The sequence below is a fragment of the Anabas testudineus genome, chromosome 6, assembly GCF_900324465.2.
Source record: "Anabas testudineus chromosome 6, fAnaTes1.2, whole genome shotgun sequence".
Taxonomy (NCBI): Eukaryota; Metazoa; Chordata; class Actinopteri; order Anabantiformes; family Anabantidae; genus Anabas; species Anabas testudineus.
Window position 1 is genome coordinate 13,040,867 of NC_046615.1, and position 116,769 is coordinate 13,157,635.

Sequence of the window (116,769 nt, forward strand, 5' to 3'; positions counted from 1 at the left end):
AACACACTCTGACAAAATAACACTTTTTTTTAAAGCTCCAGTATAAAATATTGAAAAACTCCACCTGAAGCCTGTGTTTTGTCAGCTACTAAAAGATACAGTATACACAATGAATGTTTGCAACATACCAAACCAATTCCACGCCTGAACTGCTTACTGATTTGAATTCTGAGGTCAGCATTTATGATGAATGTGGCAGTAATATAGTACAGATAAAGACTGTAGATCATAGATACAGAACTTAACCTCAATTCAAAATTACCAAATCTGCATGAAAGGGTTTATTTTATTTTATGCTTTAGTTACATCACTCTTACCTCCTTTTGTTTGATGGAATTTGAAATACTGTAGACCGTAAGGACCTGTGAAATATTAGCAGTACTCACCTGTGAGGTGTACAGCTCATGGATTCATATCCGGTCCATTTGTTGGATCAGTCGGTTCTACCCCAGCCTCCTGGATTTCACTGTGGAGCAGAAACATGTAGAGGATGTGGTGTTAATGTAGAGAGTGACATAAAACAACAACATTAAAGAGGTGCAGTTCATATCTTCATTAGTGTTCAGTATTTGTCAGCAGTTAGAAATGTATCTATGAAAACACGTTTTTTATTATTACGTTGTTATTTATCATGTGTTTATACACCAGGAGGAGATCAGATTGTTGACTTGAATCAACAGTTATATAAAGTAACCCTACAACTGCATACTAATATACAAAAAAGAAGTATAATTCAAGTGAAGTGTTACTTACAAATACTGATTATGAACATACATGTTGAAAATACATAGGGGCAGAAGAAAAGCCTCGACCTTTGACTGTCTACAAAGCATTTTCCAAACTATGGACTATGTTACCACCGTGCACAACACACCACAAATACTAATATCACCCAGGAAACTCATTCTGTGTGCAGCTGCCAAAGAGCTGTCATTACTCTCCAACTGCACTACAACATGAGTCTGGTGCATTCACCGCCTCGTTGGTTAGGTGCTTTGTTCACATGTAAAACATGTGCTCTGTATTTTCTCTCTTTGTCACACACACACACACACACACTCACACACACACACACACACACACACACACACACACACACGACACTCAAATGTCATGTGCCCATCAGTGCAGTTTGTAAATCCAGTTGGTATTCTTGGCTTCACTCCTCTGAGGATATCTGTCTCCAGTGCAACATCTGTTTAACAGTCCTGTCAGCTGGAACAGTGGATAATCTCTAACTCTCCCAAACGCGGCACAAGTCGTGCATAACGCTGGCTTCAAGTCAGGGAATATAAGAATATAAATGCACATCCAAGCAGTTCTACCAGGGTATAGATTAAGTGCATCTGGCTTTTATTTATGCATGTGGATGGTATCTGAATTTTACAGTATCTGTGTTCCTCCAGTAGTTCAAAATATAAACAGTGATGCTCATATTTAATTTACTGGCCAATGTTATTTTTAGATTAGACCGTATTTAGTTTTGTGAAGTCACTGGGCTGCCAGTACTTCAGATGTTGTATAAATTGCTGTTAGAAATAATCAACAGCTCTTATCTTTTCATTGTGTTTATTCAGCCTCTATACCACACCTTGGACTTAGGTGGTGTGTTTATGATGCTTATCAGCTGCAACAGTTTTTTGTCATCACAATCTCTATGCTTCACAATCTCTTTGGTTTAATCGACTGAAGACCCCCAAAAAAAGGATAAAGCGGTAGAAATATCTGTGAAGATGGAACAAAGACAGATGTGTCATCCATGCCTCTTGTGAATGACATGATTAGGATCTAGCAACAGCGCATTTCTGTGCACTTTCAGCCAGGACTTATGTTGTTATTCCTTCGCTCCACTGGGAAGGCAGAGGAGGGCTTGGTGTAAACACCTAGAGAGGGCTTTCACTCGCTTTCTGTGCAGGTGAGAAGCGTCGGCAGCACTCGCTCCACAATGTACCTCTGCGTGGAGAGCCCCCAGCGCGGAGGCCGTCTTTTCAGCGGGTTCGAGGGTCACTCTTTTCCCACCAGGGAAACTCTTTTTCAGCACATATACGATGGATGCATTATAGCCTCTGAATGAGAATCGTAGCTTTCAATGTGCATTCCACTGGGTTTCTGTTCTTACAGAGGGCTAGTGAATAAGAAATCAGCATCTCTATAAAACGCTCTTTTTGGCTCACAATCCCCCCTCCCTCTCGCTCACCCCGTCTCCCTTCCCCCCACTGCCATTCTGTGAAGTTAAGAATCCATAGGAGGTTTATTTGAGATGCAAGCACAAGTGTGAGAGCACTGGGCTTGGGAAAAATCCTTTCCTTGGGCCTGAATGGGGGCATTTCAAAAACCGGACGTTTTTTCATGGAGTCCTTCAACAACAGGCCTCGTCCTCTGTCAGCGAACAAAACACTGCTTCCATTCAGGAAAATCAAGCTTCATTACTGGCTAATTTGATTGAGGGTTATTGTTCTACAACATTTGCCTAATTTAAAGTCTTTCCACCTCTGTTGTTAATGTTCTGTCATATCAGTATAATAACTGTAACAAGCCTATTTGTTAAATATGTTAGAGGCCTTCAGTGTTTTAGGGCACAGATCAGAAGCTGTATCCATAGCTGAAGCTCTGCCTAGATACTGGTGCTCAGAAATGAAAAGAAAAGGCAGCCACACAGTGATACCCAGCTGCTTCATTCAACCCTGCTCCCATTTACACTTTCTACAAAACATCAAAGTCGGTCACTGTCAGAGTTTAATCAGAGACACGGACACAGAAGAGGAAAAAGTCCCTTTAAACTCAACATAAATTTGGCTTTCATGAGCACCAGTTCAACTGTCACTAACATGAATAATGCATCGCATTCAGGGGTTACTGTGTTAATTTGTTATTCGGATTTTAAGACTTCTTTTCTGAGGCGTTTTTGTATTTGTGTGGCACTGAACATATTTAATCATATGAATATCTTTTCAGCCTTACTTACATGCATTCACATGCCTTCAATCTGCTAGTGGAGTCCATATTGCTCTCTCAACCTCATAAGAAAGAAAAGACGCACTTTCTGCTGACACCTCGGTCGTATTTTCAGGAAAGAATTAGCACTTAGAAATGGATAAAAAGGCTGATTTGCAGATTCAATTCTAACACTGTTGAAAAATAATGTCGACCCATACACAATGTTGATTATGCTGGAAGGTTGGCTCCGCATCCAAACTGTTACTTAGTGAGATTTCTTTCCTCCCTATGGTTTTTATGGTCTGCTCCCAGATTTAAACACTTCTAATGACTGTGCTCAGGCTCATTCAGTGATGGCAGGGAGGCTTTCAGTAAACCTGTTACATAACCATCCACAGACTTTGCATATTAATGTTTCTGATGCAGAAAATGGCTAATACACTTAATTTATATACAGTCCAAAATATACCTAACATATAAAACACCTTAATTCTCGTACATTTAAGACATTATTTGGCTAATTTGATTGATTTGGCTGATTGCTAAGATAATGTGGAGTAGAAAATGATTTTGGAAATGGCCTACAAAATATGTGCTTGTGCTTAGTTTTAAATGCGCCTTTTGTGTCTGGATGGATTGGAGCAGTGTGTTGCAACAGATGTTGTCTTATTGTGCTGAGCATCACAACTTTCTGGGAAATAAACATCCCCGGAGATGAAGTTGACACAACTCCATGTGTGAAGGGGACGTTGCACATTTGTGTTTCATTCAGCCTGTCTGTGTCTGTATCATCTGGACTAACGTCATGTAAACTCCAAGTGTGTGAAATTCTTTCACCATCTAAGAAGTATACATACATTTACTACTGCTATAACTAATGATTATTCTCTCTTCTTAAATACCTTGGATAAAACTACATTGACAGTCACTAAAAATAAAACACAAGTTTTGAGCTTGTCTGAAATATTTACATATTTTGAATTTTAACATCAAAGTTGAGCACAGTTGATATAGTGAATGATTGGCAGTAAATGCCTTCAGCAACTCATATATTATCCCAGTTAATGCTGATCAATTGTATCAGCATTATATTAAGTTAAATTCAATGCACTGCTGTTTACCGACATCAGTCTGTATAACAAGTATCACATAATGTTCCCTAATATTTGGTGTCTTTACACTCTACACTCTTGCTGTTACCAACTTGGCTATAAAATATGAAATAAACTGAATTTTGGAAGGTCTATCCATTTAATTAACAGTGAGGGTGAACATGACAGCTGTGACGGCAACGGGTGAGCCAATCACAGGTGCTGTGTGGGGCACTGGGAGGAATGTGAGGCAGTGTTTGACAAAGAGGCCATGTGCAGAAATAAGATGACAGGTGGTTGGCCTGATCCAGCTCTAGGCTGCCAAAATGAGTTTGCCTCTGGGAGCTCCAAAGAAACATGACAGTGTTAATGAAAATGGCAGCATTTAAATGTGTTATGCACCACAATAGCATACCCCAAGGTTAGCATAGTAAAAAAAAAAAGTTCCTCAAATAAAAATTCATGAATAGTAAAAATGGAAGATTTTTTTTTTTCTCAGGAGACATTTGAACTTCACTAGAAATATTTTGACTTAAAGTCCTAGCTAAGGGTGAGAATGCAGTTTTCTGAACATGATGTTAAATAATTAGTTAGCTGTATATTTAAAACAATTCACTCTTAGAATAGACATACATATCTGTCTCACTTTAATGTTTGTGAATAAACTAGATGTGACTTAGTGGTAAAAGTTTTTTTTGTATTACCGCATTACGGTCCTACTACGTCCACTAACCCTTTGTAGTTTCACCCATGTCTGTCCAGACTCAGTTTATGCATGAGTCCATGCGAATGTTTAAAATGAAATTCCTTCCAGGTGTTTCTGAGATACAGCACTGACATGGATTGGACGTATATGAGGTCACAGTGACCTCCCTCCCAAGTGTTCTGTAGATATCACACTCACATGAATTGGGTGGCCATACACGAACAGACAATCTAAAAACATTATGCCTCTGGAAATGGTTATCACTGGCGTGGAGACATAAAATACTTGGATCTGCAGTTGAGTTATTACAACGTCCTCTGTTTGCTTTTGGGTGTCACAGGGAGCTGCTTTAAATACCTTCCAGGAAGTAGAAGCAACCAGGTGCAACAATACATGCAAGAATTTTATACTGCAATCTTGATACTGCAATAAAACAACAATCTGACTTCACATACTGTACTGTTATAAACTTTCACACATGCATAGACACATTAAATCAATTACCCAAATTTACAGTATGCTGGATCCACTCTGCTACATCAAGCCTTCCTTTTTCCTGCTCTGCTGTACTGTGCTACAGTCCACCCTGCTCTGCTCAGTGCTTCAGGTATGGGTCCTTAATTACAAAAAATGAGAATGCTCCAAAACTAATCAAGCAGAAATTAATTTAAATTCCTCTGAATGGTTAGGAGGGTGAGCCAGGTTAAAAAGCTTTCAGATGTGATTATCTCTACACAGCTGTCAGTGGGGTTCAATGCATCTACTGCATGCTTCTTCTGTACAGTAAGTTTTGAAGCAAAAATTACATATATATTTTTTTTTACATCGTAAATCTAATTTATTAGTGTGTGAGCAGTGTTTTAATAATGTAGCTGAAACTAATTATTGTCTCAAATAAGTCAATATGTTTTTGATTCATTACTAAAACATCGCTTGTTTTATGAAATAAAGAAAGATTTAATTATTTTGGAGAGAAAGTCACACGTTCGGTAAAAAAAAGTGGACACACCTGCTGAAATGTAACTCTCAGTAAAAAGCATATTTCTGTATGAAATAGCAGATTTATGAAGTAGTTAAAGATAGAAATTGCCACCACCTCCAAGTGCAGGGTTAGTTTTAGGGTAAATGTACTTTGTTTATTTTTACATTTTTATTTCCTTACCCTGCCAAAATAAAAGTGTGTGGTCAACTTTAGAAGACTTTTACGGAAGTTTAACAATTACAATCAATCCTGACATCCATTTCATACTCAACTGTCACTCACTATTTCATGCATGAATAGAAACATCCATAGCCTTTCACAGTTTCTAATGAACCCACATTTTTTCATTGTTATCTTCCAACCCAAACATTCTTTCTAAATGTATTGTCTGTGATCAGTTTGGTCTGACCAGTCACATTAAGTCACCAGACACCTACAAGAATTGCAAGTAAACTGGTAAGCATTCACATAATAACATTCCAAGAAGTAAACAGATGGTATGTGTTATATTTTTCTTGTGGGCATGTATTTATGTGTACATATGGATGTGTTCTCATCCCTTCCAGCATTATTCCTACGTATCATTGTAGATTTTCTCAGTGTCAGCTAAGTTTCCACAGTGTTGCTGTTATGTGAGGAGCCGTGCAGGCTGAGGCCTGTTTCTTAAGCCAGTCGTTCTGACACATACAAAGGTGCAGCTCATCCAGGCTTTGTGTCGGGGATTAGGAGAGCAGATATGCTGCAGCCACAGAGAGAGACATTCAAAACGGGTGCTTCCGTTTTCTCACATATCCTCACATCTGAAACGGCTGGTAAATTCCTGAGAATCGGACACAGGATTGTCCCACGTGCAGCAGTGAAAGTATCAGCAGCAGCTGATCATGTCAGTGAGTCTAACAAGTGAAATCCAACTACAGTACATGTAATTAGCAAGTCACCATAAGAGAGCTAAACCTATAATCTAGAGTGTCATTAACAAACAAAGTAAATGGTCGGAAAATAATTTAACTAGCCTGACAAGTTACTAGTTTTATCACTGAGCTCACAACTGTGCACAAAGAGCGTCCAGTTGTGTCTAACTGTTTTTTAACCAAAGAGCAGCAGGAGCCATCAAGTTCAATCTGCTTTGCACACTTATGTTACAACCCAGAGGTTAAGAGAACCTGTGTGAGAGCAGGAAAGGATTAATGGCCTCCGAACAATGTTGAGGCAGTTTGAAAAATACAGCAGAAATGGGTGAAATTGTGAGACTAAACCTTTTTCATCCACGATCCAGTCTTATTATGAACCAAACTGTGTTTGAGTTTCTATCTTTGCCTTTATTTGTTCACTAAATAAACAGTTTGCAATTGTTCTCACAGTTTTATTGATGACACGTTATTCTCTGCTTGATCGTATATCAACCTCTGGTGTGTGTTTCCAAGAGGAGCTTGAGAAAAGAGAAATTTAAAAAGAGTTAAAACATGGCATGAAAGCACTGATTAAGCAAGAATAAAGACTGATGTTGTCACTGCATGCATGGCTGTCAACATAATGAATGATTTCTAATGTCTACGCCAAATAAGCCTTTCTCTCCAACGTATTTGCTTTGCATTCAGTTGTGTTGATAAAAGCAAAAATCCAGTTGCATGGATGTCAGTGGTACTGTAGATCGCTGTGAGACCTGTCTACGCTCATCTCTCGATCCTCCAGCTCCCTTTTCATACACCTTTCATGCTTTCTGTGTCTGTCTAAGTCTTCCTTGCCTGGTTTTATTTGAGCCGTTTGCCTGCATGGTTCCAACTGGATGCCTTAGACGATTTTTTTCTACCCTCCATTGTTTAAAAGCTATACAGGCTGACAGTTGCCTCTGTGAAACCAGGGCTTCAGCTCTTTGTCAGTGTGCTGCATTGTGACAGAAGACTCACAGGTGCAAAAAGAAGGACTTGGTAAATGCATATAAAATATTGTGGGAAAGATATGTGTGAACATGCAAAAGAAAGACAGATGCTGAGAGACAGAGAGGAAGCAGAAGAAAATATAAGAGCCCCGAAACATAGGGTGCCTGAGAATGATGTAAATTAGTCATGTGGGTATTTTATGTGATGTACAGTATACTGTATGTGTGTCAGGAGTAATACAGATAAAGTCCTGACAATGCTATTGAGTCTTTATTCTCGAACAGTTTCTATTACTCTGACTGCTTTAAATCTCCCTGGAAACCTAGTCAATACTGTCAATCGATACTGTTAAAATACGCCAGAAGACAAGTATGGACAGATCCTACAGGTTTCACACAGAAGAATTCTTGGCCCTGGGATCTGACAGAAATTGAGCTTCTTATCTAAAATGGCAGAATGATTTCAGATTTCCTCTGCGTAGGCTGCAGCGACTGGCTGAGAGTTCTCCATTCATTTCCAGTTCTCCACATACTCACAGTGTTGCCAGTGTGACAGAAACACACCCGAAAGTAGGATACAGTATATTAAAAAAGACACTGAAATCTGATCTTGCCTGATGCTGTTTATTTGTGATTCATCCACAAATATCTTCTCCTCACTCTGTGTGGGGGTGCGGTTGTGTTTCTCATTGGTGTAAAGTTGGGTCTTAAACGAAAGATGCTGAGTGTTTGAATGCTGATACCCTGGAATTCGCTGCAAAGATACAGCTGGGATCACAAATGCAGATCACCTTACTGTGAAAAAAGGGACTGATAGCAGCTGGAAAGCAAATGAACATGTGTCAGCCATCTGGAAAAGTAACCCAAAACATTATGGATCCTCTTTACTGAGACAAAGGAGTCATTTTGCTTTATGAAAAGACATTTCCCTTTTTCACTGTAGTTGAAGCTGAAACCTGTTTTTTTAAGTCAGATACAACACAACTGTAATCAATGCAAGACATTTAGGCGGTACTGTTCCCCAAGGTCTGCTTCAGATCACCCCTCACATTTAACAGACTAACAACATGTCCGTTTCCACATAAGCTTGTGCCCTCCAACTTGGCTACAGATTGTTCTTTAATTAGCCTGCAGTCCAAACGCACTCCAGCTGCTGCTGGCTGCTACCCGGTACAGCTAACATGTTCGTCCAGGTCAGGCTGGAATACATAAATTCCATGTTGTCTTCATTGTGGTTTGATTCCATCATCTCATTGCGACATCTTCTTCTGCAACAATTTACCAGCACCCAAATTTGCATCATCATCAGTTTTTAATTGTAATATTTTTGTATATCAGCAGTGGAAAGGAACACACATGAAGTATAGTTGTTTGGATTTGTTTGTTTGTTGTAAATCTTTCAGAAATTCACTAAATGGCAATTTAGCCATTTTGTTTTTAGGCTATATTCTCTGCTCAATAATCATAATGTTCAACTTAGATGTACTGAAGGATATAGCTGTTTGAAGAATGACAAAAAAAACCATCACAGCCTGCCAATGCCAACATTTGGCAGCGTGTAACAGCCAGCTATAAAAGTTAACATATTTGTCCAGGCTGGGAAAGTTACAGCTACAAGCCCTGCTTTAAGGCTGATCTCTTGAATCTTGATTACTGAAAGTTTCAGAAAAGCAACAACACAAATGTTAACATGTTTTAACCCAGAGTCAACTGTCAGATGAGGTCCATAGGATGCTAACATCATTCACGGAAACCATTTGTTTCAGTACAGAGATAATTGGAGTTGAATGCTAATTTCCTCAGTAATAGCAGAACAGTGCTTCAGCATAATGACTTACGGTACTGCAGTTGTGTTGGCGAGTTGCTGCAGGGTACAAGTAGAAGATTATACCTGAACCCACAAGTAAAGAATTAAGGTTGCCAATGCCAAGACATTGCACAGAGGTTCATAATCTTGTGAAGTCTAAGTTGGACAACCTGGCAAAGTTAGTCAAAGTAGTAGATCAGCATAGAAGATGATCATCATTACAGTGGTGTTGCCTTGTTTTTGCTTAATTTGTTGCTTGACATATTTCGTTGTATCTTGTGTGGAATGACAATAAAGCTATTCTATTCTAAAATCAAATCCACCCAAACTGACACACAGTGGGTTGTAGAGGTCTAAATGAGTTGCTTACCTACAGATTATGCATGTAACCAGATTTCTTAAGTGGATGCAATTGTTTTCCTCCATTACCTGTGTTACCTGATTACTCTGCGTAACCCAGTTTGATAAGTGCATGTAAATGAAGTCACTGTATTTTTTTGCCTGAAGCGTCTCCAACATGAACTCATACAATGAAGTGGTTTCATAAAAACAAATGAAGACGGCAGTGTTCTTAACTGCAGTGTTACCTGTGGCTGTGGAAACCAGTAATACAAGAACATTGAATGGCCACTGAACTTATCTAGGTGTGATATGATTTTCAGACAAACAACCCAGCCTTGTGTGTTTGTCTTTACAAGAATTGAATCTAAAGCATCCAGACATTGTGCAGAGTTGTGTTTTCACACATGCAGCACACAGTAGAAGAAAGTGAGTCAGTCATTACACAGAGTACTTGTACTAGACGGCTTGCAGGATAAAGTCTGTTTGAAGTCCGGGCGCCTGCCTTGGACGTTTGCTTTCTCACATGCAGTTCACCCGGGTATGTGAAGAAATTGAGTAGATGCATGAAAGCAGCTTTATTTGTCAACAACTCAGGAACGTTAGGTCTCCGTATTTCCCTGCTTTTGGTTTATTTCAGTTTGTGCCAACTAGAAACACCCATTACCTTTGAAACATATCTCCTGCTCAACATTGAGGATTATTGATATCCCTAGTTTTACTGAAAGCACTAAGATTTAATTATGTGCAGAAATTTAAAGGACGTTAGTTTTCACATTTTCCTTCAGCTAGTGCACAGATAACTACTCTCTTGCCTTCGAAGGTGCAGCTCAGAGTGTGAAAAGCTCATTTTCAGATCTCCCTGGCTCCTCACACCTTCAGTGAAGGTGAAGTGGCAGCTCCAGGTCCTATTAAGGTCCTGGACATAACAGCCATGTGCTAAGTGGATTGCTGGGAGCCTCAAGTCGACAAACAAGAGGCAGCAGCACAACCATGGGCTCTCCCACCCGACAAAGACGCTGCTAATTGTGCTTCAGCGGAAATTTTACTTCAGGATCACGATTTTTCTGTGTACTTGATCTTAAAAAAAAAAAAAAAAAAAAACAGACCATTTAATAATAAGAAGAAATGTTTGTTCCTGCTAGTTGCATAAATGTCATTTAATATGGTTGTGCTCCATTCCCTTTAACCAACTATGCTATCACAGTTTCCTGTCACAGATATTCTCAGTTACTGTACCTACATGCCTTTTTGTACTCCTTTCCTACCCTCAAAACTAATTTGGCAGCTCAGTGTTTCACGGTTGCACAGGTCAGAACAGTGCATGCTCATGGGAAGCAGAGCTGAACTTTATTTTTTCTATTATTATCTACTGTTGTTGCACATTCCACAGTATAACGTGTGAACAATTGGGATAATTTGGTTGTGAAGTGCTTTATGTTGTAATTAGTCTTCTTTCTTTTTTCTTTTTGCAGCAAAAAGGTTTAGGTGATTTACATGTCCTGACAGTTACAGTAAGTGTCTGTCAGGACATGTGATAGCACTTCATAAAAGGTAACCTATTTTACCTATTATGTCATTTGTCATATCACTGAATTTTCAACACCCAAAGGTATGTTTCTTTCTCAGTTTGCTTTGATTGGCACAAACGAGAGGAAATGTAGACAATATCTGGGCAAGTAGAGGCATACAGACTCAACCAGACATTTCCTATATTAGTCATGTAAAACTTTTATCGTCTTACCATTCACTTCCAATCTTTTCCTTACAAAATAAAATTTTACTGCCACTTGAGAGGCTGTAAATCACTTGCTAATATAATTCCAACAGTATCTCACACTGGTGGCACCTTAAGTTGTACATACAGCAATATAAATCTCAACTTGTAACTGAATTCAGTTTGGGGAAGCTGAAAAACACACTGAATATCTATTTCAACTTTTTGAAATTGTACAGTTGTACAGATATATTACCATGAGGTTAAATATGTGGTAGCTTCTACTCTCGTTTTAATTAGTTAGTGGTGAGAGAACCAGCCTGCATGTTGAGACAGAGGAGATAAAGTCAACGAGGCCTTAAGGCAACTATGACTCACTGATGTTATTTTGGCTCTGCCATTGGGATTTTTTACTGATGGGGGCTCGAGTCTCCTCCTGTTTCACAACGTTTTAGGAGAGTCATGCAGTGTGAGGTGTTAGCCACGAACAGCCGTCAGTAAAACATCAACAGGCTCCGTCATCATTCTCCTGTTCAACAAACACCTGACCAAACACAACACGCCATCTTCTCTCCGTTGCAGAACTCTCCTAGCGGTGAGGGCGCGGCCGGTCTGTGGGGCTCCACACCTGTTCGACTCACTGTTAATTAACCTCGTTGCATATTAAGCACAATCCTCAAGCTAAGCCATCTACATAACAAATCAACCCTTTACAGCTTGTTCAGCACCAGCGTTTTCTTTTTTTTTTTAGGGTCTGATCCAATTAACCTGCTTCTAGAGCAACAGCCGAGACAGAGAAATTACAGTATCATTTTACATTTAACGATCAATGAAAGAATCATTTAGCCCAGGGGAAAGGTCTACTGTCTCAGAGGGTGGGGGAGTAAGTCTTTTTCCTGTAATTAGACGTCCATGGGCTCTTCAATTAATCTGAACCCAAAGCGCTGACATTTCCGCAGCTCATTAATGAACCACAGCACATTTTACAAAGATGGAGTGGACTACAAGCCGACACTGTTATGAACATGGATGGCATACAGCACTGTTGCCCCAATGTCTTCACTAACAACACAAGACGCATTTCCAAATTTTTGGGAGCATCTATTAGAAAATAATTCATTCTTTGGCCTGCTAAGGAGATAAATCTTAATGAGTTTCAAATGAATCTGGTCTTGAAGCCACCATTGATTTCCATTCTTCAACTGTTTTAAGCAGCCTATAAATATTTCAGAATGGAAATGATCTTTTTTGAGACCCCAGAACTGCAAATTCATTTCAAGTCACATACTGCATGCTTCAGTTTCCCACTATCGCTGGTGCATTAAAGCTGCAAAGTGATTTTGGGCTTCCGATAATTTGCTGGCACCTGCAAAAACTTGAGCTTTTCACTGCAGCTATTGTGACAAGACGGGACAAAAGGAAGGGCAGGATGAAGCCCCTGCAGCTGTGCACACAGGGCAACACTGCAGGACACTAGTAAAGTTCAACAAGCAGAAGAAGCCAGGACATAAAAGAGCTGTGAAGAATTCAGACTGGCTGCTTATTTTCCGACACCTAATCCCCAGACTGTGTTGGTAGCATTCACATTTAAATGCACATAATACAAATAGCTGGACTGACACTGTGACTCAGCTTGTTATTCTTATCATCAGTCGGCATTTACACAGGTCAAGGGTGGATAACTAGAGTTAGTATTAAAAAAAATACTTGTTCTGGTAGGAAACTATTCAAAGATACAGAGGTGTTGTGTGTTGTATCTCTGCAGCACACAGATGCAATATTTCAGCTGGAAGCAAATTAACCTAAGTGTTGCTAATACAGCATCAATGTGACAAATGTAATGAGTTTGCTAATAGAGAATCCTTAACTTAAACCCTGATTTAAATCCATGCAGTTCTTAAAATACATGTAATAATTTAGTTACTTAGAGTCAACACTGGGGCTTTAATTTCATTATTTGTGTAAAATGGAAAACAAAAACACAAGTTATTTGTTTAATGCCAATGAAGACAAACACAGGCATAATGGCAACATTTTTTATTACTTCAGAAACTGATTAGTTGTGAATTAGTATAAATTACATTTCCAGAAAACCATTCCACATGTGATGGAGTTAAATCTTATCTAATTGTATATTCATAAACTGAATATTCAGATAGCCCTCCACTTTCTGCACAGAATTTCAGAAGCAGAAAAATTAAGGCAGCTGTTTTACTGAGATAAGCCTCTTTTCTGCATGCATTTATGGTATCTTGTATGCTAATGGAGTCATGGCGGCTCACCAACATCATTTTAAAACCCTGTCAGGTGCAAAATTGTGATGATCATTCATGTTCCTCCCTAAAAATGTGGCTTGATGTGTTGTGTCTTTCACTGAGATCAGTCCTGTTTAGCAGCGGAGCTAATTGTTTGTCTCGCAGTCTCTACACACTCTGTCTAGTTCAGTCTACGTCTGGAATTAAACAGTGTGCATAATTCTCACTGGACTGCGGTGTGGGTTTAAAAGAAAAAAAAAAGGAAGAAGAAACTCACCTTCTTGGCTTTAAATGAGAAAGGGGATTCTATAATGAGGGTTTGCACATTCATGTCCAGTCCTCTGTGTGCGCACACAGGCCAATTTACAAGCTTCCTTCATTTGTACTGTTACTAGCTGTGGCAGTAATTCCACACAGTGTCTGAGGCCCACATATCACCTCCAAATAGATTGTTTAATTCATGCTCACACCTTATTATCAAAGACAACGCTGCTGGTAACACCACTTGCTTTTTAAAAACAAATTGCTAGTCACATACATTAAACCCGTTTTAGTCTATTTGTGTTTCATTGATTCCTAAACCATTCTTGCCATTTTATCATGTAATAGCCTTGTCCTGCAATAACAGAACTTCAGTTTTAAAAACAAATACTGCTCATACGAGATGTGCTTCATTTTAAGATATCATATCAGCAGTAAAATATTTAAAATAGCCTATTCAATATATTTTGGAACTGCTACTTTTTTTTTTTTTTAATAAAGTTAATTCACTATTTTATCTATAAATGTCAAAAATGGTAAAGCATATAGCACAATTTCTTAAAACCCACTGTGATGACATGAAATGTCTTGTTTTGACAAAAAGCTTTCTTTATTTACGACCTAAGATAAGTCATCACAGAACAGAAGACTGAAATAGGAAATGTTCATTCAGTTATTTCTTTCTGGCGACACACAATGACAGACGGACGTTTGTGTTTATCTCAAACTGCCTTCGTCAAATCTATGAGAGGTGTCCAAACACAATGCAGTGTGACGCCTCAAGAAAAGGAGGCACGGCGCACTGTCACGAGCTAATTGTTATGCTGCAGGAGCAGAGAAGGCAACTGGAAGGTCAGTGGGAGCATATGATGTTTACTAATCCACGTCTGACTCAGAAATACTGCGGTGGATGACCAGTTCCCCACTTAGTTTGATAAAAACTCCACTCCCAACAGCTGTTGAGCCATTTTCTCAATTCACCAATGTTCAGAGAAGAAACTCAAGATCTATGTGTGTCTTCATAAACCTGAATTGATCTGATCCGCAATACAAAGCCTACAGATACAAAAACAACACTCAGCTGAAATCATTATCATCCTCTATCGAGACGACAACTGTGAACTTTTGATCCTATAGAGGGGAAGTACAGCATGTTATGATCTGAAGCAATCACAAGAGAGTGAAGCAAGATTTCAACGACTTCTCGGCATCTTTATGCGGTTTGTGATATCTCACGTTGAGCAAATCACCCAGTGTTTTCTATTATTTCTATATTAAAAAAATTATATTTCTGCCAGGATCAGGAGCTTGTAATCTGTTTTACACTGGTGTTGCAGGGATTTTCTGCCCTGCAGCATATTTTTTTCTTCGGTTTCTATATAGCTTCTGTTTTACTTGCTGAGGCAGCTTGAGTTTAACAGATTTTATAATGGACTAAATCACAGGCTACTAAAGGAAATCACACAGAGCCCCAAGGGAAGGACTTACTGAATGTTTCTTTCATTTGTTGCTAAAATAGTTACATGGCCGACTGTCGCTGCTTTTACGAAGCAGAAGCAGCACAAAGCAGAAAGGGAACTAAGACAAATACAAAAAAGTGTTTGATTAATGCAGTGATATGTAAAGAAGATCTGTTGTGTTAACTTGCCATAATACCTCAGCAAGTCAGCATGTGCACCAGCTGTGTTTGAGATGGGGCCAGCATCCGGCACCTCTAAAACCATTCTTTTCACACCGGGGTGTCATTCTTTTATGCTCTGCTGTTACATCAATGTAAAATATGCTGCCTCTCAGAGGCCATCTGGAGCGGGCAGGTCTGGGCTGTGATAGTAAACGAGTGGATTACAAGGGTCAGTTTCTTGCTGGATACACAAAGGGATGATGTAATGCGACAGCTCTGTCCTAGCTGCACACACACACACACACACAAAAAGAAATCTACAACATTAGTGAAAGTGAAATTACAAGCTCATACGAAACTATTAGCGATTCTCCAAGTCTCTGCTCTCCCTGGAGTGATGGATTTTCCTGAACAGAGGGAAACTAGAGCAGAGAAAACCAGTTATGTTGTAAGGAGTGGAGGCTTGAAAAGCTGGAGAGGAAGGGAGGGGGGGGGGGGGGGCTGTGGTGGTATTTTCCTGCATGCAGTCTGATCCTAAAACACAGGTGCAGCCTCCATACAGTCCTCCCTGCCTTTGAGCGTACCCTGCCCCCCCCCCTCCTCCTGGCTGCAAAGTGTTTGTCCATCTGATCCTCCATTAAATCCTGATTATTATGGATTTGTCTTTTTCCAACCTGTGATTTGCAAAGACGAGGGACTGCTAATGGTAGTCTAGTGAGGGTGTGGATCTGACAGTGGGGCTATTAGTTGGCAATCAATGTTACAAATTAATAAATGTCTACAGGGGAGTAGTAATTTCATTCAGGTTTAAAGTTCAGTTTGTATCCAAATCCTGCAGAAACACGCCTCAGTAATCTGAAATAACGCCAAAAAACAGGGCACATATTCTCATATTCCTATAAGAAAATGACATTTGCTTCAAGTTAAAGCACTGCTGACGACGCACGGTGTGTCAAAAAAGAAAAGGCAAATAAAACAAATCACACAGTGCAACTCAATTTTGGCTCGTTTTTCAGTGCAGCTGCGACCTGCTCGGACTCTCTCTGAGCTTCTGAGGGAACAACCAGTAGAAAGAGGGGGTTCACGGCTGAGGTTTGGGGCTCCCAGCGGCGTCATGCAGAGCGGATCATTGTCTCTCTCACACTTTCTAACTAACCAGTTCACAACATCCAGACAGCGGATCGGGCCGTAAGCAGCAGCAGCAGCAGCAGCAGCAGCAGCAGCTCTGCCCTCAGGGTTTCTCTCCACCCTACGTCGACCAGAACTAACCATTTGGATTTAACGCGCGGGCGACAGCAATTATTGGACTTAATCTGTCATAATGTCTCCTCTCCGATCGATTGATAGGCAAATGAGTTAAGCAGCGACTCGAGAGATCTGAGTCCACCGGGCTGTGCGTATGAACTGAAAAGCGAGAGGCACTTTCATTTCACTGCAGAGCAGACTTGGATGAACTGATCGCTGGACACCATGTACAGATTGGCGGATTTTCCACTCAGAAAGCCGCTGAGTAAAGCGTTTGATTTCGGATTACTGTGACACTCGAGACGTGTTTGTGAGGGGTAGAGATTTTTCTTCAGGACTCCGTTTCCTCTCGCTCCTGTTCGCTGTCCTCCGGGTTCCTGCAGAACTCCAGAGACGCGGAGATCCCATGCAGTCGCCAAGGTTGGTTCGTCTTTCTTGCTTGTTCGGGACTATTTTGAATTTTTTCCGTGTGGTGGTGTGAGTTTGATTTTTGTTGCTGTGATTGCTGGGTGGTGAACTATGTCTCTGTGTCCTGAAACGAGTCTATTTGTCAAGGATCTGTGGCTTCAGCGCGGCGCAGCGCTGGATGTCTGCAATACTGAGAACTTAATCTGCAGCGGGCACAAGAAACTCAATTTGTAAATGCAACTCATCCTAAAAACTGTAGCATTCATATGACTATTAAATATAGAAGAATGGATATTGCACATCGTGCGGCACTGTTTTATTTCTCATAGTGTCAACACTCATTGCATCTATTCCCAAGCAAAAACACCGCGGAAGCTAATTTCCATGAAATAAAGGAAGATCTTCTTCAGAGCAGTGCAGCAGGACAAATGCCTGCTGGCTGCAGATTTCCACCTTTTAAATCCTAATTGCATGACAGCTGTAATTAGACCAATAACCGAGCTGTCCATAAAGCTCAAATTTAATGACAGGTTTGGGTGTCCTCATAATGCCATGTGCGTTTGTGTCATGATTTGAGGTTTCATATCAGAGCTCATAACAAGCGCCATCTGTTGGAGGAGAGGATCCGTCTGCTGAGACTGTCAAAGACAGATGCACAGAGACATGTGGACCAGTGGACACAGAAAGACATGTTCACCACTCTGTGTTGTTGTATGCCATATATCAACAGGCTTAAGGGTGTCTCTTGTAATTCCCTTAAAGAACAAGCTGGGAGAGGTGATAGCAGAGGTTCAAAGCAGCAAACACCATAAAACGTGATTGGAATATACCTACTGGATTTATGGAGAGATTTTATAGTTGTATTATGTCTGTCACCTTTACCCGGTACAGCTTGTGGAGCACAGGGGCGGCCTCATGTCTCTATTTTATTTAGTTTCTCTCTCTCTCTATATATATATATATATTCTCTTTTAAAATAATATTTGTAATTTCAATACTGGGCCACTGAAAATCATTGATGACTAATACTACTATAAGACTATAAGGCTTGAATGCAGTTGACAGCAACGGCGAGATGGTGACCTGGTTTGGACTGAATGGTTAATATGATATTATTGTAGCCTTCTACTGAGAAATAAAGATTATTTTCGCTGCTGATTAGCTGTTAAATCTCTGAAATGTCAGAAAACAGTAAAAAAAAAAAAAACGACGTCTTTTCAACCTCATTGTCTTCATATAGCTTGTTTTGACCAAAATCCAAATCGCCCCTATCCCAAGATATTAATTTAACAGTGGTATAAAAATAAGAGAAAACAACGGGTGCTTGGTACCAGACAATGTTTAGCATATTTGCTTGATAAATAAACTGATTACCAGACATACCTGTAGAATAATTACAGAGAGATGACTTAAGATGCTGCCACCATTTATTAACAAGCCCTAAAAAAAAAAAAGACTAATGAACATTCACGGTTGACAAAAGATATGCATATGTCCAAAATACTGTACCCTTATGTGCAGTCACGGCAATAGGTGAATATATGTGGTCTACAAGCTATGGGAGCCATACATCAGATGTGACGTACAGACATTATTGATTCTGATGTTTTCCACACTTTAATCAGTTTTTCTTGACATTCCATCAAAGCCTTTAGAGTTATTGGGATCTGACCAGGATTTTATTCTATAGCATCTACAGTGTTGCTGCTAAAAGCCAAAGAAATGTTCAGCTGCAGTCACTCATTTCACATGTGAACGCCTGGTATATTACAGCTGGAAATCAGCCTGCACAGGGCCACCCTTGTTGAAAATGTGTAGGCTCAGGCCTCATTGTATACGAACGTATCCATCATCTATAAGAGGGACAGCAATCACAAAGACATTCACCGCTCTATGGAAAAATACTGTATAGCCAGTCACAAGTACGCAGCACGCAGCCATCTGCCTTCTAGTGTTATGGTTTACATGGCAGCAGTAATGTGACGTTTGTACAGTTGAAAGACAATCAATAGAGGGTGTATTATGCTTTTCGGAGGAGGGAATCATTGCTTAATGGGTCAGAAGTGGAATGCATTAAAATTCTTTAAAGCAACATATAATAAATACTATTAACAGCCTTCATTTCATTCAACTAATCAAGTAATAGCATTAAAACGCACTGCACTTGATTAACAAAACTCAAAAAACACTCTTCCCATCCAAGTGCCACACACTGACAGCGTGTCCTGTAAGCATGAACTTTAGGGATGGTGACGTCACGTTTTGCTGTGGTTTAAATATCAGAAAGTCATCATGTTTTATGTGCTAATGGTTTGATTTGCAAGTCAATTGTGTATATGGTTTGCACGTAGAAGCTACAGGCATCAGGTGTTTCCCATTTCCATCCAGGGACGTAGCTATTCTCTCTGGGAATTGGGGTGTTTTTACAAGGATGAGGATGAGTTTAGATGTTATGAATACGTAATCGACTGCAAACAGAAAATGCTGATTCTGTAGAATTGACATCTTGAAATGAGATGGATTTTTTCGAATACAGCATATAATCCATAATAAAGCACGATACAGAAAATATGAATGAACAGTTACATGGCAAAAAAACACAATTATGAATCCTCGACTATATAAATAAATATGTTTTGTTTATTTTCCAATCTGTGACTCTGATTTGATAGATTTAGTTTGAAGGTGAAGTGTTTTGATATCTAAAAATACATAGAGCTGAAACTATTAGCTGATTAGTGACTAATAAATTAGTTAATCAACATAAGGGATGTGAAGTTTTAATGCATGACAGTAAACTATTTATAAGAATATATAATTAAATAATAGTTTGCACACATTTTGCACTAGTTTGTGCCATTTTATGGGCGAAATGATCAATCGAAACTAATCGGCAGATTAATTGGTGGTGAGAAACGTGACAGCTCTAATCATTTTATGTTGTGCTGACCTTATTTCAACTCTTCATTAAAACCAAATGCATTTCCACCGTATGACACATTCAAGCCCCCCATGTTGTCCTGTCATAGTCAGTCTGATTTGGCATCTTCGGACCCAGCAGCGTTTCTGTGGCTGGGAAGAGGCTCACTTGGCTCCCAGCCACCATTTTAGGTGCTTGTAAATATGACTAAGCCTCATGGGTTTGGGAAAATGATGTTGTGATGTAAGCAATTAAAAAAAGAAAGAAAAGAAAAGGAGTGTTAAAGTGATGTTTGTGTTTGTTGTTCTCCTCTCCATCACTCAACCACTCTCTGGCCTTTTGTTTTTACCTTTTTCCACCACACTCCCTTCACTGTGCTGACTTGGAGGCTGCTAATCAGACTTCTCTCAGGTGGAGCTCCTACTTTTTCACTTTAGGAGAGAAGCTTTAGGAGAGAGTCTCCACATCGAGGTGTAATTTGAAACTCGGAGAGGGGGTTTAAGGGCCGAGCAGGCAGCCGTGATTGGTCCGGGGTCGTCCGCTGGAGCGCAGAGGCTGCGCCTCCTCGACACTCCCTAAAAGGAAGGCGCAGAGCCCGGCTGCTCTCAGCCGTTGGTCCCGCTCCCAGCGTTAGCTAGCTAACTCGGCTCCGGCCGCTGAGTCGCACCGACCGAAGAAGGCAGAAAAACAACAGCTCCTTACCTGGTAGTGATGAGAGGACGGGGCCGGCTTCAGACCTCTTTCACGGACTGTTTGGTGTTTTTTTAAACGAGGACTTGGCGGCTCTAACTCTTCTTCTCTGTCCTTCCTTTATCCGGTTTGACCCAGGGAGAGGAGCGAAGTGCGACCCCGAGCTGGATGGATGGTTATGGGGAAAAGAGGAAGACCCTCGGCGCTTGAAGTGTGCAGAGTCCTCGCCGTGTTTCTCTCACTCTTCCCCTCCGGTAAGAACAACGCGTTTTGGCTCTTAAATAAGTGAATGCGGTTTTAAAAGGAGGCGATGTCATGACTGGTAATATTATACGAAGAGACAGAAAACAATGGCAGGGTGAGAGGGAACTTGTGCCCTGAAACCAAGTCCGCAGGTCGGTGGTCGGACCGTGGACGTCGCGGTGACGCTGTGCGTCTTAAGCATGTGGTCACCAGGTACCAGGTACCACCACCGATATGTGGTTACTTACACCTAACTAACCTTAACTAACCTTAACTAAACTTAACCAACCTAACTAACCATATCGTTAGTGTTTCCATCAAAGCACCACTGTGACAACTGTGTGCGATCACTAAACCCATTTCTCATCTTTGCCATCAAAGTTGCCAGATGTCTGTCCTCGTTTATTAGCCGAAATATTTTAGTGATGTTATCATTGAACTAGAGTTTTATAATATACATAAAAACGACGGCGTTTTTTGCTAAATTCCGCAAACTGTTAAAAAATAGCTAGATCTTTATATTTCGCCGTAGCTCTTCGGGTTGAATTCCACCAAATTCAATGTTAAAATCTACCAAATAACAGAAATGTGGGGCGCAGTGGTTACGTGCAGACGTGTGGAAAATGTTGAAGTATTGGAAAATGTTACAGCGGAATTAAGAGTGAACAAGCTCGTCATTAAAGTGCACAACTGGACTGGTTACAGTAGTTTTAGAGTTTGATGCTGTTTTTATCAGAGATATGTTCTTATGCTGCAGCCCTCAAACCCTGTATCGTTTGGGGGGTGGGCTGTGCTTTAGTGTTTTATTAGCTCCTGTAATGCTTCTTATACATAGAATTGCATTTTTAAATGTTTCAAATACTTCAACTCAATGCTGGTGGTCCTATTTTGTATAGATTTCCTTTTAAAGGCCATCAGAACTGCATTTTGTATTAAGATTTTCCAAACGCTCCAATGAACAACATGACAATAAAACCTAGAACTACTGTATCCGTGTTATATTAAACTAGAAACCCACTTAAAAAAAGATATAATGACTTGAGATTTGTCAATGTTATGACTGCAGTGGGTAGCTTTTGCAATGGAGGCCTCACCTTAAACATTTACCAAACTCTTATCAGTTTCCCTCTTAAGTCACTTACCATTAAACAACATGGTGATAATGGAGTGATGGTTGCGATCAAGATTAGTTTATTACCTTCTATCAAATGGGTGGTAAAAAGGCAGTGTGGGGGTTGGAGAGAGCTGCGGTGAAGCTTTCAGGAGGGATATTGTTTAAAGTGCGACTTCAAAGTGTTGGTATGACTTCCCACCGTGAGACACATTGGGTGAAACTTTTCACAGCCCATTCAAATAAATGCTTTATTAGTCAAAGGTAATACTAGTCAAACATGGTGTTGCAACAGGGCATCCTGAGAATTGTTTGAAGAACATTTGTGGAAAGAGTTGGCCGGATGTACTGTTAAAACCAGACAACAATCTCTCAAGCAGCCTTTATTATCACTAAAGGTGTAGATTAGGATTAGGAAACCAAATGGTATTTTTACTTGTACATAAACCAAAAGCCTCTGGCTGTGAAAAGGAAGTACACTTCTTTACAACAAACAGAGTGGTTGCCTTACATCTGGTTCAGTTCTGCTTACTTGCAGCTAAAATCGATTATTTTTTTACATTATAAGTCATTTATAGATTTGCATAGAAACAGATGTTGTGTCATTTAGTGCTCTTACCCAACACAAAAAGCTTTGTAAGCATTAGCCGTTAGTTTAGACAATAGTGACTATAGACATTTATGATTAGTTAGGAAAGTTCTTAGTAATTCTTGTTTTAGATCTACCATTAGGTCATTTTCATCAAAACTATCTGTTCTAAGTCTATTTATAGGATTATCTGTAGGCTATCGTGGTTCTAAATGATGTGGCCTCTGATTTGCATCCTTTGTTCAAACCACATCTTGTTCCTCCCTGACAGTGAGCCTGCAGTGCAAGATCCTCAAGTGTAATTCAGAATTTTGGGCTTCCACTTCTAACTCTGCACCGGATGAGGAGTTTTGCACAGCACTTCGTGCATTCAACAGCTGTGTACGTCGGACCGCACGTACCTGCAGAGGTGACCTGGCGTACCACTCTGCTCAGCATGGCATAGAGGACCTAATGGTCCAACGCAACTGCTCCAAGGAGGGGCCAACATCTCAACCACGTGCTCGGACTCCGCTTGCTCCCCCACTGCCGCCACTCCCACCTGACAGCCAGGAACGTTCAGATGGCCCGGAAGTTTGTCACTATGAGCGCAGTCTTCCACGCAACACATCACCACCTAACTACACCCACTGTGGGTTCTTTGGAGACCCTCACCTTCGCACCTTTGGTGATGAATTCCAGACGTGTAAGGTGGAAGGGGCCTGGCCACTCATACACAACAAATACCTGTCTGTCCAGGTGACCAACACTCCTGTAGTGCCGGGGTCTATGGCAACAGCCACAAGCAAGGTGAGGATCTTTTTTGTTCACTCTGCACGTGTCTTTGAACGGTTTACTTAGCTCAGAAACAATACATCTATTAATCAGTCCGTCAGCTATGGTCTGAAACCTATATTTGTCAGTTTATCTCCTGTCATCATTGGGTCGACAGTTCAAAGCCAGAAATGTTTAATTTACTGTCACATAACAATAAAAAGTAGCCAAATCTAATGATTAAAATTCAAACTCAAAAAAATCAATCATCACTACAGTTACAGACTAAATCTTCTACAGTCAAGAGACAATTATTTGTCTATTTTATATGTCAGTTTTGATTGATAATTTAAGTTGTGTATGAAAGGTGCCAAATATGTAATGTTTCTCTGTTTTGCATCATTTTAAGTTGAATTTGTGTGGGTTTGGACTGATTCTCAGACAAATAAAAAGCAACTGGAGCTTGAACATGTGCTCTTCAAGACACAACTGTCAGCATTTTTGACATTTTCTGGAGTAAACCTTTGAAAAGAAATTGATAAATGAGTCTGTGATGGAAAATAATCTTTAGTGTCCGAGCTGTAGTAATGTTACATATTAGTTGTCAGCGATTTAAGATATTACAACATTTTCTGTTAGTTTTAGGTCCTTGGATGTCAGTGCATTGGTAGAATATCAAGCTGCTCATATTTTTGTATGCAAGTCTCTTCTTTCATGTGGTCAGGCTGTGAGAGCTGCTGTGAGGCTGGTTTTCTGTCAGACTGCGGACTCTGGTTTGTGTTTGGCCGAGTTCCATCATAACAGATGAAGCCCAACCCAGAACAATTGCTAAGATCTTGATAGGCTTTATAAATGACATGTCAGTATTATAACAGTAGTGCTGCATCAAGCAGGTCTCCATTTTCACTTTTCACAGTGAACAGCTCAGGCGGATGTTTGGCCTACTTAAAATGTAGTCCACATTGAGCACAGTGACATGTTGTGTCTGCACAGAACTGTAGATATTTTCTCTTCATTACCAGATAATTTATTTTCCTAGCATTCTCACCAGTGCATACCTCATTATTACTGTTTTCTTTAATAGTACTTTGGATGGTTGTCCTTGAAATGGCTTTTAGTATACCTCTGCAAACATAGGACCATTTGTAGTTTGCAAATTCAGTTGGAGTTGGTTCAGTTTTGGCAGCGTTTTGACAGCAGTGTCTTTACAGCTTGTACGTAGCTGAAGTATTTAGACTGAGGTATAGGCAGACTTTGTCCTTAATCACATTCGTAGAAAGTATAATTTGCTGTAATCAAGGCTTCTAAATGACTCTATTAAGCCTTTTTTTTCTGGCTTTTAAATTAATACCATTTTTACATTGCTGTTCTTGGAAGCAAATGAGACAGCTTTTTAAGATCTTGATTCAGGACAAAGGGAAAACAAGGCAGCAGCCAATGCCACCTGTGCAAACAAGGCCCTTCTGGTAAGAAAAAATATCTGCATTAGCAGAGCTCTGTGTTGGTACATCGCTCTGGCTACAGCAAATAAATCTGTCTGGTTATTTCCATCTTCATTCTGATGCAGGGATAATAGAGGCATTTTTCTTGTGTTTGTTTTCAGCTTAAGAAGCGAACCAAGCAAAAGACAGAAGTTAATGTTAGCCAGAGGTAGGGGCATTTGAGACAGAACTGGTGCAACAGATGAATTGTCAAGCTAATGGAGGATTCTGTAGATTCCCCCTGTTCTCTGTTCCAGGCAAGCAGGCCTCAGTACCTAGGCTGTTCTGATATCACAGTTCTGACAATGGCTCATTGGTGTCCCAATGAAACCAAGCTTGCAGAGTCCTGACCAGTCTCACTTAATTAGCTGCAGAGTATATCGCTCTGTCCTGGCCTGACGCCACTCCCTGGAGCATAGTTGTGGGGTTCACAGGCAGGTTTTTCAGCACTATGAATGGCTCGTCTTTGTGTCTGCAAACTGAGGCCTGATTTTACATGGCCCAGACTCATGTTTTTTGAGGGCGTTTACCTTGGCCTCCCCCATGTTGAGCCAGTGCTGAAATGTGACACTAAAGTGGAGCGGTGGAGGTAGATTGCATATTGCACAAACTTGTTCCTAATGCAAAAGTATAAGTGCTTCCTTTTTAAAATATGCTTATGTTTACTGCAGATTCCTCATATTCTACATGTGAGCGATAAAACACAGCAGCTACTGCATATGTGCCTTTCAGAGTCAGAAAGAGATGATCATGTTTGCAAAATATTCATTATATGTCTCTTGTGTATCTTATCCTGTAGCTGACAATCATCTTTAAGAACTTCCAGGAGTGCGTAGACCAGAAGATGTATCATGCTGAGACCGATGAACTGCCAGCTGCGTTCGCTGACGGTTCCAAAAACGGCGGTGATCGGCATGGAGCGAACACCCTGCGAGTGGTGGAGAAGGTTCCTGGCCAGCACGTGGAGATTCAGGCCAGGTACATTGGAGCAACCATAGTTGTACGGCAGGTAGGTCGCTACCTGACCTTTGCCGCGCGCATGCCGGAGGAGGTTGTCAATTCTGTGGAGGAAGGTGATAACCAGGACTTGTACCTGTGTCTTCATGGCTGTCCTGCCAACCAGCGTATCGACTTCAGGAACTTTAGAGCTCGAGCAACGGAGGCTCAAAGTGCAGGCAGGACCAGGAGCGGCAGTGGGGCACATGGCTTTACCTACCAGTCAGCAAAAGCCAAGTGCAAAGAGAGGCTCCCAGTGGAGGATCTGTACTTCCAGTCCTGCGTGTTTGACCTCCTCTCCTCTGGAGACATTAACTTCACCATGGCAGCCTACTACGCCTTTGAGGATGTTAAAATGCTCCACTCAAACAGCAACAGATATCACATCTATGAAAAGGATGCTTTGCCCAGGAGTAGTGCGGTACAGCGGAGCAAAGATTTACTTTCTCTCCTCCTCTTCAACCTCTTCAGTCTCGTAATGTGGATTGAGTGTTGCACAGTTCATCTATAGTCCCATTACAACCGTATCCTCTCGGTGTATCTGTCAGTGAGTGTTAGTATCATCACTGTGTCGCACGTCGGCTCCTCTCTTCTGCTCTGGTTCTGTGATGTGACTAGTGACTTGCCAGTAGGGTCATCCCAGCCCTAAGTCTCATTTTAGTTGTGTTGTCATGTCTTCAGTCTAATGACAAGGTGAGTTCACCCACCTATCATCACATGTATTTAGCTGGTTCATAGGACTGGGCTTTGAAGAGAGCAGCGGTGAGAGAGCCCAGCTACCCCAGAGCTCAGGGTATCCACCTGGGATTAAATCCCACATTCTCACTGTGGCTGCATGCCTATGGGAAGCCGGACAAGATGATCTTTTGCAGAAAGAGGAGTTTGCTGATCCTCCCTGCCCTGATCCCTCATTGGTGCCAAGCCAGTGAAGCTCTCTGTGGCTCATGTGGCAAAGCAAGAGGACCTGACAGGGGCTTTTGTTAACCTAAGGCCAGAGGCAGCTCTATGTTTGATTAGTTTCCAGCTTTGGAAAAGCCTGAGCCTTCTGGAGGAAGCACTCAGCCAAAAGGACGTCAGAGCAGCGACTCCAGTTGTCTGCAGTGGAGATTAATGGGTCATATTGTTAGGTTTTGTGTGTGTGTGTGTGTGTGTTTGTGTGTATGTGTGAGGGAGTGCATAAGTACAACATGTGTGCAGAATTCAAAGTGGTTAATTTTGTGTGTTTGTGGGTGCAGGAGTTCCCAGAAAGTGAGATAACAAATCTCCAGTGGGAGAAACTTTTCCCGTGTCTTTATGTTGTACCCGAAATTTCAGAAATAGAAAGGACAAGGCGCTCCACAGTCTCGTCAGATGGACTCTATCAGCCAAGTAGCAATTCCCAAAAGGGAACGTATAAAAATAATCTTTTTCATCTGTACATCAGTTTCAGTGTCATACAGCCTTTCCCTCTATTGTTGGAGCTGACACGTTGATCAGACAGTGTTTGTATTTTAGGCCTGTAATGTGAATGTAGCTAATAAGAAAGCTAAAGAACAGACTTAGTTAAGGGCACTTACAGAATGTAGATCAGCCAATCAAAACTACGTCACCTCTTCGAGAGTACTCTGTGAATTTGAATTTAAAATGTAAATAATTTCAAGTAACATCTGTGTAGATACTGTTAGTACTGTACAAGCTGTAAAGACATCACATCTAGTCCCTTTAGCGTTTTATAGACTACCAGTGCGCTGACCTGACTCTGGCTTAGTGAGTAAATGATAAGCATATGTCTGTAGACGTGATTTCATGGCTTCAATCATTGCCAAAGAACAAGCCCTTGTGCCAACAGCTGAATTTTCATCGTTCAGTCTTAAACAGCTCACATTAGGGGGATTCGTAATTGTACAGAACTTGTGTTTGTGGGTGACTTTGCTGTGTGCAGAAAAAAACTACAGTAACACACTGTAAAAGCAGCATTTGTCTCTGTTTCTCCAGACTCACCTTTGCTTTTCTTGTGTTTCATGATAACACTCCTCGCTACAAGAGGTTTCCATTTGAACTTTGGCTCTCAGCTGTGGTCTCTGGTAATGTGCCAGTCACTCCTGTAGATACTGTTACTGCTCGGGCACAGTTTTACAGTCATTTATCTTTTACACTGAAGTATTTGGCAGGCCTTACTACTGCTATTTGGAATATGTATTGGTGCATTTTGACAACAAAAAAAAATCACACAAATGATTGTAATGTTGAATCTTGTGTTAATAGTTGTAATTTGTATTGTGAGTTTTACAGTATAATGGTTCTACATGTGTAATGTGAGATTGTACACACGTTTTGTGACTTGTTGAGTTGTATAATACCAGTTGTGTTTTGAATTTATCACTCCAGTTTTTGTACATCAGATGTTTTGGTGAATGTGAACTGATTTTTTTTTTTTTTTTTTTTTTTTGAAAAGGGATTTTTGCAAAAACATGAACAGCACACAGCTAAATATTCCCACACAGCATAAACAGTCTTTGTGGAGATGTTGGTTTTCATCACTTGTTGCTTACTTGGTCGAAGATGAAGAAAAACATCCAGAATGCAGCCCACCTTATCTACAAAAGGGAATGTAGGAAAGTTTTCTGGGGTGTTCATGTTTTTGAGTTTAAAGCACTTTATGTTTGTTTTCATTTAGCTCTTATTTTGTTTGAAATTCTGTGTCAGACTTGTAAAGGATAAAAAGCATAAAAAATAGCTGAATGGGGAAACGCCAGAAAGATCAAACTGTGTTTGTATGTAAAGCAAATGTGGTGCCACATACCAGCTGTTTATAATGTAAATTATTTATTGAATAAAAGAAAATGTCTTGTTAATGACGTGCCCTCTTGTCTCATTTGATCACTGCGACAGCATTTTTTGAAAATCCCCCTGCTGACTTGCTGTAATTTGCAGTGTTTGACTGCCCTCTGCTGTAAAGACTTGGTTAGGGTTAGACACACGAGCAGACTAATGTCCAAGGAAAAGTCGGACAGGAATAAAACCAAAATCAAAACGTCTGAAGATACTGAGGAGGTTTTAGCAAAGCTCAAGTGTGACTACAGTACAGTGACTGGTCAGTGTTGGAGAAGAAGCATTTCAATCATGTCGACTGACAATGATATGTTCTACATGGAATCAGCCAAATGTAGACTAACAAAGACCTTTTATTTTAGAAACCTTTATTAGTCCCATAGTGGGCAAATTGCAGGCACTATGGGTTCGGGGTTGATGTGTCTTGTCCAGGGACGCTTCAACATGTGGTCAGGGATCAAACCACCAACCATGGGTGGACGACCACCCCTACCAACTGAACCATAGTTGCCCCCAATTACAACTTTTTTTGTTCTCCAATTAATCTGAGGCCAAGTCTGAACACTTTACATAACATCACTTATCTGTATCTTTGCAGATCAGATGATGATGCAGCTATGAATAACTTAACCATACTGATCAGGTTGATTTTAATCAAACATGTCACATGGAGATCACAGTAAACAAACCTTTCTGTAACAAAGTTTATTACATATGTCTAAACATATGTACAGCACAGTTCTCATGAAGAGTGGTTTTGTCACAAATATAAATTATTTAGACTCTTAAAGAACATTTGATACAGGAACTGTAGTTTGCTTAAGGTGGAAGAAAAGATGTGCTGGCTGTTGGCTGTAACAGGCCGGCTAAGTGCCCTGAACAAAACACACACATGGTTTCTTTACGTTTGTATTTTCCTCTCAAATCACAGAACCACATTACAATTTACCAGCATACGTGGTCCCTTCACCAATTTCCAACTCCTATGATTTAGCCAGTCAGAGCATTTTCCTTAAAATGTGACAACATCCTGCCTGTGTTAGACTGCATTACTGTCCATGAACCAATATACACTATGAGAATAATAACACATACATACATACATACATAAATAAGGCACAAATGGAGAAGCAAACAAACAAACACAAATGTAGGATGAGAGCACGACTAGATTTGGCACAGGGTGGGTGAACAAAGGTGACAAACATGATGAAATGTTACCACCAGCTTCTTGAACCTTCAACATCACAACTCCCCAACGGTGGAAAGACGTACATTAATGAAACAACACTGAAGTACCGTTCCTAACCATTACAATACTCGATGGCAAAAATAAAGGATTGTTCTAAGTCGTAGTGTTATGAAACTTTGCACACGTTGTTGCAATAAATACTGCCGACACAGCTTCTTTTTCATTGGGCCTGCTCAGAGGAAAGTGGTTAAAGTGACCAAAGCAAGAGGACTGCAATGAATTATACAACTACATGATTATGGAAATAATGATTATTTGTACACGTGAGAATGTGAATTTGTTAAAACCATTTTTTTAACTTTTAACTGTAGAAACATACTGGCTTGACCGATCATTCAAATTTCATTTCAAATGATCTATGCTGCCCTTATCACGCCACCATTTGAAACCCACATGGTGAAACTCCGTAATTCAGTTCGGCTACATGTTCCAGATTAACGTTTTAAAGGTGCAGATGATAACACATTACACATTCTTTTGTATTCAAATCTTCCAACGACATAATTTTCAATACTTATAGCTAAACAAAAAAAAAAAAAATCATGTCCATGTCATGGTTCCTTTGGGAATAATCCCATACATTTACCATTCAAAAAGGCCAAAACCTTCAGGCACTTTTAGGATTAAGGTCAGTCATCAGTTCATGTATTTTAAGTCCTCCTTAGGCAATAGTCCATAGGACTAAGCATCCATAAAGCATTTCACTGTGTCTTACTATGACTGATCAAGTCAATTCACCTAAATTAAGATGCTTATTTTTGTTCATTTCCCTCATGAAGATGACAGAAGGAAACAAACTTCTTCATTCGGGGCACAAATTATTCACAGCCACAGTCACTGAGGAGAAAAGAGCACAATAGTTTGGTTTTGCTGGTAAAGAGGGTACATGTTGATTCCCTTTCCAACTGTGAGCTTATAATTGGCGACGCCAGATTTGTTCATCAGCAGCATGTGGCTTTGATTCTGGACAAAACACCCAGATCAGTTCGTCAGCCAGCACTGGCAGACTTTACGTCTTCCTGTTCCAGTTCGGGTCTGCCGCAGGGTTCGGATCTACAGGTCGCTCCAGTGGAGAGCGGGAGTCCTGGGGGGACTTCTGAGCCTGAGGGGAGCGAGGGTCCAACAGTGGAGGAGGCTTGTCAGGGTGGAAGGGCCTGTTGTAGTGCTCAGGCCCAGGCGGACCTGCTGGTCTGTGCTCTGGCATCCTCCTAAAATCCTGAAGAGGTCCATCTCGTCCCTGGTGGTAGTTAGGACGGAATTCATCAGGACGTCTTCTTTTGGGGTCTGGATGCCTGAAATATAATTCAAAATGTTTTTGTTTTTTTTAATAACACCAACAGGAAGACCTGCATTTAAAGATAACTACCAGAAGGTTTGAGGAACCCACCTGTCGTAATAGGGTCTGTGGCTCCTGTGGTCCCAGTCGTTGCCGTATTGCTCATACGGCCTTTTTCGAGGGGAGGTGTTGTTGCGATAACTGCCCGAGCTGCGATATGTGTCTCCATGTGGACGTCGATCGCCATAGTGATCCTTGTAGCGATGCGGGTCGTATGGATGATGCCGGTCTCCCTGCCACGACTGGTTGCTGTTGCCGGGGTAACTGTATTTTCGGTCCCTCTGCCAGTCTCCTCGATCTGTGATGAAATACGGAAAAAGCTGATGTCAGACGACCAGTGTTTGATTTATCTTGAAGCTGACAATATTATATCAGTGCCTTAAAAACAATTACAAAAAAATCCACACGTACCATCGCTCCCGAAGTGTCGCTTGTTAACTGCATTGTATGGTTCTCTGTGGTGTCCGTGAGGGCCTTGTTGAGTCGAGTGAGATGCAGATTTGGAGGACGGTTGCGTACCCGTTGAGTCTCTGCTGGAACCCGAGGGTTCTGGTCTGAAAGATTTACCTTTCCCTACGGGATCATCCTTCTTCTTCTGCTCCTTCTGGAAATGTCACGGCATAATTTCAGAGTCGGTTACACACAAAAGACCATGTTCCCCTGAAAACTAGAGTGTTAACAACTTGCCTCTTCTTCGTGTGATCGCTTCTTCTGGGCCATTTTATACAGCTTGTGAAGCTTACTTGCATCAAACTCTGTAAACTTAGACACAAAAATCCAGAGGTTTCTGCCAAAACAAGACAAAAATAATTATGAGAGTTTAGTCCGACAGGTGAGTATCAAGGTTAATCTCACAGAGCCAATATGCAATCATATTACCTTCGCCAGATTTTGAAATGTTCGGGGTCATTGTAGGATTTAAGGCACTCTGTGATTCGGTCTCCAATCTTCAGTAGGCATGTGCGTGTGTGCTGGAGCTGCTCCTGGTCAGACAGACCCTCGTCTGGTTTATCCAGCTGCTTCAGGGCCTTTTTCACTGGCCTCATGTGCTCCTTACACTGCACACATACACAACCAGCTAAACTGTAAATACACTAGCTTCGCTAGGATGTAATGTAGCCAGCATCCCTTATACACGAGTACTTAAAATCAGCTGGCTCAATCTTTGCACAAGCATTTAAGTAGACAGAAAGAGAAACTCACAATACTGAAAGTTTCTTGGTCAAGTTCATCATCCTCCTTTCCTTCGATGGGAATGGGCTCAGACCCTGCTGTAATGTGAACTGGACCTTGAGTCTTCCTTCCTTTGGCTCCTTTCGCCTGAAAGACAAAAATACCAGACACAAAATCAACCCAAGTCTGCTATTCAGATATTTCATCATCTGTTCACGGGGTGTGGACAGACTGGAAAAAGTGACTTGACATGAGTGACATGACCTTCTAGCCACTTTCCCTGCTGCATGGTGAATTTTAAAGCCATGATGATGTGTAGAGTTTAATAAAAACATCTGAAGACCTCTCACTTTTGTTTCTTTACCATGTACATTTTTAAAGTAAAGCACAGTTGTGGTGAAAACCTCTCCAGCGTACCTTTTCTTTTCGGGGCTTTGCACCCTTCTTTTCTTTGTCCCCTTCCTTCTCCTTTTTAGGAGTTCCCTGTTTTTCTTTGTTCTCTTTGTTATCCTTCTTCTTTTGTCTCTTCTTGGCAGGAGACTTCTCTGTTCCATCATCCTGCTCAAACATGAGAACAATATAAATGCTATTGCTAAATAAGGCTGAATTATACTCCTATAGCAGTAGTTACTGCAATAGGAATTATTTGTTGTAAGCAGCACATGAACCACACAGAGATGCTACACATACCACCCAAACACAGAGCTACACCCAACAGGTGATACTACAACATCTTATGATGCTGACCTTGACCTCGCCCTCCTCTGATGGGTTGTCGGACAGACGGGGGGAGGAGATGTCGTTACCGTGCTCATCCTTGAGAATCTTGTTCTCCTTTTTCACCCGAGGCTTCCTCTTCTTCACTTTGACCTATGTAGGAAGAGACTGCATGAGCGACGTGGGAGCTGGGCATCTTTGTGTGCATCAAAGGCAAACGTCATGTGGTGAAAACACTGTGGGTGAGTTACTCGGTGATTAATAGCAGCATACCTCCTCCCCAGTTTTTGACAAGTCTGTATTGTCTTGCTCTTTTTTGAGAAGCTTGAGAAGATACTCGGCTCTGGCCTGTAGCTGCTTGCCCTGAGGCTTCTTGCTTGGGTCGTCCGGGAGAATCTGTGTGAAAAGTATGCAACTACTTGAAAGTCTCGTCCCTCACGTCATCAAACCAGCTATAAAGAGTTGGTGATGAGCTACAGTCACGCTCTGTGTTTAATACCTACCTTGTCTGCCAGTTTAAGGTCGGGATCCGTCTTGATCAGATCCCAGTTGCCGAAGCCGTGCTCGTAGATGCCAAGCAAGAGCTGAACGTCGTCCTGCAGATCCCAGTCCACATCAAAGTGGGCCACCTTCACTCTGCATGTCAGCTTGAACCTGTGGGAAATCGTGTAGTCAAATTGAATCTGCAACACAGATTCGCTTTTTCTAAACATCAAAGCCCACGCTCTCCCTTATATCTGCGGCAGTCTCTTACTTATTTCTCTCAGCAGGGTTGGAAGGCACTGCTTTGTGCAACGGCTCAAATTCTTCCTCATGCTGGATGATGGACTTGGCATTGACTTGCACTCCAGAGATCTTGATATTAATGCCTCTCCGTTTCCCAGGACCTTTGGCTGTCATAATAATATGCATCATTATTTTTGGCCCTGGAAAATGCTACAATCTGAAAAAACTCTTAAGAAATATAACAACATACCCTCAACTGGGTTCTCTTTCAGGTGTTCCTCATGCTCCTGCACTGCAGCCACACAGCTAGTATGAATGAGCTCACCAAGTCTCTTCAGGTCTGCTATGGATTTGTCCACTAGCTCAGAGTCTCGGGCGATCGCCTCTAACCTGGATACAGAGAGGAGACTTGACTACACTGACTACTACAGAAAATGTATTTAGTCAAATGTGAGCCACTGATCTGGACATTAAATGATTATTGCTGTAATTAGTGCTTACCTCTCAAGTGGAGAGCCAAATTTCTTGTATGCCTTAATAAACCTGTTGATGATATTACGCAGACATTATTAATTGTGACCATAAAAGCACAGCAACAAGCAACTGGGATTCAGCTGAAACAGCTCACTCAGCACTTTACCTGCGGATCTCTGCATCGGTGAAACCCTCCACATTGTTCTTGCGAGCTCGAGGTCTCCCTCTTTTCTTTGGCTTCTTGTCATCGTCACTATCGTCTGTCTCACTCTCGGAGCCTGAGGAGCGGTGCTTCAGCTTTGAGCCCACGTCACTGTCACTGTCATTAGCCTGAGCCTTAAAAACACAATAAATAATTACAGCGACCCAATTTAATTTAATAGAAGCCACTGAAAAATATATCAGCAGTTATTTACAGTATCAGTGCAAGAAAAATGGGAAATGCTTATAACTAATTCTCCTCTTACTCTCTTGTTAGAGCTCCTGCTCCTGGGCAACATGAAGATATCCTCCATCTCCCGCTGTTTCTCCTCCTCCTCAATTTTGCGCCGCTGCTCCTCAGGTATGATATCGTCCCATTCCCGGATGGGCCTCTCCTCAAACTCCGGAGTGCTCTCTTCCATGCTGGAGAAATTGGCCACCTGAGGAGACATGCCAGCAGAAGAAAGAGAGAAAGGAAGCACAAGTTGAAAGGGAGGGCTTTGATACTCAATATATATAACATGGGAACACATATGTATGTACGTACCTTGAATTGAGAGAGAAGTTCATCTGTAGCACTTGAGCCTTGGTCACTTTCTCTTGTTTCAGCCAATCTTAGGATCTCATCAATATCCATTTCCTAAAAAAAGAAAGACACCATGGTTTAATTTCCAAAGTATGCAACAATTAATTACATTTAATGTGGGACTATTCATTTATTGTGGTACCTGTGGTTCAGACTCCTCTCCTTCAGCCTCTTTAAAAAGATCCTCTGCACCAAACTTTAAAATAGCAGTCAGTTCTTCTTTATTGAACGGGTTTGAACTGTAAAAACAGTAGCAATGTTGACCATACACAGTGCTTCCAGACATCAGCTTTAAACAAAATCAGTCAGCAAACATGTCTAATTAACTTCTGACATCTTACTTTGTGGTTCCTGAGTTGCTGTCTAACACAGTTCGACCAGTGGTGTCCATTCTCTGAATGACAAGATGGTCCAAAACCATCTTCTTCTTTGCCCTCTCAATGATGTCCTCTTCCACTGTTCCTTTGGTGACCAGTCGGTATATATTCACCTGTGAAAGAAAGAGCATGGATTATATATTTCTGTACAATACACTTCCTAATGATGAGACTGGTTCCCATGAATTGAAGCCACAGTTTACCTGTTTTTTCTGGCCGATCCTGTGAGCCCTGGCTTGCGCCTGCAGGTCGTTTTGAGGATTCCAGTCAGAGTCAAAGATAACTACGGTGTCTGCTGAGGCCAAGTTAATTCCTAAACCTCCAGCTCTGGTGGACAACAGGAAACAAAAGTCCTAGAAAACAGATAAAAAATGTTCTCAGATTTAATTGATCAATTCACAACAAATATTCCTTGCAGTAAGAACACACACAATAGGTCAAAGGTAATCATAAATGAAACTGCATTACTTAACATCACAACCTAATCTTTCCAGGAAACCACAGTATTTGACCGTTTCTAATGTTTGTCCAACACCTGCTACAGCTTTCAAACAAAGAGAACTAAAAAACACATCTGAACATCTGATTATTTGTTGCCTTAAATTTCAGTAAGACTTAAACGATCAAGTAACAATGAGGAGTCTATTTGACAGTAATATAAATACTTGAAATACAAAACGCTGGTAGTATTAGTGAGCAGTGTTAAGTTACTATACATCATACATACCTCTGAGCCTTCTGCATTAAAGTGGTCAAGTGCTTGCTTTCGGATTTCTCCCTTTATGGAACCATCCAGTCTCTGAAGAGGAAAACAGGAAGATTAAACCTTTGATGATTCCTAGGGCAGCTACCTGCTTTAGCCTTGACGTCACTCTGCCATTGTACCCCGTCAATATGCTCAGACTGGCCACAACAGTCTACTGCGAAGACTAAGTCAGCAAAACAACCTATGTCGAGTGACTTGCAGGAGTCGGTCTTCAGCAGAAAATAACTTGATATAAATAACCACATGAACACTCAGCTTGGCAGAGTGTGTGTGCAACAACACTGACATCCGATGCTTATCTCAGTCAAACCTTCCCAACACAACAACCCCAAAAGCCCCTTCACAATAAAGACAGAAAGTCTGACTCCGTTAATGGCCAGTTTCTGTATTTCCGACATTTTCTAACAAGTTGCTTCCACTTGTTAGAAAATGTTGATAATGGAAACAAGGTGGAGGAACAATTGTCATTAAGTTAACGGCACCATACAGTAGGTATATAGTGTAGTAATGGTCAGCTATGTTTTAGAAAGAAACATACAATAAGAATAAATATACATCATCCTATTTTATGTTGCAACAGATATTTAGTTTGTACAAATATACATGTACATAAACATATGTTACCTGGAATGGGTAGTGCTTCATAGCGAGGTATTCAGCCAGAATATCTAACATCCTGACCATCTGGGAGAAGATCAAGACCCTGTTGCCTCTTTCTCTGAGTCTGGTCAGCAACTTGTCCAGCAGCACCAGCTTCCCGCTACCTCTCACTAGACTCTGTAACACACAAAGATAAGGTGTTATCACTGATAACTTGAAACATTAAGTAACACAGAGGTATCTGTTGGGAATATCTTGCTTTCTTCTATGTTCCTAACAACAGAGTCGAGCAGAAGCTATCCTGCGGTGCTGCTTTGAGCTAAAGAAGATTCAGGATGAGACTTACCTGCAGACGTTCCAGTTGTGCTTCACTCTCTCCCTCCTCAGGATGTTTAATAAGGAAACTATGGTTGCAGCATTTTTTCAACTCCATTACAATGTTTAGGAAGCCGGCGGAGCTGCCTCTGGTGCCTTTAGCAAGAGCTTTGTAATTCCTCGTTAAAATCCACCTGAAAATATTCAGGAACAAAAGTTCAAATGATGAAGAAATGCAGCTAATGTACGAGTCGCTTATGTGACAGATGCAATCAAAAAGGTAATACGAGACAGAAATAGGAGCGTACTTGTAAAACTGCTTCTGTTGTGCTGACATATCTACGCGGAGGATCTGCTCCACCTTGGCTGGCAGAGATTTTTCTACATCTTTCTTGACACGTCGAAGAAGGAAAGGCTCGAGGACTTTGTGCAGACTCTGATAACCATTTTCCCTTCCTTTCCCATGTTCATCCTCAAAATCCTCCCAGGAATCAAACCTGCAGTGCACAATAAAATTACATTTCATGCATCCGTTTCAAACTGATGCCATTTCCCCTGCTTTTGTTCAGAATCACATTAAAAAAACGTTTTAAACCAGAACATACTTGTCAGGCATGAGGAAGTGCAACAGTGACCAGAGCTCTTTGAGGGAGTTCTGCAGGGGAGTGCCAGTAATGAGGAGTCTGTGGTTGGACCTGAACTCCATTAATGTTTTATACAGCAGAGAGTCATCATTCTTCAGCCTGTGAGCTTCATCCACACCCAGAAAGGCCCAGTTAATGTTCCCAAGCACACCCTGGAGACAAATGTTGTGGTTGATTCTCTTCATGCTCGGTTTAATAAAATACGCTGCAAAGATAATCATAAAAAAACATTTCATTTATCTTTGCACCTACCTTATCTTTAAGTAGAATCTCATAAGTAGTTAATAGTGCATTAAAGCGGATTCTTTTGGTTTGATGGTTCACCCACTCGTAGTCACGGATCTACACAAAGCAACAATACGTTAATGTAAGCATCTCTAGAGGAAAAACTCTTAAATAATCCTCCAGACTAATTCAACCTACTGTTTTCCTGCTCATGACATCACCGAGGTACACCACCACATTCATGTCTGGGGCCCAAGTTGCAAACTCCCTTTGCCAGGAGGTGAGCGTGGACAGAGGGACCACCAGCAGGAAGGGCCCGTACAGCTGATGCTGGTGGAACAGGTAGGAGAGGAAGGAGATGGTCTGGATGGTTTTTCCCAGACCCATCTCATCAGCGAGGATAACACTGTGACACCTGAGGAGGAGAAGGAAGATAAAGGGACGTTTGTCTTTCTTTGGCGGCTCCTTTTTCTAAAGACGCATCTAAAGCCGACACAAATGAACAGATTTACCTGCACCAGGAGTGAGCCAACCAGTTCAACCCATCCAGTTGATAATCTCTCAGCTCTAGGACCTCATCTCCAATATATGAAGGCTGTTTCTTTAGAGCAACGAACCGTGGCCTTTGTTTTAACACCTGAAACAACAGAAACACATTCCTTCAGTTATGAGTAGAAAACATCACCATGGCAGCCTGATGATGCAGAGGTTAGTCCTGTCCCCTCACAGCAATAAGGTCCTGGGTACGACCTGACTATGTAGCAGGGCCCGTCTGTGTGGCATGTGTGTGCTCTACTCTATCATACCTCCAATCCCATAACATATTGAGCTTATCTTTTTAATAATTGTCTATAAAATATAATTTAATTGTGAAGATAAGACTGTTACCTTGCAGTCTTTAGAGGGAACCGTTTTGCTGCTGTTTCGGTTTGTGAAGCTGTCTATGCAGTGCTGAAACTTTTTTCTAACCAACGCTCCGTCTTCCCAGCTGCACTCAGAATAGGGTAACCCCATCCACTTGCATAGATACTCGGGCTCATTGGAGGACGGTGTCTTGTGGCTATGGGCTATTTAAAATGCAAATTATTAGAGACAAAAAAAATGGACTGCACAGAAGAGCCAACAGAATACAACAGTCAAAAAACAGACTTACAGGGAAAGTCAGACGATCCTGGTGTCTTTCCTGTTTTTGTTGCTGTTAATAAAATAATGTATTTTAGTAAGCTCAACATTCAGCTGTACATTTAAATGAAAAAAAAGGTCTTTAGCAATAACAGACAACAAATGCATCATGTCTTCTTACCAATGATACGCTCAACTATTTGAAACTGCTTATTCAAGTCAGCTATGAGCTCCTGTTGGCAGTTATGAAATTCGACATCCTCTGGAGTCGCCCTCCTCAACCTGCAAACAAGAACGGAGTCAAGTGACAAATGAAAATGACTGGTGTATATTGGTAAATAAAATGTTAATGCATAGACAAAGATTTTCACCATGAATTAAGCTCATCCATTTTCTTTTTGTAGTTGTCTAGTTTCTTTAGTCCCTTGACCTTTTGCTGTGTCAGAGAGTCTATGCTCTCCCAAGTGTTGTGGATGTACGACCAGCCCTTCCACTTGATCAGATACTGAGTCTCCCCCTCATCGTTGTCAGGGTCAAAGCCCTCACATGGGTCGCCATTTTCCTCTATGGCATATACAGTAGTCGAAGCCCCAGTGGCTAAAGAAGAAAAACTACAATATTAGAGTCTATACAATGTGCTTTCATTGAAACAGTGAGAGACAGGTGAAAATCTCTCACCTCCCTTTTTGCCTATTCTGGTGTCCATGACCTTCTCAATTGTTTCACTGTCGTCGTCCTGCTGCTCCTCTCCTGCGTCGCCCGTCATTTCAATGAGGTCATCGGAGTCTGTTTCAAAGTCGTGTTGGTCCTCTTTATAGCTGTAAACCAACAGCAACACATCAAAAAAAGGTCAACATATAGTGATGGTGAGGTGTCGGTAAACTTTTTACCATCTGTGTTAGAGGGAATCATCAATCAGAATTCCTGATGAATTTAAAATTTAAATAATAAATCCACGCTAATGGAAATTCTCTGAAGACAGAAATACATAGCGAACAGAGCCGCACCTTTTGACTTTTGTCGCACCCCTTCTTCGAGTCTGCCTCTTTGGAGTGTCCTCCTCATCGTCATCATTGTCGTCGTCGTCGTCTTCATCATCTTCATCTTCTTCGCCTGACGACTCCTGTTTCCTGGACTTCCTTGCTTTTTGAGACAGCTGCTTTTTGACCGTTGAAGATTTCGTCTGAGGTCTGTAAAACACACAGTTAAGCACACAAACATGCAATCCACTTAAGTGATAGAGTGAGATTTTTGTTTTGGCCACATGAGAACTGTCAGCCAGCCGCCATTTTATTTTTGTTGTAATAATCTGAAAAATATTTGTTCCACGATTAGGCTTAGAAATTTGAAATTATAGATGTTGTGTTTTGGTCTGAAATGTCACACCAAATTAAGCACAAAATATGTCATCAAAAACTGCTCATATAATGTGGAATGATTGAGATGACCAGTGGGTAGCTGTCTGATGGCCAGGTCTCACTAAACTCTTACCTTCTAGCAGGAAGTCGTCTGGATCTAACTTTTTTCTCTTCCTGCTCACTGTCTGTACTGTCGGAAGCCTCCTCCTCCTCATCCTCCTCCTCATCCTCTTCATCATTTGAGTCATCATCTTTCCAGAAATTTCTTACAACAAAAAAATGCCACAAGTTCACCCTCAAGGCCCATCACCGCTAGAACCAATTATAGTTTCAAAAATCTGAAGGCCATAGGGTGTTCAACACAACCCAGTCTGATCAGGGATAAGCCTGTGATCTGACCAATCTCATTTGATTTTAGTAGATAAATATCACCTGGCTGGCTGAAACTGAGCCAAACAGATACCCATTTAAAAGCATCAAATGATAAGAATCACACTATGAACATACGCTGTCAACAAAATGACACAAACAGACAGGAACTGTGAAAACTACAGTGAATCAAGTGTTAAATTAAAAACCTTGCTAACAAAACATGGCAAAACTATAAAATAAAAATAAAAAATCAATATGAAGCTGCACTGTGAAATAAATGGAACAATAATAACACAAATCCCCCATTGTCCACAATCCTCATACTTACTCCTTTTTCTTAGCCCGAGACGTTTTCCTCTTGGGACTTTCACTCTCCGAGTCGCTGCTCCCCTGAAAATGCAGTCAGCAGCATCAGCATATGACGAGTAGCAGCACTGACAGACAATATCCACTAGGTGACACAGTGGACACACGTGCTATTTTAAAGGAGCTGATGCTAACAGAGTTAAACGTGCATTGATTGTCACACATCTCATTTCATTGCTCCTCTGTATTCACATCTGCTTACCCCGGCTCCAATGTTTAAACGAGCCGGCTCTTGTCTACTGCGATTCGACCTCCTCACCCCATACACATCTGGATGTTCTTCCCACATCTGTAAACATCACATCACTGAATCACTTTACAAAATCAACATGTCCCAGTTTAGTTCTACATTTAAATCTGTTGCTGCTGCAACTAATGATCATGTTCATTATCATTTCATCTGTCAATTCCTGTCTCCACTGTTGAATTATTAATTTAGAAGAATGGTAAACAGTAGGTCTGGTGCCCAAGTTTGAAACATCTTCCCAGCCAACAAAGATATTCAGGCAATAAAAAACCCAGAAAAGAAGCCAACATTAAACTGTGAATGTACAACTAGGATTTTTGGGATATTGCTTGTAAGGTGACAATGACATGAACAGTTTATATATTTCTGTTGTTATCCTAAACAATAATTCCATTAGTTTCAGCTCTAATGAGCCACATACTAGTTAATGAAAACAGTCAAAAGTCAGTACAGAATATCTATCTTACAGTTCAGTGGCTTTTACCTTCTTCACATCTGCCAGACGCTCCTTCTTTCTAACTGGCTTGTCTTTGACTTCGGATGTGGTTTGCTGTGATTTGGACTCTGTCGACTCGCTCTCTGACTCTGAGCGACTCTCTGACTCTGACGAGCTGTTTGACTCGGAGTTGTGGGATCTTCTCCTCTCGCTGCCATGCTCACTCTCTGACTGACTTGCCGACTCTGACGCCGAGTGGTTAGACTCCTCTGAAGCCGAATTGCTACAGAGACAAGAAGATGCTCATTCTTCTGATTTTGCAACAAAGACGATGAGCTAATGCTTATATAATACTGTACACCCAACAACAACGTGGCCAAAATGTGAGTAGATAGTAGTCTTAACATTTAAACTCAAAGTACAAACACTCTCACTGAGACATGCAAGAGACTCATGGCATTTGTAAGACTTTTAGCCAAGAGGATACAGGAACCTCATATCTATAAACATGTTCCTTACTCAGTCACAACTCTTTATTCCCTCTAAGGCACGCAAATCTTCTACATTTTTGGGAAAACCCCATGTTCACAGACCAGCTTTTCAAATCTTAGATAATGAGTTAAATCTATAATTTAAACATGTTGACAACCAGCAATTTCAAATACGACGATAACTTTAACTACTTCTATTAAAAAGATCACAGGAAAATAAAGATTACAAGTAAATCAATGCCATCACAGCAACATTTCATAAATTCTTGGTCTTCACAGCTTGAGTCGTATCCTCATTAATACTTTATGTCAGTAATAAAACTCTTCAGCCCAATAAATATGGTAGAATAAGCCTAGTTTTGAAGGTTTTTAAGCTTATGACTAACCTAAAGCAATGGCCTATTGTGACCCTTTACCATAGGTGCTGGCCAACATTGGATATGAGCTGTGAGCACAGAGCTGTGATTTCTTTTTATTCTCAGATTGTTGTTTAAAGCAGAAAAAAGGGGACTTTTCAGAATAATGTCTTTGTTAAAGCATTTCCTGCATCTTCTTTAGAGGCCTGATCCCATGTTGGTTAACAAATGCCACATAACTCAGTGACACTGCACACAAGAACAGGAAAACACAGGTGATACATTAACTGATGTAACACAGTTCAAATGTGATACTGATACATTTATTCTTGCTTGCAATAAGCTACAACATGCGTTATTGTGGTATGTCAGTAATTTACTGATGGGTGTCTTCTATGAATAAAACCTGCTGACCTCTCCTGTCTGATTTCTCTGTGTGCTGTACCTCGTCTGTACACAGGGGGGCGCTAAAGCCATTCAAAATAAATCTGAAGAAATCACTGCCCGACATGAATCGTTTCTGCAGAAGCATATGGGTTTGTCTTTTTAAAAAAGTACACATATACATGCTTAATCCTTTAACTACTGGATGTTTTAGGAGCAGCTAATTTTGAAGTTTATCAGAATGTATACCTTATTAAAGGCATAAATTATAATAATCTGTGCATTATTCTGTATACAAAAGTCTGGTAATGGTAATAATATTTCGTTTATGGTAGAAACGTAATAATTACAATATAATTGATGTAAAATGTTACTTTCATTTCACTGCTTCAGTGACCAAACTCGGAAGTGCAAGGCTCCTTCCGCTTTAAATGAGGTCAAAAGTGGGTGGGATAAACACAAAACCTCGAATTACTATTGGCTGACGCGTTGCTAGGTGGGAGACTGGCCTATGGCAGCACAGAGTGCATGCTGTCCAAGGTCTCAGCACTTCCTGTTCCTCCTCTATGTAGTTCTGAGCTAAGTTTTAATACAGATAAGTAAGCAAGCTGGGCACACAAAGCCAGGGCCATTTTGTGACTCAGAAGAGCAGGTGTACAGTGCTTTCATAGGATATAATGTTACATAGGGTCACCTGATTTTATGTTGCTCACTCTGCAGCTCTGCATTCCCACAGTGATCATCTACCAGTATGAAAAAAGTTAGGCTGTCATCTGTAGCAGAGGACATATTTCACTCACAACTGAAACACTAAAATGGCTGCCACAAGATCACAGAAAAAACTACAAATGTGATGTAACCTGCTGCAGTGTAGTCACTAAAATGCTGTGGGTGAATACCCACATTTAGCATCCAAGCACCCTTTGTGTTGTCATCTAAAAAAACAACAATATATTGAGAACAATCTGCATCCTTTGTTGTGAAAACATGGCAGAAACTAATACTAAAAACCTAAGCTGGAATACAGCACTGGTTTCATAAATAAAAACACCCTTTTAACTAATGGCTAGCCACTTGTGGTGTTTCTGCATTGTCCTGACAACATACAAATGATGATAGAAATGATTTTTAACCATCTTTATTGAGAGAAATGTGTCTCCACGGATTTGAAGATTTAGATGCCTCAGGATGACAAATACACACTTGCAAATACCATATAATAAGAAAAGCAGACAATACTATAAACAAAAACTTTGACATGATAAAGTGTTTTGGCTCTAGCCTAGAGGCCTGTATAATCTTCCTGACAAGAGATACAGGAGCCAGATTTAAACAGAAATAACACTGTTTAGCTTTAACATTCACAAGCATCAGACATGTTGAATACAGATGCTTCAATTAGCACAGTAATCCCCATATTGCCATTATGAATTATTACATAAAATGACTTTTAAACTTAAGATTCTTATTAAAAAAAAAGAAAAAAACAGTAATTAAATTCTAGGCGTTATCAATGGATAAAATATCTTGCTTTGAAGTGAAAGCAATCATTCAATATTTCTAATATTTATTATGTGTAAAAAGATTTAATTCAAACTATTCTGTAACAAAAGGCAGCCCAAAAAAATTTCCCTGTAAACAAACAGGAGGTAAAAATGTTGTTACATAAGCATGTGAACACTGACATAACTTCATAATACACAAGAGAGAAGTAGTTTTAAGTTTTACTGGCCATCTAAAAACAAGAAAATTATTAAGAAGGCACTTAAGACTTGGGGATTAATGAGTTGTTTTGACAAACAAAAATAACTAAGCATAAGCAACCCAATATTCCATATAACCTGGTCAAAACTTTAAGTACAGTTCCAAATAAAAAGTAGAGATTGACATAAAATATAAACTGTTTCCTGCATGCAAGTTGGTTTCAAGTCAAATAAGGCATGATGTGCTATATTTATCAAATGTAAAACCTGCTGACTGTAAGTAAAACCAAAGCTGTGCATTGTTTCTGAAATAAATAAAATCTAAACAATGTTGATAAAATGGTGCAATGCAGTACTAACTAGTAAGACAAGGTCATATTACATTATAGAGTTATGGCATTAAACGTTTGACAAATCATTTGCAAGATAATACAGGACAAACGAGATTCCCTATGGTCTAACACATACATCTTGTTGGCAGTGATCTCTTAACATAGGCCTGAAACCTCATTATTGAGTGTAAGAAATGGTTGGAAAATCAGGGTGTGGCTATTAAACAATAGCAAGGTCATTCATGACACTGGTGCACTTCTTCAAAACCACGTCGGAAATGTATACACAGGTGATCAACCATGCTTGACAAGGTAAACAATCAAACCAGATAGGAATAAGGTAGAAAAGTATAAGGCTCATACCTTGATGCATTGCTTTGAGTCGATCCTTCATCCTCTTGTTTTTTACTTTTATTCTTCATCATCGTAGTATCCTGAAAATCTTTGATAGGATGATCTTTTGTCCAGGTATTTACTGTCAAAAAGTTAGAGGAAGCATGAACTATCTTACAAGTCCCACTAGATTGTCTTGCTCAGGTGGCAGTTAAAACCCAGGCGGTGCGACACGAGTAAAGCAAAAGGCATTAAATCGAAAGATTTCATAATCTACATCGCTTAGTTAAATACAATTAAGAGCAATGCCAGATGCTAGTACAATAAGTTAAATATCAAACATGTCTTTCAATATAGTCCTCGGATCAAGCCGCATGCAATTAATTTTAACTGCGTCATCAGGTGAAGGCTAAGAAAAATAAGGTTTAAGCATGAGAAAATCAGTAAATTATAAAATACACAATGTAAACATACCAATTCAATGTGAAGAAAGGTGGTAGCCTATAAAAGGTATATTAGATTCACGCTTGCTGTATCACTGAGGGTTTAAATATTAATCCGACTCGAATAAAAATAAGGAGCTGTAAAAAAATAATAACTTAACAATAAATTACAAAAAAAGAGAGTAGTTTCAAAAAGCTTGAAGGCCTTTACAGTCTTCATCTACTGTCAGACTCTGAGCGACAGAGGCGAGCAGCACACTAAAAAATGGAGGCGCGCCATGGCTGCCTGAGCACAGTATGGAAAACAACGACAAGCACTCTCCCAGCACAGACGGCTTCTACAGCTCGAACAACCAGCCTCGAAAACACCAAAAAACGCCAATATTTCCGTTAAAACACCTATCGTACGACTGCAGCTATTAAATTATCACCAGAATCAAGCGGTCTCGGTCGAAAAACAAGCGACAGAAACGGTCTGACGAAGCCCATGGCACCCTTCCCAAGGCTCAGCCGCCATCTAGAGCTCCTTCCTAGCTCTGAAAGCTTTGCCTTTGATTGACGTTATTTCCATTTACCCCACACTCAGGTGATTTTAAGTCCCACCCCTTTTATTATGTTTAAATTTTGCTTTTATATGAACTTACATATTTTTTTCAGGCTCAGGACACACGCTTGCTAGTGGAAGCTTTCTTTATACTTTATAAAACGTGAGAAAACTCTAGGCTGTAAAAGTGAATATAACATTTGTGCACCAATTGCATCACTTCCTGCTCAGACAGGAAGAAGGACAACCAGGAGCCATTTTAGAGAGCCTCCAGAAACCATTTGTGTTCAGATCAAAACTAATACACAAATGTGTGTTCTTCAACCGTTTGATTAGTCCATCTGATTTATGCACAAGGGTGCATTTACATCAACCATTTTCTCTTTTTCTAGTCAGGCGAGGTTATAATTACTTTTGAGGAGCAACACAAGCAAAAGATGGAGGATCAAGGATAAAAAGTTCTTCGAGAGACTCGTGAACCCAGTACGAAGCGTGAACACTTGGGCTAGCACATACAATACGTGGACAGAGCTTAATGTCTATTAAGTCAATGCAAACCAAATAAATTTGTTGTATGAACTAACCTCAATATTAAAACCAGCTGCCGAGCTAAAAAGAAGTTAGCGCTATCAAAATATTGCGCCACATAATTCCTGTCTGGTTAATAATCTAATAAAACAAAGCCAGGAAAAAAATACAAGGACATACACTTTATTTAAAAACAACATTTGAATATCAAATGTACAATGGCGGGTTTTGAGTTTTCCAAAAAACAACAGTGTAATCTTTTAACGAGTCCACTATATAGCCAGAAAAGGTGTTCCAGTGTCCATGTCGTCGTAAAAAAATATAATCCCAACGTCAAAAGTCCAGTCAGAATCATCATCTTGTCAAAATTTGGCCAACTGCCAAATCACTTGCCATCTTCACGTTAAACAACGCAGTCTTCATTTCAGCAATATCCAGTTCAATGGGGTCTTGATAGGATAAAAAAGAAGGAAAAGTTGTAAGCCCACAGTGCAACTGAAATGAGTAATTCTTTACTGTCCTGCAGTTTAAAAAGGCATGCTAAACTACACTAAAGTTTAGATAGTTTACCATACAAGTTCGCTTTCAGTTGCATTGCTAACATTGCGCGAGTGGATTGAAATGAAATACTAGCGTCTGTAGTAAGAATACAGGAATTACAATAATTGTGGGTTTTTTTTTTTAACGAAAGTAATTGAACAAGGCAGCTATCCTATATTAAAAAGTGTCGTATAAAAACGATAACGTGGATGACGCAAACTACAGATTTGGGCGGGATAATAAACCAAGTTTCAAAACTAATGAATAATGTTCATTTGATTTCTTACAACCAATCTGATGCCAGTACAATTTTTTAGGCAACAAATAGAAATAAAATAGATTTAAAGATCCCACACAGAAATTATTAGCATAAAGCTATGAACTGAGAAGTGTAATTAGCCATATCTGTAATATAAGTACTGTAAAGATTTGTAGGGCTCCGAACTGATATATTGATTGGTAAATTTGAAGTGTTCTGTAAAATGCTGTATGCGTAACGAGTCCGACAAATGCTCAAAAAACATTCATCAGCTGACCACTAGGGGTATATGATGAGTCAGTTGTTAGCGTAATTCTCGTTAAGTCATTATGCAGAAAACTATGCAACAGTGACATACAAATAAAAATAAAGATCAAAACAACAAAACACTGGCGTGTAAACAAACCATACTGTATTAAAAAAACCCATAGCCTGATTGGACAAAATTATTACCCAAGTTGACAAAGCAAAGACAAGACTGACGAACGAATGAACAACATGATAGCATTCAATAACTTAAGAGCAACTTTTTAAACAGTGGTAATTTTTTTCTGTCCAAAAACAAATCTTACTTACAGATTTTACAATGGTGAAATACGCAGTTCAATACAAATAACTATGACATAGAAAACTTTTAACATAGGCCAAAATCCAACATAGATCCTAACAAAATGGAGAATACAGCAACGCTCAGAGAAATATGACTTCTTCCATAAAGTGCCAATAGGAGGCAATAAAGTGGATGTTCACATATGGCCACTTTAAAAATGTCTTCTTTTTGATCAATAATCAAAATAACCTGATCATTAAAAATCGCTGAACATGTGCTACCATTAAGTTTCATGTATGCACTCCAACTGCCAACATCTAGGGATTCTGTGGGCCTTTAGAACTAGAAGTGATTGGCAGCAATAAATATTACAATAAATGTGGTGTGAGGTCAAAGGGGAGGGAGATATCCTCATCCTCTTTAGAAATAGCATATAGGAAAGTTAAGTTACATTTTCTATTTATGGGACAGTTAATCATGTTAATATATACTCAGGTCAAACATGACAAACTTACAGAGTTGTCTTCTTGCTCTGCAAAATTCAAATCACACCAGTCCATGTTTCTGCTGTGGGAGAGGAAAAATAACAATAAATGATAGCCACAATAAATCAGAGCCACACAAAAATAGCAATCAAGTGGACCACTCAATGTGGATGGCTTTAAGTAGTTTGAAGTATTTGCGTGTTCTCATTTAACATGCTAATTTCAGGTGACAAAGACAAAACTACTTCAGAGCACAATCTTATGAATTTAAGAAATGTATTGATCTCAGAGAGGAAATTAACAGAATCCTTTCCATCCTTAGCAATAATTATTGATTATTAACTCATCTTTTGTGCAGTGCACATGGGAAATTAATGTTCAAACCAATGTAAAGCTTTATTGTGATTGAAATATATGTAAGCAACTGTTTTGTCTATGCAACCCAATTTTAGCTTTGAAAACTATGTTATTTAGGTTTAAATCAAGATCTTAAGTACTTATTACGAAGACCTCCGTCAATCAACAGTTAAACAGTTTTAATGTTCTGTACAATCAATTGAAGGCTCATTATAACAAAGGAAGAAAAAAAAAGGTATATTACCGTTTCACTAATGGAATCTAATTGTATGAGAAAAACACATCTTACTGCTACAGTCATTAAAACAGATCCATGAGTGTTTTAAGGATTTAGCAGAAAGCCAATTAATACAGATTGTCTAGTAGATGTATTTTATTTTATCTAATGTATTTTGTTCATTTCAGCATTTTTGTTTTGCTTTTGTGGATTGTATTCTTAATTTTATTGCCTATTGTTATGAAAATATTTTGTTACTTTTTGTTTAAAATGTGTTATGAAGTTGCCTTATCTTTTATCCTCTTTTTGAAAGTCATGCATCATAAGAGTTGGCAATGGATTTAAATTATTTTTTTAAACAAATTGACCGAATACATAGTATGGTAGAAATAAATACTGCTAAAAGTATAGACAATATACATTTTTAACCTTCTTGTTGTAATCACTCACTGATTGTGCTACCTTTAATAATTAAGAGAAAAAAGTAAAGGAAAAAGAATTACATTGAATAAGAAAAAATAAAGTTATCTGTGTTCACAGTGGCTTGTTATACATACATTTTATTCAGTTATATATTGTTAGTTGACTATATGCAATTATTTATGTTCAGTTTAGACAATTTTGGATTTTATCTTAGACATTAAGCATATGCTTGTAATTAGTTCAAATATGAGTCACAGTATTATATAAATTGATTACAAGTAACTAGTTATTGTTCAGTGTAATTCTTCCAAAGTTGAATGTTCGTGCATCCTTAATCTCATGAAGATGGTGCTAAATTCAGGGAGTTCTCAAAACTGACTGTTTTAATTTATGTTTTGCTACATAAGTATTTGTAGTGACATGCTGTAAGCAGGCTTTAATTTTGGGTTCTAAGATTTGTTTAAGCCTGGTATCATTAAACAAAGATATTGACACTTATGAGGAACAATGCAGGAAATAAGGAGCAATACAAATGAAAAGCAATTATGTTAGTTATGTTAAAGATCTGGATATTGCGAAAATTCATTTAACAAAATCCTGCAGTCACATACTGCCTTCTACAGGCCATAATTTAAGTTACACTCAGAGTATAGCTAAACTAGCCAATAGTCATTTTCGTGATTAAATTTTCAAAATGTTACCAATTTGCTAACTAAACTACGACAAACAAAAAAAATTTTGTTTCACATTACTGTGCCAGCCAAATTGTACTGGGAGTTTCATTTCAACTCTTAAATTTGAATACAACTTTAAAGGAGAGCACAGGAGATTTAACATCAAAGTCTCTCAGATAATACATTAGCAAATGCAGCAATTAACAATGCCATACAAAAGTCACTATGTCTGCATGGCTGGATGCCTACGCACGATGGGAATATATGCACAATCAGACATATATTTCGATAACGCAAACTAATCCGATCCAAGATGTCACTACGGCTAGTTTGCAGACTATTGAGCTCCCAATTTCGCCATTAGCGGAGATAGCGTGCGCAATAATAAGAAACGTTAAGATACTAACAAAAGTTTGGTTTAGATCAAATATTTATATCTGTACCACTCTCAGCAGATAGACATACTGGAGAGAGAAGATAAGAATGGATATGTCGTTCCGTTGACTGAAGTTTTGTAGCATTTAATAACAGGTTTCGTGCTACTGCTAGCTTGATTCTCAAAAGTTGCATATTGTAGCAATCTCCAGCTGAAGAAATTGCACAGCGACATGCTGAGACTGAAGGCAACTTCTAAGAGTGCACTACGATTTGAATCACGTTTCAGCAGTGAGTTGAAGTTGTATTTAGGTTAAGGGAAAACTATTCAAAAACTGTCTCTTGCAAAGTCCGATACTTGATCATTTTACATTTTTATCCTCCCTACATTATACACTAGGGGGCCGCACATGTCGTGTATACATGGCTGACTGATCTAAAGCTAGCTTAGCTAAAATCCAGAGAAACTACCAAAAAAAGGTATAGCACCACTACCGTATTCTTTCATGTGAGGTGAAAACTTTACTTTTTATTCGGTTACATTTAAGTTGTGAATAAAAACATTACATATGTAAAGAAGTTAAAACGCAGATAAGTAAGGAATGTTCTGCAGATGTTTAATTTATCTTAAAAGTTATACTTACAAATCCTCGTTGCAGTGCGAATCACCAGAATACTTCAGATTACGACTCCATGGTGGCTAAATATCAACCCTTTGAAATAGAAAAATAGACATTTTGAGAGGAAATGTGACAACAGCGCACCCTACTGGCTATATGTATGTGGCAGTAAAGACAGAAGCTACTAAAAAACACCGAAAGCATAGTTAATAAGAACCTACCATTTAGCTTAGGTCAGACGATCAGTTTTCTTCTTTGACGCAAATTGTGAAACACCAAGGGCAAACCCTGGAGAGACAAAACATTTTTTAAATCAGTTTTTGATGTCACAGTCATCAAAACCGCCACTTTCATGTGGCTAAGAAACTGAATAATCGGACAAACTGGCTATTTTCTTTTGAAAATCTTATTTTCAAGAACATTTAACAGCTCATTAACATATTACGATAATCATAAATAAGTCATTGCATATTTAGTTGTGAAAATGTTTGTCTTTGCATGTCTCAGGGGCTCAAAAGCAACTAAATTTTGGTTAACAGTAATATCCTACTGAGAATAATGTTTTATTATATGCTGGATCAAACTAATCCTTTGGGTTTAACTATATAGTTAAAGACACAAATATTACAAAGTGTACATCATCTGTTTTAATGTGTATAGTATTTGCCTTTACATGTGGATAAATCAGCAACCTTGTTCGTGAGACAGTGATACAAAGATTGTGTTAGCTCTTCTTTATCTAATTTTAATACAGTATTTAGACTTTCCTCAAATTCCTTCAACATAGTGAAGTTTCTAACATAAAAATCTTTCTTTGCATGTCTCCCAGATGTAATATTAGATAGAAAAGCTAAATTAAAGTACACATTTAAATTACTTCTCCAATCAGCACCTCGAAGGGTTAAAAGCCAACACCCTATTTTGTATTTCAAAGTATTTCTAAGCTTATATAAGATATAGAACCTTAATTTGACAAACACATCCACTATAGTTCATGATTAATGTCTATAACGTAAATATTGCTGTCAATTGGCATATTTTAAACATTTGATAACTTGTCACAATTAATTTAAACTATTTTAAAATACGTTTTAAGCATCTAATACTTAAATCTTGTTACAAACTACACTTGTATACTCTGTGGCGAGGTATTGTGAAAAAAATATCATTTTTAAAATATTTTTTTGTTTAGCAATTCGAGGAAAACCCTCAAAAAACGAATATACTGAAAATAAAGAAAAATAGGCTAAAACCTGTTGTGTTTAGGTCAATCAGTCTCAAAAAAGCATTTAAAAAACGAAACATTTGCTTATTTTTGTTGTTTTCGTCGAGCAAATTCAGACAAGGGCATTTGCCCTTTCAAGGACAAAGCAAATTTTAAATGCGTAGGTTGAAATAACACCAAACAAGTCGGGAATAAATGTGCTTGTCCAAATATGAACTGGGGTAAGTCGAAACAGAGCTAGCAAACATGCAATTTCCATCAACTAAAACACAAATATATGCATTTTACACTCTACAGACCGTTTTCTTTATTCAACACACCATGGCCATTTTTACAACACTGCGTCTAACTGTCGTTCTTTCCACCATATTGCCATCCACCACCGACTCGCCTTTAACACCTATTAATGTGCGATTACTCCGAAGTTCTTACCCATTATCCAGGCCGTGTCTATCCCCCATCATCTGCCCGTGCCAGTGTCGCCTTTTCGGACGGTTTGGGTGATTTCGGTGGGTCTTTCGGCCGCATCGTTCCGCCCTTCCTGCTCTCCGCGCTCCTCTGCTGTGTGTGTCCTCCTCTCTGCCTCCGCCTGAGCTGATATCCTCCAGCGGCTCTGCCCACTTTGCGCTCAACGTAAGCCAAACTCCACTTCCTCTCCAGCTCCATCTAGCTACTAGCGCTAGCAGCCCAGTGAAGCCGAAACCCGCCGAAAGTCGTGTTTGCTGGAGACCAAAGTCGCAGCAAGACGTTTGAAACTTTATCTCCCGACACTTTAAGTGAACTGAACAAAACAAATAGGTCGTGTTTGCACCTAGTTATGTAGAACAACGTTAGCACGTAGCTAAAGCGAGTCAAGCTAATCGTTAGCGTTACTATCAAAGGAACAGGTTAGTAACATGTTACTGTAAACAACCCATAAACAGTGTGACCTGTTGATTTCCAGCATGAACTGGGTTAATTTAAAAGAAAAGGTTATGCTGTGTTTTGTTTTTCAATGCATTGACTTGACAGTATACTAGTATACACTCACTGGCCACTTTACCAAAGATACATGTAATTTCTGTCTAATCTAATTCAACCCAAAACAGCAGTTCATTGCCATGAACTCTGCTTTTACAAGCTGTGATTTCTCATTTGTATGGAAATGTGCTAAATCTACTGCATGTTTCTTTTCAAGGCCATAGTTAGAGTGCATTATAGTTAGTTTTGAATGTTTTAGCCACCTTATTGATGTAAACAGGATGGTCAAAACATTATATATTATACACTGCCCAACTCCTCCACCCACTATGAGCTCATAATAAACATATAGTAGATTTAGCTCATTTCTGACAGTTTCTACAAATATAGTATAATTTGTGGCAGCATTGAATTGCATTCAATTGTATATGTGTGCTTTATAAAGTGACCAGAGAGTGTATATGTATATATAAATGTTTTTGCCCATTAGGTAAACTTCTTCTTCTCTTGCTGTGGTCCATTCGGTTTCAACATATGGGTTTAAAACACTCCTCTAAAACAGTCCTGCCCAAAAACCATAACAACTCTGGACAACTCCCTTCTTTTTTTGAACCCTTTCCTCCAAGAGGACTTTTACAGTTTGTTGTATGTTCAGGACAGTTAATAAATGATCAATAACATGTTCATTTGGTCTTTGATGTGCACCATAGTTCAGGTATTAGACTTGGTTTGTGATACAAATATAGACAAACTGACTGCTACACCATTTTACTCTGATAAAGAGTTACCAGGGCCGTACTTCATTTTGGAGTAAGATTTGCAATGTGGAGGATTTTATAAATTATTCAATACATTCATAACAGAATTGTGAAAATGTAATTGCAGAACTTCTCCAAGAACCTTGAACCTCTTTAGAGTTAAGACCTGCCTGCAGTGCCTTTATGATTTGTGTAGCTTATCATAAAGACAGTGTCTGGTGCTGTTCAGAAGCCTGTGCCAAACTGACAGAATTAGTAAAACGAATCAGATTATTTATCTTGTCTGAAGACATTTGAACAAATGGTATCAGACATTTCATGGGGACAGCCAAATCTGGCAAAACCTGACTGCTCAGTCAATACAGCCTTTGTTGGACAGTCTATGGAGGCTGAGGTATGCACTCCACCCCCATCACGGACCAATGAGGTGTTCAGCACGACAGCGCATGCTCATTGCAGGGGAAGATTTCTTTAAAAAGATCCTCGGCCTAGCAACAGGAGTGCCCTGCGAGTGCATTAAAAATTCAGACATTACCAGTGAAGTGAATATAGCCTCATGTTCCCTGACTGATTGGATAGGTTTGAGAAGGGCAGTGTTCATCCACCAAATCTGTTAAGATAACCAACAAGTCTTTACTTTAGCCTTTATCTGTTTGTTTGCAAGTTGCCTAATGTTGCAATCTACAATTTTGCTGTAAGACACTGAGAATTTCATAGTGCGTATTCTTAATAGAGACAATTTTGCTTCAGTTAAGGCAGGTCATTCATTGTATTGAGCAATTTTTTTGCTGGTGCCGCATGAAAGAAGAACAGGAAATGGAAAAAAAAAGCCTGTTCTGTTTTTTTCCTATGTTTACTACTGTGTCGTTATCTGAAGACCTAACCGTAGTTGCTGTAAGCCGATGTTTCATTCACGTAACCTACAGTACATGTTGCCATTCAATAAGTGCAGACTAAAGTTAGATTTAAGTATTGTGAGCTTTGCTGTGGGCTTTGTATCTACAATAATATGGTACCTTAAGAACACTATGAAGTCACACTAACCTGCTGCATAGATCAATATTTATCATATCAAACATTTCTTTGTCAGAATCTGAAGGCACTACTACAGCCATGTACTAAGAGAAAAGCAAACAGCATTGTTGAAGAAGGGTGTGCCTTAACACCCTACACCAACAACAGGCTGAATTGCATTCATGGGTGTTGAATTTCAGATAAGGCATATATACCAAAGGTCATATTGCATTGTAAATGACCTTTGGCAGTTGACAAAAGAACAGGTAGGCTATGTTTTTATGTTTGCTTTCCGCTTAGCATGGCAATTCATACTGTATGCTGGTCTGGCCGTGCTGTTCAACAAACACCTTCAGAGTCAAATGGGCAAAGTGTGGAAATGAATTATAAAGCAGGGCTTCATGTTTGTGTTCTCTGAAGGAGAAAGAGTAGCACATTTCAGAATCTTCAACACGACTAAGCTATGGGACTATATTTTAGTCCACTTTTTTTCTAATAGGCTTTTGTAGCTTTAAGCTTTATAATTGAAACTGAAGCATAAAAACTGTATCGTTGTCTCGGTCACAGCCTGACTAGTTTGTCTTCTCCAAGTTCAGGCAGTGCTGTCACAATGTGACCCCCACCTTCAGCCAGAGATTTGTATCATCTCTTATTCCTCACAGAGTCCAAATCTTTTCAGTGTGAGATAAATCTCCATGCCAAATCAAGATGGAGATAATAGACAGGCACTTCAACTATGCCTGTGGCTTTATGGAGCCTGTTAGTGGACAGTATGCTCCTCACCTGGACGCTACATCTAAAATCTTCACACAGTAACAAAACTAAAACATGTATCAGCTACTGTATGTGTATTATCAACTGAGTAGTGTGTCAGATCCACAGAGGCCTGTTGAAGCCAGTCTGAATTTCAACTTGTGCAAATGCAGGCTCTGTTGTTATTTTGTGCTGCCATCTGGTGGGCTTTAATGAAATCAGATGGCTCTTACAGATGGTAATCCCAGAACATCAGCCCTCTGAGTAGAAGATGTGCAGAAATCAAACCAACAGACAAAACAGACAAAGCAAACAGATTGTCTTCAGTTTTTGTTTTCAGATAAAAAGTAGGCCCTACAGGTTTGTGCACTGTTAGAAAAGTTGCATGAGTGTGGTGCATGTCTAATGTCATTTTAACTGCAAGAGTAGATGCAAGAGCTATTGGTATTAGTAAATCTAAGCACACTTTTTCAGTAGGATTATGCATATTGTGAACACAAAGTTAGGTGACTATAGAAATGCTGACATATATCTGTGTGTGTGTGTTCAAAAGAGAGTCAGAGAGAAAAGTAGATTTGTGTTTGCTTCACGGCAGATTTGCTGAATTAATGTATAGTCATTAACTGGCTGCTTATTACTGTCTAGTCTGGTGAAAAGTTTTCCTAGAGTCCGTGGTCGTGACCTGGAAGTGTGGCGCTCTTGGAAAATAAGCTGCTATAAGCCCATGGGGAAATGCTGCCTTCAGATGCTGCTGGAAGTCTGTCAACTGCCCAACCTGCTGCCTCCAAAATGTGCAGTGAAGTAGTAGGAGGTATTTAACAGTCTGTGGCAAGTCCTGAAGACTTGATGAGCTACTGTTCAACGTAGACACTAAGAACTTGCTTTTTAAAAACTGTTGTTCTTAGCCTAAACAGTTTAACTGACACCATGGTGGCATGTTTTTACCTCTACATTTTGCAGCATCCATAAAAACGAATTCTCCATATCATGTATTGCAAAGTCATTCTTTAGCCTGGAAAACTGAGTCTCTTCAAGGAAAAACAACGACAGCTACTATTTCTTTGACAGCATTTATCCATCCATCAATTATCTATACCACTTATCCTGTTAAGGGTACCAGGGGGGTGGTCAGAGCTGATCCCAGGCAACAGGTGGAGTGGAGGAGTACACACACACACACACACACACACACACACATACAAACATCCATTAATGCTCACAAGAGAGTGATACAGTTACTTTTATAATGTTCATAAATGTTACAAAATGTAAAAGAAAATAGACAGACAGACCTACACATGGTTCCCAAAAAAAATGAAAAAAAAAATATATATATGTTAATAAATATATATATATATATATGTGTGTGTGTGTGTGTGTGTGTGTGTGTGTGTGTGTGTGTGTCCCCGAGCTGCCGACACTTTTTGCTTGAAGGCAGGAACTCGAAAGTACGAGGCTTCCGTGAAGGCAGCACAAGCCCACATAAAACTCCTCTTCAGCACCAGGAGCGGTGGGCCAGCCTGCAGAGCCCTTCCGGAGGCGGATAATCCCCATCTCCACACGAAGTCCTAATGCAATCAGGAAGGAATCGCTCTTAGTCAACTCAAGGGGAACACGTTTTGGAAGGAGAGGCTCCTGACGACCTAGAAATCCACCTTTAGGAAAAAAAAAAACCTGGACGGGAACAGAGATGGATATTTGCGCTTCGCAGTTTCTCTCTTGTGTAAATAGTAAACTCTGACACTGATGAGAGGCTCCTGTATAATGTGACAGCTGCTGCCGCATTTCATGTAGATTGGAGGAACCCCTCGCTCGACATCCTGCTGCTTTGGTTGCGTTATTTTGGCACCATGGTTTCATCCAGGCTGATTCTAGCCTGCGTTATTGTGGCTCTGTGGCGCGTCAGTGGCGAGCCGCAAACTATTTCAATTTCACCCGCGACGCAGGTCAATTCAACGTCGCCATCCATCAGCGGTGGAGATGAACTGACAAATAACGTCACAGATGCCGCCGTGGGATCACGGATCTCATCTCTGATGACGCATCTTCCAACTCTGAAAAACATTGTTATTTTCATCTGCGTGTTAACAGCTGTTCTCATCACATGCCTGGTCATCAAAGTGGTCAGGTAGGCAGGGAGACACACACACACACACACACACACACGGCTCTGAGACGGTTATATAGCTCTAAGGTCTATAATAAACATCCAGAATGATGGTAGAAATGTCAGGTTCCTCGTAAATGAATCGATTAGGAGCATGTGCTTGTGTTAGGATCCATGTGACGTTGGAGGCAATGACCAAACGTCTGGGCCTATTAATAATGTGCCTACAGGGAATTACAGTCTTCGGGCTCTTCAGTAAGCAGCAGTCTAACCAAACCTTTATGTAAGCTGCATGTGGATCTAACCAGTGGATCCTTAACAAGATCCCAGGATCACACCATACATTGATCACACACCATTTGCTGTGGATTTACAGGTTGCACATTACTCTCAGTTCATATTGCTGTTCTTATTGATGACGCTTCTGTTTGATTGTTTATTCATTTATTCTACATTTTATATATTATAATATATGAAAACTAATAATATATGAATATGTATAATATATATATATATATATATATATATATATATATATATATATATATATATATATATATATTCTAACAACCACTGGACATTAATAATATAGTACAGTAGTTACAGTAGTTACCAATTTGATCTATACTATCTGGTTGAACTAAAGTGGTTTTGGAATTGGAGCCTAAATGATGTGATGTTTTTCTTTGTCTTGTGTTTTTCTCGTGTTTTTCTTCCCACAGATCTGGGAGACGAATCAGAAAGACACGAAAATATGATATAATAACGACGCCTGCAGAGCGTGTTGAGATGGCTCCTCTTAATGAAGAGAATGACGATGAGGACGACTCAACCCTCTTTGATGTGAAATACAGGTTTGTTACCTTTAAATTATTTAGGAAATTAGGAATCCTTCTAACAGATATTAATGTTATTTAGAAGACCATAGAAAACTTTTTCTACTGCTCAAATAGGAACGAGTGCAGGCTAATTTTCTTTAAAGAAGTTAGACTTAGATGGCTACAGGACATTGACCACTGTAAATTATTGAGGGCATTATAAACTTATGTCCAATTGAAGTCTGTGTTTCTTTAAAAGAGCTTTATCTCACTTGTTACCGTTGTAGTCGTGAAACGTTTTAACCTTGGTTTGCCTATGTAAAGCAGCTTGTAACTGTGTTTTGACTATGAAACTTTGCAGCCTGGCTCCTTCGTCGTGGCAAAGTTCATTTGCCTTTGTGACTGAAGCAGCTCTTACTACTTTTAATCACTATTTATTGAAGCTAATTTTATTCACAGTACTCACATGCAGTACTAAACCACACTGGCACGATACAGGACAGTATAATTGTTCTTCTTGAAGAAACACTATTTTAAAGAAACAGAGTGTTGTTAAAATCCTATGTTGACATTAGGTTTCACCCTTCCGTCCTTTCTATTGTTGTTTAACAACCATTTCCTCAAAGGAAGATATGACGTCCTGTTTACCTGACATTCTTGACTTCCAAGTCAGACAGGATTCTGCGAACATATTTCCTCTTCACTACTCCTCACAGTAACACCAGATTAATATTTGTGAGTTTTCGCCATTCTTATTGATTGATTTATGTATTTGCAGGTGAATCCCGACATTAACATTTGAAAACTCCTGTTTTGCCTGGGACGACTGAAGTGATTTCCTCTACGTTCTGTTACCAAGTCTTACAAAACCAGCACCGTCGTATGCTGCTTGTGCATGGCTTTCATCTGCGTTTAAAGGCCTGGGGCTGCATAGATATCTTTATTTGCTGCTTTACTGATGCTCGGTTCTTTCCATTATCAAAGATCAGGGTGCTTCATGCTGTGACATTCAACAATGAATCAAACAAAGGCGGTTGGCTGCAATTAATTTAACAGAAAAACATGTTATAAGTTTTTTTCTTTATTTCTTTCATTATTTTACAGTTATGATTTACATGTTCGTTCCAGTTACAGTATGCAAATGGGCTGAAGTGTGCTATGGTGATCTATTATATTTCTACAGTGCAGGGTTAATCATACCTTTATTCTGATTTAACATTAATATGTCGTGTTTAAATACATATTTAATGGCCACTCAAGACCATCAGTTGATGCACAAAACATTAACATGCTACAGATATTTGGAGAGAACACTTTATTCGTATGAAGAATTTGCACACTATGAAGAATTGAGTTATTGTATATAGACAGTAATTGATATTTTTAAACTTTAATACCAAAAATATCCATCTAATAACCACTGGATTGTGCATATATTGTCCTTATGTATGGAGTGAGCTTATCTTTTTTACTGTGTGTAGTTAGAGTAGAGATATTTCTATTTTGCTGCTATCTCAGCTGAAGTTTTACATTTTTTCAAATTGGATTAAAAGTTCATAGAACATTGTCAGGATACATTTGTACGGTATTTATCGAGAACATCCAATTGCTGTGAATGTGAATGCTGTAATCTGTTGTGGTGAGCTCTGTTCAGGCATATGACAATTTAATTTAATTAACCACTAAACAATATCAACCACGGGTGTGAAGGCTGTACAACACATATTAAATACATACAAATTTAAATTAACAAATGATATTTGGTAATTCAGTAAAAATTACCTATGTTTTAGGTATTCTAAAATCGATTCCATTTAATGCTTCACTGACGTTTAACTTGTGAGGGGCCATTTTGTGTTTCACACACTGATAAAGAAGCTCTCCATTTCTTCAAATAGCTACAGTGTTTGCACAATGGAGTAATATTTTATAACTCAGTCACACATCATGTCAGCTACTCTTATCAAATGTCACTACCTTGAACAAACCAGTTCACTAGCAAAGTATGTCAGTACAGGTAACAATTGTTACACACTGAAACTGGCACTGTTTGATGGTTATATTTTGATATTTGGCTTCAAAAGGAAGGTTTTACCAAATTATAACATCCAAATGATTTGCAAACACTAAATACACAATAATCAATCATAAGTCAAACTAAATGAAGTGAACATCAGAGGAGTTCACAAACACATTACAGTAAACCAGCAACAATGCAGAGTACAGCAAGAGTAGGAATAGGAATAATCAGCAGCGCCTGTGACAGGGTGCTGTAGGTGATCTTCTGTTTTAAGGCAAGCTTATTTGACGGTGCACCCTGGCCTGCAGGGGCAGCTCCATTTGGAAACATCTGCAGGAATATTTGTGAATGGTTTGTGAAAGGTTCCTTAGTCACTCACTGAATAATAAGTAAATTTTCAACCATATTTTTGATACAATGTTCCTCACTTTGTCTTTGGTTTGCTGTGTTATCAGACTGACATGTTTTATTTTTTATCAGACTATAGTATGATTACTGTTCATTACAGTGCTGTGTCGTGTTTAATTTTAGTCTTTCACTGTACATGCAGAAAACTGCAGAAGACCATTTTTGTGTCTCAGGCCAATTTTGTACAGTCCCATCTTGGCAATGTCTGTTATTTTATCTTTAGTATTTTGTGTGTGTTTATGTGTGTGTGCGTGTGCAATCATGGAAAAACCTTGCTCATAAAGATGCTAATTCTGGACTTTTATTGGAGCTGAATCATTGGCCACAGAAAGCTTCTCTTGTAAAATGAATCAGAGTCATTGTGGTAGCTGTTTGAAGACTGTAGCTAATTTCCTGAACCCCACATTAAAGCAAAAAAGGTAAATCTTAAAAAGCGTTTTGAAACTTTATTGAAAACAAGACCTGGTTTCTGGTCACAGAAATGCTGTGTGTACCCACAGCTGTTTCCTCAGTTTCCATTTCTTTGAAACACTACTGAAATAAAACGGCTTCCTTTGAACTGTTAAAATCGTTTCATGGAGAGACGACATCTTATTTTTCCATCCTTTAGTGTATTTTCTGCCACAGAAAGTACATTCACTTTGTCATAACTGCACAATTTAAGTCTCCAAAGATGTCATACAAAATATTTTAAAAACTAAAAATTGAAATATCCTCATGTTGTATGCACTAAGAGAAGACAAACATGCAAAAGGTAACATTTTGACATCTGGACATTACACATGTTAATGTACAGTAAATATGACAATAAGCAAGATAAAACTGTACAACACAGTCCCCCTAATGTCACAACAGAAACTACGTTAGTAGAAATCTTTCTAAACTGTGACAAATTCCAGATTCTAGGTTAAATTAATAGTGTTAATCACAAAATGTTTCTATTTTTGCAGAGCTTAAGACAAGATATCACAAATAAACCTTTCATTGCTCCAGGCTGCTGACGTCTCTAGCACAACGTTCATGCGTATTCTTCACTTAATTGGCAACATATTAAGGCCAAGCTGTAAGTCAACGGGGGCAAAACAACACTCTGAAGGACAAATCACATGGCAATGGGCGCATGAAAGGCCGCTTGTTTAGCTGCAGAGCTCTTGGAATATTCTGAACTGAACTTCTGTCGTACTCTGAACTTCCTGACTTTACTGGTTCGGAGCTTGAAAGTACAACAGATATAATTCAAGCTAGCATTAAGATGTATTGGTTTAAAAAAGTATTTTCCCCGATGACAGTTACATAGAAACAGACCTACAGCAACTTTTTTTTTTTTTTTTTTTTTTTGCACATTCTGTTTATTAGGGTTTCATAAGTAATAGCACTATTAAGACCATTTTTTCTGGACATGTGAATGGTCCCTTTCTAAATAGATTTAGTGAATATAGGCACAAAATACTAGCAGCTTCATAAAATCCACAGATATCTTCATCGGCATATACAGTTTGAACTTTGACCCAAACGCACATTACAAGTCTAATTTTTACATAATTCCAAACGAATCAAGGCGAACGCGCCCCTCGCTCCTCCTCCACTCAGTGTTATTGCACTGAAACTCATTCTACCTGCGACTAGGTATTCATCTAAAGCACATCATGGGGGTCTTTTAATTCTCTCCAGCATTTGTGAGAATATCACCAATACATTCATTAAAAAAAACAAAAAAACAAAAACGCTCTTCTTCATACCACTATGCAAACTGCAGCCTGACCTCACTAATATCAATTCCAGTGTAGAAACAGGGCTGGTGTTCTTTGAGAAAGGTTTACAAAGTGTGCTTCCAGACTGCCAGTTGGCCAAGTCTGTGTAAACATTCGTGTGTGAACAGCTGGTACACTCCTTCTTTATCCTCACAGAGGCTGAGGACACTTCCGCGTGCCTCCAGTTCCTCTCCTGGCTCTCAAGGTAACCTAACAGAAAGGTAATCACACAGCATTTCTAGTAGACTGGACATGTTCAATTCTTGTGGACGTTTTCAAGCGAGCACCATTTAAGGTACTTTACAAGAAGCTAGAAAAGCACACATGTAAAATGCCAGCAGAGGAAAGGTTATCACAAGTTAAATATTATATCAAGTATTGTAAAATATCCTAATCAAAAGGGTTCATCATAATAAAAACAGATGTATCAACAGTTTTTTCTTTCATCATCATTCTCCCTCTGGATTAAGTGCTTCCATCTTGTGGTCGAATTAATGACCCACAAGAGACATTAATACAACAGCTCTTAGTGGTGACGCCGTGTTGGGTAAATTACAATGCACCCTTAACAGAGTTCTATTATATCATGATGTGTATCATATATCATTAAAAAAACGCAATTATGTGTTCTGAATTCTTAATTCATAACTTACTGGGAACTTGGTTTAAAATTGGCTGTTTAATGACTATAAGGCGTCCGCAGACGAACATGACAGGAGCTCCACTAACAGTTGGGTTACACGAGCAGAAGCCATCTGGGCAAAAAAGGGGGTCTCGTTATTTTAAAGGTTGCCATAGAAATCTCATTAATGGTAAAACACACCAGTGAAAGGGTTCACTAAAAGAGTTTGAACTAGAAAAAGTTCCTTCCAATTACTCAAAATAAGTTAATTCAAGTTTCAGAAAAGTACAGTAACAAGAAAACCGTTTGTACAAAGTCTACTCAGTCAAGATAGAGGTTTCCATGGAGATTACCCATCCCTTTATTTGCTCTGGAGCTCATTTTGCTGTCTCCTCTCCATGTCACACTGCCCAGTGTGGAGCCGGAGCGCCCCCTGTCTATGCAGTGCACTCAGGGTCCTGAACTCCAGAGGCATGGTGTGAGGACTTGAGCTGGAGGTGTACTCATATTTTAGAGCATCATAGTAGTGGTATTTGACCGGTTTGCCCTGTGGGTCAAGTGGGAAAGGCCAGAAGCCGTAGAGATGGATCTCCTCACAGAAACGAGTAGCCATGGTGTACATGAGGAGGCCGGTGGTCGGACGCTTGATGTGGACGTTGTTAGTCAGCCAATACCTATTGACAAAGAGAGCGAACGTCATTATCTGAACTCGTTCACTCAATAACTAGACAAATACTGGAAATGCAGGAAAAGAAAGAATGTGCTCAAGGTTGCCAGAGCTCTCCTGTAGTTAGGATACTGAAGCGTCTGTGTGGGACATTTCTCCATCTCACTCGCAGACCTTTAGGTAAAAGGAAGGAAAAATGGAGAACTTGCTAGATATGATTCTCAGTAGTAGACAACAGCTCCTTCTGCTCACAGATAATCAATAAGTGAGCTTTTGTCTTCTTCTCCTATTTGTTCTGTGGGTACACAATGGACACATTGAGTAAACTGAAGCAAATAATGACTTAGTTTAGTCGTCATAAAATATTTTTTCATAGCTCATGCTAAGGCAGCTGATAGATTAGCCAATAGCCAAATTTGATGGATAAAATAAGAGCAGCAAACATTCTCTGGTAGCAGCTTTCCAAATGTGAGTCTTTGCTACTTTTCTCCTTGTAAACTGAATATGTTTACAGTTTGCATTACTGAGTGGACAAAACTCTGCATTTTGGACTTTAGCACAGTAACTTTAATTAATTTAAGCAATCAACAGATTATTCTTTGCACATTAAACAAAATTATTCCACACATTTGGGGTTGAAACATCAGGTACATACTGATACCGCAGCAGCAACCATCTATGTCTGAAGTCATTATGAAAAAATGTTATTTATCTTGCCACATTATGAGAGCTTTTACTCCAAGCAAAATAACGCCTGAGGGCTGAAAATGATTTTTAATTAAACTGTGTTTGCTAAGTACCTACAACGTGTTCTGGTACTGCAGCACACAATCACTTTCTTTGACCTCAGGTTACCTATGAGCTCGAACCACAGCGAGATGCCACATGCTGACCTCAGGAGCAACGTCAGGGGCAGCTGGTCAGACGTTTATTTGTCGCAGCTTCATTTTCCTTCTCAAGCACCAGCACGTTTCTCCTAGCCCCGAGGCTACCGCTGCCTCCCTTAGCTCTTTTCCACACTCCCTGTCGTTAGTGTGGAGGGTCACGTTGAGATGCAGCGGTTGTACTATTTAAAGCGCTTTGTGTTGCCATGAAGGTCAAACAGTGAGCAGGTTTACAGCCCAGACAAACCCTCCAGCAGGTGATAAGCATTCTAATAATCAGAGAGAACGGCCTTATTATCAGTGAAATGATCGGTTGTGGCATTTGTCTGGAATGAATACAAGCAAACTCTTTGTCCTCTAGTGTATTAAAATATATTTAATGTTCAGCCTTACTAAGAAAAGGACAAGGTCAGGACGACTATTTATCAGACACCACTATAAAGATGACACAGACATGCACTTCATCTGTAAGAAAATCTCTGGAGAAGGATTTTCTCTTGTAAAACAATGATCTTACAGACTGTTACAAAAATCATGACCTAGTTCTACCCCTGTGCAATACCAAGCGCTAGTTGGGGCATACAAAATAGCATAATTTGGTCGCTGACCAGCGGTGGTTGTTAGGCTTTTAACAAGGCAGGAACGATCTGGAGCAGAGTCTGTTTGTGATGAGAGAGGCAAGGACAGCAAGAAAAAAAAATGCAGACAGAGGGTTTTTATAAGTGCCTCAAGGCAGTGGAGGCTGTATTTGACAAATATGCATAAAGCAATGTTCAAAGAAGATCCTTGACCAGCTTAACCAGATAAATGTAAATACTGCCGCTCAAGAAAATATACAGTAATACACTACAATAAATAGCTTAACAGCTTTATTATCTGTACTAGTCCATAGACCCGGTAGAGGCCTACCAACAAATGATGGAGCAATCAAACGAGCAATATTCTGCACACAATTTAACTGGAACGTATTATTATTAAAGTATTATTATTATACGTTGACGATTAATGTCTGGTCAAACAGTGGAGAAATAAGCTTCAGTTAGGGGAATAGTTTGACTTTGATTTTATTATTCTGGACTGAACTTTTGCAGCTGCTCTACTGGTTGTCTGCCAGCATGAGTTGAGGGAACAAAGGTCAGCCCTATTGTCAGTTGGTAACTCCACCATTTTTGACCTAGACTAGGATAAACTTACTGAAATGGCACTGTAAAGGCGCCTAAAGAGTAATTCTGACTTTGATAATCCACTCATTTTTCCAGCAGCACTTATGCTTTTTAGTGACATGTTTCAACAGCTATTGTACAGATTGTCAGGTCACAATTTTAATTTTCCCAGTACTTAATTTGATAACCAAATTCTTGCTAAGTTAATGGCATCTCTAACAGCTTCAGACGTAAACATTACACAGTACCTGCATGTTAGCATGCTGATGTTCAAACTGGTCTCTCTCTTGGTCTTGTTACAGTTTTGCTTGTGTGTGCATTAAACAAACAAGACAGTGAGTTAGGCAAGTTTCACCCTGTCTTACTGGAAGTTAAGTGATGGGAGTGGTATTGATCTTCTTCTCTAGCTTTCTAAAAGGATGCAAATATGTGTTTCTTCCATAAATGTCAACACAGACATCAACCACTGACTGAGTCTGCAAATAAAACCTAGACACAAACACACATTTCACAATTAATCAAGGCAGATGTTGTGAGATGACTCAAGTGAGGAAGCTTTCCCACACTGACTGCCCCAGGCGGTCAGCAAATGCTCTGTTAGCGACCTGGACTGCAGATCAGCGTTTGTCACAGGTGCAACACACCCGGAGCTGCAGCTGTGAGCCTGAATGGCTTCTTACCCTCTGACAGCGTGGAGAAGACGCAGTGACGGGAAAGCAGTCCGCACGTCCACAGTGTGCAGCAGGATGAGACGGAGGGCCCACTCCACGCGCTCCTCTCCTCCCTTCGCCATGAAGGCTGGGATCCACAGCACGCTGCCACTGAGGCTTTGAAGCCGCCGCAAGAAGCGAGCCCTCCACTCTTCACTGACCAGGTCCTGGAAGGCCCGCTGCACGACCGAGGGGTTCATGGTCACTAAGTTGGTCTGCCAACCCACGTCTCGAGAGTATTCCTCCACTGGTGCCAAGTTACACCTTAGGACAAGCAAGCATGGGGTTGATTGGTTGATAGTGACTAAAGTTGCCACACAGCAATAATCATCATACAGAATGATGCCACCTACAGATAACTAAACATTAATTTGGGAGTTGTGTATGCACAATTCAGCCTGCAGAGTTTTCTAAAAGTGAAATTCCACTGAAAAGCAGGATGGTATTTTGTTTATTCATGTTGGTCTTGACCTCTAAGTAAGTGCCAGAAAACACAAAGTATTGTCTTCAGAGTGAAGTATCTCTATTACTGCTCAGTGAAAGCCATGTATTTCTAAAACCTCATCTTTTCAACCGATCCAATTCAATTTTAAATAGTTTGTTTTGAGTAAGAAGAAGTTCATCTGAAGAACTTCAAAATCACCAAATGCGGAGAGGGTTTTAGTGGTGGAATTTACCCACTCACTTATTCACTCGAAAAACTGCACTTCACAGCATTTATGTCCATACAGTCCATTAATGCATCAGTATTCATTATAAACATTATTCAGAAAAAAGGGATATTCTGCATAGAGAGTACTTTTACTTTAGATACTTTTAGTATATTTTGATGTGAATGCTATTGATGTAAGCAGGTATTTCTATGCTGTGTAAACAAAAACACTGTATACTTCTGTCACCACTGCTAGGATCATAGTGTTCTTTCACAGCTTCCTGTACAGCTGTTAATATACTGTGACAATTAATGTACTTACTCAATCAAAAAATTGCTTCAATATTTGCTTACAAACTGAAAAGAAGACAAATTTACCCCATCAGCTGTCTCGAATTCATTGTTTAATGTTCCAATAATTTGCTTGCGTACACCAAATCATCCCACTGCATTATCATAACGCTGAGCTGAAATCATGTAGCACCCCCAAACGCTGTCAACCTACTTTGTGGGAACCAAGCACAGGGCAGAGAACTATATTTAGCCGAGATGTTATCTCTCTATCTGATACGTGAATGCCAGAGCAAATTCCTCAGCTTCTCAAAATGCCACATTGCCTGTTGTCTGACTGCAGCCGACCATTACCATCATGCCCTGGCAAATATTATCATGCTGCTGGAGTCTACAAATCATGACCTCTCTGCATCAGCGTAACATTGCATCACTTAGGAGAGACAAGATGCAAAGACAACTGAATCTATTTGAGAGTACAAAAAGGGAGATAGAAAAAATAGAACAATATTTAAGCCTGTTCCTATTCTGCCATCAATCAGTGAGGTGCTACAGCAGACAGCTACTTCCTGCTCTACTTATGCAACATTCATATGGTAGATGGTATGATTTATGAGATGATGCTTTTCACGATAGATAGTTCAGCCGGAGCATGTTTTGCTACACTGTTAGCAGCTATATTTGCATCTTCCATTATAAGATTTATTTTTCTTCCATTGACTAACATGAATAATGCTAAATAAGCCACTCCATTACCTGCACCTAAACACAAAACTGAGCTGGCTGATGGCTTCACAAACAGACTTCTCTGGTAAATGAGAGCAGGACCCCTGAGAGAGGCAGTGGTTTTCTGCAAAGCACAATGTGTTTCTGCAGGATGCAGGAGCTTTTCAAAATGTCAGTTTCACATATAATCATGCATTTAATTACCCTCGGTCTGGCAGTTTGTTTCCAACAGTAAATCATTAAAAAGCGTCGACAGCTTTTGCAAAAGTGCAATTAATATTTCCAGCTGTGTGAGCACCAGCTCTAAACCTGAATTAAATTGAGTACTTCAGAAAGTGATTATCATTCTAATGCGAATTGTACTCTCAGCAAAAGTGAGATAAGCTTAAAATTTAAACTAATTTGCTAATCCATGTCAATTACAGTCCACTTTAACTTGCGGGTTTATGACTTATTTCAAGTGGAAGACTTCCAACCCTAAAATCACTTACGCCGTTTCTGTGGGGAAAAGATGTACCTGATAATAAAGTCGTGAGAGTCAATCTCATGCCCACAGCTGCTGTTCAGCAGGATCCCAGAGTTTCCCACAATGGCACAGCGCCTGTGATGTTGGTTCTTCATGGGGGATACAGTTGGCAAAAGACGGTAGAGATTTTCTGAGATGTTTGTGGTACTGTGGCGATCAAAAACATAGTGGATGATGTCCCCCGGTTTCAGCGTGCCCTTCAGAATTGAAATATCTCTCTCTGGATCGAAAAACCTTAGAATATTTTTCCTGGACGAGCAGAAAACACACACTAGTTATAAAAGACTCTGCTTAATCAAGTCGGAGGTAATTCATGTGAGTGTTGATCATACCTGATGAGATTGGAGAGGGTTTTGTTGAAAGTCCAGCTGTTCGGCGAGTGCCTGGCGCTGTTGTTGTAGCTCGGATGCTGATGATTTCTAGTTGTGCTCAGTCGTGCCAAAGACGTCGGATCCACGTGTGCTGCCGCCTTTCTAAATGACAACAAAAAGTCATGTTGTTGACACCCAATGCTGGTCCTTAAAATTCGGATCAATCAGAAACAAAAGATTTGTTGTTTGGACCATAAATTGTGTATTTCTTTTAGTTATCTCTATCCAGGTTGTTACACACACATATAATATTTTTTAAACTCACAAAGATAAAATTACATCAAATGCACTACTATAGAGGAGGATGCTCCAAAACCTATGTAAATATGGAATGGTAGTGCCAGCGCCTTCTGTGATCCACAGTTATTGTGCAGCCTGGCAGAAATACAGTGGCAGTAAAAAGTATGTGAACCTTTTGGAATTTCATGGTTTTCTGCATTAATTTGTCATAAAATGTGATCTCATCTTCATTTAAGTCAAGAGTATTAGCAAATAAATGTCTTTATTGAGAACATCCATAAAAATTATGTGAACCCTTTGAATAATGACCTCAAAGAAACTAATTGCAGTCAGGTGTTAGGTCTGAATAATACGCTTCAGTGAGCCATGCCTCACCAAAAGGAGCTTTCATAGGATCTATGATCGGGAATTGTTGATTTCCAAAAAGCTGGAAAGAGTTACAAAGTGATTTGAAAGACTTTAGAAACTCACCAGTCTACAGTTAGTCAAACAATCAAACAAATGGAGACACTTTGGGACTGTGGCTACTCTGGTCTAGACAGTCAAAATGACCCCAAGAGCACAACAAACACTCATTAACGAGGTAAAGAAACAACCCTGAGAGACAGACAAAGATTTGAAGGCATTATTGGAACTGGCTAACATCTGTGTTTGTTAGTCTACAGTAGGTAAAACCAGCAGGGTGTCTATGCCAGGACACCACAAAGGAAGCTGCTGCTTACTAAAAAGAACATCGATGAACGCCTGAAGTTTGTCAAAAAGCACATGGACACTCCACAGCAGTATTAGCAAAATGTTTTGTGAAACTATATTGAACTGTTTGGAAAGAACAAACAGCACAACATGTGGCATAAAAAGGTCACTGCATATCATCATGAAAACATCTTCCCAATCCGAATCAGTAAAGTATGGTGGAGGAAACATCATGATTTGGGCCTGCTTTGCTGCATCACGGCCTGGTCAGCTCGTAGTGATTGGGGGGAAGATTAATTTCCAAGTGTATCAAAAAAATTTGTCATGATAATGTGAGAATGTCTGTACGTCAGCTGAAACTCTGTAGAAGTTGAATGATGTTACAGGATAATGATTAATTCTGACGGTTCAGATACTTTTTCTACTAACACTGTGAGGTGTTTATGGTTGTTCTCAATAAAGACATGTAGGATCAGAATGTTTTGTGTTATTATTTCAGGCACATTACATTTGTTAATACTCAACTTACATAAAGATCAGATCACATTTTATGACAAATTAATGCAGACACTATAAAATTACAATATTTTTTCTTGCCATTGTATTTTTGAGCGAGCCTCACCCTTCTAAACAACCAAAGATGGTCCATTGAGTGCAATTATAAATCCAGGCCAGGACTGCATATTGCTTTCCTATGTGAATTCTCCTTCCACCACTGTATAAAGACAAGACTGGGTTCCCTGGAGATGCCTTCACTGAGGTTTAGAATATTTTCAATACAAATGAGTGGTGAAATACAGCATTGTAAGTTTAATTCATCTTTCTTCTTATGGTGCATGTTCTCCTTATCACATGGATACCACCATAGTGGGTATTTATAGCAGCTGCCTTCTTGCTGTAAAAAGTAGAGACACTCACTGCGAGTGACTCACTGTGTTATCAAGGCTGCAAAAGGAATCAAATGACCAGTAGCAACTGAAAATTACAGAAAGACCAGTTATAGTAGTTCCCCGCTGATGGTCTACAGCTATATGTTTGTGTGATAATAACTAGATTTCAGACCTGTGCGGTTTAGGGATGAGACGCTGTAAGTTCATCTTCTTCGAATGTCGAGAATTTCTAGAAGAAAAAAAAAAAGAGAGAAGGGATTTAGATTGAATTATGAATCACTGCAGCCTGAATTCTTAGTTGATAATGGACGGACGCTTCAAATCCTTCCTGTTATCATATCATGTAACAATAATGCGCGTACTGTATGCAGTATCAGGTGTACAGTACGCCCTTCTTTTACGATAGAATGAAGGTGAAAGACACGCATCAAGGTATTTTTAGAGCAATCCACTGTGGGCCCATTTGCTGATGTAATGAGGAGAAATGTGGCCTTAATGGAGCCCCATTATGCTGAAAAGAGGTTTTCTTTCCACAGGGAAGTGAGCAATCTTTTCACAGGGGTGTTAAATATGTCAGCCAAGATGAATTTACACTAAACATATTGTGTCTACATGTACATTTTTAAGCAGCTGTCTATTTTGCAATCATGACCTTGCTCATATCTGATAAAATTGTGACAAGACTCCAGCAGGCGCCTTAACGGAGGAGTGTAAAAACAGGTTCTGACTGACAGGTGGGATGTTCTTCCTCGTTTCATAAAGCTGGTAGTCTTTAAATATATTGCTATAATTACATTAAATGGCATTTATGCAGAAGTGCAATTGGTTCTGGTTCTTCTCCCACGGCGAATCACAAACCAATATGACCTCATTACAACGTGAGCCACAGCCGGGTAATTGCATTCAAAACAAAATGTTCTTGCTGAAAGGGAAATGAGAGGATCCAAAAGCTTCAGAGAGAGAGAGAGAGAGAGAGAGAGAGAGAGAGAGAGAGAGAGAGAGAGAGACGGAGAGAGAGAAAAGAGGCAAAAAGTCATTTGTGCTATTCAGGTAGCACAAGAGCTTCATAGCTGTGATGAAAATAATGAGAACAAGTGGAGGCTGTTGAGATCTGGTTTGGTTTCACATGCATCTGAAGTATTTTAATACTAAATTCATCTATTTCCTTGGAGGTCAAACGCAAGTGGGGCATGTGTGTGACTTCTGCTGCACTGCTTAACATTTCAAAGACTATGAAATGAAACAAAAAAAAAAAAAAAAAGAGGGAAGCCTCTTTTGTGTCCAATCTGTTGTCCTCCTCCTTCTTCCCCCCCCCCCTGCCTGTCTTTCTCTTCTCTTCTCACTCACACACACACACACACACTCACACACTTATAGTGTAAATGTATCCTATCCCGCATGCAGACTGCTGCAAGACAAACAGCCTAATCCTTGGAGATCCAGGCGGTCTGCTGTCGGAACAGCTGCTCCTGCTGCACCCAAGTGTTACAAATGTAGAAACAAACCACTCACACTCCTCATTCAACTCCAAAACTTCAATCCAGTTCAAATAAAATGGTTTCTGTTCCTTTCTTTTTTTTTTTTTAAAACCCACTTCATGCATTGTCTCTTCTGGGAGAGAACCTGAGGATAATAAACCTGCTGGACGAGCAAAAACCACAGACTACATCACACACACAGTGCATGGATGAATTACACAGAGCTACTTACGCAGTTTCTTCCTCCACTTCTGCAATATCATCAATTATCAAAACCACAACCAGCAGCGTTACGAAGCCGAACAACAGCGTGCGCAACACGAGCGGCATGGCTGAGAGGAGGCTGCAGCCGGCGCCGCGTCCGTGCTGCGTTCACCGGGCTCCGTCCGTGCTGCGTTCACCGGGCTCCGTCCGTGGTGCGTTCACCGGGCTCCGTCCGTGCTGCGTTCACCGGGCTCCGTCCGTGGTGCGTTCACCTCCTCGCGTTTTTTTTTTTTTTTCCCCCTTCTACAAATCGAAAATCCGCTCGGTCATCTCTGCCTTTGTTCTCATCGTCGGACACTCCCAGGCGAGCCGCGGTCCTTCCCCTCTCTCGGATGATGAGATCCGTGTGTGTGCGTGCGTGTGTGTGTGTGTGTGTGTGTGTGTGTGTGTTTTCCTACGGGGCGACGCTGCTGCCGTCTCCACCGCTTCCTCTATTCCCCAGTCAAACTTTGAAAGCGTGCACCTCCAGAGCCTCTGCCATGGGAGCAGAGAGATGTGGACCACATGCAGCCTTAAAGGCGCAGAGGCCACCTCTCCATCCTCTCCATCCTCACCCCTGAGCCAGTTCGGTGGGACTCTCCAGGTGTTGCCAGACTGCAGTGTACACACAGACAGGCAGACAGACAGACTGTCAGACAGACAGACAGGTGTGTGAGGCAGGTTTGCACCAAGTACGCTCATAAGCAAACACACATAGGCGTCGAAGCTGTGAGGACATTTTAACAGCTCTGCACACCAGTGGTGAAAAGTAACACTAACTGTACTTAAGTACTGTACTTAAGTACTTTTACTCCTTTCGGTGGATCCAGCTTGGCATCAGTGATTCCTCAGACTAGGAGCTCATCAAGTGTGTGATGGCTGCTTACAAAAAGCAGGGTCCGGCTCCTTCCCTTCCACCTGAGCTTCACTGTGGTTTTATAGCCTGACCTCAACAGAATGAAAATAAAATGAATCCAACCTCCGCCTCTTGTTGAGAGAAGGGTTTTCCACTTGAAATCAGATGGCTTCCTTCACTGCTCTCTCAACAATCCATCCACCGTGTCCAAAGTGTGTATTGTATTGTCCTGGGTGAAGGTGCACTCCTGACTCTGGTCCTAGGCTCTTGTTTCTTCTCTGCTGCACCATCCTGGCGTGTAGAGGATGTTTGTGTAGAGCTCTGAACACTCTTCACTGCTCTCTCCCTTCGAGTTTGGCCACTATATTGTGATTGTATGTGGTTATATAGAGCGGGTTATGGACTCGCAAGAAAGCAAGAATACTGACGTTGTTGTGGTTCTTAGATCATCTGGCGGCTGAGGCAGTAATATTGTGGCTACAAACCATTTAAACCATGCTGCAGGAGGTCTCTGTTTCATGACCATTTGTTCTCTGAGGTGATACCAGTCAGTAAATTAAGTAATAAGATCATTTTACTGCTCCGAGCTAAGACTGGTGATGTTGGAAAATGAAATGCATCCATGCACATATCTTTGCTTTACTGTTATTAATAAAGCCCGTGTTTATCCTGAAAAAGCTAACTCGGCATGTTTACTCTTTGATGCATGCTACACCTCGAGCATGGGAAATGTTGGAGCTTCAGCAAAGACAAACAAAAGCACCATTTACATTAGAAATCACTAATTACTGCTTAAATAAAAGCGTGGTTGAGCAGTGACATGTGAACATTTTAATGAAGTTACTGTGTGTGGGAACATTTTAGCCACATCCTTGGTTCGATGTTGCCAAAGTTTTCGCTTCGTCTGGTTTGAAGTTTCATACATATATTATCCACCCAGCTATATTTAATGGACACGGATAAACAACCAATTTACATAAAGTGAAAAGTGCAGCTGGGACTTTGACAGTGCACATAATGACTCATAATTATATTAATACTATCTAATGTTTATTCATTATCAAAACTGTATATTCTGCATTTCATAAACACTAATGTGCTTTGACATCAACATATTTCCAACTGTTTATACTATCTTTAAAAAGTCTGGGGTCACTTCAAAAAAAAAAAAAAATATATATATATATTATGTCAAATACATCTAAAAGCAGTGTAAACATTGTTAATGCTGTAAAGTATCTAAGTACATTTACTGAAGTGCTCTCCCTAATAAAAAATAAAATGTTGATTCTTATAAAAATCCTTACATATGGTGTATTATTTATGGATTAACCTCCTGTCAGAGTATAAGGTGGTTGAAATCAGCCCATTTTACTCTTAATCTGAACATTTGTCAAACAGATTTGGACATTTTTGATGTTACTGTTAAAAATAAATAGCATGAAATTCAGCAGGTGGAACCCTGTCGCTTCACATTCTCCTAAACACACAACATATATCTCTGGCCTGTGTGTGAATGACACAAGTCAAAGCTCCATTAAGTTTTTATTGCTGTATTTTTTCTGCTGGGCTTGTTGTGTAACAGTTCATTCTGCTAAAGCACCCATTAGGCTAATTGATGCCTCTTAACTAAAAGAGAAAAACTCTTGCCTGCAGCAGCTTCTATTTCGAGATTGGTAGAATTTTTGGAGTGTGTGTGTGTGTGTGTGTGTGTGTATATGTGTGTGTGTGTTGACTTTCAACAAGGACGCGTTCCTGGAGACTCGCTGTGTCGTCTGTGGCTCTTTGATGTGATGAGCATCAGGAGTGAGGTGCGTATCAGAGAATCTGTTAACTGAGACAGATGCTGCTGATACCGTAGATGTTGTCAAACACAGGCTTTTTTTGTCTTGTTGAAGGATGTCATTGAGCTATTATTAGACTGTAGAACCACACACACACACACACAGACACACACACACACACACACGCAGAAACACACAATACACTGTCACTGCTCAGAACTTCAATCCACAAGTGCTTAGAAATGTTAATAACTATGACATGTTGTTTTCATAAGAGGCTCATTCTGTTGCTGCTTCAGAAAACGAGCCAAAAACGTACTTTTTGAATAAAGTTATGATTTATTATTTATTGTTTGCAACTTATGAATTATTTATTTTACCCCTGTGAGATGTGTGATTGAATGAAACTATGTGATTTATTCCAGTCCAGCAGGATGAGCAGAGGAAGAAGTGCCCCAATAAATGCTTGTACTACTTTCATGACCTCTTTGCACTAAAAAAACAGCTTATTAATGTGCAGCAGGTTTAAACTGTAAAAAGACTTCCCTTCACCCTGGTGCATTTTTAGTCTTTATTTCCATGCAAGGGCACGTTTCTCTGATCAGTCTCTGCTGCACACCAAAACCAGCCTTTGACACGCTGCTGCAGCTGCAGAGACAGGTCAGCCACTAATTGGCTCTGTGACGGTGTGTGACAGTTGCTTTGTTGTGACCTAGAAGGAGACCTTTTGAAATATTTAGCGATCTCTTCGTTGGATGAAATGTCATCTCCTTTGTTCTTGTTGAATTTTAAATATTGCTTATGTGGCCAAAATGTTACCGTCACAACTTGAACTTAAAAGCATTGCTGAAGTTCAGTTTTGCTTACATGAAGAGCACAGTTTGGTGTAATACTTCTATACTGTAGTATATTATTGCATTATGGGAAGTGTAGTATGCAGTGTTTCTCGAGACAAGGCAGGATGTCTTGGCCTTGGCAAGATTTTGATTTTGGGTGGTGGCTAAAAATAAATCAAGAGAATTAGTTCTGGGAATTATTTAACAATGACTTATACTAAATAATGAGCAAATGTTAAGAGTTAAAAGCTAAACTAAAAGTTGTGAATCTGCTGTGCAAATCAAAATATGAGAAATCTTTAGACTTGTGTGGTCCATTAAATTCGTGGGTCAACATCTTACTGAGTGAGCACTTAGTAGCTACATCACAACATTGAAAAGTATGATGAGTGGAAATAGCAGAAAAGTTAATGCTGTTTCCTTTATGGCACTTCAATAGTTTAATGAGACTCATTAAAGCTTAAAGAGTTCCTGATTTCAGTAGCTGATTATGACTCCTGATATGTGTGCAAACTAGTTGTGGTAAAATAGTTTCTGCTATAGGCCTGCATGTCTTTCGTTTTGTTATTATTCAGCTAGGTTTATGTTGTTTATGACAGAAAATCACGTCAAATATGATGCAAAGCCACGGTACCCGGCAGCTCTTTAAAATATACAAAAGAAAATGCTCCAGTTGTTCTTAGTTTTCTGAAAAAAATTTATTTCCAGAATAAAATAAATGATATGTTGCCATACAAAAGTGTAAGAAAAGGGACAATGTCAAAACTGCAACTGCAGAGTATCAGGTCGTCTGTAGAATAAATTCAGTGTTGTTCACTTTGCTTGACCTTGCAGAAGCAGCCTCCAGTAACTTTTCTGCAACCATTATCTAAAGTGTTTGCCTGAAGATACAGATTGTGTTTTGATTAGACTCAATATGCAACATACTCCTATGAATTGTCCCAAATCTTTAGTGACATCAGACACACACATCTCAGACCATTAGACTAAATATAAATTTATACTGTCCTTCCAAACACAATCTAATGAAACGTTCTGGGCCTAAGGAAACATGGTTAATGCTCCTAATCTCTTTTACTTGACACATAAAAAATATTACTCTTGATTTTTTTTCCTTTGCTTTTCCACTATGTGCAAAAGTCAAAAAGAAAATATAATTAACATTCTTATTTGAATAATCCCTTATTAAGACATATTAGGCTGCAGACGTCAAAACAAACATGGTAATGACACAAACTCCTACAGTGAAAAAACAAAACCTGCAGTCTGACACGAGACTAGTAATAAACACCGATGTATCTGCTAAGAATTGCACATTTGCATCTATGATACGAGACTTCACAGTCTAGTCTACGAAGTATCAAAAACCTGCTTATGATCCAGCAGGAGAACAAGAAACTGAACAGTGCATGATGACATGAAAACACTAGCTCTGACACTTAACAGGCCACCATGATAACCCAGGTTGTTTCTGTTCTCTTTCATGACCAACCTTCCTGCTTTCTAATAGATAAACTAATTAAAGTCTGTAAACACTTGGCAACTTTTAAATATGAATAACCGAAGAACCACTCGAACTTTTCATCATAGAAATCTCATTTGTGAGAGAGTGACAGACAGAACACACAGTGCACTGACTGAGAGGAAGCTGTCATGTTTCCCACAGATCACTGGAATCATGACAGGCCTAAATATGGCAACTATAGTAGTAGTAGCATCGTGTCCACTCGCTAATAATCAGGTAGGAGTGATCCAGGCAGTACTGTAGAGGTCTTCTACCACCAAGTCAACACAGCAACACCTCGCTGTTACGAACGTAACTAAAATGGACCCTTTTGAAAGTTTACAGAGGATGCATATATAAGTGAGGGGGGCCCCCTGTCCTCTGACTTCAACAGGACAATAAATAGATTGCCTTTATCCAAAACATTTGCTTTATCCTTTCAAAAACAAAATCATAAATAGTCCTTTGAGAGAAGGCGAAGGCCCACGTTGTCCTCTTCATGTGTTACGAACTATAAAACTGACTCCATGTTTTCACAAAACTCATGGTCCTCTAGGTTATATATAAACTTTGTCCGGTCGACTAGTTTGGGGCCATCCGCGAGAGACGGGTAAAACTGAGTCGGTGTCAAATGGTCTTCATGACTTTTGATGTACTTCTTGTAGTTCCTGCGTAAGCAGTACCATGTGGTGGTGTACAGGAGGAAGGCGACCCCCTTGAGGATGATGGCAAGGCTTACGTAAAGGTGCCTGTAAGAAACGTTGTCATATAGTAGACAAGCACCTTTACTGCCGCACTCTGAACTCCAGAAAAGGCAAGTAGAGTCTATCCCAGCACCAAAGATGAGAGGAGGAGGGATGAATCCTGTAAAACAGAAACACAGTTTTCATGAGAAAAAAATACATCAAACAGAGGAAAATGTATTCTGAATACACACTGCACACCAGACCTGGGTCCGGTTTTGGTACATCACTTGACAGATCCAGGATCAAATGAGTAATGCTGAATGTTCCTGAATAAGGTTTTATGGGTATGTTAGGTTGTGTCGAATGCGATTACTGTATGATAGACCATATAAAACAACACCTGTAGCCATGATCAGCAGATTTTCCACCAGCTATATCAAAAGATGAGCAACAGAACATGTTTTCACCCCAACAGAGCGAGAGCTTCAGCTGGAGGGCGACGAACAAGTAAAAGAAGGAGGCAAAAAGCAGATGACAAATATGAATCTTTACCAGCAACACAACTGCACGTTCACTGATCTGATGGTGTAAACATCTTTTGTAACATCTCCGCATTACATTCAGAAAAATCTAAAATGAATCTGGGAACAGGTGCGAGTTACGAGAACATTCTGCAAATATTCCGCCTGTGTATCATTAGTCCTGTGATTGTAAGAGGCTTCAGATCAATTAGATCCCTTTTTAGATGAAACAGACGTGTGGAAAAACAGACACAAGACAACAGAGGATTCTTTATTGTGGAGCAGATGAGTAGTTCAAGTGATACAATCCCTCTTGTATGAATTCTGCTGTCTCACAGTTCTATCTCATTCATTCTCGCAAACTTACTTATTATCATCTCATGATCATTCATAGTTGGATGAATTACCTGTTCCAGTGCTGTTTAAATCCAAATGTCTTGTTGTTTACACTCACTAAACATGGGAAAAAACCTGCTCCTGAGTATATTTGTGGTTGTGGGTATGCTGCAAGGACAAGAAGCTCGACACGACTTCTGCAGAACCAGCAGATCTGGGATCAAACTGTAAACAATATTATCCAGCTAACTTTTTAATGCACGTACGAAGACAGAGGTGCAGGTGTCAAAGCTGTTCAAAGCCTTACTAAGGCGCCTTACTCTGTCCTTAAAAGTCTGTCTGATTTTAAACTGTTAACTTTGCATCTATTTAGTGATGGATTAGATCGTCAGTAACACAGTGTGTGCTTTCAGTGTGTGTGGATTTCTTTCTTCTTCTTTCTCCTACTGTTCTCAGGTCTGTTGCAAAAGTGCTCTCGATCTCAGGGAGCCAGCCTGATTAAATACAGGTTACGTAACTGTTCCACTTCTACACACCAATTTAAAGGCTTCAACATTCGAATCATTCGTAAAGGAATACTTCGATGATAACATCGATAATCCGGGGTTACTCAGTTCCCAGTTTTGAGGCTAGGCTATGCTAACTAGCTCCTGGCAGCATATATTAATTGATAGCCTTAAAAAGTTCTCTACAACTTTAATGTTGTGAATCTTTTCTTTATAATATCTCATATCTGACATTGGCAACATAAATATGAAATCATTTTGTTAGTGATTTGAGGAAAAACATTTCTTTCTGTGTCTCTGACAGACTCACAGCATCTAAAATTAACGTGTCATCTTTTGACATTTTTTCTTACCGAGGAGTCGTAACAAAAGAAACAACACTCCGAGTGCGTATGATTTCAGTTCAGGGCTCACGGTCCTTCAGAGAAAAACAAAGAAAGACAGAGTAAATAACCATGTTTTATTTTCCATCTCAAATACTGCATGCTCCTACCTATGGCACCTATCTGCGAAATGTACCTGATCAGAATGATGACAGAGGGAGTCTGGGCCATGGCTCCAACCAAGCTGCAGGCACAGATCACACATAGGAAGATGAGAAACGCCTCCTGGCAGCCTGGCATTGGACATTTCCCTGGAACAGCTGTGGCAGATTCATTCTCAGCGGATATACAAGCACATTCTGTCAGATTCTGTGCAGAAAAAAAGACAAGTAAAGTAAAGTTTCAAACTTTTATACTTAAATCACATGTTACAGCATATATTTAGTGCTTCTACTTGAGAATATAAAAGCTTTGTTCTGGGGTACATTTAGATAAAAACATCCCTTGCAGAGATGAGATCCGAGGGTTCTTATTTGAAATGATATGTCATGAGGCAATTGCTGAGTACAGACCTGAGAGACGCTTGACTTGGTGTGATTGCTCCCATGTCGGTTGCAGCCAGCGAAGCAAGCCGACAGGTAGGTGACACCGTTCGAGCCGCAGACAGGGCTGATGGAAGAGGTGAAGCAGTTGCAGTGACTGATGCACTGAGCTTCTGGTTTCTCGCCCACCCGGAGTGTCCTGAACAGAGACACAGATAAACATGAGCATCCGCCCTCGCTGTACGTACAAACCGTCTGGACAAGGCACAAACAAAATCGAAGAGGCCTTTTTTCAGTTACACAGTACTACGGTGCTCTCATTCACTTTTAACATCTCCATGGAAACTGCACTGCACAGCTGACCCGCTCTGGAGCAGGTTGACTTCAAGTTACCAAATGGGAGAGTAGTAAAAGCCTCAAGACACCCCAGGAAAACCATACAGACGAAAATACTGCTTTCACACTGAACTGACAAGGAATAAAGGAGCCTGGCTATCAAGCTGTTATGCTTCCTTGGTGGAGACCAAAGTGTGCCTATAATGCTAAGTATCAGTAATCTGTCAAGTGTTTTATATTATACTTAGTGGATCAACTATCTAAAGAAGACAAGTCAAAGGATTTCCTGCTCTAGACAACATGAATTAATTGATGTTAGTGGTAAAGTTGGATCTATTTTAACTTATGAAACCAGAAAAACAGAAAAGCAGATACATATAAAACAGCAAGTAGCCAGTAGTCGACCAGTTGATCAATACAACAGTGAATAAAACGTCCAGCTGCATAACAATTTTGCTCTGAAACGCTTTAATCGCTCTGCTGACTGGTTCAGCGAAGTGTGCAGCATTTATATTCAGCCTGTGCAGCCTTTGGGACCACAAGGCCACTTTCTGAATTGAAAATCTTTTTATAGACTCGATGAGATGAAACTAAGTTATTTGAATAAAAAGTAAGCCTGATGTGCCCCAGTGACTGGCAGTGATAAGAATTTTTATTTAAACATTTAGACTCGCAATAAAGTCTTCGTCTTTATGTTGGGACGCAAATGTTAACAAAGAGTTTCTTTCACTCTCAAGAAAATTAAATTGCTAAGTGCGTATAATAGCGTGATTGTTATCTATAGTTTGTTGATTGTCTTCTAGAGTTTAGCTTCCTCTGCTGAATCGTGGTTTTCAGTTCGTGCTGAATTGACCTAATTTCCTCCTGGGATTCAATTCTTTCATCTTATATTGCATCAATGACAATCTGTTCTGAACTGCTGATGAAGCATGCGATTGGTTTGTTTTTACAATAGGCAGCTCTGTCACGACCTTAGACTCAGCAGAACCAGAAAATCTCATCATAAGACAAGTTGTGCAGGAAGTTAAACGTCTTGAAACCAGAGAACTTTGAGACAGCATGATGATATTGCACACGGCTGCAGCTGAACAAGAAATAAAGTCACTTTTACATCAGAGTGATATCATGAAAAGTGTTTTGGTTAGTAAACCTCTGTAAACAAATCCAATAAAATTAGGATACTTAAGTGTTGGTTGTTTCATTTCAATAATGTTAACAGTAAGAAATATGACATATCTGTGTAGTAGATATTTATTCCTGCTTTCTTCTTCAGTTGATAAGCTCACTATCACTGCTTTAACCTATATGCCGCGCTAAATACACATAAACTGAAGCTTCTTTCTTACTCGTTGCCATATTTAGCTGTCACTCCTGCCACAGGTCCCGTGTCGCAGCCCAGGAAAAGAAAGGAGACATAGCAGGCAGTGGAAATCAGGTTGACCAGCATGGCCATGCGGATAGCTCCCAGCGCCGACAGGTTCAGCTTCTTCACCAGCAGGCCCCCCATGAAGATCCCCAAACATGCACATGGGATGGCTGTCATACCTAGGAGTGAAATGAAAACCAGCTTCATTATACTTTCATACAAAAAATCTATATGACCATGCATGTGTGTGCACTTTTGCTCTGAACACGCTCGGACCTAGCAGCTGGTTCGCTGAGGTGGTGGTGAGGTTGAACTGCTGCTCGAGATATTTCCCAAGAAACGCTGCAAAACCAGCCACGACAGCGATCTCCATACAGGCCGCCAGGATGATGCAGGTGAACACAGGGTTTGACAGGAGATGCTTGGTCACCTTGGGGATCACTAGTGATAAAGAAGTAAGAAGGACAACCATTATAATTAACTATAGATGGTATCCCTCTGTTACTCAATTATATTTGTTTAATCAGAGAACAGAAATAAAAAACATCAAATGAAATCATAAAATATTTTTCTTTTTTTTCTACATTTGTGTAAAACAGACTAATTTGAGTGATTTTTTTAATTAACTGAAATTGAGTTTAAAGTTAATGAGGCAATAGCAAATTTGTTGAGTAGAACTTTTACTACCATGACGACTCGGCTAACCCACAACTCTTCCCAACAGCCTCATATTTTAATATTTTAATATAAACATAAATAATTAAAAAAATAACTATACACTACTATATGCTGCATTCATTCATTCAAATATTTTACATTTGAGTGCATGTGGATTTTCCTTACATGAATGAACTACAGTGCCAGTTCTACAGTTCTACACTGGCTCTTGCACACTCACCCCTGAGTTGCTGACAGCAGGTGGGGCTGTTGACAGGCTCATGGTTTTGTACAACTCCATTGCTGGGCTTTGGAGTCTCGTAGTCTGGACTGAGAGAGGGAGGAAGCATAACCTGCTCGCTTTCTACCCCCTCTTCTTTCCCCTTGGTTGGCAGCGACTGAGGGAAGCCAAACATTAAGAGAGCTGAAGAAAAAAGTAAGACACCGCACAGGAGGAAGCCTGCCCACCAGGCCCCGATCCACCGCGGGTCATCTGGAGTGATTTTCAGCTTACCTGTAGAGAGCAAAGCAGAAGTCAATAAACCATAAACACAGAGAAACACACGTGGTAATGAAACACTGAAGAAATATTTTACTGACTGGTGTCAATGAAGATCGCATCCACGTAGAATTTAGTGCAGACAGAGCCAAGGATGAAGCCGCAGGCCGGACCAAACACCAGTGTAGAAAAGAGGATTCCTGCATAGAAACATATATCAACTTTATTGTTGCCCTTAGTTTATTTTCATCTGTGTGACAGTATTAGAAAATCATCTTTTCTAGTAAAACAAATAAAAAAGCCCACCAGAATCACTGGATGTTCTGCATAATGCTGGTATATACATGACAGTTGTTACTGACACAAACCAGTTAGTGTTGTCTAAAAACCAAATTATTTATAATTCTGTGGATTATTTTTTATTAATCTACCTACATAGATCATAAAATGTGAAAAGCCTCCATCACTACTTCTGCAAGTCCAAAGTTCATAATGTCTAAACAACCAGCAATCAGAAATCTAAGGACATATTCAGTTAAAATTTATGTAAAAACATTTGCCATTTTATCTCATTCCAACTCCACCTTCATGTGGCCTTTTTCCAGACAGTGCAGTGTGAAGAACGATAGCAAACGCAGAGACACTTTTGGCTGTCATGAAAGACCAAAGCAGCCAGTTAAAACCACAAGGCACGGAAAGCAGTTGTGGCAGCACAAACAGATACAAACGCTGAGTGTGAAGAAGACACCTAACAACAGAAACCAGTCATTTTGTCCCAGTCTACTCTAGTGGGCAGCGTGGATGATGTGGAGCTTGATCCAGAATCCTCATCAGAGGGCTGTCAGCAGGGTGAGAGTCTGGCACTGTGACTCAAAGCTCGATTTGGGAGACAAATGTCTCCTTATATGTATATCCTTTGATTGCTGGTATTATTAGATATTAGAATAATACAGACCACACGTTCTTTGAGTGATCTCGTCTAACTCTTCCATCTCCACCTTCTGCTTCGCAACATTGATAAGGTTTCATTTACTATCTGCAGTTTGAGCCGAACGTTTGTCTTCAGCAAGATGCTGCACGAATGCCAGGAGCAGCCACTTGATGAAGAAATGTGGAAGTTGTGACTAGGTTTTGTTTGTCTCGGCTCAGAGTGAACGCACAGTCTGCTTCCTGTCTTGACCACCCACATAGGAAGGGAGTCAACACACTCACATAATTGTAGCCTCATTCACCTCACAGTTTATTCTTCACGTAAAGGAAATGGCTCACAGATTCGTTAGGTGTGGCCTAGTGCCTGTAATGTGGTGTGAGCACTTCTTTTGTGCACGATGAGGAGTGAAACAAAAGAGAAGGGGTTTTCATGGTTTGACGAGAACCATGCTTTTTGTTTGTCACGCTGAAACATCTCGGTGGTTGACAGATACAAATATGTGTCCATATGTCTGCAGAGCGTGACAGATTTGACCTCTTCCTTCTGCTGCCCTGTTAAGTTTTGTAATATGAAAAAAAAAAAAAAAAGGTGGCTACGGTTCATTTCCTCTAACACCTTTTAAGCCTTTTATGTTTAAAAGCAGTGAACTCGCTGAACAACAGGCGTTTAACCACCACAAACACAGACAGAGGGACAGACACACACCCAGAAACATCTTGACAGCACAGGAGAGGGTTTACTAGGCACCAACGAAGCCATGCAGTTTCATGAAGGAGGGCTACAATCACTAGATGACTAGTAAATTTGCCTGTGGTGTCGCAAATGAGGCCTGTGCACTCACTGCTTCGAGTGTTTCCTTAGAAACTGAGTGTTGTTTTCTCATAGCAGCAACATCACAATTGCCTTCACCACAGGAAACCTCAAAGAGGAAATTCAGTTCAGTGAAATCACCTTCCAGGCGATGACGACTCAGCTAACCCACAACTCCACGAGCACGGAGGGGATGAGCGTTTCCACAGAGATCCGTGTCTGACCCCGGTTGCTTTAAGAAACGCCGGCTCCCTGATGACAACATTGTACCACAGCACGAGCGCCGCTCGTGGAAAATATCACCAATCTAAGAGAGGCCGCGCCGACTTGTGCCGCTTCTGAACAAGAAACGAGAGGCATGCAAGTTCCAAGTTGGTGATAATGTCCTCATGAAAGATTGATTATACGGGTTTTTTTCTTCTTTTGTGTCTTCAGGGCACAACCAGCGGATGAGAGGCAGCTGCGAGTGGGATGAAGTCGCCATGAACATGAACTGGAAACTTGTAGTAAGCAAGTCCAGCATGGTTCAATACCGTCCTGCTACCAGCTGGTAAATGGAGAAATGGCAAAAGACCAAATCTTAAGCAAAAAAAGCTTTAATGTCTTTAAGTGCTCAGGGGAATTTGTTCAGAAAAAAACCTTTCAGCTATAGGCCACCTTCATGTCTCTGTTCAACCTAGCTTAGCATACAAACTGGAACCTAGGGCTGTGTCACTGTGCCCCACGGCTGTTTGTTAGCAAACTTTAAAAGCTTGTGACCCACGTAAAACAACTTCATTTGGCAGTTTGTTCGAAGCCTTTATGCTAAGCTAAGCTAATTGCCTCCCTGTTTACACCTTAAACAGTGGGAAATAAGCGTATTCATGCTAAGAAGTTCAATCCCACTCTAATAAATAAAAGGTACAGCCAGGAGCCAGTTAGCTTAGCTTAGCGCTGTAAATATGTGGAAACTGCTAGCCTGGCTAAGTTAACAAGCAATAGAAAGTGTTAATTTGTAGATAGATTTTTATCACCTTTTGACAAAGGCTAATTATTTCTCTTATCTTTCTTTCTTACAGATATTAGTGTGATATTAATTTTGTCACCCAACTCAAGACAATGTTTGAACTATTTTAGGTAAATGCAGAGCAGAGAAGATAATATATAATAATACTATAAATAGATGCCGAGGATGTCACTCAGGTCAAAAATAAAACAGACAACTGTGCCTGGACGAGCTGCATTGAGACATGTTTCATGTTTTTCACAATGAGATTAAAAAAAAAAAAGGAAAACCTAAGTTAAACATATTAAATCTCCATAAAGGACGATACACAACCACAGCCGTGGGTCATCTCTGTAATACACTACTTTTCCAAACTGCCTCTAAATCCTTTTTCCCTTCCGGCGGTCCCTTTACAAGATAAGTACAAAACAAACTAATTTGTTCATGTTGTAGTTCTCCTGAGCCTTTTAGTATCCTGTGAATTCTACTCTCAGGGGAGCATGTCAGATGTAATTCAATAACAAAGCTCCGCTCTAGTGTTTTTGTCTCCCTCTAATTTGTTTAGAGACCAACACAAAAGGCTGGGAAAGCTACTGTCCACCAGGCTCGTCCTTTCCGGGTATTATTTGACTGGAGGACTCCTAAAACCCAAGTGCCCACGTATTCCCTTCAAAGAACACAGAGAGGTGTTCTGCAAGCTCAAGATTCAAATCTGCATTTCAAGTGTAACACTTGTGGTTTAGCAGAAAATGGAAGGTACGATACGTGGCCACATACACGCAACTCCACCATACAGAGTTTTGAACTTGTTCTAAAACATAATGCAAAGATTAGGCCATAGTAGTTTAATCAAAACCAGAGACAGGCCAATTTCAGGTTGTTTGGTACAAGATCCTTCACAAAATAACTATGCAAAAAGCATCCAGCTGCAAAGTTCAGTTTCTGCAGACCATACAAACCAAGAGGCTGAGAATATGAGCCAGCTTAGTGTGAAGTTAAACAGGCATTCTTATGTTTAACGAAATGTTAGGTACATTACAGATACACTGTTCTCTCTTCATCTCTTGCTGTTGTGGCACAAAGGAAATTCCTTCTGCTCCTCCATTAATCCTGCTCAACTTGGATCAGTAATCCCTTGAGCTAAATCAGAGTGGAGGGACACTGCAACGTGGGAGGCCAAACAACGGCTTGTGCCACTCAAACAGGCAGCCAGACTGAAAATGAGAGTGAGCTAAATGATCGCCAAAGATAAAGCCGAGAGCCACCCCTCAGGCCTGAAGAGTTCATATCACAAGGTCAATCGATAACAGTATTTCGAATCTTTTTGTTCCTGGAGAACAACTGCATAAAGTAGCAGGTCATTAATTCAACGGCTGTCTTAGGAGTAAAGGTTTATGACAGACATAGCTGGAGAGACACGCACAAGACATCAGACTGAGAAGAGGCAACTTCCTGGATGTCCAGCGCAATATGCTGGCATCACTCACGCTGACGGTTACACAAAAAAGGCAGCCAATTTCTAGATAACCTTATCTCATCACAGTCACACACCACTTGTCAAAACCAGTCATCTGTTTCCCATGCTCTAATCATTACGGGTGTAGGAGTCATTTTAACATTTAATCACCCAAACAAATCTAACAAAAGTTGCAATAAATATTGTAAGATATGTAGCAAATTGATGGATGAATGCTTTCAGCATGATTTAAAATGATTAAATGTTATTAGAGCATGAATGTATTAGGACTGAGTGACACCAAACATGCTGTTAATTTGTCTTAGTGGACCCCAGTGGACCAAAAATATTATTTCACGTAGACTAACTTGATAAGAAAAAAAATTGTTGAACTGCACATCACTCCCAGAAGCTATAAGAGCTTGCATAACATCATCCCAACGCAAGGTCATATTGTCAGAGTGTAAACGTGTAGGTCAGGCCGATGGGGAGAGACACTGTGACAATGTGTATGTGCAGTGGGCCACAAAATGCAGAAGCTACAAATGTGTTGGTCGTTGCAAAACTAGCAAGTGGTGAGCTGCTGGTATTCGCTGGTTATGTAAGAAGAAAGTCTAAAACAACGATGTAACTGTAATTGATTACGTAACTATGCAATTTTGCATGGAATTGCGTGTTTGGTGTGTGCAGGGACAAAACAGTGTGTAGTTCTGCACCTTCAAAAATATTTAGCTGTCCAGTTATGTCTAATATTTCCAGGTTTCAACCAGTGCTGGCATTGCTAAAGCATCATGAGAGAATCAGGAAGATTTAGCCTTAGCTATTATTATGATCTGATTCTGTGGGAAATACTGGATGGTGGGACAGAGAGTAGAGAATCTAACTTGTGGCGCTGTGGTGAGCTTACTTAACATTTGCAATATTTCACCATGAGTAATGACAACTTAGTGCACTATATTCCCACCTTTCATAGTTCCTCATGAAGATTACTGACTACAAGACAGACAGTAAATATTTTTAGTAGTTATTTAGTAACAAAAGTAAACTGTACTGTAACCCATACAAACATCTCCGCACTCGAGAGGAGTTTACAGGCAACCAAAGATGGCTCTGTCTGTTGACACTAAATCGGTTTGTTCAGTTTTCAATATAAAAAGTTTGTATCTTGTATTATTTCTGAGGTAATGACTAATGAGCATGACACATAAATACCATAGTGAGCTAATAATGTGAACCTGATGAGTCTAAAAGGGAGTCGGACAACTTCATATAAGCTGCTGATGTCATTTCCTGATTCATTTCATCTGAGTAACAGTGTGAGAGAAATCTTTACTTTGTATCTTCCATGCTTGTGTATTGTTCACAGAGCAGAAATCCTTTTATAAAACAATGGCAGAAATAAGGTTCAGATTGTTCTATTGCTCTATTGTATTGAGGTCTGGGCTCTGACTCTGCCACTCCAGAAGGCCGATTTTGTTTTTCTGCAAGCTGGCCTCATGATGTTTCCTCCACCACACTTTACAATTGGGAAGATGTTTTCATGATGATATGCAGTGTCCTTTTTAAGAGGCCGCTTTCTTCATGGTGTCCTGCCATAGACACACTGCTTGTTCAATGCTTTACCTACATCTGAACGCAGATGTTAGCCAGTTCCAATGATGACTTCAAATGTTTGCCTGTCACTCTGGGTTGTTTGTTGTTGGTTGAATCTCATTAATCAGTGTTAGTTGTGCTCATTTTGACTGGGCGCCCTTCTAGGTAGAGTAGCCACAGTCCCAAAGTGTCTCTATTTGATTGTTTGCCTAACTGGTGAATTTCTAGAGTCTTTGACATCACTTTGTAACCCTTTCCAGCTTTATGTTAATCAACAATTCTTGATTGTAGATTCTCTGAAATCTCCTTTTGGCGAGGCAGGGCTCACATAAGCGTATTCTTCTTTTGTGGAGCAAACTCAAAAAGTGTTTTTTGCCAGTCAAAGTAGCTCTAGTCCACACCTCCACATCATATTTGCTCTTGACTTTGATGAGGTTCAGATCACATTTTATGACAAATAATGCAGAAAACCATAAAATTCACATACTTTTTCTTACAACTGTACATATGAGTTTGTATTAAGAACAAAAACAGGTGGAGATGCCTGCCTGTGTCATCTTCTTCATATAACATGGACATACCACCTGACAGATCACCAAACTGTGGAAAAGACCCACATGACAGGTAACAAAAGTTTTTTTCTACAGAAAATTATGAACTATACACCTGTGTACTGTGTTTCTGATCCACAGCTTGTTGGTCAGTGGATACATGTAAAAAGTGCAATGTCAAATATAGGTACACATTTATTTTACTTAGTCAATACGTTCTACTCAATATCCACTAAACCTGGAGTTATTAAACATCCACACACAAGCTGCTAAGTCAGTATGTGTTCCATTTTCCATGATTCACAACTTGCTCTGCGTTTAGAACTCAGAGCTTAGTGCGTCATTCATAAGTATATAGTTATTCAAGTGAGCCATGACATAATCTCTCCCGTTCTCAAATTACTGCCTGTTAAATCTGCCAGTAAAACACACTCTGCTAAACATACGGTATGGTGCAAGGTGGTATATTAAAAATTAAGGATTGAAATAAAACAGAAATACTGTGGAACTCTGCAGAAAGCAGAGAAAGGATTTTATCTGCTTGTCCAATCTCTGAAAAGTTTTCCCATTTTTGTACTTTCTTTGCCGTCGCATTTGATTTCAATCTGAAAGTCATTTTGTCTTCAGGCGCTCTGAGAGGAACTGACAAAATTCTTATCTTATATTTCTCTGAGAATATCCCTCTGAAGGACCAGTTCCCCTTCTATCTCTGTACAATACTACTGACACTCAAATCAATCCTACAATCCTACAGACTGTTGTTATTGTTCAGCAACAACAAAAACAAACCTTTAAGAAATGTGCTAATTTAGGTATAATAAATGTTTTTAATGAGATAAGATTTAATTCTGTGAACCTTTAGTATGATTCAGTATCCAAACATCAGTTTATTCACATAGTTGTTACATAAAATCAGTCCCAGGACTGATGACGAACAGGAGAAAGTCATGTGGTGACACAAGGTGAAGTCTATTTTGATGAGGTATAGAGGAGATTAATGGCTACCAAATCTTCAACGTACTAACAGCATTAGACAGCAGCTTTCACCCCGAGTGAAGCCTCACCCCACCTGAGTGGCTTTTAGTATCAACGTCGACTTAAGTTGGCAAGAAAGACATTATTCACAGTGACTTGAGCAGCCTTACTGTGTACTAAAATATCCTAACGATCCTATAAAGCAAATGTCTGTACCACAGTATAATATCCTCTACCGTACAGATACATGTACTGTATCTGTTTTCAGATCAAGTCAATAGGTCAAAAATTTATACTTTTTACAGCTCAAAAAGAAAACCTTAGCAAAACTGGATATACATCAGATGACAAATCTTTGGTGTACTATTGTATTTGACATTTAGCATTTTGGTGTTTGCTTAAAATGACTAAACAAAAATAGTCAATCTCATGACTATTTATTGACCAATTGATGTTGTATTATTAAATCTCTAAATTAGTGTGTGGGTAAAATGTGAGAGTGTTGGTTTGTTGGTTGGCTGTAGCCTATAGTAACACTGTTGACTCCACGCAACCATGACCTAAATACCAAGCCAAAGCAGGCTCTCAACTCACATTCAAATGCCATTACATCAGGATCATCCTACTTTAACTTCCGCTTCCGTCAAAACCCCTCTAAAATGTGAAACCAGTCCTGTGCACACTGTTTTCTAAACGGTGCATTGTCATGGTTAACTTCTAGCCGGCATCGGAGCAGACAAGAGTTGAAACAATTGCACACGTATGGTTGCAGTATAAGAAGTGACGCTAAAGGATAAATCTGAAACTAAAGCGTTGTGACCTTGACAATACGCTGTGGTGTTACTGTGAAGGAGTGTCCGGGCTGCAGCTTCTTCACAGCTCTCTCCCCTTTAACACTCAATCATGTTAAGTGAGGCCCCTGGCTCAAATTAAGCCTTCGGGAGGTCACGACCTGAAATGAGGGGGTCAACGTCAGGTCTCGCTGAAGGCCCTTACTACCTCTTATCAGCATCTTTCAGCTAATTCCTGTTATAAGTCTACACTGGTGATAACATCCGCACAACCAGGCAACTTTCACTCACACAGGTATCTGCATCACTACTGTTTATCATTCTGAAGATGCAAAGTGGTGATAACTTTTTCTAGACGCACCATTTTCTATCAGAGTTTACAGAGGACTCCCGAGAGCAGATCTGCCTAAAGGTCTCTGCTCTATTTTATAATACAGGAGCTGTGACAACCCATGACTCTCTGGAAGACAACAGGGAGGAAATTCACTTACCGTAGGTAATAAAAAAAAGGTTTTATCAGGTGAGATACAAGACAGAGTTGAAACACTGAAGCCCTGTCATAGCAATAAATGCTTTTTAATCTAAAAAAAGAAATCCACATCCAGACATTCGTCTGTTTTACATTATGTAAAACACAGAGAAGCTAAACAAAGAGCACTGCAGGAGGGTGGTTATATCCTGTCTGCCTCCGTACAGATAAATACTAGATACTGTTAACAAATGTAGAGATAAGGCAAAGTCAACAAATGGAACTGAGGGAAATTAAAAGTAGGAATGGTTGTTTAAATAGAGCGTATTATAATTTGTGGGTTTAAAAAAATCTAAAAGCATGACAGTCTGGGTTATTAGGCATAAAACGGGCAAAAATAGCAATTCCATTAATTATATTTTAATTTTAAGAGTTTGAACACCTGATGAACACTATTCACTGTATGTCTGCCTCTAATCACTGTCTTCCTTTACCTTGTACATCCATGGCATTAGGCTACCTGAACCTGACGTGCAGCAATTTTAATCTTTGAGTCCAATTAACCTCGTGTCACAGTGCAACTATTCCAGGAAGCAATAAAAGTGCCCATTAACATTAATAAGGACATCAGTATTAGTTTGTTTTAACCTGACTTCACTTGTTGGTTCTGTATTATGTCAGATTTAGCTCCACACTCTTTATTAATGAGCTGATCTTCATTATTTTACAATATGACATTAACTACACGTCATAATAAACAGGCTAGTCATCTTCAAATCTTACAGTAATGTAAGCTTTGATTGCTGTTACTTTAATAATAATTATAATAATAATGAAGGCCTTTCTGCAAGATTACACAAACACACTGGGCATGTTTTCAAACAGAGGACTCAATCGGCCTGCCAGCTCTGTGAACACCAGGTCAGCAAAGTGGGGAGAGGCACACAGAGGGACAGAGAGCTGTCACTTGGCTTTGCTATAGCGATCTGTTGTAATCCGGCTTGAGATGTTTGCTGAGAGCTGAGACGGAGCCACACACAGCCTCTATTGTCGGGCAGTAGGGTGGTAGGATGAAGGCATGGAGGAGAAAGGGCACATGTCCAGAGGGTATACGTCTCTTTGCTGGAGAGCTGCAGCTGCTCTATTGAACACGAGTAGCACAGAGAGTTTAGACTGTTCGACAGCAGCTGCTAACAGCATCTTCAGCAGGTGGCTCGGCCTAATTATCGGGATAGAGATGCCAACAGCCCGTTTCCTGTTTCTCCAGGAGCAAGTGAGAAGCAGACACACAAGATGCAGCAGTTTGTTTGACACTGTGTCCTGCACCAACTATAACGGAGCTCTAGTTCTAGTACCGCGTCCTGAGAGAGATGAGAATCTATTGGCTAGGCTAAATGTAGGGGGTGTTGAGAGGAGGAATAATTATTTGGTTTAAACCACCAAACACTTCTTTGATACTGGTGTAATCTACAATAAATACATGAAAAATCATTAGAAATCAGCCAATTACTCCTGTCCACAGCCTGAGTAATAAAGTTGGCTGAATCAAGCAGTTAATTATAATTACTACCCACCTATGGATCAGAGTCCATTTAATTAGGCACTGTTATCCCTCACTCACCACCATCAGTGATATGGGGATTAAGTGCCGAACATGCTTCTGAGTAATCCTAGGAGCCCACAGAGCAACCACTTACACACCACTCAATCAATGAAGCTTAGGATTTGTGGTAAAGCCACTAGCTCAGTGCGAATCAGTATTTCCTGAGCAAAGTCCTTGTCAGGACTTGCCATACGCTTAACTCTTCGTTTTTCGGATTGAGCAGTGAAATATACGGAGAATTCAATACGGGAGCTGACAACAGCCCGTGTCTCCATCCCTGTGTAGATCAGACAGAGCAGCAGCTGCATCCTCCACAGCGGGAGCACAGGGAGGTTTGAGCATCTCACTCCAATAGCAGCACAAAGCAGCCCAACAACTGATCGTTTCTGTGGCAACGGCTTGCTGATGCTGCTCTGTTTATGATGTGTCTCCTCCCACCTCTTATCCCCACGCTCCTCCCACAGCAGATGACCAAAAATCCCCTTTTTAATCATCAGTGACAGAGCCTGACCCAGATTGCCACAAGAAAGATGCAAAGCAGCGCGGTGAGGTTTACTGAGGCCAAAGGCATTCATGACGAAAAAGGTGTCACAGGCATATTCGGGTTAGAATACTGTCTATAACACAGCGTGATAGCACCTGAGCGCGGCAGATTGTGATCATGAGGGAGAAAAAAAAAAACATTCATGGCGATAGCCAGGAGCTTTAAAATAACGCTCTGCAGGCTGAGACAGCCTGAAGGTCAACACTGATCCAGTTCACACAGAGCTTTGACCTATTTACTGGCGTCTAAACTCACACTTTCTCCGTTCCCTGATGGTTATAAGTGAGGGATACGTGGTTCATCAGGCCAGAAAAGTTGGACTTCTCATCAGCCGAACTTTAAAATGATGTGTAATGGGTCAAACGCAGCAGAAGTGGAAATCTGTAGTGTTTGACCTGTATTGATTTTAAATTAATGCAATTTAGAGTGTTTGAGAAAAAGTTAGGCTGCAATTAAATGTTTACCTAATAAAAACAAAGTAACTGGCTACCTGTTTCAGCACTTACTTGCAAAGTAAGATTGTATTCAAGTATGATAAAATGCTCCTTTAATCTTTTTAAAATCTTTTTTCCATTATGATTTATCTGATATTCAGTAAGTGTAAAGTAGTAAAATGTATTAAAATATAAAGTATCAGTGCAACATCACTGCTTATATCCACACTAACACATTTTTTATATGTGTATGATATTTAAAATGAAAAACGAATTGTCTCGATGGATATTAAAGATGAAATCTGCCTCATATTGGAGCAGCTGCTTTCGTCCATGCCGTAAAAAACATGACAAAATGGGGGATTTAGCCAAAACAATGTTTACATCTGACCAGACCAGCCAGACATCCAACAGACAGGGGTGGACAGACTGCAGCAAAACATGCACTGCAATAATTATGGTGTTGGTGTAATGGTACTCCACAAAAACAGCAGACTGACGGAGGGAGGTGACTCACGTCAGATGAGCAGCCAGATGACGAGTCCTTATGAGTTTACTACATGGCCTGATGCACAGCAGAAATGTGGCAATGCAACAATTAACCTTGCGCCAAGTCCACACCCACATGAGGCTAATTTAGCCTTATCAGATAGTTTTACACACCCAGTCGTTCTACGCATAAACAAACAACTTCTCAAACAGCAGCTTATGGTAAGCAGTCTGCTGTTTTCGCCCCATCACAGCACCGGACTGAGAGATTACCTTATTAGACTCAAGGAAGAGAAGAGGGCTCGAATCAAATCGACTCCCTCTGCCCAAATGTAATGAAACTTTCACTTTGGGAAGTCACTAATCAATCACTATGACTTTCCATTTACTGAAGTAGGAGCACTGTGACGTGTGCAGGCCCCCTCTGCTCAGCATTATGTCCGCTCAGCTCCTTTCTGACTCATTCACATGATGCAGTCCTCAGAGTATTTGTTGTAACTACTGATTAGCTCTGAGGCAGCAGCAGCATGTTGTTGACCAGTTGGATACAAGCGAATCCGTTGTTGACTGCCTTCTCTACCTTGTAGGACCAGAGCAAAAGCAAACGAGAAGGGTGCAGCTGCTGCTTTTGGGCCTGCGAATGCTTTCTGGATCACTCGGCTCGCGGCACAGCAGCAGCAGCACAACGCTCAGCTTCCTGTCACACACGGTGGAAAGACAAGCCCACACAATTCATTACAGTGATGCAGAGGAGCAGCGGCTGGTTGATGAACGGTTACTGCAACACTGTTTATCATCTCGAGATAAAACAAACTGGTGTTGCTAGGCAAACTCAGCATGCAGCTTATGGCAGGGATGCAAAAACCCATTTAGAATCTAATCCTCCAAGATGACATTAGCATGTGCTGAGTTTAAGTAGCTTATTTAAACGCCCTACTCCAGCAACTATTTGGAGTCAGAGCGTTTTAGCAGGAATGTTGACAAGTCTCTTGAGGGTCTCTCTCAAGACCTTTGTCACCGGTTTTCCTAACGAACCTGAAGCCAAATTAATCGCTGCAGAGCACGTTATGTTGAATAAGACAGTTCGACCCAATGTGGTGAAATATCTAAGCTTAAGAAAATAAATTACATACAAGTTGTTGGCTGCAGAGAAGCAAACAGCACATTTTTTCAGACTCTCACTCTCCAGGTAGAAGCAGTTATCTTGTGTCAGGCCACAACAACAAAAAAAGACACTTGTGTTTCCCCACAGCTTGTCTGTCGCTCCTAGTTTGGCAGTTTGACAGAGTGAGAGCTTGTCTTCCACTGTCCCTCTGACAGGCTCATATTTGCCAATAAAACTCACTTCTTACTCTCCGTTGTTGAGCTGCTACAGACTCTGACTGCTGTCCTTCATTGGCGGCTAAGATTGTGCAGCCCAACTGAAATCGCACTCAGTTAAAAGTGCTGAACATGCCACACATGAGCATGTTAGCATTTATACTACCACAGTGGATGCAACATGAGTGTACTGTAATATAGGTACTACACACAGTGCATTACAGTTTAATGATGAAGCCCCAGCCTGTTTAAACACGAGGCGGAGACTGTGTGGCATGATACACGACATCAGCTCTAAACCCCTCTCTTTGTCTTCTGTACAGTATATTTATGCAGTCGGGGGGTCCGGTGGGAAGAGCCAGAATTAGCAGTGGAGAGTGAAAGGTCACAGAGCAGTGGGAATGGAGATCCTGTTGACGCAATCTGTTCAATCATCTTTATTTCCTTTGGCCAAAGACAAGTGCCCACTAGACATGGGAAACAAACCAAAACAACATAAATTACACATGTTTATGTTTGACTTTTTAAAGTTTGACAGGGGCTGTTATTGTATTCAAACCAGCTTCTTGAAAACACTGATGTACTTCCTTTTTAGGAGAGAGACCCACCACGTTAGTAGCACAGGTTAATGAACAAATCTTAAAAATGACATTGAACAAATCTTAATACGCCTACAGACTGTCAGATTTGAATCTACTGCACTGCTGTGTGTGACATGGTTGTAATAAACGTGGGGACAACATCAACTTTGATGTATGCAAACCGTAGGATGAAAACACCTACTGATTTTGGGCTACGGCTATTTTTAAGTTCAGTGATATTTTGTCTGCGACGGCCCAAAAATAGTGTATATCCCCCTTTAAACACAGAGAGACAAAGAGCTCTCTAGAGAGTCAGTCAGTACGCCAAGTCTGCTCAACATACACAGTCAAAGCAGGCAGTCGGAGCGTCTGGAGGAGTTGTTTTTTCACAGGCCTGTGTGGTATGTGCGTGCCCCGAACCCACTCAGACCCACCTCATGGTTGGCTGGTCGGCATTCCTGACGCACTCTGTAATTATGGCTCCCCTCCAGGCCTCTCGGCTCTGCTTTCCCTGCAACACTGTACTCTTACAGGGTGAGCCCCACCTCGGGTGAGGGCGCTAACGTTTCACCTGTCCATTTAGGTCAGGTTCTAAGTTTAACAATAATACATCACTGGGGGAAAATGTGCTTTGACAATAGAGGCAGGCAACAGCTGAACTAAGAGAGGAATCGCTCCTGTTAAAGAGTCTATAGAAAGACTAACTTATATGTATTCAGTGGGAGCACAGTTTTACTCTTCATGTCCACAAAACGACACCTTTCTGCAGCTCCTAAATGTGATGTGAGATGCATGTCAGGTTGTGGTCTCACTTTCAAAAGGTGTCAATGTTTGTCTCACAGCGGCTGTAAATACTACTGTGAGACAAAACAACCTGTGAGCTATGATGGATTCATTTACCGTCATGTTTTGAAGATCATATACGGTAATAAAGTCACATCCATCTTGACAAAAAGTAACACAGTGTTTTGATGCTGACATCATGGGAGCTATTCAGTTCACAGAGAGTTAAAAATGAGGCCCCAGCACTTGTACAAAGCCACTACACGAAATAAGTAAATATTGTTTCGCCACTAGAATAATGTGAACTTGTTGACGTGAAGTGATGAATAATCCAAATGCATTATCAGTATGTGAAAGGAAATCTCTCAGAATTTCAGACAATCTACTCCATTCATGCGGCTGGGGGCACATGACATGCCAACAGCAGAAGGATTAGGACGATCAGCTGAGTGCGACTCAATACCACATTGTTCCTTGCTGCTTACCGCTTGTTTTCCTCCACTCTCCTTGCAGCTTACTCGAGGAGGCCAGAACCTAATCTCTCCTTCCTACAGTACTCCTGCCTAACCTCCATCACTTGCAGTCCATCGTAAACTGCTAACAAGTCACTACTACTTTTTTACTGTCTCAGAAATGGCTCCCTTTTTTTTTTTGTTTAATAAAAACAGTTCATGTACCAATTTACAAAATCAGCTTCGGACTTGAGCTTACAGGAGGCACATTGCTGCCTTTGTTTGCAGGTCACATCTGCATTTGAGTGTCAAAATGATGCTGCTGTGTGAATCTATCAGACAGGGTCTGTGCCAGCCTGAACTCATCTTCCATTGTCTCTGCTTCACACTGATAACAACACACACACACTATGCAGACACATGTCATTTACTCCATCAAAGGCTGATGTAGCAGTTTGGATAAGAGATTACAGACAGTTAACGGTCAAAACAAAGAAACATAATATTATGTGGATTTGTGGCTGTGCTTCTCAGGGAACTTATCCCCTCTGAAGATCAGCAAACATAAAAGTGGAAGGGCTTACCATGCAGCCAAACTAACCTCTAAAAGTTACGGTTTTATCTTTATATAAATACTTATCTGCTGTCATGCACTAGATGAAAAGAAAGACATCGCCCTCATGTCAGTGTGGGGTATATGCAGCAGGAGCCAGCAGCCAACACCCATTGGTCTTTAATATGCAGTATATGGATAATATGTAATAGTTTATATACACAATAGCATATCTCACGGGGTGTTTCGTCGCGCTACAGCAGTATATTTCACACAGAAAGAGCTACAGACGTTAAAAATCCTCCATGGCTTAATGAAAAAAGCATTAAAGCTACCTCCAGTATATTAAAGTAGCACATATCACAGCAAATACATTTTCCTAAACCATCAATGTGTATTCACAATTTTGCCCAGAAGGCACTTTGAAAACACCTTTTAAACCTTGAAAAGCCACATCAGCAGCCTCTCACATTTGAGAGGCAGAGACATTTAACCCATATCTGGTCTCTTCGCCACTGAAACTGCTGTGGTGGAGAAAGCTACAAAATATGCTCACCTGGCACTCACGTGAAACGGCCAGTGCTACGAAAAAAAGATGACGGTGTGCAGCAGAAAAGCACAATATACGTACTTTCAGTGTTGACTCACACATGCAAACTGCACCTGAACAAATACATTCATGGTTGACTTTACAGTGTACCATTTTGAGATGCCTTGATCAGTGTACTACAATTTCCAGTGAGATAATCATCGGTTTCCCTGAGCAGGAGTAACTTTTCAAGCCTTCCTTCATAGAAAGCTTTTAATTTTACATTTTTTTCCCAACAGATTAGGTGCAATTCTAAACGTTTTGTAAGGTTTTAGTAGATGGCTCACCTATATAAAGCGAGGAGTCTTTCTTCTTCACGTGATCATCGATGTAGGACACTCCTAGAGGCTGCACTGGTGTGGCTCCGATCCCCAGAAGGACCTGGGCTCCAATCAGCAGCAGGTACATCATGTTGGTGTTGGCCTTATTATCACACACCTTTTTCTCGGCCTTCTGGGCGTCCATGCTACTGGTGTTGGAGCAAACATCCCGACCCATGTCAGTCCTCCACATTTCACCTATCTCATACTGATGTGTTAAAAACTCTGGGAGTGCTGAGAGAAGGGCGCCAAGCGCCATGACGATGCCCCCACAGCCTATTAAACGAGGTCGATGTGCTTTGGCCCCAAAGTAGCTGACAAACAGGATCAGTGCCAGGTTACCTATCTCAAAGCTGCTGGCTATCACTCCGACGTCAGCACTTTGCAGGTTGAAGCGCCGCTCCAGGGTGGTCAGCACACTCACCTGAAAACAACAAGACACAAAATCTAATCAAGATCACGGGACTGATGCTAAAAGTAGCAAAGATGCACAAATACAAAATCAAGGTTGTAGGAATCTTCACAGGATTTATTAATATATGGATATATAAGAACATAAGGCATGGCATGAACATCTGTATCGTATCAATGATAACTTTGATTCAAGTTATGCCATTTTCCCATTTGGTGACGTCTGGTGTCTTGATTCATGGCGTGTCTCTTCCAGTGGAATAACTTGCATGACAAACTGTTCGTATGTGGCTCCTCCCTGCCAACAGGCCTCTGTTTCTGATTAGCCCGGCACAGCAACATTTACTCCCATGGCTTTAGTTCTCTCTCTTTCACCAGATGCCATCCAGACAAGAGTTAGAGCCTACCAGTAACTTCCAGCTGAAGCGAACACAGCAGAACAGTTGTTCTCAATACAGTCTGTCAGATGTGATTCAGAGGTCAGCGATCAAACACTGTAAGGCTGCTGTTTTCAGACAATGAGCATGCACGTTTTGTTGGACATTTTATCATAATGTTTCAGATTGTTTATAAGATCGAGCATAATGAATCTCTTGGAAAGCAGAGCCGGGGCGTGCTTGTCTGTGATGTGTGGGAACAGACTCTCTGTGCAATGTGAACCACATTTAAACAGCCATCATGCTATTTTCAGACCTGTCCCAAACTGCCCTTGAAATGGCATCACAATTTTTCATTTCCCAGCTGGTTCGGTTAAAAGAGTTTTGATCGAGCTCTAAAAAAAGAATCCTTCAAACACAAACATCCCATTAATGGAAAGAGTGACTTTGCTGCGAGAGAAAGCTTGCAGTTTTGCTGTTGGAGCCTTTTCCCATCAAATTTCTCAATTATGCAAATGTAACACACACACTGCTGATTTGAATTGGAGCTGAAGCTGCTGTAACATAGAAATGACCTTTGAGCATCCAGGAGATACGGTGCTTTAGGGCCATATAGAGAAATGACTGCTCCTGAATTCTAACTTTACTATTAACAGTAGGGGCGGTGTGGAGACTTTCACTAAGGAATTTTAATTTATGCAGTGCCACATCACAACATATATCACCTCAATATAATCCTCATATTATCCCCCTTGAGTGAGCACTAGGCAACACTGCCTATGATCACAAATGTGTTTTGCTACATCGCCCAGCCCTATTCACCATCTGATATTTGTGCACATTTCCACATGATGCACATGATTTAATGCACAACAGGTGAGCAGGTAGGAGATGTCAAGTTAAACACTGTGCAGCCTATTTGCTTTGTCACTGTGGTTTAAAAGTCCTCTGTGACTTTTAGGCCTCCGAGCTGACAGCAGGTCGTCCTTGCAGCTGCTCTGAACACGACCGCAGTGACTCCTTCACTACAGATCAAAGCACATGGAGGATGATTGTTGGGAGCGCTATGTGCCAGAGTTCTTCGCCAAAGTTTGGTGAATGGAAAACTTCAGAATGAGTCACGATATTTTTGCCCCTTGGGGCGTCTCTTTCTCAAAAATGCTAACACACTGGACAGGCTGCATTTACGCCTGGTTGGCTCCACCCCAGCTGGGATCTGATCGCAATGTCGTCTGATCCAGTTCTTAGAAACAATGCCAAGCCCAAATATTCTGATGACACTGTAGCTGTAGCTCTACACACACAGTAAAGTACAGCAGAGGAGTGACGGCATCTTCCAGTCCAATCAGACAGAATCCTGGGAGGCCTGAGTGACTGACAGCTTCTGCAGTCAAAACGCTCCCTGACGAGTTAAGCTCTCATCTCCAGGTTCAACATGTTTGTGCACTTCCACACTGACTTAAGCAGGCAGCCTTCCAGGAGGATTAAAACCTGAATAAAATATATGGGAAAAACCTGGTGGACTGCAGGCTGCTCAGTGGTCAGGGCCACATTTTGTCTGGTAACGGCCTCGGAGTGGGGAATAAACCTAATGTTGCACGGCAACAAAACAAACCCTGTCGTGCTGTGTGACATCCCATCACCCAGCAGAGGAGGTAGCCTTGTCTGAGCACAAGGAATCCCAACTTCCACAGAACTTTTTTCCGGCATGTACTGACAGAGTGTGTATTATCAGCAGTCAGGAAAAATAGCTGCTCCCTGCTGACAGTCACCTCAGCACATTGAGGTTTAGCACTGACGTGGAAGTGCTGAAATGCTGCTATTTGTGAGGTCGCAGCTGTTGATAGGTGAAGTATCGGCTATTTAGAACGACTTCCACACAGTTTTATGAGGTGTAACCTACTGAAGGTTAAACGAAGGTTAGCTAAATGTACTTTAACTGTTCTAAATAAGCTATTTTTAACAACCATTGTATCGTTTAAAGGAAAGCAAATCAATAAAATAACTAAATAGGTAATAGCCGTACATATGTATGTGCTTTACTGCAACAGCTATAAACACTGATATTTAATACTGTTTCAATAATGTTCCAGTTGAAGAGTTCAGGTTTCTCTTTCCCTCCAACATTAATCTGATTTAGTGTCACCACAGTTTGACAAGTCTGCTCAACTGAGACAAGCATGGTTCAAGTTGATAATATATATATAATAAATTATGAATTATACAAAACAATGCAGGTGATGATTTGTTTTTTATTATAACTTAAAGAATGTATCTATAAAAATGTCAGATAACAATAACAACATTATAATTTGTTGACTGTCTAACTGATTAATCCCTGACGTCTACACGAGAGTATTTAAAGCTTTTGAGAATGATCTCTTTCTGCTCCTCTCAGTCCCACAGCATCTTCTCCCTGCCCCAAGATGCTCTGCCCAGCCCCTCAGGTACTTACAAAATAACAACGAATAAGGCACAACTTTCCAGTCAAGTAAAAATAATTGACCTTCTCTGTACGTCTCTCCACTGCTGCCAAGCTGTTTTGGATCATTAACATCATTAAGATGTGATCTGAGCATAAGTCTGTCGAAAATATTAGTCAAATATTAAATAAATAAAAGTAATTTGTCCATTAACTTTAACCCATAAAATATTTTGAAGTCTAAATGTGTACGTAATTCACCGATGTACAAAAGCAGCAAAAATACACACTTTCTGAGAACTGAGAAAAACCCACGATGTATCAGGAAATTAGGATGACATACTCATATCAGTACTTCTGTGGTATTTGCCTGTGCACTGGGTTTTCTGTTCAGTTGCAGTGCTAAATCAGGACACACAGCATGATGCTGACTGTCTCGTACTTTAAGCAGCTCACAGCCACCACAGGCAGCATGATAGCTGAGGTGTCCCTTCACTGGCAGATCTTAATTCCCATCATCCAATCACCGATACCAGACCGACATCAGCTCCCCACACTGTCACTGAACCCGGGTGCTTACTGCCCTGCCCGGTAAATAAAACTCCATGTAAATGAGCTTTGTTGTGCTGGTGAACACAAACAGGCCGGACGGCGTTGCGTGTTTGCATTAAGTAAATGATTCCAAACCTCAACTGAAGCTCCAGCTTTATTGTTCGGACTGTTTGAACAGGTGTCCAAAACTACAATGCCATAAAAAAGCAGAACGCCTGTAACGCCAGTTTGACCAGAAACAAAAGATAAACGAAGAGAACGAACGTGCTCTTTGGGAAGTCATCCTAACCGGCCGAGAGTGGCACTACAGAGCTGTCACTGCTTCGAGCTGCAAGTGGCCTGATGCTCCGCAGGTCTACAAACAGGGAAGATAAGATGTTCCACTCCAAATATGGCCAAGGCATTTAGGGTTTAGTCTATTAATTGCCACCGAGTTCGGGAAGCTGTGTCATTCTTGGAGAATAAACATAGCTCATTTTGAAACTAAATGTTCACAGTTGTTGCCTGAAGCTCTGAAGCTCCTCTGGGACACGCTGAGGAGGATTTTGGAGCCGCCCAGGGAGCTTTGTCCCAAAAATCTACATTAGAGTCTCGGCTTGCTTTTAGATTTTCTACTTATCTCCTGCTTTCATTGGGAGAGCATCACAAATTACAATTATTAGGTCAACAGATGACCATGTATAAAACCTTATCTGTCACCCCAGTGGGTCTGTTATCATTATGACTACGAGTAAAAGCGAAAGAAACTTAACACTAGGAAATAAGGGTGGTTAGAAGGGGGGTACTCGACCTTGAATGACATATTGAGTGAAATCAGGCAACGGCTGCCTCTCTGCCTATAATAAGACAATTCATATGAATGCTGTCCACAGCTTTAAGGTCACCCCTTTGGGCACTGCTGCTGTTGATTTGAAACAGGCTCACTCACAGTGGTGATACAGTAAAAATAAATGAGTCAAATGGCTCCAAAGCAGCTGACAATGTTCTCACAGTCACAATAAAACAAGGGACAGTGGAGCAGCAGAAACTCTGTCCTGCAGGCTGCACTTTACTGAGCAGGAGGCAGGTTTGCGTCTCGCATGTCACCGCTTCGCTGCATGTTTTGCAGTGTGTGGCATGTAGCAGAGCAGCAGAGGAGCAGAGCAGCAGAGCAGCAGAGCAGCAGAGGAGCAGGGGAGCAGAGCAGCAGGGGAGCAGAGCAGCAGGGGAGCAGAGCAGGGTGACACCGGTCTGACTCCACGGCTTGTGCTGTACTCACCAGGTATGCTCCGACGGTGCCCTGAGCCAACATGAGGGCGCATTCCGATATCAAGAATATCTTGATATTTGAGAAGCAGGACGGGTTTTTGCGGAGGCCGTCTTCTTCCAGCATGTCCCCGCCGCTCCGGTCCGGGTCCCGGAGCTTCTTCTTCACCTGCATCCCTCCTTTACTTCACCCAAACACCGTGGGATGACCGCGGGGAGACGCTGACAGGTTCCGTGTTTCGCTTTGCCCTGTAGACTACATTCGCGGTTCTTCTGGCCACTATCTCTCTTGGTTCAAAGAAACAAAACAAAAAAAGAAAGAAACTGTCCTCTTTCATCCGACAGGCTGCGAAACACGCATCCAAACTCCGCGGGGCTGAGCTGCTCTGCGCCTAAACGTCGCCTCCTGTTCGAGGCGCAGCGACGTGCCAACTCCCCGGAGCTGCGCGCAAAGGCACAAGTGAACCGCGGGCAGGCAAATCTCTGTCAGCTCGCATGTTTCCGTCGCGGTGTTTTGCGGGTTAAGCTGCAGCTGCAGGTTTGGGTTACACTACTTCTTCTTCTCTTCTAAGTCATGCTGCCGCTCCGGGCTGTCACCGTCCTCTGACGGCCCTCTGTCTCTGCGCCTCCTCCTCCTCCTCCTCCGCCCGCCTCCCTGCTCCTCTGCTCTGTAACGCGCGCACGGCCCTAGAGGCGCTGTGCTGTGCAGCAGCGTGGCAGCCTCACAACTCGGCTCAACTTGCCTCTGACTTGTAAAATCAACACTGGAGTCCTGTGAGACGGCGTGCGCGGCTTTAAAAAGTGATCTGCTCTGCTGTGATCTGTCGTTTCTGCTCATAAACTGTTCAGGGAAGTGGGAATTTTAGACTTTAGGTCTGAAATGTTAAGAAATAATATCATTATTTTAGTCTTTATTCATTGTTGGGTTAAAATATCACAAACCACACTATCTTGTCATGATGCAATAATAGATTTATTTTCCTGTCATATCTGGTTATAAAAACTTTTTAAACATCTCCAACGCATAGTTAATGTTCAGACAGTAAAACTATTTAGTGGTTAAACTTAATTTATTTACCGGTTCATCTGCTGAGTATTTTGACAAGTAATCATTTGCCCAATATAATGAAAGCAAATAGTGAAAAGTAACCATCAGAAGTGATCAATAAGATGTTGACTTTACTATCAAATGACACTTTTACAGATGTTTACAGATGACTCGAAGGAAAAGTGACACATTTCATGTTTCCACGTCTCAGTTTAGTATGAATAATAAAAAAAAAGACAGACTTTGTTGCATACAGTCTTTATGCTAAGCTAAGTTGTGCTACTGCTGACTGTACATACAGTGACATTGATTCTCTTGTGTAACTCCATCACTCCACTAGATAGTTGCTAATTAAATCTATTGCTTAACCTATTGATTAACTGACTGATTATTGCAGCTTTTGCTTTTTGCTCGGGTGAAAATGTGCTGTTGCAGGAGCTGGGACGTTTGTATGCTTTCCAGATTTTGTTATTGGATCATCGTGTTGTCTGGGATGAGGTACTGCAGTGGCTATGGTGTAATCTAACCGCATAATATGTGATGATGACGGGGTGGAACTCAACAGAGAGATGAAGAAGTGTCGTGAGACGTCTTTGAGGCTTTTTTCTGCACAGCTGTTTGCACAGTGTGGGAGACAGCAGCAGCAGCAGCATGTGGACACGTAAAGGTCAGGGAGATGAGCTGGTACTTGGCGAACTGTGAAATGTGTTTTTGCACCAAGCTGAACATTTAAAAACTGGTCTAAACAGCACATGCAAGCAGTTCACAGTGTAATTAATACATTTATTATATATTTATTTATAACTGACCAGATCAATTGATAAAACTATTTATTGGTTAATTGAGATACTTAATACTCAAATATAAAAAAAACTACATATGACAAATTTTGTGTCATAAGATTAATTTTAAGACAGTTTCCTTTAGTAAAGCACCAGAAACTCTGTCTCTTTGATCCAGTGCCGCATCCACAAATGACCTGAAACTGACGATGTCTCACTTCCTCAGAACAAAACCTGAACTGCTCCACAATGGAAACTATAAATGATCATTGCAGGATTTAGCAGTCGACTGTGATTCAGTGCGGCCCCCTCATTCGCAGACTGCCTCTGGCAGGTGTCCAATGCAAAATGCTCATCAATCGGAGACGCTCCCTCACTCTCGACCAGCGCACTCCCACACACACAAATCCTACACTTCTCCGTGTTGCCTCCTACGTTCAGCCTGTTGGGAAATGCAAAACGTACACTGTCAAGATGACAGTTCTGCTGTTGGAATAAGACAAACTGTGTGTTACAGTGTTAAAATCCCACCATAGATTAAACTGAGACAAGTATGTAAATATTGAAATCCCAATGAACAGTGTTGTGAGAAATGTAAATCTTACAGTACAAACAGTTGCACAGTTTGGGACACGTGCTAGTTTCCAAAGGACGGAAACCTGCACAGCTGCAACAGGTTTTGTGCTCAGACCATTTCCTGAACATTATGATTCAGTACAGTAACCCTCCAGTAAGAACCCTTTCACATTTGTCCTTCCTAGTGAAACCAGTTTTACTGTGTTCCTCATTATTAACTAATTCTAACTTTATATAGAAACCATTTATTATCAGTGTGTGACATGGTGAAAATGAAAGTGTGAGGGATACGAGGGGATGTGTTGACCTTAAACAACAATTGAGGCTAAAATCAGCCAAAAACTATTCTGCAGCTCAGTGTGTGTGTGTGTGTGTGCTTGTGTGTGCGTGTGTGCACGCGCGCGCTCATCACTGTTTACATTGTGGTTACAGTGGACGTGCAGGGACATGAGTCAGGTAGTAACAGGCAGTGGGTGGAGATGCGTCGGACTAGTGCCAGGAATGTATGAATGGAAAAGTCTGCAGAGTATTGTTCTGTCCTCTGACCCAGCTGCTAATTATAGAAGTTAGAAAAGGGTGTACCGTGGAAAAGAAACACTGGGGATGAGAGAGGTATGAAAAAAAATGTAGCTTTATGTTCTTTTAATCTTGAAAGCCTATCATGAAGCATCAGTTTATGTTGAACTTCAAGTATGTAAACAATGTTATTTACTCTAATAAACACTGTACATAGATTAGAAATAGATCGCAGATTATTGTATCACTTATTTACAATATTTCATTTTAGTGCTAATAGTGCATGACAGTGCAAAAAGGAGGCTTATTAGTAAAAGCTACGAGCGGTAGGTACATTAAGCTTCTTAATATTTGCCCTACGACCTTAATAAAGGTCGTAGGGCAAATGACCCAGAGTGGACATGCGACTGTCAGTGATGAAATCTAATTTTAAAATTAAATTCTTTGTCCAGCATCAATTAAGATTATATAACCTGTAGTGTAAAATACGTTTTGGACAGCGAACGTACAGCACTTTCATCTGTCCTCAAATGTTTTTTTATCATTTTGGAACCAAACCTGTTTAAAAAAACAACAAAAATACTTTCATATCCTGAATGTGTGTTTCTCACATTTGATCACATGCGTTACAGGAAAGAACAGTGTGGACATGTGTTACTTATGTAGACATGCTACATGTTCATCGCTTCTAGACATAAATTAGTCTAATTTAAAGTTTTCTAAGACATGATGGTGTAGAAAGAGCCATAAGTCATAGTTCTTTGTCTTTTCATGGTTCACCGCACTTTCGGTAGCACACAGGATTTCACCTCCAGTAAAAGACCCAGGACAGTCTCTCCTCGCCTGTGTGTGTGTGTGTGTTACCTGCAGCTGTCAAACCAGCTTTGTGTCTCTGTGCTACTAGTGGAAACTCTGACATGACCTGCACATGGAAAACATCTGAAACTCTCTGTTTTCTATTCAACCGGGTGCTGCTGTTGTAGAGCCCTGTGTTCATTTGCACAGTCCTCACCTCATCTGTCATTATATCTCAGCATCCATCCAAAAAAATCGTCAGCCTTTCTCTTATGCCGTGGTGGTTGCCGTGGAAACAGGTCCGGCAGGACTGGGGCAGCAGGCACAGTGCAGAGTGACAATTGACTTACTGTAAAAACAGAGTTATGATCGTAGAAAAACAACACAGCCTGAATCTTAGCATAAAGGTTGCAGAGGTAAACAGCAAGTCACAGCAAAACAAAACTTCAGCTACTACTGTAGCATCTCTGAAGTTATTTCTTTCTAATGTTAGATTTTGTTGATTTCATCCATCCAAGAACTGTTTAACAAATCTAAAAATGACATTACAGCAACTTCTGGAGTCTCGTTCTCCGTGTCAAACTTCAAATTGTCGTTTTTACCTTTATATTTTTGTACAACACACTGTGTCAATCTGTGGTTGTGGATCTTTGGACCGAGGAGGACCAGCTGTTTCCCACTGTTTCCTGTCTTTGTGCTGAGCCAGTTGTCATGTCTGTGTGTTCAGGCTAAAGCACGGACACTAGAGTGGTGCAGATTCTCTCGTCTAATCAATAAGTGGATTTTGAAAAAAGTCAAACTATTCCTTCAATTAACCAATATGTTAATTAACAGAACCAGTTGTTATCATTGCCTCATTGTGAACTATATGCTTCGACCCTACATATTGTTGTTCAGTAAAACTGAGGTTAGGGTTGCTCTGAACAGCTGCACAGTTTTCAAACTCATAACTTTAACTAGTTCTCTATGAATTCCAATGCATGTTGAGGCAGTGACAGCTTACTGCTTCATTCTGTGCTCAGAGCGGTCCTTTCCTTCAGGCCAGTCCAGCCCCGTGTGCTGCATCGAGCAGCCATGCAAATGCCTTGGTGAGCTGGAGTTGCATGCAGTCACACAGTGAGTCCAGGAGTGAAGTTACACTTCAAACTCCACTTTCTCCTCAGACATCTTCAGGGCACATAAATACTGCACAAACGGAAGGACGGTCAAATGGCATTTGCGGCTTCAATGGAGAGTTTTTCAAGTGTCACGAGGCACTCTTTTTGAGCATGTCCTCTTTAAATATAGCACTCTGATGCCTGTTCTACATTTTCAACCATTTCATGCTGCCATCCTGTCGTCTATTTTTACTCTGGTGTCAATAAAGAGTGCAGCCTGTGGTTTTAAAATAGAATAATATTGTCTGTGGTGCTGGAGTTTCAAACACAACACATATGAAACAGCAGTTTCTTTCCCAAGTAAATAAAGCAACGGGTTCATGTGCATATTTTCAGATGCAACCTCGCCTCATGATATTAGCACATCTTTGATCCAAACTAGCTCGCCTGGAACGTGTCACGTGTTAAAAACACATTGAGAGGCTACTCCACCCAGAGGTGCTGGTATTCTCAAACAACATACCTGTGGAGATCTCTGTGAGGACTTTTTAAACACCAGCCCAACCTGCTTTCATGGGAATGACCCAGAGGTTTTACTGCATTAATGCATTCTAGGCTTGAACCAGACAGACAGGTTAAAAGGCACACACACACACACACACACACACACACACACACACACACACACACACACACACACGCAAAGAGTCAACTAAGAAGAAGAGGAGCAGGACTTTGGTGGCTCTTCGTTGACCTTTTCTGTATAAACTTGATTTCATAGCTTTCTAATGATGTGAACCAGAAATATACAAATGCCTCCTGAAAAAACCCCAAAGTGCTTTTTTATTGTGACAAAATGATCTGGTTTCTTTGCAAAGTGTCGGCAGAGGCTGAGGGCAAACAGACCCGAACACCGAATTTCAGACATAGTTAAACAGCTTATCGTAGGATTTATTATAAACAGTGCATCTCAACGTTTGCTAAGAAGTAAAAAAACCTTATGTGAGCTAAAACAGCAGTCACATGGTTCTGGATCAGTGTGTTTAGGTTGAGTCCAAACTCATTTTATCCTTGTGCATAGTCACACGCAATATGTTTGTATGCAGTTTTTATGCAGCACCATCGATGTCTAAATGCTAGTACAGCGGACCTCTGTGTCCTCATGGGTAGCTGGAGCTGCGTGCCCACAAGATGATAACCGACTAGAAGACAGTGGCGTAAGTATCTCTGCTCTTCAACTTTAAAGTTTTACGACTGAAATGGTACAAAACCCCTGAAGAGGAATAAAGAGAACACTGTTCTCTCCAGCAAATTAAGAGAAGATAGTTAAAGGTCGAAAGCATTTAGTGTAAGAAGTACACGTCTTGTCAAGTGACCTTTTTTTGAAATGTGAATTACCACAAGCCAATAATCCCTTTAATTAAAGCCTTCTCGCTATAGCTCAGCTACAACCGGCAACTATGGAGGAAAGGCAAAAGCGCTGTTTAAGATGGGTGGGGTTATCCACATTGGATCTGACAGCCACACTCATGAGCAACAGAAAGCAGCACCAACGCTGCAGCATGTTCTTTATGTATGAAACAGTCCATAGTAACAGCAAAGCACTTTTGTGGGATTCATCTACGCACTCAGCAGATTTCATCGTTTCTTTTGCAAGGGAGATATTTTAGTCGCTGACATTTTGATTGTCAGTGTTTGGCACGTGGTGAGCTGACAATTCACGTTGAAAAGCTGACTAATTGGGCACCGCATCCAAAAGGCTCTCTGTCACTGGAGGCTGTCCAGAGCTAAGATGATTTCATGCAACTGTGGGTATAATTCACTGGTCTCGGGGTAAATCAGCCGCACTCGAAGCAGTCCTACATTTGATGTTGTTATTGCAACATCTAACGTAATAAGGACGAGCACAGTTCATGATATCTGTGGCAGAGCTGATGATGATGATGATGATGCCATGTATGCATTTATATAACCTCACTCTCTCTCATGCCGTGTCGTCTTGTTGAACGTGGGCAGCATTTTTTGCCTCACTCTGATTCAGGTCCATTTACATACACTAAATGTATGCAAATAAACAGGAAGCTGCTCAGCGTGTGAGCTCAATCTCTCTCCGCGCTCTGCAGCATCACAGGAGTAACCTGATTCTCCTCCTCCTCCTCATTTTGTGGTGGTATTCGTTGAAGACTTGTCTCACCTGCTGTAATCAGTCCTCGTATTCATACAGGACTTTTAGAGGGAATGTTACACTGAAAAAACTTTAGAAGATACACAACTGATATGATTCACTCATATTAGTTTTAGATACACATTTAAATAGGTTATTTGCACGAAGATGAGATGTCACCAGATTAACATGCACCAAATTGTGAGGACCCTTTGCCTTTACAGTGCTGAGCACCTGGTCTGGCAGTCAGCCAGTCTCTCTCTCTCTCTCCTCTGGGCTTCCACTTTATCTTTGTGTTAGTTTGTCTGTTTAGTTATGTAAAATAAACACACTTTTATGTTTATACTGTTATTACCCATGTGTGGTCTCCCCTCCTTTGTCCAGCTTTGAGCCAGGTTTTCTGGTCACAGCTGCCTGAATTTACTGGGACAAATAAAAAATAAAACAACTGCACTACAACACTAAAGATTCAGCTGATATGAGCAGGAGACATACACACCAAATAATGATTTTATTATTGTAAAGTGGTTTAGGTGTGGGTAACTCAGTGGCTCTCCTGGCCCCGGCACAAGCTGAGAGGAAACAGGGGAGTGATGCAGAGGACATTATGTGAAATTCTAAAGAGCATCCAGGGACCATTACAAACCACCTTCCATATTTCTACCATGAAATATTCAGTACACAACTGCACTTGAAGTCATACGCAACCAAACCATATGGCCTTTGACAATTCAGCCACATAGACACAGCCGCCTGGAATTAAATTTGCAAAGTGGAGACAGTTTATTCTGCATGGGCTGTTAAATCACATGTTCACACGATAAATCATATATGATAATAGCACCACATATTTGTAGATACTTTTATTTCTCTAGCCTCTTTCCTCCATTTTCGCTGCCATTGCTGGCAAAGACAGAAGAGGAATGACTGTGTATAAAAGGTGCTCTGTTCTTTTTTTCCTGTAATTCTGGTGGTGTGAGTCTGAAAGCTTCCTTCCTGTCTGGGAAATGACTTGCTAATGGCCTGCGCTTCCCTCTTCTAGCCCTGTATCACAGCTGTCTAATGAGAGCATCAGTGCATAAGTGGCCGCTGATGATGGATGCCTTCAGTTTTATCAGCTGCAAGCAACTGATACGAGTAGTCCAGAATAAATACTCCTTCGGCTTTAGGCTGAAATGCTTCATCTGTCTTTGTTGACAGATGTCCTAATATAGATCTTTGTTCTGCATCTTTTGGTGATAGAAAAATTCTCATTTAAAATCTCATTGTTGTACAAACCGCAGACAAAAACAAAAACTAGAACCTTCAGGCATTAACCCTGCTGCTGTGATAGTGCGCATAACGTCTTTGAAGCAGCTTAAATCAGATTATTATTAACCAAGTTTTCAGCCTCAGCCGACAGCGGTTTTCAGCAACACAGCTCTAAAAACTAAAACTGCTTAGCACCAAGCAGCAGACACAGACAAATAGAGATTAGATAGTGAATCACTGGGATATTTAGCAGCTAAAATATTGGACAAACATCTACCCAAAGCTCAGAAACACAACTGCTAATGTCCTATATCTGCTGTGGACGGGGCAACTGTTTGCTGACACATTTGACAGGTTTTTAGGGAGTCAAGTGACTTGTTCTGGTGAAGAGTATGAACTCAGTGACACTGCGCCTGTGACATCACTGTTCACAGTGAATTTGTGGGAAGAAATCAGCTGCTGAATCAGAGGAATTACATTAAATGTGAGAAAAATGTTTTCAGTGTGAACCTTCACACAAACTAAGGCTCTCTGGACTTTGAACATGTGGATACGTCTTCTTCACCTGCACCTACACCAAACCAGTGTCAAAATGAACTGAACATGTAAGTTAAGTGTGTAAGTTTGATGTGCACACATCCCTCACATGCTGACCATTGTATTACTGCTTCTCTGGTTTCATTTATTTTTTGCTTCTCCATTTAAAGCGGCACATTTCAAATGGAATGGCAAATTGAGTGTAAATTTAAATGAGGCCTTCCGACGAACGTCTTTTATCTAGAGGATAGTTTTCAGTTTATTTTCTTATCGCAGCCCGGAAACATGTGGAAAGTGGAATTATCACACACATGAAGTGAGTGTAAGTTAAGTCCACGAGAAGATTTATTTGCATAAGCACACACAGCAGCTTCCGGTGAAATAGCTTCGGATGAAAAGACCTTGTTGAGGTTGAGGTTCTGTACATAGCTGCTGTGTGAATAAATGCTGCAGAGGTTTTCATTCCCCAGTTATTTGAAGGAGAAATACGGATTCTAATACAGAAATAAAGTGTTTGGTGTTAACCTAAATGCATAGAGTAATACCTGGTTCTTTTGAAATGATTAAACCCCTCTGAAAATTCTCCCTTTTCAAATCCTTCTCCGTGTTGGGCTTTAAACACTGAGGGATGTAAACGAATTATGGAACATGGAAGATAAAGATGCCGTGCTTCTTTGATGTCGGATCATTCACACACAGTCATTTTTGCATTTTGGTTATGCAGGATCTTCAGTCTGACAGTTAACTAAAGTTCAGTTTGCTTAGCCATTAGTCAACCATTGTGCAAGTGGCACCATCAGCACTGAAGAACATTTGCATAGGAACAGTGACTAAATGAAATGTCCTGGCAATTCTGTTTGACATTCAACATATTCCTCTTTAACGTCAATATCATTGAGGTGAAGCAAAGACAAGGACAGCATTAAAACAGCAGAGCTTTAAAGGAGGAAACAGTGATAATAATTGATTTAATTCCTTTCACTCTTTTGAATATTAGTTTGAATATTCATTTGTTTTTGGCGCACTTTTATGCCTCAAGACTGAAAGCATTTTTTCAGCACTGTAATAGCTTTGCACATGAATTTTCATGAAGGTGGCACCTTCACTGGCCAGGAAACTTAGAGACTCTGATAAATTTCACACTGATGATTCGTGATGACAAAGGTCACTGGTGCTGATAGCGTGGTAAATGTGAGGACTCGTTTAATTCAAAGCATTAATATGCATGTTAGACCTTCATACTGTGAATAGTGGTCCACGTGTTAATTAGGAGGTTTTTCATAACCACTTCTAATAATAAATAAAGATATTTAAAGAACATTTGAAATACTCCAATAAACTTCCTGTTGTATCTTTAAGTGCAATCGCAGTAAATAAACAAACAAGAAGAAATGATAACACTCACCAATACAGACATTTATAACTTACATACAGCACTCAACATGCTAAATAGTTAATGAACACATGCGTCCTATAGACTGCTAATGTGCTTATAGAGGTCTCTAAACCTCTACAGTAGGTATTTATCTGTAGGTTTTCCTAAAGTATCAGATTTATTCCAAATTCAGGCCAGAAAGTCAGTAATATCCAGTAAATATATAGTACACTGGCAACAGGCACATATTTGTCTTGGTGCTTTCAGCCTCAGAATAATTTTATTTACATGAGATAAGAGAGAGGAAGTGATATCAGAGATGAAGGTCTTCTGTGAACTGGTTTTCCTGCTCCAGCTTAAATAAGCAGCTGCTCACTTCAATAAAACAAGTTTCAGTACAGGTTTATTTCAAAATAAAAGCTGATTTCACCGTATGTGATTTATCCACAGTAGTACCACATGTAGCACAGTGGAGTAAGTCAAACTGGACAATGAAGAGGAAACACACAATGAAGACGAAACACACAATGAAGACGAAACACACAATGAAGAGGAAACACACAATGAAGACGAAACACACAATGCAATATGTAAAATGCTATTTGCAAATGTGGCAAAATTGTGGGGACGCTAATGAATTCAAATGAACAGTACATTCACACACTCAGAGGTGGATTTTACTACAAACCACCAGGTACAGTATCTGAGTCAGGTCCTCTTCTGACTGCATGAAGACGTTTATTACAATCTGCTTCCCCCTTGTGGTGCCTCTGAGTATCGCAGCAGCAAATATAAATAGATAAAAACCAAACAGTGCAGTAAAGACAGTTCTGAAATGAAGGTGATAATATTGAACAAACCATAAAAATAACCATTAAATTAAACCCTTGAACGGTGCTTATACTGACTTTACAGCCTCAC

At 40.3% G+C, this 116,769-nt stretch overlaps 5 protein-coding genes and 1 long non-coding RNA gene across 9 annotated transcripts; 3 read left to right on the forward strand and 3 right to left on the reverse strand.

Moving 5' to 3' along the window:
* The first annotated feature begins 16,786 nt into the window (after window positions 1–16,786).
* rgma (repulsive guidance molecule BMP co-receptor a) lies at window positions 16,787–28,865 on the forward strand. Of its 2 annotated transcripts, none has more exons than XM_026364918.1 (4): window positions 16,787–17,260; window positions 20,997–21,112; window positions 23,073–23,590; window positions 25,835–28,865. In XM_026364918.1, exons 1-4 carry the CDS (start codon window positions 17,247–17,249, stop codon window positions 26,540–26,542), a joined length of 1,356 nt encoding a protein of 451 aa, XP_026220703.1. In that variant the 5' UTR covers window positions 16,787–17,246; the 3' UTR covers window positions 26,543–28,865. The 2 variants fall into 2 exon arrangements, with proteins under 2 accessions (XP_026220703.1, XP_026220704.1); XM_026364919.1 differs by lacking the exon at window positions 16,787–17,260 and adding an exon at window positions 20,554–20,873.
* Window positions 28,866–29,530: 665 nt separating this feature from the next.
* chd2 (chromodomain helicase DNA binding protein 2) lies at window positions 29,531–53,575 on the reverse strand. 3 transcript variants are annotated; one of them, XM_026364923.1, is made up of 43 exons: window positions 53,407–53,575; window positions 51,971–52,037; window positions 51,774–51,842; window positions 49,114–49,165; window positions 46,209–47,698; window positions 45,765–45,876; window positions 42,184–42,418; window positions 41,655–41,741; window positions 41,415–41,476; window positions 40,848–40,979; window positions 40,364–40,546; window positions 40,035–40,174; window positions 39,728–39,953; window positions 39,538–39,638; window positions 39,388–39,429; window positions 39,123–39,301; window positions 38,747–38,871; window positions 38,433–38,649; window positions 38,262–38,351; window positions 37,971–38,161; window positions 37,674–37,862; window positions 37,397–37,559; window positions 37,075–37,227; window positions 36,412–36,483; window positions 35,888–36,037; window positions 35,649–35,797; window positions 35,450–35,546; window positions 35,269–35,361; window positions 34,988–35,161; window positions 34,687–34,856; window positions 34,548–34,589; window positions 34,297–34,436; window positions 34,075–34,213; window positions 33,824–33,974; window positions 33,594–33,716; window positions 33,351–33,473; window positions 33,021–33,161; window positions 32,634–32,750; window positions 32,310–32,488; window positions 32,118–32,217; window positions 31,842–32,034; window positions 31,482–31,728; window positions 31,104–31,386 (listed from the first exon to the last, which is right to left on the reverse strand). In XM_026364923.1, exons 6-43 carry the CDS (start codon window positions 45,824–45,826, stop codon window positions 31,104–31,106), a joined length of 5,460 nt encoding a protein of 1,819 aa, XP_026220708.1. In that variant the 5' UTR covers window positions 45,827–45,876; window positions 46,209–47,698; window positions 49,114–49,165; window positions 51,774–51,842; window positions 51,971–52,037; window positions 53,407–53,575. The 3 variants fall into 3 exon arrangements, with proteins under 3 accessions (XP_026220707.1, XP_026220709.1, XP_026220708.1); XM_026364922.1 differs by having other exon boundaries at window positions 29,531–31,386; window positions 45,765–47,698; XM_026364924.1 differs by lacking the exon at window positions 40,848–40,979 and having other exon boundaries at window positions 29,531–31,386; window positions 45,765–47,698.
* A 2,328-nt stretch (window positions 53,576–55,903) lies between these two features.
* Window positions 55,904–57,754, forward strand: LOC113165456. Its single transcript, XR_003299118.1, has 3 exons — window positions 55,904–55,972; window positions 57,105–57,270; window positions 57,528–57,754. It is a non-coding gene; the product is annotated as an uncharacterized LOC113165456 (long non-coding RNA).
* A 78-nt stretch (window positions 57,755–57,832) lies between these two features.
* Window positions 57,833–62,213, forward strand: fam174b (family with sequence similarity 174 member B). The gene is made up of 3 exons (XM_026364926.1): window positions 57,833–58,587; window positions 59,289–59,420; window positions 60,163–62,213. Exons 1-3 carry the CDS (start codon window positions 58,310–58,312, stop codon window positions 60,164–60,166), a joined length of 414 nt encoding a protein of 137 aa, XP_026220711.1. The 5' UTR covers window positions 57,833–58,309; the 3' UTR covers window positions 60,167–62,213.
* Window positions 62,214–62,340: 127 nt separating this feature from the next.
* st8sia2 (ST8 alpha-N-acetyl-neuraminide alpha-2,8-sialyltransferase 2) lies at window positions 62,341–73,866 on the reverse strand. Its single transcript, XM_026364925.1, has 6 exons — window positions 73,709–73,866; window positions 72,171–72,227; window positions 70,137–70,277; window positions 69,796–70,053; window positions 67,580–67,873; window positions 62,341–64,859 (listed from the first exon to the last, which is right to left on the reverse strand). Exons 1-6 carry the CDS (start codon window positions 73,804–73,806, stop codon window positions 64,547–64,549), a joined length of 1,161 nt encoding a protein of 386 aa, XP_026220710.1. The 5' UTR covers window positions 73,807–73,866; the 3' UTR covers window positions 62,341–64,546.
* Window positions 73,867–77,880: 4,014 nt separating this feature from the next.
* Window positions 77,881–106,469, reverse strand: slco3a1 (solute carrier organic anion transporter family, member 3A1). Its single transcript, XM_026365868.1, has 10 exons — window positions 105,721–106,469; window positions 100,668–101,124; window positions 84,573–84,671; window positions 84,214–84,486; window positions 83,592–83,756; window positions 83,296–83,494; window positions 81,644–81,812; window positions 81,268–81,440; window positions 81,102–81,166; window positions 77,881–79,563 (listed from the first exon to the last, which is right to left on the reverse strand). The coding sequence occupies exons 1-10, from the start codon at window positions 105,880–105,882 to the stop codon at window positions 79,211–79,213; spliced, it is 2,115 nt and encodes a 704-aa protein (XP_026221653.1). The 5' UTR covers window positions 105,883–106,469; the 3' UTR covers window positions 77,881–79,210.
* Between the last annotated feature and the right edge of the window lie 10,300 nt (window positions 106,470–116,769).

Bases quoted from the DNA above. Each gene is read 5' to 3' on its own strand.
- st8sia2 (XM_026364925.1), bottom strand. From the start codon at position 73,806: ATGCCGCTCGTGTTGCGCACGCTGTTGTTCGGCTTCGTAACGCTGCTG. The intron at 70,278-72,170 runs GTCTGAAATCTA...GTTGTCATTTAG, and splicing joins CTCATCCCTAAACCGCACAG to AAAGGCGGCAGCACACGTGG. The intron at 64,860-67,579 runs GTAAGAAGCCAT...CTTTGTCAATAG, and splicing joins CTTCTCCACGCTGTCAGAGG to GTATTGGCTGACTAACAACG.
- chd2 (XM_026364922.1), bottom strand. From the start codon at position 45,826: ATGATGAAGAATAAAAGTAAAAAACAAGAGGATGAAGGATCGACTCAA. The intron at 39,639-39,727 runs GTGAAAATCTTT...TCTTGTTTGCAG, and splicing joins ATGGATGAGCTTAATTCATG to GTTGAGGAGGGCGACTCCAG. The intron at 38,650-38,746 runs GTAAATCTGTTC...TCTCCTCCTCAG, and splicing joins TTGGCTCACTCCTGGTGCAG to GTGTCACAGTGTTATCCTCG.
- rgma (XM_026364918.1), top strand. The intron at 21,113-23,072 runs GTAAGAACAACG...CCTCCCTGACAG, and splicing joins TCTCTCACTCTTCCCCTCCG to TGAGCCTGCAGTGCAAGATC. The intron at 23,591-25,834 runs GTGAGGATCTTT...CTTATCCTGTAG, and splicing joins TGGCAACAGCCACAAGCAAG to CTGACAATCATCTTTAAGAA.
- fam174b (XM_026364926.1), top strand. From the start codon at position 58,310: ATGGTTTCATCCAGGCTGATTCTAGCCTGCGTTATTGTGGCTCTGTGG. The intron at 58,588-59,288 runs GTAGGCAGGGAG...TTCTTCCCACAG, and splicing joins CTGGTCATCAAAGTGGTCAG to ATCTGGGAGACGAATCAGAA.
- slco3a1 (XM_026365868.1), bottom strand. From the start codon at position 105,882: ATGCAGGTGAAGAAGAAGCTCCGGGACCCGGACCGGAGCGGCGGGGAC. The intron at 81,441-81,643 runs GTCTGTACTCAG...TTTTCTGCACAG, and splicing joins CCAAGTCAAGCGTCTCTCAG to AATCTGACAGAATGTGCTTG. The intron at 79,564-81,101 runs GTAAGAAAAAAT...TCTGTTTTACAG, and splicing joins TCTTTTGTTACGACTCCTCG to GATTCATCCCTCCTCCTCTC.